Raw genomic sequence first — 144179 nt, forward strand, 5'->3', positions numbered from 1 at the left:
TGACCTCCCAGTTTAGAGCCCATCTCAAGTGTCCCAGACAGGGTTTTGTGGAAAATATTGGACTGTTCATTTTAGCAGATTTTAAACATTTTAAAGAGCACATAATATGCACACTACCAAGGTCTGTAGTTTTATTCTGGAGCTCTACTGGAATATCTTTGCATGATTTATATAGTTAAAATAACTCTTCATTTCTGGGCCATGGATGTAATATAAGAACTGCATAGGGTGCCACTGCTCAGCCTATGAGCTGATTTTTCCCAGTGGTGACAAACAGTATTGCAACAAAAAATCCCCCCTGGGGCCCAAAAAAGCATTTTCCACATGGACCACAATTGTGAAAGAGACATCTAAAACACTGTTGACACCTCGAACAGCAGACAAGGTAAATTATTTTACCCATAGAGGTTTTATATGTGTAAAACCTTCCTCAAGCTGAGAAAAATTATGTTAAAATGTATGATGTCATCACAATGTAAAGGCTATGGGCCGACCCATAGCTAGAAACTTCTTTGGCGTATGTGCCAGCCCAGCAGTTCTCATAGGATTGAATGGGCACCATTTTTGGTCCGGTATCCACCTCTTGTAATACATTCATATTCTGAGCAGACCGGAGACCACATAAATGAACAGTAGAAATATGACTTTCACTTCTTCACTCAAAATATCATCTTCTCAAATATATCCAAACATGTTTAAGATGAAATCAGATCCCAAATATGCATGTGAACAATGAAATAAAACACCTGTGAAACTATCTTAGCTGTGAAGTCTCTGGAGCAGACAGCTATGTGTGATCATGTACAAACAATTTGCTATCAGTGTGATGGGAAAGTAGAGATAAAATGACTAAGAAAGCATTCAGAACAGACATTTAGGGAGCATTTTTACATTAACATCCAACATTATACCAGTATATAAATGACAAATAAACACAAAAGCATGTTCTTGCCACTTAAACTGTTAATTTACAGTTATTTCCTCTCAACTCCAGACACAATGTGAGATAAAAAAGAGGGAAGACTAGTGTTTATTTGTTCTGACGGCATGATTCATCCTCTCTGCCCAGATATTTGGTGCTCCAGCAGTGTGATTAAACTGCTCCAGTGAAAGACACAGACGAAGACATCACTGCAACCACAATGAGAGACTCCACCTTTTTGCCTTATTCTGGTCTGAGAGTTTTTCTGAACACATAGCATTTTAAATAAGCTGGGAGTGCTCAGGAAGAAAAAGTGTATTTGTAGAATTGGAGAGAATATGGAGGCCATGGAGCTATTTTAAGTAGGGCCAAAAAAAAGAAACAAACACCAAAACCCCAACACATTTTCATATATGGATAAATTAAGCTATCTGAGAATTGTGCAGTGTTCATGTCGAGTTTAGGTGGAAAAAGGTGTAACAGAAGTTTATGGAGGGTTTTTTTTCACAGGTTCAAAGTTAAGACTCCACTTTACTATTTTCACAGGACATTTGTAAAGAGTTGAAATAGCTGACTGGGTTTTTATCTGTAAAATGAATCTGGTTTGAGTTGAGTGTTTGGATCATTTCTCACGGAGTTACTGTAGCTGGGAATGTGTTTTCTGAGTAATTTGGTCTCCATCAAAATAAAAATGCAATTAGCATGGCTGATAATAGCCATGACAAAACTGTGTGTGAAAACTCTGTTATTAAAAATGGTATCATGGTATATATGGATTTTTTTCCCTGTAACTAATGGAAAAAGCTTTTGTCCCGCAGACTGACTGTTTTCATTTTTCCTTCTTAAGGTTTTGCTTCCGAAGCTGAAGTCACAGTGCAGAGCAGTGCAAGTTTAAGTGATTCCAGATGCTTTAAGAATTGAACTCATGTGCAGGGACGAAACAAAAAGATGTTCCTCTTTCTCTCATTTTTCCAAGCCCTATTCTCCCATGTTGCAGTCATCTGTCTTTTCCTTTCACACTTAGCACTTAGAGGATGTTACCTGTATTTAAGGGATAAATATGTGAAACAAAGAGCCTCCCCTGAACCTGTGATATCAGATTTCCTGAATGTGAGAAAAAAAGAAGTTTGGAGCGTTTGGAACAAAACCTTTAATCTTTTCTTAAACTTTACTGCTGCAAAACCACACAATAAAAACTACTACTCTGCACACAAAATCTACACTACAGAAGTTATGGAAATCTCTAGAATCAATACAGTTTACATTGATTGACTTTGCATTTACAAAAACAACCACCATCAATCTCCTAGTCCAAAGACAAACTGTTTGAGTTCATGGCGTGGCGTTTGTCTCCCTGTATATATATATATTTAAAAAAAAAAGCTAAATAAAAGAGAGGCTGGGTGGGACTGGGCTGGGTTTAGCAGGGTGGGAGAAGGTGGAGCTTGATGATATTGCGAACACACGGTTTTCACTTCTACCCCCGTGAACTCTCAGAAAAGAACGCCCCAGGGTGGTTATTCTTTTAAACTGGGTGCTGCTCTGCCTCCCACTGCTAAGGGGTGTTAAAGGGGAAGCAGAATGGGAGGTGGGGTGGGGGTGTTCAGAGAAATAAAGAACTTCAGCAATGCGCAAGGCAGGTAGAGACAGGACAGAAATTAAGGGAAGAGAGAGAGAGGAGGACGCAGTTAAGTGTGTTAACAGTGGTGGAAAGTGAGGATATGGCAGACAGAGAATAAAAAAGAGATAAATGAGTTATAAACAAATCTGTTTAATGACAAATTTGTTCTAATGTTTCTACAGCTGCAAGATGAGCGTAGAAGCCTTGGAGTGAACACAGACAACATCATCCCTACAGATTATGTTGCACTTCTTCACTATTTCCTACTCGATATTTGCAGATGATAGGGAAAGCAGATTGCATTTGGTAATGGTGCCTTGTTAAGCGGCTGAGCTCCAGGAAAACTGTCGTGAGGAGGAATGCAGACTGTTGAGTGTCTCGACATGTTGAGAGGAGAGGCAGTGGGCTAAGAGGAGTCCAGTGCTGGAGGTTTAATCGTAGGAGTTAATATCTATGATCTCTGCAGTTACTGTAAATGCAAGATCACAGGATGCAGGAAAATGCTCCTTGTTTCTTCACCTCATGAGAACATGTAGATTTTTCCATTCATGGTCCACATATTTTTATTTCATACACAGCTTTTCTACTTACTTTTGTTGCTAAGCCTAAAAATAACCCAGGCAGCTCTGCAGTAGTCCCTTTGTCTAAGTGCAGTCATTAGAGTCAGACGGGTTTGAAGAAGCAGGAAGCTGTGGATCCTGTCTTAAATGTGGGTGACTACTGTCATTATCATGTTAAGTATAACCATTAAACTTAATGAAAAGTCTCACCTCTGTAGTGACACACTGTTTCACTACAGAGAAGTGTTTCAGAAATTGGGCGGTGCCAACTTGATAACCCCATGATGACATAGTCACCGTGTCCTCCACATCAAAGCAGTTGTGCTTCATTTTTACAGAAGAAGTGATAGTGACATCAGATCCTAATATTTTTAAAGTCTGCAGATTCTTTCTTTTTGTTACATCTTCTTTCCTGGGCTAGACAATGTACTTTAACTAAAACCATCTGTTTTGAATGAAATCTGATATTTGATCCTCTGCTAAGACCTTGCCTCACAAAAATGTTGTCTTCATCAAAGCACTGTAATCATCATGTAGCAGAGAGCATATTTCATATAAATATAATGTTTTAAGCATAAATTTGTCTAATCTAGCTTTTCTGTTTTCCCAATTTTGAAAAAATTGAAATAATAGATACACGTTCACATTGTAGTACACTAACACAGCATCAACACCAATAGGAACTGGGATTAAGCAAAGGTGAACAGTGTCAGAGGGTACAGTAAGTCCACATTCATCTACCATTGCCATACAAACTCAATTTTGCCAGAATGGACTGCCCCTCCCATTTTTTCCTCCTCTGTGGTCAATTCTTACATTTTTTGTCTCGACACTGTTTTTGTTCCTCCTCTTTGCACCTCAGCCAAGTATACTCCCTTTGTTGATGTGGCAGGCCTGGGAAATGAAAAGTTGATACTTCATGTCAGGCAGAGCCCCGCAAAGAAGAAGAAAAAGTAGAAGGAGGAGGAGGAGGAGAAGAAGAAGTAGAAGAAGAAGAAGAAGAAACAGAGAAATGAGCACCTCCTCTTTTGCTTGCAAACGTGGACAGAAAAGAAAAAAAAAAGATAATTTGGGAAGCTAACAGAATGACACGCAATGTCAAGTTAAAAAAAATGGCTAGAAGTGGCCAGCAAACATGCTTGTTCCTTTTCATGATTTTATTTCATTTAAGAAAAAGCAGTAGGAAAGAGTAGATTGAGCCTTGCATTCTAGAGGGTAAAACCAAAAGGAGACTTATATGTCTTGATTGCAATCAGAAACTATAACAGACAACCCCCAGAATTGTGTTCCTTACAACTACAATGAATGCTTTGGAGCTACAAGGGAAAAAAGATATCTGAAGTTTTGATAAAAGATTTAATAACCAGCTGCAGCTCTATTCACAAGCCAGGAAAAGTAATATTAATGGAAACACAGTTTTCTTGGCCTTTCGTTTCAAAACGGAATCCTCCGACATGTAAATCTGTCCAGGAGAGAGACAGCTAATAAACGACAGAGCAAGGTGTGTTTCTGAGCCAGTGAGCGAACTCTCACTGAGTTTCCATGATGTGATGTGGAGAGAGAGCAACCAGACATCTTGCATTTCATTCCAGCGCACAGCTGAACACAAACCAGGGAGGGACATGACACTAATCTAAATATGGGCAACCGTCTGGAGCCAATCAGTGCATAAGCATCCATTACCCCCCGCCCACTCCCAACTCAGTCTAAACCCTACCAAAGATCATTGTAGTTAAACATGTGACGTGGAGACCTTAAAAGCTGTTGTTCCTTCTTACCATCCCTAACCCCTTTGGCTCAGAGCGTTGGTTCTTTTCTCTTCTGTATATCTTCTATGGTATTTCCTCTTCAGTCTGTACCCCAGCTGAAACACTGAGGTTCCTCTATAATTTACAACAATGACTGCAGATAGGTATCTCTGTATTAGGGTGGCTGGCCGATGCTTGCATCTCTTGACATATGTAACAGCTAGAAAACTACATATGAAAAATCATTCCATAACTGCAACTCACTTCATCCTCTACTGAAACCTAATCTTCATTAGTCTTTCCATGCTGATAAATTAGTAACTTTTTAAATAACAAACGCATAAAGTCATAAAATGTAAACCAGTTGCAACATTCCTTTAAAGTTAAAACTTTAATTGAGGTGGAAAACCCTGATGTGACACCAGGATGATCCAGCTGAGATGTGACGTGGACTCTTCACCCAGATTGTTCAGTTTCATGTGGGCCGGCCTGACTGGAGCTGAATCTGGTTAAATTCCTCTAACATCTATTTAGTCTTTAAGATGTTGTCCAGTCCACCCCACCCCAAACGTGAGCAGCTGCCAGCTTCACATAAATTGTGTTTCCCCAGATCGCCGACAGAAGGCGTTCAGCCTAAATGCTTATATCCACTCGGATAGAGCTGCAAAGATCTTGAACTGCAGATTGTCTTATACTGTAAATACACAGCCACATATTTTACCTGGTTGTAAGGATGCAGTCATGTCAGCATCTCATAAAGACTAATTGCCAGCTCTCCCTGCACATATGGACCTGCAGCCCCCTCCCCCAATAGGTTTCATACAGGCAGGGGGTCATGGTTTACACATTCATGGTTTGACAGAGAACCTCCTCCTGTTTGAAACCGTGTAAATCCTGCGTCCCATCTTTGGCACCATTACCCTCCACATGCCGTATGCTACCCATTAGCTAAGGGGAAGCAGGCTGCTTTATGGAGCCTTGTTACTCGGTAGCCTATTCTTTTAATCTGCTGAATAACCAACAAGGGTCCAGTGGCAACAATCAGCAATTTTGGCTCAGGTGGTAAAGACCCGAAACATAATTCTAGTTAGATTCAATGCCAGTCAGTTTACATTCACTTAGTCAGGCTCCTTTTCTGTTGACAGATGTCCTTCAAGAAAGGATACCTCATTACTACCACCATTAAATCGGCTATAACCAATATATTAATGTATAAAATGACTGTTGTGTGAAAGAGGTTGCTTGTAGTAACAAACTGACAGAGCTTTCTTGCATCCTTTAGCTCATTGTTTTGGATTCCTGGCTCATACTGTTTTGGTTGACTCTCACCGCTCTCATCAATGTAATTTGCAGCCACAGGAGGCAACTGTTTTCAACAAAAAAGCTTGTAAAACTGAGCTTCTTGCACAGCACCAAACAGCTGAAAAAAGTAAAAGTTAGCGACTCGCTGGTGAACAACTTAGCAGCTAAAGTGTCATAAATTTAAAGGAGAGCAAAACCAAGCTAAAAGAAGAGTGAATGTTGGACTTAAATTAATCAAATGGACACAACCATGACTCCAAATAGATGCTAATGTGCTACGGATCTGTTGGATGTGTAAATAGGCAACTCTTCGCTAACAACTTGACTGTATCATATCTGTAGCTACACACGTGGTGCTGGAACAACATAATCTCATATTAGCGAGTTTGCCAGGTTTGTCTCTCTCCATGTACAGCCTGTCCATGTCAAGATATATATATATATATATATATATATATATATATATATATATATATATATGTGTGTGTGTATGTAGATATTTGTGCCCAAAGGACACAAATAAATACATCATGCTAACATATTTCTGTCCCTAGTTTAAATAATTATTATAAAGCATCATGGATATAAGAATTGTTGTGCAACTGCAATGATGAAAGGGGCCTCTCTTTTCCATATTAACGTTCTCCTATCATAAAACATTACAATGTAGTCCTCAATGGGACCCTTTGAGACCTCCAGCCCCCTACTGTACTTTTTGCAAGGGTGCGAAAGCTCCAAATTAAACTACAAAAGCACCTAGAGCCATTGTAAAACACCCAGGGGTGCTTAAACACCTCGAATAAAAAGCCCTGGATCTTTCTTAGTAAATAACGATGATGAGGGCAGCAAAAGAGCCACTTTAAAACATAGACTTGCTACTGTGAGGACCCTTGCATATGAATCTCAGCTTACGCTAATAAACACTTGCGTAAAATTGACTTTTTCCTTCAAACAAACTGGTCTTTGATTTGCGTTCCAATAGCTACGAGTCCTAAATACACTTTTATGATGAAAAAAGATGTAAAATTCTGAAAAGGTGCAGAAGAAAAGACAAGTTTGTGAAACTCTGAACAGCACACACTGAATATTTCTCATCGGTCTTCACTGAGGAAAAGTTCCAGCAAGATACTTGTCTTAGTCTGAATATCGATCACACAGTTGGCCGCTGTAGTGACGATGTTCGCTCAGGTTGCAGCACTAGCATCCAAAACCATCTGGTTTTGTCACTCTTGGACGCATTCATGGCTGAGCCATTAAACACCTTACAAGGATGTTACTGGAAAAGGTATTAGGCAGCAGACAAAGTAGAGGAGTGCAGTTCAGTGTTTGGAAAAGTTTTAGGGAGGATTCCTGTTCCTGCGTCAAACCATATCCAATTTGAGACGGAACATGTCTGCGCTTATCTGATGAACTATAAAACCGTTTCTGTTTTTCTTTACCACATTTCCAGTCTGTCAATATGCTTCTAGTCTATGTGGATCAATGAAGATCTCACCTAATATCGCTAGCAGCTATGAGTCAGGAACTCTTTCTTTGGGGGCCTCCCATCTGCTGAAGGCGTGGTCACACCAGAAATTCAGAAATTCATTTGTGCGTCGTTGTGGACTGTGTTGCCAGATTGGAAAGTTGTCTTTATTATTAAATGCTGGTGTGACAGGGCTGTGAATCCAAATGAAAAGTTTGCCCCCTATATCAGGATTTTGTAACTCGATATGCACATATATAAAAGTTTCGATAGGGATTTGAGTACTTGGGATTGAAACTAGGTTGGCCATGAAATGGCTGCATTGAACACCTCCCAAGTTTTCTATATTTACTCTGTTATTAAAATCCTTTAAACACTGGCCAGATCAGACAAACGAGGAGGTAGTACAGCTGGCATGTCCCTTTGCTTCCACCTCTACTTGCCACCTTCTCTGTCTTTCTCTTACATCTGTGTCTGACTACCTCTGTCTCTCTGTCTCTCTCTTTTTTTTCACCTCCCCTCTCCTCCTTCTTCACTCTTCTTACTTCCTTCCAGCTCTCTCACTCTCTTGACTCACCCAGCCCGAAGACCAGGAATAAAAGTAGACTCCACAGCGGCTGTGTGCGTGGGGCCAAGAACCAAGCCCAGTGGCCATTTTCCCATCGCTATATAACCCTCTAATTTTGAATTTATTTTAGGATGAGAGTTTATTGAGCTAGCTCTCCTACGCAATGCAAAATGCATGGGACTCAGTCACTGTTGTATTCACTCATTGCCCTCTCCACTCATCTAAGCACTGAAGACCAGTCAAGGGTAGATTAAGGGAAAATGGAAACTTAAGTGCTTTTATAATGTAGCATACACATGCTCAAATATTGGCCTCAATTAGACTAAATGTACACATAAAGTGATTGAAGAACAGTTGACAAACTACTCAATTTTAGTTTATGTGAAAGCAAGACAGAAAATATTTTGTCACCTGTGTGGGGATGTTTTGTCTTTATGTGACATTTTAACAGATGCTGTTAAATGCAGAATTGCAGGGGGGCATTGCAGCGTCTGTTAAAATTCCAGTTGCCACAAGGGACAGTAAAAATCTGAAAATCAGAACACAGATCACCTGTTTTCAAAACTATCCAGGTGTCCGTGCAACACAACTGCATGTGCAGGTGCACAAAATGGAGCAGAAAAATTACAGTTCTGTATTTTAATGACAGTGCAGGGTCTCCGTGGGCATGGCCCGAGCCCCCACTGTCATTGAGGATGAAAAATTAGAGGAAGCAATAAGTGAGCTGTCGGCCAGTGATTATAGCTTTACTTTGACTGGCACCCAGGTTAACACAGTCAGTGGGTGATCACTGACTGCTTTTGCTATACTAGTAAAATACATTTAGTGCCATGAAAAGTGCTCTCAGATTTGAAAAGCATGAATAAAGACTTAACATAACTCACATTCACACCCTGAAAAACACTGCATTCTACAGTCTGACTACAATCAGACCTCTCAAGTGATTTTCTAACAGTACTCAGAATAAGATCAAGATATGGTGAAGGTGCTTTAAGCTACTTTGATCCTGTTCATTGGAACAAACTGCGTGATGACCCGAGATGTGTCACAACTGAGGCAACAGTCAAAAGCAAACTGAACACTTTTCCGTTTTCTCAGACATATAATCAGTCATTGTGTGTGTGTGTGTGTGTGGGCGGTGGTGGAGGGGTGGGGTAGGTCTTTTGGAGAATGGACGGTTGTCAGTGTTTTATGTTCTTGTGTTTCATTTATCAGAATCTCATGCAACTTTTTGGTGTATGCACTTCATTGTAAAGCTCACTCAGTTTACCTGTAATCATGTCTTCTATATAAGTAACACTGCCTTGCTTTGTCCTTTGTATGCTTCTCCAGCAAGGTGCAATAATATGCAATATGCAAATTCAAGCAGGAGGACAACTGTCTATGCCACATTGCCACTTCATCTCTCCACCAACCCATTGCCACCAGTCAAGGCCCATCAATGTCTCTGGATCAAGTGGATCCCTACACATCCATCTAATCAACATCAATGCCAAAGTCTATCAAATAAAGCCTCTGCGCTGGTGTCAACTTGTGTCCTGACTAACTGAAATATAATTGCGTCTAATGTAATAGTTTCAATAAAAGACCAGTAAAAGCTAGTTATTTAGTGTTTATATATTATTTTCTGGTCTCTCATAGTATATATGACATTGTGTAGTATTAAATACACAAAGGGCTGGACTCTACACATGCCAGAATTACTTGGGAAAGGAAGTTATAACTTTTCATAAAACAATATATAACTGAAAGGTTGCCTGGCTGCATGCAACACTCTCACCGGGCACCTACCTCTAATGCTCTACATACTGTAAATGCCTGTATTAGGATGGATCATTAGTATAATTTGCACACGCCCCTCCCTCTACACGACCATCGTCATCCATACATCCTCACCAACCTACATCTGAAAGCGGTTAGTCTTGCATTTTCAGGGTGACACAGGAGGCAAGCATAAATCTTAACTCCTCCTCCTCCAGCAGCAGCAGCAGCAGTAGTTCCTGGACATGTGGCTGGCATCGGGATCCCTCATCATGCAAGAAATATTGTCTCCTGAGGCCTCCATGGTAGAATCTCAACTTTTCAAGCAATACATGCAGTAACAGAAAAAGAAACACTGATACAACAGTAACACTCAGGATGAGATGAATTGCTTTTAGAGCTGAGGGATTAGGTTGTAAAAAGATTTATAAAATAAGCAGATCTAATACTGTCACAAATTTGACTTGGAATTGTAACAGGAAGCAATTTGGATTTTTCTAAATCTTCAAGACCAACATTGACTTGATATATGAGGGGAGTGCAACAAGATAGGCATGAGTGTTGCTACTGCAAGCAATTAAACACAATCTATCAAAAAAAGGAAAACAAGGCTTCCAAAAGGAAGTTAAAACTACTATCAGCATGTGTGATCAGAATATGTTTACTTAACTGAAAGAAGTGGCATTCTCAGGGCCTCTGCTGACACTAAAGACATCAACAAAACTTCCCTACATCTGAACAAATGCACAAGAGCACAGATACAGCTTTTAGTTTATATTGTTGTGAACTGTAATAACTTGTCACTTTTTTGTGCAAGCTGTGGATGAAGATGTCTGCCAGCAACAACTTTGTTTGTTTTCTCAAAGATCCTTTTTGGAAAGTGAGAACAATCAAAAGGGGAGAGAGAGAAAGCATCTAACGTGGCAACTTTCCTCACATCCTCCCCATGAAAAGAGGAGGTGAAAGTAAGGGAGGAAGAGGAGCGAGGAGGAGAAGGCGGCTATGTGGCCATTTAAATGGCTCAAGTCATATAAACTCCCTCTGCTAAACAGCGGGTTAAGAGAAGCCATTTTTGCTCGTGCTGGATGTTAGGGGAGGGAGAACAGACCACACTGCATTCTTTTGTATTGAGGTCACTTTTTTCTTCTCAACCATTCTGAAGTACTCAGCAACCTCGGGCTGGACTGCAAGCTCGACCTAATGGAGCACTGAGGGATCTACTGCACATGCTCATTAGTGACTGTTGTTTCCTCTTTCCAAATCAGAAAGAAATTCAGAAAAGCATTGCAGCCGAATAATTTCTCAAGATGACCAGAGCTTGGTACTACAATAACTTTTAAGAAACTTAAATATAAACTCCATCCATCATCATTTTGAACACGTTGGGCTTTATGTGAGGAATTTTGCTTTTTACCTACCTAGTGTCTAAACAGCTTATGCATACTTTTCTCACTAGTCAGCATACTGTTGGTTGGCTGATGATATGATAATGACGATATACTCCAGCTCAAGTCATACAGATGTGCCTAAAGGAGCAGCTCCTCTCAAATGCTTACAGATTACACTGTTAAAATTCTTCTGATGACTTCTGCAACAATACTACAGTACACACTATGATTTACACATGTATGATAGTGCTAACCACTATTAAAAACAGAAAATGGAGTTCCAGTTTCTCAAAGTTTCACATGTGTTGCATATAAACATAATGCTACAAAGCACTGAATTAAAATTTGCTTGAGTGTCTGTCAAGGAAATTGCTGTTTGATGATTTGTTAATTTCTTTGACAGAGCGTGCAGAAGGAAAGAATGTAAAGTGCAAGACAGCAAAAGAGGCTGGATAGAGACATATCATTAAAATTATATCATGCACTGATTGCAATATAATTTTAAAATTAAGGTTCTGAGAAGGTATGAAACCATCAAGTCATCCAAACAGAATAACATAATGCATTGTTTGTCCTTGCCACCTAAAAAGGCAAATACAATATGAGTGTTTTCTGATGTATTGACATGAAGATATTCTATGTCAATAACTTCCAAATGATGCATCACAAAAACGATTATGACTACAACTGTGGTTAATGTTATGTTAGATTTAGGCACAAAACCTACTTGATGAAGGTAAAGGATGGAGTCACAGTCCAAATACAACAACTTTGACTGTTGGTAGGACATATACTGTAGAGTAGGTGATCCTGAAAGCTCAACACACTGCAACTTAAAGTGGCTGCAATCAATATTTTTTGGATAACAATGAATTAAATGACAACATATAAATGTAAGAGGCCTTTTTAGAAAATGATGCACGAGTGACAACCGAACATGCCGAAAATACAGACAACATAACCAAATACACAAACACGCTCCACTGAGCTTACCGTAGACACAACAACATCAGTAAGAAATCTTTGCCAAAACTGCTTGTCTACAACAGAAAGCTTTACAAGCTATCAGTCACAGAACTTGATCAGATAACATGCTCACAACAAACTGGCAAAATCATTGTTGTTGTCATAGGGATAATAGTGTGTATGCCTCCATTCCTGCTATAGGTAAATATCTGATTTTTACATGGGGTCCATCAATTACACACCTGTGGCCGTCACGGTCGGTCAGATAATACAAGCAGGTAAAGATTGGCAAGATTTAAAGAAACTGACATGAAAGTAATTAGTAAATTTGAAGCCTGTGTACCTCAGTCTTAAAAATACAGTTTTTTCTCACATAAATAATAAACATGTGAAGTGTTGTTTACCTCGGCACAACATTCCTGTGGTTTCCTGGCTAATCCTGGAAAGAGTCCACACAAATCCAAGCTAGGAGGCACCTTTTTATCCTTCACTTCCCTGTGCTGATGTAATGTCAAGCTCTGGGACCTGGGGGCCTTAAGAAAACAACGTCGGCCTAATGTGAAGTGGAGTATTTTGCCCTTCACTGAAAAAAGAGTAGCAATGAGGTAACACTGATTCAAAGCCTTGTTAAAGATGCTTCATTAATCACATGACATGAGACATAAAGTTTTTGATGAATATTCAGATAATAAGGAAGGTTTTAGTTAATAATACACATACCTTTTTCATTTTTTAAAGCTAATGTGTGACTTTGTGTTGCTAACAGTGAGGCTAACAGCATTTATTTTCCTCCATACGGTGAAACTTACTTTTCATCACACATGGTGCACAGATGAAGGCTACTCTCCTCGTGAGTGGAGTGCTGCAGAGAGAAACATAGAGACAAAACACAAGGATTTTTTTATTCAGAAAATTTTGATTTTAAACTTTTAGATCACAGCAGGTTTGCTGATATCTACAGCTTTAAATATGGATAAAAAAAGACTCTACCCTAAAGCAAAGATTAGTGGATTAGTTGATTAGTTGCTAACCATAGCCAGCTATGTTGATAATCGATGAATCATTTGGAATAACTTTTAAAGAAAGACAATGTCCAAATTCTCTGATTCCAGCCTCAAATGAGAATATTTTCGAGTTTCTTTAGTCTTCTATGACAATAAGATGAATATCTTTAGGATGTGGACTGTTGGTTGGGACAAAGGACATTGTAGGACATCACCTTGGGCTCTGGTACACTTTGGTACAAATGTAAAAAGAAAAAAGTTCAGATGTAGGTATCATATTATTATCATCATCATTATTATTATTATTAATAAAGCCAAGTATGAATGTCTGTCCAAATGAAGGTTCAGTAACCAAAATTGTGTATTTATGTGTATACTGAGCCTTCACTTTTTGATTTTAAAGAAATACCAGACATTTGGAGAAATCCACTTTCTTACTGAGAGTTAGATGAGTCATTACCTCACGGTTTTGGGACTTTTTCTGTTTGTTGTACTAATAATGGTAATTTGGTTTTGCTTATTTTTATTTGGGTTGTGTGTGTTTCCCTTCTGTTTTCCTGTACTCCTCACCAGCCCATTTGTTCTCCCCACACCTGCCCTGCATCAGGGCTGTTAGCCCTGCCCTATCTCCAGTGTCTCAGCCAATCAGCTCCCAGCCTGCCCTTATCTAGTCACCTGTTCCCTATCAACATATTAGTTCTGTCTGTATTTAAGTCTTGGTTTGTTGGGTCCTTTATGTTCATCAAGTCTGTTCAGTTCAGCACTTTTGGTTGTAATGCAATGGAAAAGTTAGCCTATGTTAAGGGTTAGGGTTAGACATTACACCACCTCCATTTGTGTATTGTTAGGAAGTGAGTGAGCAGCTATCTTGCTAACCAGTTTCCCAGCCAGAGATAGCTCAAACTTATTTTACACCCAAACATCCAGGAGAAGATTGTCACTTACCTCGCGGACTTCAGAGATGCTGCGTACAGTTCACAGCTGTTGTTGGTCAGTCAATAGCTCAAATAGGCAAACTACAGCTCTTCAAACCACAATGTATTGTCTGTTTCTACATTTATTAAATACACAAATAAACAAGTAAAGATAGTAGTTGTGAGAACACTTGCAAGTGTTTGTGACTATGGCTACGTTCACACCGCAGGCCTTAATGCTCAATTTCGATTTATTGCCCAAATCCGATTTTTTGTTTGGCTGTTCATATTACACTTTTAAATGTGGCCTCCTGAAGTGACCCGCGTGCTCAGTTGATCATTAATGACGTCACGCACAGAACGGTGTTTACGGAAGCGAACATGGCAACAGCAACAGCCGGTGAAGTTACTGGTAATCTCATTTATGGTCTAATGCTAAAAACAGTGTGTGGCAGCAGCCGGCAAATTTATGAATGGGTGATGTTAAAAAGAAGGAAGAGGAGAAAGAAAATTAATACTTAAATGATGTCTGTATGTGGAGTATTAGCTGTGTGTTGCTCCAGAATAACGTCAAAGCCGCATTAAATGCGACCTGACTGTTCAGATTGTGGTCGCATTAAAAAAAATCAATATGTATCCGATTAAGTACCACATTTGAAAGTGGCCTGAATCGGATTTGGAAATGTCAGATTCAATGCGACTTGTGCTGTTCACATTGTCAGAAACAAATCAGATATGGGCCACATTTGAGCTAACAAATCGGATTCAGGTCACTTTTAACTGTGATGTGAACGTATCCATAAAGATGATCAATCAACTCATCCAAGTCCTGGAAAAAGTCAAACACATTTGGCTTGAGTTTTTTTTTTTTGCAAAAGTAAATAAGTGGACAACAATAATAGTGGGTATTTATTATATTTGTATTAGGCCTATCTACATACTAAATATAAAACAATATTGCTTCTGTGACATAAAGTTATCCAATTGACATTTAAGTGATGATGTAAATATTCAAGAGCTGCAATTGATGTATATTTTCAATGTGGATTAATTGGTTGGTCATTTAGTCAATTAAATGTCAAAAATGTTCACAATTTCTCAGTCTTCTTAATTTGTAATCTTCTCATTTTGTGTCCGACAAACACTCCAAAACTAAAACACATTCAGTTTACTGTCATGACAAAGTAAAGCAACACATTGTTTGATTTAAGTAGCTGAAATCAGAGACTAGTTGGTGTTTTTGATGAAAGATTTGAACCCTCTAAGCTCTAATGACAACACTGTTAATATTGTCACAGATATAATATAACTGCCTGAAGGTTTTGACTATATAGCCTACATTATTTTCTCATCATGCCACCATCTAATGTTCAAAAGCGGTTTACCAAAGTTTGATGAATACATTATCTGGTGTTTATGTCTCACTTTTGTAGGAGAGCTGGAGAGGAATGCTTCTGCACAATTCAACTACAAAAGAAACTAGCTAACGACAAATATTGGATTTCATGGACGGCTGAGGTGAGTTTCCTGTCCTTTTTTTTCTGTTGTACCAAACATCCAGAGAGTGGAAAGCGTTGCAGCCAGGTAGACTAATGCCTTTAGCTTCTGCTTGTCTGTATTGGGGAAACTTACGAAGAGAGAAAATCCAACAAGATGCAGACTGCCAAGGCTGAGATAACATAACAGCTTGTACTTTACTCTCACTGTGACAGATAGTTCAGGCCAGTCATTTTGTGAAAACAACTCCCAAAAATGTAGATAACCATAATATTTGGTGGTAATATACATATAGACGGAGAGATGACAGAAACAGTATAAAAATGTATATAAGAGTGTACAGTAAAGGATAATGAATGTATTCAGGATTTTTTCCAGTAGATAGGTAGGCTAAAATTTGCCCTGAATATCATTGTCTTAGCAGTGTAAGAACTAGGACGTTGTTAAATTTCGTTTCTGTGGCTGAGGGGAGAGTATGAGTCATCAGACAGATGGGAATTTTTTCCCTACATAGTTACAGGCTTCCCTATTTCCATTTCCAGTCTCCCTCAGTTTGAGGTTACCTGCTGTTTATTCTGCCTCTTTTCTTCTGTCAGTCGTGTAGAAATAATACAGTTTTATACACTAAAGCTCTCACATTCCCTTTCAATCCATGTGAGAACCTAAAGCATCCTCCTACACAGTTATCTATTTATTTTCTGTTTTCTCCCTCGCTCTTTTCCTTCTCTTTTGCCTCTTTTATACTGAGTCGTACCTCCTACTTTCCCCTGCTTTCCTCACATGTGAACATCTCTGTAGGCCATAGTATTTATGAGTGCTAGCACAGGGGCGGCAGGCAGCTGGAGTAACAACATTTCCAGACGGGATTTCTGAGCTCATTTCCCCCCACCAATCATTCCTTGCAAACCTTATTTAAGACTGAGGCAGACTTTTGCCTCAAATCGTCTTTCTCCCTACTCTGAAGTGCATTTTGTGCATTAAAGGTTTACAGCTGGTGACAGAATGTGACAGGGGAGAAATCAAATTACTCAGCATGACTCAGATATACAAAAACATAGTATTATAATGAGGAAAAGGATCTCAGAATACTTTATGAAGTATTTTAGTATTCATAACCCTAACCCTTCATCAGGCATACTGGTGTGCACAAGCTAGTGATAAAAGGACAAAGAGTGGGCAGTACAGTTTAACCACTGACTAACTTTCCCAGATGTTGGGAAAGGCCAGCGTTAAACCACCCAGCAGAGACTGCAGGTCAACTGGAAAGGACTTTCAGAGAGGAATGTGGAGAAATGTGTGAATGCAGACACCAAAGCATCTCCTGTGTTCCTCTTTAAAAAAACACAGTTAACACATCTTACAATACCACAAATTAAAAAACTTATTGAAGAAATTTGGAGTTGATGATTCAAAATAGTCCCTAACACATTCATCCAATTTGAAGACACACACATGGACGAAAACCTGTGTCACTTTTTCCTTTTTTGGTGTCTCCCATCCAGAATATTCCATCCAAATGTCTTTGTGCAAACTCTCCACTGCCTGCACTGGAGCAGGCTTTTAAAGTTTGAGCTATTGTGGCTGGGAAATATGACACCCTCATGCACAGTGGAGCTCTTTAGTTTTTTGTCTCGTGGCCTTGGACATTGTGCTAACATGTAGAAAATCATCATTAAATGAGGAGACACTTTGATGAATCTCTACTGTCAATAATGATTTTCTTGTTATGCCTAGGGATGATTTTTTATTCTGGAGATCATTTCTAAAGAATATGAACAAATATACAAACAGTAAATATTTGGTAATGCTGAAAGAAAAAATAAAGTTAAGAAAAGAACATAAAGTTAACACTTTCTGTTTCAAAGGATTTAGCAGCCCTCTAGATAAACTCTCACTGTCCGGTATGCTCTCTCTCTCTTTCTGCGTTTCCCTGTTTTTTGTGGTGCCACGCTTGCCAGCAGTCTTGCACATTATCTGAAGTCAGGGAAGGATCCAGTCATATTTTCCATCCACTCTCTGTGTCTGACTGGATGTCTGCGCTGGTGGGGGACTGGAAGGATGGGAGAAAGGAGAGCAGGCAGGGGGAGAAGGAGGGAGGGATGTAGAGTTGAGTATGTGGATGGATGGGGGCTGGGACGGTGGAGAAAGCCAGATGCAAAGACGGAAAGAAAACCAGACTGAAAAATAGGGGGAAAAAGGCCTCTGCTGAAACTTGTGTTCTGTCAGAGAACAAAGCCAAAGGAAGTTTAACCTCACAGAAAAGTGTGTAGCACATCCCACATCAAATCCTTAAAAAGACTAGTGCCATGTAGGTATTTACTCAAAAGATGAGCTTGTATTTAACATTTAACTGCCACCGGATGGCCAACTGAAGGACGTGGTACCATGATGGTGGATATGGGTTTGGGTTCCTCACCATTTTCCCTCACGCCCCAAAGGGGAGGTGATGTGTCACAGTAGGTGGAGTCTATGATTTTAGAGGCTGGGTTTGTCAACAAGCTGAGCTCTAGTTTCAAAAACAGTTTGAATCTATTAAACTGTTAGGCGTCCATTTACCCTTTACTTGCACATTTTCCCTATCATATGTGTACATAACCCAATAGATCCAACCTTTGATTATGAATTTTACATGATCGCTATCTCACTTATCATTATTATTACTGCTTCCTATCTGCTTACAGTAATCACACAAGAATGGCTGTCAGATTTCAAAAATGATTGTTAAACCTACATTTGTTATATAGATGGGACTGGATTGTAGTTTAGTTCATAACACATAACACATATAAGTATAAAATAAGGAAAGGAAAAAGGCAGGGAAAAAAAGGAAATATAACTATAACTTTCTTGTCGAGAGTTTGATGAGAAGATCGAAACCACTCTCATATCTGTCTGTGAAATATGAGGCTGTAGTACAATCAGGAAGCGATTGGCCTAGCTTAGCATAGGTGACAAAATATGCCTACTTTGAGTCTCTGCTGGTTGCCTGGCAACCTCATGATGACAACCGATGGATGCAACTGCAATTTGTCAAGAAATATTCACCCACATAGCTCTCTTTATAAGCACATATTGGTTTTTTTTACTATACGGATTAAACAAACTAGATATAATATATGAAATCTTTATAGGTGCTGGCGGGGCCCATGGATAAGCTAATCGTCTCCTGGCTTCATATTTCACAGAGAATATGAGAGTGGTTTGATCTTCTCATCAGACTCAACTATCTCAGTTTTTTCAGCACACCAGACTTAACCTGACAGGGAGCAGGCTTAAAAACTGTGAGTCTGACAATTTGTCTATACAGTAACATATAGCCATATTCCAGCCTCCCATTGCATGCTAGAGCATAAAATGACCGGCCTGAATGTAAATGACTACTGTAGCGGTGAGAGTGGTGCTCAGCCAGAAAGCACTAACCCTAGCCTAGAGAATAAAAAGACAAACGTTGAGCCTTTATGAGATGATTGCTGTTCACGTAGGGCTCAACTTCAAGTAACAGTCAGAAGTAGGCTCAAACATTCACCCTGTAATTGAACATTTAACCATAACGCCGCGTGGAAGTCTCTCTTTTTTTTTTTTCAACTGATGCTACTGCTTTGAATGAACTTGCAGAGTCTGGGCCACAGCTGGGAGGTTTATTTTCACAGAGGCGACTGGTGTAGTCACACTAGTTATTTGCCCGTCTGTACACGTACACGGCAGACTCTAGCTGTCTGACACCGACTGAGGATATCTGCTGGAGACCTGAAGTTTTTCTAAAGATCTGAATCATATCAGGTTTAATTAAATGAGCTGTAGATGTACCAAGTCATAATTCTGGATAGTAGCTTTAAGAAAAAAATTTGCATTTTTCCTTTTTGTAGAGAAGTCAAAGTGGATGTGCAGACAGGAAATGGTGAAGGAGAGAAAGGGCTATAACATGCAGCCCAGTTGGAGTCAAACCGGAGACATTGCGATCGCAGTATGTGGTATGCATCTCAACCACTGCGCTATCAGGACATCTCCATGGAAAGTGGCTTATTTGATGATCTGTGGTTTGTCAGAAGTAAAACTGAACAGTTAAATTTGAAAGCCATGTAGAGGGTCATCCATGATCCCAACCTCTCTGGCATTGAAAAGTTAGTTTACACTTACTGTATCTACAGCAAGTTCACAGTTGACTAAATTGGCTGTTTTGTACGTTTGAACGTCGTGAGATAATTAACATACCTTATAAAGTCAACTTGAACTATCACGCAATGCCACGTAAAAGCTATTCTACAACCTATTGTCACAAAGTGGCGATAACTACCGTCATGGTTTGTGCAGACAAGGGAAAAAAGGCCCAAGTAGTGTCTAAAAAAACAAACAAACAATATATATATATATATATATATATATATATTTCTTCTGATACACTATACAGTCCTCAACCTAAGATTCCCTTTAAACTGAAGCATGTAGTGACTACCGAGTGATTCCAGATCGAGCCATAAAAGGCGATACCACAACACGGTTTCTGATACCAAGTATAACCAGGACTAAAATCACCAATATTGATAGTAATACTTTTTTATAATCGAAAGTTACTGATGTACTACCATTTATTGGAGAGCCATGTCAACATTTATGAGATAAGTGCATCATTAACCTATTTCTGGATACATTTCTATTATCACACTTTTTTATGGGAAATAATAAATGTTTATTGTGTGAATTCTCTGAACTCATGAGGCCATTGCTCTGCACACACTGCTCACACAATAGCAGCAGAGAAGCAAAGAGCGCATGCAAGAGGAGGAGTGTCCATGTGGCCAAAATCTGATCTAAAGTGAAAGGGAAGCTGTATTGTATCCTGCTGACGTCAAACCAAGACTTGGTATCAGGAGTATTGATACTAAATTGCACTGAAATGCCAAGTTTGCTCATTTCAGTTCAACAGGTGAAAAGATTTTGCTGTAATTTAAGGACTGTCTTCACATATCACTATACAGTATACTCTTTCAATGTTAGTTTAGCTTAGGAGTTAACTTACTATATTTTTAAGTGTTGCTTCAGAAATGTACTGCAGTGAGAGTACTTTGGGGATTGCAGGAGATTCTGCTACCAAATAAATGAGAGAGAATTTTTTTAATCATAATTATACTTTCAAGTTAAACATTAAGTTTGGTAGCGCACTTGATAATAGCCTTTTAGAATTTAAAGATATACTGTACAGTGACTGATTTTATTTGTGATACTGTACAATTTTCCTCATCATACCCTGTAATTTGTCTGAAGCAGGTGGGTCTACAATGGGATTCCACCTAAACAAAGCATGAAATGTCTGTGCAAAAACCTGTCATTGAAAATACTTGACAAACATAAGAATGGCCTGGAAAAAAGGTTTAACAGCAAGTAATAGTTGCCTTATCACAAAATGCCAGTTAGACATTAAATCAAATGAGATATTATAGTTAAAAAAAGAAAGCAAAAAATAAATAAGTGCCCCTTAGCAACTTAAAAAAGAAGGTGGAAGAAAATGGACCTCCAGGCACAAAGTGAAGGACAGAGACAGGGAAAGGGTTTGGCTTTGTTAGGGTTTGGTAAGCTTCAGAGTCATACAAGTAGAAACACGTGGACAGATGCTACGTGTTGCTGGCTACAGCTCAGAGGCTTGCTGGGGAATGCACAGTTTTAGTTATTTTGCAAGCACAGAGTGTATGCTGTGATGTAAATACATCTCCAAGTGTCATGTGAGGTTAAGTCATTGTGCACTTCAAGTGAAGTTATACAATTACAGTAGTGAGTTCTTATAGCTACATGAGCATCAGTAGAAGACATTTTGAGCTGCATTGATTAGTTGATTAATCGATCAGTTATGTGTCATACATAACAATAAACCAAATATTTTTAGGTTTAGGACAGTTGGTTGAACTAAATAGGATATTTTAATACATCTCTTTGAGCTGTGATGAATTCTAACCTACATTTTAATAATCAGCAGATTAATTGGCAATGAAAATAATCATTTTCTGCAATCATACATATGAGTTTATCCTCCTTAGGGTCTGCATTACAGCTAAACTGTTAAACCCGCTAGGCCATTAAATCAGCCTATATTAGCTTAATGTGGATATATTGTATCTGTATGTATATTTGGTTGATAAAGAAATTGAAGCTCAAAAACACCTAGATATCAAAGTTGTTGTTCATGTGTTTATCGTTACATATATTCTGCACTACTCCATCATCAAGCAGCTACAACCTCATATGCATCTCTAAGGGAGGCCTGCTGGGTTTAATCTTTGAAAACAATCACACTTTTCTTCTTATTAACAAGGAGAATATCGTGAAAACATGGTAGCTGTAACTGTAGCTGGAGGAGGACACCTGTTCCCATAACCTGTTACATCTTAGGCTCGTGTACCTCCATAAGCTGCCAATGACAAAGTTGGAATTTCCTCCCCCGAGTCTGCAAAGCATAGTGGCTGTAGTTCAATTATTTTGGTACTCCCTCTGCTTTTATGATACAGAGACCTGTGCTGGCAGTGATGAACGCGGTGGAGTGTCTCAGATTCTCTGGGCTGGAGAACCTGACGACAAGTTAAGATCCTTTTCTAAAATCTGCAGTATCTGTGAGAAAAATACTGAGAAAACATGTCACTTTCTGCACAATGCTAGAATATCTGAATGCAGCTAAAACACTGTAAACTCATTCGGAGTGCTTCCACCCAAACCACCAGTCTGAACTCTGAGAGACTCACCACACAAAAATATATTATAGATTGCAGCAACTGGACTCCAAGGCAAACAGCAGAAAATTACCAGTTCTATTTAAACACTGTCTTGCAAGCTCCGGCTTCATTTCACTCATGGAAAGTCACTGAGAATGAGCTAGTGCTGCCTGAAACACTGATTCAATCTAATCATCTACTGATCAGACTTTTATTATAACTGTAATTTACACCCTGTGAAAACTGTCGAACCCATGAATAAAACAATAATTTTATGTGCTTAAGGAAAATGTGTTTTTGAAGTCAAAATCAGTACGGAGACAGCGTGCAGGCACAGTTCTTATCAGGTTTCCTCTTAGACAAACAACAGGACTTCCCTATTTTCATTTGTCTCAAAACTCTCTGAAGCCAGTGATATTCTGTAAATTTAACAATTCCTCTCTCATCTTACTTATTTGAAAATCAAGATCCCACAACATAACACAAGTTGCAACAGTTTATATCACTTTATTAATATGGATGTATTGCAAATAATATCACTGCAACAGCCATCAATGCCTTTCATTATCTAACAATTTCAAAATCAATCAGTAATCCTCTCAAAGTCAAATGTTCTAACATAAAGTTATTTGAAAGAAAAGAGATGTGAAATGGGGAAAAAATAAACAACAAACAATTGGGGGAAAAATGTGCACAGGCCACAATAGAGAATGTATTGGTGTTTTCATATATTTCTATATTAATATGCATGCATGACAGTGTGGTTGCTCCTTCAGAAACTTAACAGAATCTACTATATCACACATATGCACATTGCTCCCTAAGGTGATGTAAGGTCTGCTCCTGCAGGCAGAAAGGGATGTTACTCAAGTGCATGACATAAGGCGTAGTGTGAGGAGACAAAAATGTTAAGAGTCACAGAAATGGAGATTGACAGCTGTCTGTCTGTTTGGCATGTGTCTGAGCAGTCACCCAGTTTTCATTACACTAGAAACAGATGCCAAAAATACCTGTATATTACAAATAACATCACTCAGTTTCTTTCTTTTTCCCTGCTGCTGAGTTGCATCTTTGCAGCTTGGTGCCACAGATAACCCTTGCACTGTGTGTATATGGATGTGCAATCCATTCATGGAGTATATGAAATGTTTTAATAAATATCAGACTGTGATTGCTGTAATTTGTGCAGCTTTTAGTTGTGATAAAAACTCATTCATATTGGATGGAATACATATCAGATCATTTCATACGATCATTTTTATTGATTTATTTTTTTGTAACTCACAGAGAACCATGGTCTATATTTACATTTTCATTTCAAGATCGGTCAGTTATTCATCGCTAGAAGTTTTTATGAACCCTTTATGTGCTTTCCCATACATCTGTATCTTCATTATCAAAATATTTTGAATTTGAGTGACTAAACGTCTAATGTTCATATCCTTCATCGATTCCAATTTTAAAAAAAGCATAACTGGTTCTTTGGGTTTGAAAGTCAAGTAAAAAAAAAAAAAAAAGACAGCAGCAGAGAGCAAATGAAAGGTCAGATTGGGCCATTCTGTAGTTGTAGAAGCTGCAACGTGTCCACAGTGTAACCAGACTGCTTTGTGGATCTGCCAGATTTTCTTCTCACTCACTCCCTCCCTCCCCCTTCCCTGTCTCCAACATCATGGGATGGCCATGCCTCTTTTGGAAAAGGTAGAGATTAACACTGGTTGTTGTACATGGTTTTATACTATTATGTTCAGTTTGCTTGTGAATGACATTACATTTGACATTTTATGAATACGTGTTTAATCACAAGAAGGGATAAAGGTGGTCGAGGAAGGGTCGGCCACCTATAATGAGGGGGAAATAAAAGAATTCAGTATATATGAATATGTTTCATATGCACTTCATAATGACTTCAGGTTCACAATGATTCTCTGCCTCAAAATATAAATCAATGCTGTTTCAGTTTATATCTTTGATAAAAGCAAAGGTGTGGATCCTTTTACAGCAGGTGCTTGATACTCCCAGAGTGAGGTTTTCATTTGTGGTAGGCCTGTAAAAGAAAATCATTTAGGCTACACACATTTATGGAGTTTTCTTTTGTCCCCTATCTTGGCAATAGTTTAAACTCCATCTGGATTGCTCTTCATGCGTAAAATGCGCACATTTCTCTTAAACGGATACACGTTCATCCATCATTTTGAACCCCTTTCTTCTGTTGTTAAGAAATCGTTGAGTCCAGGTGACCTCAGAATATACAACTTAACACGTAGCATCTCCCTGCACAATGGAAACCACACCAGTCTAATAAATTGGGAAACAGTGAAGGCTATGCTGTAAACGATCTGTTACTATGAAACCAAATCGTCCAGTGTCCAAGGGATTAAAAAATCAGCTCAGGTCTAATGCCGAAAAGACAAAACACCCCACGACAAAAGTCTCAATTAAGAAAATCCACAGAGAGGCAGAAGATATTAAAACGCGTGGAGAGCCGGCGCGTAAATGATGACTATCCTCATCATCCACGTTTGAGCTGAAACGTGAACTTGTTTGACGTGTTTAAAGACGGCCCCTCTCTCAGATGAAGGAGGGACTGTGACTTGTACATGTACAAGTTATCTGGTGCACACAGGACCTCCCCAAAAGTTTTGGCATATAAAAGCCAAGCTAAGTCATTTGTTTAGGCAGTAGGGAGTTTCTGCTAGGGTCTGGATTGGAGTAGCACACAGACCGGACCCTACCCTGTATGAGTGGTGTCTGAGGAGAAAAAGGATTCCCCCCTGTCGCAAAGAATCTACATGTCTAATATTTAGACATGTTCAGCTTTGTGGATATTCGGTTAGCGCTGTTTCTCAGCGTGACAGTGCTTTTGGTGAGAGGACAAGGCGAGGATGATAGTAAGTATCACTTTCAAACGTTGATTTGAGTTGTTTTGGGACTGTGGCACCCTCAGGATGTGGATAGTCCGCAAGGATGCTGAGCAGTTTGCTGGAACTGGTTGTGCTCTGCGGGATACCTGACTCCAGTGTGCAGTGATGGTGAAAGTTGTTACACAGTGAGGCGTTTTGATGGTTTTTGAAGATCTGGGAGCGAATAGGAATTTATAGAACTGGATTTTTTTTTAATTGTTTGCTTCTCTCACTGACGTGCAGATGCATGCTCAGTGTGCGTCCTCCTGCAGGAGAGCAAACCTGAGGGGGACAGCTGCACAATCTCTGATGCGCAATGACAGGACATTGGGTTCAAAGAGAGTTGAAGCAAAGCACAAGTATAACGAAATTTTTAAAAAGGCAAATTCATTTGTTTAGATCTTGATTATCTTAAGTTGAGAATGCCGTTTTCAAGGTTTATAATAGTTGCATCATAGTTCACAACCCTGCGCCAAAGGCTGTAGCATTGGGATTGTTTTCCAATAGTTTTACCATTAACGCATCAAAAGTGAGCAGCTTGTTTAGACATAAAACATGATAAAGTGGATATATTTTCGACAGTCATAACGACATACTTTTGCAATAAAAATAACATGTCACATTCAATCAAACAACTTTTTACCCAGTTTGTATAAAACTGGACTTTCTTAACTGAAAAAAAGGACAATGGAAAAATTGCTTAAGCCTGACGTCGACAGTGAAATGGTCTAGACATCAATTAATCATCATATGGAGGAGGGCGTTGAGGATTTGGTTCAGTAGGCTAACAGCGCCGCTCTGTGGCAAGTACTGGAACCGTGCATCTTTACTCCAAACCTCGGTCCTCCTCCCACCTCAAGGCCCCACCACACACCCACCAGCCTGAAAAGTGATTTGGCCCTGTGTCATTTTCTATTCTTTTTTTTTTTTTTGAGTGATTATCTATAATTACATCTTAGCAGGAGTGTTGGATAGTGACTTTGGGTACTTTTTTTTGTATTGCACACCATGGCCTATATTCTGACATTATAACTCATGTGGTCAGGCTACTACTGTCATACTTCATTACAAACTCGATTCACATTTAGAAGTCAGTCACCAAACACACAACAAGCTCATTTAAAGCAGATTTGCGATCCTGATGTTGAAAAAAATAACTTTAAAGAGGTTGCTGGAATAGAAACTACCGAAAACAGGCTAGAGGACAGAGCTGAGGGGTTTGCAGTCCTAACAATTGTGTTGAATATAGTTTTCTTCCTGCATGTTGAAATTGCTAGTTATTTTACTCAAGTGAATTGTGTTGCTTTACCAGCAGGTGTAGCTATGGCTTAACTACCTGCACACTGTACATATCCATTTGCTGATGCTAAACCTTATTTATAAGCATTTATTAGACAAACATGTTATTAAGATAGCAGCTCTCTTTTTTGGATATTTAATCATATTTTAATAGTACCAAACTCATCATGGTTTTCTCCTCTCAGGCACATTCGGCAGCTGCACATTAGAGGGACAGTTGTACAACGATAAGGATGTATGGAAACCAGAACCCTGCCAGATCTGCGTCTGCGACAGTGGAACCGTCATGTGCGACGAGGTGATCTGTGAGGACACATCCGACTGTGCTGATCCCATCATCCCAGACGGAGAGTGCTGCCCTATCTGCCCCGACACTGATGGTACTACACCTTGATCCCCCTCAACATTTCTGTGGTTCACTTAGCTTTGTGGCGCCACCTTGTGCTTCCAACCTCATCTCTGACCATCCATGGCTTTCTGGCCACAAATGGACTTGAGGCCCTAAGCCTGCCTGCTTGCCTGAGGATTTTCATTCAACAGAACCGCTTTGGATTTACCTTTTGTCCAGTGCTTTTTCAATATACATTCTCTTAAAAATGGATTATACCCACTTTTTGGTGAAGTCTGGCAGTGAATATGTAACACACATTAGTCTCCAAAAACAGCATTTCTAAAAACTTATTTTCCACTTTTTATACAGCAGAAACAATTTAGCAGTTCAGCTTTAGGGTCAATAATCACACTGAAATATTTTAGGGTTATACACTATTCTGTAAATGTCCAAAGATAAGTTTGTGTCTCATTAATGTTGAAGAGGTGTTGACATGTTCTCCTTCTCCATTGGTTCTGTAGGACCCCCGCCTCCTGAACCCACAGAGGTATTTTGCCTTTTGTCTTTGATTCATATTAAACATTTGTTCCATTAAAACATTTTTGACTAAGGCCTTAAATTCACATGCATGTCAAGTGTGCAGGGCCAAGAGATGCTGGCATAGCCCAGTTAGTTGAGATTGTCATTAGCTCTCTTTATGTTCTATATAATGCACTTTGTGTTTTTACAGTATGGATGGAATGTTGCAGCATAGCCTAACTCCCTTTTTCTATCTATTCCTAGACTGTGGTGGGACCTCCTGGCCCCGTAGGAGATGATGTAGGTTCAATTTCATGTAAACTCTCTTGCCTATTCTTGCCTTAAATGCATATATACTGATATACTGTACCATTCAGAAGTTTGGACCCACTTTACTGTTCACTGGAATGAGAAAGTCTGTCAAAACCTTTGAGTGGTACTATATGTTCTTTCTAAAACTGATTTTGGATCAGAAGTATGTGTTTCTTTTGATATATATATTTGCATTATTCTCTGTGAGAGCCATGTTAAATGTATTTATCCCAGCAATGACACATCATTGTTTCCCTGCTGTATTGGTTAATGTGTAATTTTTCAATCATGAGATGTAAAAAGATACACACCATTTTATCTTTGCTTACCTACAAACTAACATAAATGCTGGTAAACTGCTATGACATCATTGTCTCAGTGACTGTTGATAATTAGGTCACAAGGTCAACAGGTCATTCAAAGTTCAAAGTTCACATAATAAAAATGGGTTTATAAATGATAACGTAATATTAAGGAACTACTGTAAGAATTAGTAAACTGGAAATTAACTAATTCAGTTTTTTTGCAAACTTTTATGATTCTAAAAAATGGCTTACCATACTTTTATTTTAGGTCATTTTAAATGCAAAAATCAACATTAGAATACAAATATTTTTAATTATTTGAATAAAGAAAGCAATTAAAACAACAATAAATAGGAGTAATAGTTTCTATTGGTATTGAAATTTGTCTTAGAGATGATTATTCCAAAGAGATAATGTGGTCTAGTCTGTACTCCTTGGTACAAGATCTTTCTAACACAGCATGTTTTCTTGATGTTCGCTGCAGGGTCCTCCTGGTTATCCTGGCAACGATGGAATCCCCGGACAACCTGGTCCTCCTGGCCCACCCGGCCCCCCTGGCCCCCCTGGCCTTGGCGGAGTAAGTATCAGCATTTCTTTGTATGAAGCTTAAACGGTTGTGTCAAGTATTAGTCTTTATTTTACACATACTTGAGAAGAAAGATCATCAGGCAAGGCTGGAAAGCAGCTAGGAAGTCTCCTCATTGTTTGTTTCAGCACTGGGAGGGTAGACAGCTCCCTGGGCCTCAGGTTTAAGTCTGAGGGGGGAAAAAATGCAGATTTATTGGTGGATCTGATCTGAAAGTGTTGATTTAAGCAGTTTATTCAGTCAGCGACACACATGAAAGTTCCATCATGCATATATACCCTTTAACATATTAAAGTTTAACTCGATATCTGTACCACAGAACCTAACGTGCTTGATTTGTTCTGAAATAGAAAGTCTTTATAGTGTAGCCTGTGATTCAGAAACTGTGTTATGAAAAGAACTTTTAAAGCAAATGTAATCTAAGGTTGTTTTTTTTAAAGCTCAGCAATTAATTCTTTCTCTCTCCCCTTGACAGAACTTCTCTCCTCAAATGAGCTATGTCGACCAATCCAAATCTAGCGGCCCACCTGTCCCTGGCCCCATGGTAAGAAGGCTCTTTCTCAACATAACTGTACTACTAAATATGCAAAAAGTTTCTACTAACATGTTTACATAATTTCCTGTATTCAGTTTCAACACATTTTAGCCAATGGTGACTCATATTACTACTTAATATTTATTGCTTATTTTGTGATGTTTCTCATCACTAATGAGATCTACTATCTAATTGCTTTCATCTCAACTTCATCAACAGGGTCCTATGGGTCCTCGTGGTCCCCCTGGACCCCCTGGCTCCTCTGTAAGTATTCCCTTATCAGTTACATGACAATTCAGCCTCATTCTAACAATACACTTAAAATATTCTTCAGTCTTTCAAAGATAAATGTTAAAGAGGGTACTGTCTTAATCTGGTGTTCTTGTTGTCCAACAGGGTCCTCAGGGTTTCACTGGACCCCCTGGTGAGCCTGGTGAGCCCGGAGCTTCTGTGAGTATACATAATGCTAAATAAAAGTTTCTCTTATTTTGTTTGTGATGAAGGTGATGAGTTTATGTGAAACTATTTGTACTGTAGTTCTCACCGAGTGCTCCCAGAGCTTCTTGATTGCACTTCATCAATAACAAGCTCTTAATTCATATTGATAATATCACCTTCACTTAACACCATACTTCCTGCTCTGTGTTTCACTTCCTGTTGTAATCACTGACCCACTGACACACATCTGCACACACCAATTTTTGTCAATTCCCCCTCACCCTCTCTTCTTAACACACACACACACCAACCCACATTCCAGTCTTTAAAGGTGCATGTTTACAGACATTTATCTGTTTATTAATCCAATGATTAATTGGTGTTTTTAGGGTCCCATGGGTCCCCGTGGTCCATCTGGCCCCCTTGGAAAGAACGGAGATGATGTAAGTGATTTGTGAAACATTGTTATCCTTGTAATAAATGATATAAATCTGAAACAGTGTGACCCCATTTTACTTATTATTTATTGCCTGAAAGACACTTTTTTGTTAGTGAGGTTACGTTCCCACATACTGACAACCTTTCTGTGTGTCTCCAACAGGGTGAGGCTGGAAAGTCTGGACGCCCTGGTGAGCGTGGACCTGCTGGCCCTCAGGTGAGTGACAATCAAAATGAAGGCAAAGGTCAAGTGATGGTCAGCCAAAAATGAATCCTATATTGGCGTTTATGTGTAAGATGGTAGTCAGCATACACACAAGAGCACAAAATGACCTGTTGAACACCTTCTTAGTCATTACAAATTATTTTCACTCAATCCTGAGTGAAAATGATTGGGCGTTTGCATATTTCTCAAATATTAATAAGTCTGTCTTCTTCTCCTCTTGCAGGGTGCTCGTGGATTCCCCGGAACCCCTGGACTCCCTGGCATCAAGGGACACAGAGTGAGTTTGGAAGATTAAATACCAACATCCACTATTTTAAAACTGCTATAATGTTGTCATGAGTGGAAACCTGAACTTATGATATTTATGATTTTGTCTTCAGGGATTCAGCGGTCTGGATGGAGCTAAGGGAGATGCTGGACCTGCTGGCCCCAAGGTGAGATAGCAGGACGTGTTGTTGCTCACTAAAGATGAAATTTCATCATGATTCAGACTGAACCACTAGGTTAGAGTCATTCCAATGCAACGCTCATTTCTTCCATCTGTGTTTGTCTGCAGGGAGAGGCTGGTGGATCTGGTGAGAATGGTGTCCCCGGTGCCATGGTAAGTTTTTGTCAGTTTTTCGACTCCACTGGATAGATGCTTGTTTTATGCTAATAATATTGATGAGATGCAACTCTCTGAGCTGTTTTTGATTAGTATACAATACTTATACATGTAAGGTCATGTAAAATGTGAAGCTAATATTGTTCTCTCTTCGTGACTTTCCCAGGGTGCTCGTGGTCTTCCTGGTGAGAGAGGCCGTCCCGGACCTGCCGGCCCATCTGTAAGCATTGCTAATCATGTCTGAAAGTTGACCTAACTCCCATCAGAAAAGATTAAAAGCTGATGGGACTGCAAGTGAAAAGAAATGCTACATTTGACCATGACAGTGTCTAATCAGAGACTTGTCAATGTTTTCAACCACTAATAATATTTCATTTTAGTCAATACCATGATACAAATATGTGTTTCACCTTGATATATTCTTCTCTTCCTCTGCAGGGTGCTCGTGGTAACGATGGCAACACTGGTGCTGCTGGACCCCCAGTGAGTATTATTTTATTCAGCTGTCCTATTTCTATTTGGAAATATAAGCATTAGCCTGCTTAACATTATCTTGTGACATCACCACATAATGCTATAGCTGTAGTGTGTGATTTTGTTTTAGTGGCAAACATATTCTGTAAAGCAAATTCCTGAATGTTTTTGTGTTTTATGATCCGTTGTTTATAATCATGTGTCTTTATTTTTAGGGATCTACCGGACCTGCTGGTCCTCCTGGATTCCCCGGTGGTGCTGGTGCTAAGGTAAGCTGTCCAGTAGTAAAACATTTTTTGTTGGATATGAAAACAGATTATAATGCTGAAATGCATCACCCTCACATTAGTTGCAGAAGCACTTTTAAGTGTCTAACTTGACCAATTATACCCCTTGCTGGTGTTTCATGGTCCTTCAAATAAGGATTGTCTTGACAGCCAAGGACAGCTTATAAAGAACATAGCAGCATTTTAACCATTAATAGTAGCATCAGTAGTGACATTAATGTCTCTACAGATTCATCCCTGTCATCCTAATGGGACATAGGTAATATTACTATTTGTAGGATCAACATCAATAGGGAATCCTCTTGATGCAAAATCCACATGTGACAGCTGAATTATTGATTTCCACATGACAGTAAAGAGTGGAGATAGTATTTTGTAAAACTGAAAACAAAATATTTGGCTTAATACTCTCTATAGCCAGATGAACACTGTAGCCACCAGATGGCAACACTAAACCTCTAAAAGCACTCTGCTACAGTCCTTCTGTTGCCATCAGTGAAGTATCAATTTTAATATCCTGTAATACACTCTGGTTATTTTAAGAACAAAGAGGAGGAGGGTAGAAAAGTGTGTGAATGAGCTATGATGACAGAAAAATTAAATGGTTTGAAATTACTCTCTGGACAGGTGCAACAAAGCAAGATTAAGATTATACTATGTGAACAAACAAAGAATATACAATATACAACATTTTTAAAGACCAGGAACTCATCTTCACAGTATAAATTGCTTTTTCTTCACAGTATAAATTTCCTATATTTCTAATAGAAACAGTTCTGGTGTTCAAATGTTAAAATGTAGGGTTTCTTTTTTTATTTATAAACACACAATATTAAAGCTGTGGATCATTGCTTCCCTCCACAGGGAGAGACCGGTCCTCAGGGAGGCCGTGGATCCGAGGGACCCCAGGGAGCCCGTGGTGAGCCTGGTAACCCAGGACCTGCTGGACCCGCTGGGGCTGCTGTGAGTATATACTGGGCTTCTCTGTAGGTGCTCTTTTAAAACTCTGTCACATCTCTTTTAAGTTATTTGTATTAAACATTTTATTTCCTTCCTCTCTCAACAGGGTGCCCCTGGATCTGATGGTGTTCCTGGTGCTAAGGGTTCTTCTGTAAGTATCAAACTCATCGATCACATTTGTTACACTTAATTTCTGCACATGAAGTGTTCTGACTCCTCTACTCTCCATCCCACAGGGTGCTCCTGGTATTGCTGGTGCTCCTGGTTTCCCAGGTGCTCGTGGTCCTGCTGGAGCTCAGGGAGCTATTGGTGCTCCTGGTTCCAAGGGTAACACTGTGAGTAAACTATACATTGTGTGAATTTTGAGTTTGGTATTAAGACACACAGTTCTTCTGCATTATAGAGACCCACCTGACAGCCTAAATGTTAACTGCGTGCTTTTGCCAACAGGGTGACCATGGACCTTCTGGACCTAAGGGAGAGCCTGGTTCCAAGGGAGAGCCTGTAAGTTTCAAAACGCAGTGATCACTGTTTCCAGATCGGCTTGCCATTTATTCACCATTATGTGTGATATAAGGAAATAACTTAACATAGTTGGTTTGACTTACTTTTCGTTCTTTTCCAGGGTCCCGCTGGACTTCAGGGACTTGCTGGCCCCTCTGGTGAGGAGGGCAAGAGAGGAGCTCGCGGAGAGCCCGGTGGCTCTGGAGCCCGTGGACCCCCTGGAGAGCGCGTATGTTATTGCCTCTTTCCATTTAGCTGCACCAAATTTCTGCCAGACACTTTAGTTGGCATTGAGGGATTGTGAATGATTCAGCATCTGAATCATGGGCCAGCCACCTGTTTTAGATAACAGTGAGAACCTCATAGTGATGAAATAATAATATTTTCTCAGCATCAGTCCTGTTAGTGGAGCAACAATCAGATCCCATGTTGAAATCCTGTCATCTTTATTTCTAGAAAGATTTCTGCACATTTACAGTATGCTAAATTCCCGGGGGGATTAGTGACATGGTTGGTGTGTCTGTTTGTTCCTTCAGGGTGCCCCTGGTGCTCGTGGTTTCCCTGGTGCTGATGGAGCTGCTGGTACCAAGGTGAGTTACTGAATCTACTGAGTCCTCAATCAGAAAAGAAATAGATAATTTTTTTATGCCTTTTAAAATCTTGACAAATTTACCTGATTGTGTTCTTTTTATTTTGTCCAGAAAAACACTTTGTAGTATAAAAAAACTTCACTGGTTCCATTACACTAGAGATGCACCAGTACACTACAGATATTTTAGGGTATAAACATCACTCACTTGCACGGCCTCTTATTCTTACTCTTCACTTTTATGACAGGGAGCCCCTGGTGAGCGTGGTGCCCCTGGCCCACTTGGACCTCAGGGAGCAACTGGTGAGGCTGGAAGCTCCGGTGCCCCTGGTGCTCCTGGATCAAAGGTGAGTTCTGATACACTGAACATTCAGATTTTTTTTCAGTTGTCTTAAGAAGCTGACTTAAATCTTTCAGCTAATCATAGACCACTGTTGAACATAAATGCCTATATCTGCTGTTTGTCTTGATACTAACTGAATCTGTCCTCCACAGGGTATGACTGGTAGCCCTGGAAGCCCTGGCCCTGATGGCAAAGCTGGACCTGCTGTAAGCACTGACTCACTATTAATACTTGATTATTGAATGTATTTGTCAAAAAACTAAGAGGAACCACAGCTGTAAACCCATTCAATCATGATAGGAGAGTATATTTTCAAGCATCGTCTTGTCTTCCAATGATCTTTAGGGTGCTCCTGGACAAGATGGACGCTCTGGACCTGCTGGCCCTACTGGTTCCAGAGGACAACCTGGAGTCATGGGATTCCCCGGAGCCAAGGGACCCGCTGTGAGTTCATGGCCCCACTTGTTTTTTTGGGGGGGGTTTTAATGCAAAAATACAGTAGATTGTGCAGAAATTGTAGGATCACTAGTTTGGTGATCTTATACATATTGTTTTTGTTATAGAAAGATCATTCAAATATGAAATCAGCAAGAAATAAGTTATTTACTGATTAGATGTTTTTAGCCTATGAAAGTATGTAAAATGGCTAGTGAAGCAGATTTAAGTGTGTTGTCCTGTTTTTCTTAAACAGGGTGAGTCTGGTAAGCCTGGTGAGAGAGGTCCCAGTGGAGCTACTGGCGCTGTTGTAAGTACTTGAAATATTTTCAAAAGTACAGAATTTTTTTCTAAATAAATGTTCATAAAAAGCTAAAAAACAGTTGATAATTGGTTTTGTTGGGTAATGTTTTTGTACACAGGGTGCCCCTGGCAAAGATGGTGATCTTGGTGCTCCTGGACCTTCTGGCCCTGCTGTATGTATCTTCTCTACAATATTTAAACAGCACATTATGAGTTATAATGCTATTAGTATATAGAACCATGTATTGTGGTTGTATATTTTATAAGAAAGCACTGAAGTTTACAGTTTCCATTTCTGACTCTGATCATTTTGTTTGCTTCCTCCTGTTCAGGGACCTGCTGGAGAGAAGGGAGAGCAGGGATCTGCTGGTCCTCCTGGATTCCAGGTAGGTTTTTAGAATATCTCGGCAGCCTGAGCCTGAATGTTTTCTTTGCTTTTATATATTTCTGAGCTGTATCACAAGTCCACTTGCTAACCCAGACATGAACTTCCTTTCTTCCTCCTGTAGGGTCTCCCTGGACCCCAAGGTTCAACTGGTGAGACTGGCAAGCCTGGTGAGCAGGTAAGAGTCACAGGGGACTATTTTACAGCATCAGAATCAGAATAGCTTTATTTGTCACTATAACAAGTACAAGTACAAGTACAGCGAAATTACAGCAATCACCCGTCCGTACATATACAACGCACAATACATAACAAGACAGAACCGGATGACTGAGCAAGGACGGAGGGGAAAAGAGGGGAAAGAAAAACGAGGAGAGAGGGGGATAAAAAAAAGCATCTTACAGCACAAACACTGTCGGACATAAATCTCACACAAGCATAAATATTCATTATGAAGTTTAAAGATTTCACTTTATTCATCGTGATACACCTGTCATTTGCAATCTCTCATGAGTTATTGCTTCATTGCACATGTTGATGCAGTAAATCAGACTTCATGACAACCCTGTCTTCTCTCTGTTGTGTTCAGGGTGCTCCTGGTGAGGGTGGCCCCCCTGGCCCATCTGGACCAAGAGTAAGTATGGTCATTTTAGACAATATATAAACTATTATCAGCATCCACTGTAAACATAATTCCTCTGGTCTTAAGCTAACAGTCTGATGACTAATTTTTTCCTCTCCTTTAGGGCGACAGAGGTTTCCCTGGTGAGCGTGGTGCCCCTGGCATTAATGGCCCCGCTGGAGTCCGTGGTGCTCCTGGCCCTGCTGGTAACGATGGAGCTAAGGTAGGTTAAAAAGCTCCTTTAGATGAGGAAACTAAACACTCATGTTGCAGTCAAAATAGCTATTTGTTGAGTATTTAATCTCACAAATCATACCTGCATAAACACATTCCATTTACAAATTTTAAAAAAAATGTTAAGATTAACATCAGCGTTAATTATCAACAAGTGCCAAGTACCAATATGTAATACAGGCAAACAAATATTCATTCTCTACACAGTTGCAATACACTAAACATAATTTAAATGGCTTTCAAGTCAGTTATCCAACATAATAATACAATATATATATATATATATATATAATAAAATATAGAATATGAATAAAATACCATGTCATCTTCTCATTTAACCCTTGGGAGAAACTTAATTCTGGTGGTTTACATCTCTTTGATTCCCTGATTTTTAATGAGGAATATTTTAAAGTAGTTTTAATGAACCAGTCACCATAAACCAGTTGATCATGTGTTATAAATGATGATATTTATTGGGTAGTGTTTTCCAGTATGAGTCATCCTCATATGCTGGAAAGTGTTCATGGGATCTGGTGGTAATTATCTTTAAAATATCAAACTCATATAAATTATCCATATACATACATGTATATATGTGTGTATATATATATTTGTACAACCACTGGTGTAGATATTGAATTAATGTATCAGACTGTCTAAGCTTTAAACGTGTGTGTATATAACTATGTATATATTCTCTTATGTATATAACTTTTTCACATCAAGGACACCAAAACTAAGACCACGGATAGGACCAGACTTTTGCTTTTAGATGTTCTTTTAGATAAAGTGTATGAAACCCATGATCCAAGCAGTCATACATTCTGCCATTATGTTATTTATGGGTGGAATTAGTGAAAATAAATAATTCCCCTCTTTGTTGGCAAACCTTGGGAACCCACTCAAAGACACCTGGGGGTCTCTGGAGCCCAGTTTGAGAGCCACTGGTCTGAACTACACAAATAAAATAAATTGTATGACAAATACAGAACAAATCAGGTATTGCAGCCTGTGACTTATTAGTTTCTGTTTGTTTTATCACTGCCAGGAGTAAGTCACGTGTAAGCATATGTCTGTGTACACTGTACACAGCTAATCTTGTGTGCTGCTGGACCGATCAGCCTTATATTTTTTATGTACATGTATTACTGTATTTTCAAGGAACTCATGGTTGCAGTGATTTGCAGTTTAAAAAAAATATTTATAACCAACTGCTCTTTTTCATGCCATCATTGACTGCTGACTCCCCACTCCTTTAACTGGCCAGTAGGGGCTTCGAGTGAACAACAACAACTTTGAAATCTTGTTTTTGTTAGAGACAGCCAACCATGCCTTGTTGCCATATTAGATCAACTGGTGTCAAATTTTGATACGATTTCTTATCAGTTTATTGTAAAGCTTAGACATTCATCCTTTCAGCAATCCTCAGCATTTTACAATATGTATTATAACATAGCAAAAGGCATTTGCAATAAGCTAGGCTAAAAACAAGGCTTACCTAGCCTTTCACCTGCCACATTTTGGCCTATGTCATGGCACATACATGACCTCCATAGAAAAGTTTGGTCTCATTTTCAATGCCATATGCAATATATTATGATCCACTTAAATTAGGCTTAATACGAAATGCAACATCCCCATTTTTAGTATCCTTGCTGCCATCTTAACTGTACACACCAGGTGGAGATCTCTACTGAGTGCACCCTTGTAGTTAGTGACATTATTTGTCAAATGCCTGCACTCTCCTCATTCTCAAATGTTTGTTTGCTGTTTTTCAACCAGTCGCTCTGCAGCAGCTTCTCACAGTAGGGGGCAGTTGAAGAGGCACTCAAAATCCAACACTTAGCACAAAACGTCCTATCCACCATGGACATTGCTAAAAGAAACAAGTCACATGATCAGTGTATAGGGTTGACCAAATAGGGGAAGCATCTGCAAAATTATATTTAAAACCAACATTATTTAATGTGATTATAAATTAAGAAAACAGAATATTTACAATGCCTAGGCACAAATAAAATGTTTAGTTCAACTCAAATTGTACTTGTATACCACCACTTCATACAAAAGCCGTTCAAAATGAATAAAACAAAGAGGAAAATTTGTGCATATATTTTTATGAGTTAAAAACATTTTTCCATTCAAAAGAAAACATAATTAAAATGTAGCTTTCTTTCCACCACTGTCCTTTATCATGAAAATATACTAGCACCAATGTAGATACACCTGTTGACATACAATGATTTGTGTCCTTTTGGATTCATAATTTCCACAGGATACAGTATATTTACAGTACCCATATTCAGTGTACTTCAGTGAAGTACATTAGATTGTTCATTTGCGGCAAATGAAGTATTTGCAATGGATAACATGGGAATGATTCTCTTTGTGTGTTTGTGCAGGGAGAGGCTGGTGCTGCTGGTGCCCCCGGTGCTCAGGGAGCCCCTGGTATGCAGGGAATGCCTGGTGAGCGTGGAGCCTCTGGTCTCCCCGGAGCCAAGGGAGAGAGGGTAAGTGTCTCACCTGTTGAATTCATCCTGCTTTCCTTAAATTATACCATTTTGTAGTTAGGTTTGCATCATTTAGTATGGGACTCATTAATCACTGTCACATTTGTAGAGCTTTTTTAAATGTTTGCAGATGATACATTGATTTTTCAGGTTAAATAACCCAACGTGGGCTGAATGTATGAATGAACAGATCGTACGCACTATTCTGAAACTAACTATCAAGAACATAATCTTGAATGTCCAAAATTTGAGAGACCACAGAGATGAAGCAAATATGAATATTATTGAAAAGAAAACGGCATCTCAAAAGAGTTTATTTCCTCAGATAATTAGACAAAAGTGGTTTATGAAATGTAACCATGCAAAGAAAGCTACTCAAGCTACTCAAGTGCAAATACCACCTAATATTTTCTAACTGATTGCTCAAGTATCATGTATTTGTTTTCTTGTAACTAATTAAAGATGGTTGACCCTTTTTTCAGTTTTTAGTATCAACACGAGTCACCTTGATAAGTCTAGATTTACACTGCATGAACACTTCTTTCCTCTCAGGGTGATGCTGGTGGTAAGGGAGCTGATGGTGCCGTTGGCAAAGATGGCGTGCGTGGTATGACTGGTGCTATCGGAGTCCCTGGACCTCCTGGTGCTCAGGGCGAGAAGGTGAGACATAAGTGATTCTAGACTTCCTGTTATCATGAATAAAGTCAACTCTATGACTATTTTCACTGCACATATATTCACACACAGTATAAATAGTCTTATTCATTCTCAGAGGAATTCCTTTACTTGAAGGAAATAGTAGCTATTCAGCACTTTACTTGCCAACTTAGAGTTTATTTGCACATAACTTGTTTGTAATAAATGAGTGGTTAGGATGACCAATCAACATGTCTTCTGACCTCCTGTCTCTCTCTTCTAGGGTGAGCCTGGCGCTGTTGGAACTCCTGGACCCAGTGGTCCCCGTGGTGGACCTGTAAGTCCTCCTCTAAACACCTGATTCAAGACTAGAAAGCAAATGAAATATACTTTTTTATTGTTCTTTAAAACATGATTAAGGTGTTGTCTATTGTAAGCTGTAAACTGTTTAGTAAGAATGGATTTGTATCTTCAGTGATTGCTGCTGTATGTACAATTTTATGACTTTAGATATACCTACTATGACCAAATGACTCTAACACCTCTGTCCTCTGTCCAACAGGGTGAGCGTGGAGAGACTGGTCCTTCTGGACCTGCTGGATTTGCTGGACCTCCTGTAAGAACCTCACATTATAATTTACACCAAAACTGATATTTTTCTACAGATTATTATTACAATTATTAAATTATTTTTAATTAACTTCATTTCACAGTAATACAACAAAATTGTGTGTCTCCTGTGGTTAATACACATAAAAACAACAACAGATGGTAAACATAAACCAACAATGAGACACAGAAAGACACTATGGATAGAAAAGAGAATATAAAAATGGCAGTAACAAATAAATATAGGAGGTAGTAATAAAAAATACAGAAAACTCACTTGAGATATAAACTGGCATATGTTGATGTGTTCTCTTTCTCTCCATCTTCAGGGTGCTGATGGTCAGCCTGGTGCCAAGGGAGAGTCTGGTGATACTGGAGCCAAGGGAGATGCTGGTGCTCCTGGACCCGGTGGACCTGTTGGAGCTTCTGGTCCTCAGGTAGTCCCACATACGACATGATTCTTTTGAATAATCATGGAACACTACAAAGTAACAATAAACACATAAATCAGTATTTTTATTTCAATATTACTACCAGATTGAGTTGAGAAGGAATTTATGTATTGGAATATTTTGATATGGGCAAATTCTTTACTATTGTATCTGTGTTGGTGATTAGTGCTTCATCTCTCACTGTCAAATGATTTTGTCAACAGGGACCTGCTGGTCCTCCTGGATCCAAAGGTGCTCGTGGTGGTGCTGGACCTCCTGTAAGTAGCCCATCAAATTGTGAGTTCATAAATTAATTAATTGGTGATGCAGTTTCAAGTACAACTCTTTTGTCTCTCTGTGTGTATCTGTAGGGTGCTACTGGTTTCCCTGGACCTGCTGGCAGAGTTGGACCCCCTGGCCCTGCTGTAAGTTTCAAAAACATCCACATAATCAGTTCAAATGTGACATATCTAAGCAGTAATCACCAACAGACAATCTTGTCTTCAGTCTATTTGTATATCATCATCGTGTCATTCAGCAGTTTGATGCAATGACTTGATGCCTCTCTGTGTCTCCAGGGAGCTGGTGGACCCCCTGGACCTCTTGGACCCGTTGGCAAAGATGGACCCAGAGGAGCTCGTGGTGAGACTGGCCCTGCTGGTCGCCCTGGTGAGGCTGGTGCTTCTGGAGCCCCAGGACCCTCTGGAGACAAGGGATCTCCTGGCTCTGATGGACCCGCTGTGAGTACCCCTAATATGTACTTAGTACTTTCTGTGTTACAGTACTAATTTTCTTTACAACCTAAAATGTGCTACAGTGCCCTGTTTTCTTTTACATGCTGCAAACTGAATACTATGTCATTCTATGCAGGGTCCCTCTGGTGCCCCTGGAACCAGTGGTCTTGCTGGACAGCGTGGTAATGTAGGTCTGCCTGGACAGCGTGGAGAGCGTGGTTTCCCTGGTCTGCCTGGCACATCAGTAAGTATTATCTTTCATTACATGTACTCTGCATGCTAAATAATCAAACACAAACAGAATATTGTTAGATTTATTTTCTAAAAACAACATTTAGTGTTAGAAAGTTTTTCACAAAATCTATTTATCATTGCTTTTTATATCACACTTTAGCACATGATTACTCTTTGTTATTTCTAAAGCTCTCCTCAGAACTTCCACCTGCATGCAGAAAGCTGACCTTCTTGTTTTTGTTTAGGGTGAACCTGGAAAGCAGGGATCTGTTGGAGCTGTTGGTGAGCGTGGAGCCCCTGGACCAGCTGGACCCCCAGGACTGTCTGGTGCCACTGGAGAGTCTGGTCGTGAGGTATGAGACCTCAATATGGTGTTAACTCACTCCAAATCTAGCTTTGATTACTGTGAACAGTCATGTGGAGACTCACACACTGTAAATGCACCTTCAGTGTACCCTATTAGCGATGATGGAAGCTCAGTTCAACTCAGAATGGCTTTCCCAGCATGCTGTAGCTAACCATCAAATTAACTGATAAATGTTGCCTCCCATAGGGATCTCAAGGTCATGATGGTGCCCCTGGTCGCGATGGAGCTCCTGGCCCCAAGGTAACCCTCCTTTTCATGACTAATTTGTATAATTTTCTAAACCCAAATTATATCTTAATATCAAACCAACTGCTCTATTTTGCTGAAAGTGATTGTTTTGGCCTCCCAATAGAAAAATCACAATTAGCCTTTATCTGCCTAGCCTTGTCTCACTGGAGATTTTCACCTGTAGGGAGACCGTGGTGAGACTGGTTTGGCTGGACCCCCTGGACCTCCTGGTACTCCTGGTGCCCCTGGAGCTGTTGGCCCCTCTGGCAAGACTGGTGACCGTGGAGAGGCTGTAAGCTCCCTTCTTTTTTATCTTGATCCCGCTGTATATAACTAAATCGGATAATTTCACTGTCATCTGATTTTCCCATTCTCTCTTTCCTTAGGGTACTGCTGGTCCTGCTGGTCCTTCCGGTCCTGCTGGTGTTCGCGGTCCTGCTGTATGTTCATCACGGCATAATATGCATCACTTATATATCTAAACACAATATCTTTTGAAATATTGCAGGAGTCTTGCGTGAGTGATGATTGTTTGAACCTTAGAGGTCAGGTTGACTTTCTTTTGCTTTTATTCAGGGCCCTGCTGGTGGAAAGGGAGACAGAGGAGAGGCTGGTGAGGCTGGAGAGAGAGGCCACAAGGGACACAGAGGATTCACTGGCATGCAGGGTCTGCCTGGAACTGGTGTAAGTAACTGTATAACAGAGAAAGAAACTAATCTGACAGTTACATCCATCCCATTACCTTTTCTGACTACACAACACTTTGATTCATTTGATGTTAAACGTGTAAACATGTTATAGATAACTGTATCAAACAATCTCAATATATGTTGACTTTATAGGATATATGAATATTCTCTTTTCATGTGCACAATGTGATATTTGATGTTAACATCTTCATTTGCCTCTAGGGACCTGCTGGAGAGAGAGGACCTGCTGGTGCCAATGGACCTGCTGGACCTAGAGTAAGTACAACTGTTTGTCTAAAAGTTACACTACGTGTTGTATTTATATACACCAAAAAGTGAATTCCCTACCACGCTGATACTTGGAGAGTCTTTTTTTGTTGCGAGAGTTCTTAAGAATTTGTCCATTGACTCAAGACAAAACAATTGTAAATTGAAATGCTTTGTGTGCATGTTCAGTAATGTCAAAAATAGTACAAAACAAATATTCAAGAGAAACAGGACTGTATTGACACACTCAGTTTAACAAAAGCACATAATGTCAGGCAAGCTGATTAGTTCTTCTCTGATGTTTTCTTTTAATAAGTGATCATGTGGCTTTCATTCCATAGGGACCTGCCGGATCTAGTGGATCCCCTGGTAAAGATGGCATGAACGGTCTGCCTGGACCCATTGGACCCCCTGGACCTCGTGGTCGCAATGGAGAGATGGGACCTTCTGTAAGTTGCACTTTATTTTATCCACATACTTGTATACTTGTTCAGATACTTTGATTGTGGCTACAGTTTGTAAATGTCTGTTGTCTTCGAATAGGGTCCTCCTGGACCTCCTGGACCTGCCGGCCCCCCTGGACCTCCCGGAGGTGGATTTGACTTTGTCAGCCAGCCTCTTCAGGAGAAGGCCCCTGATCCCTTCCGTGGTGGCCACTACCGTGCTGATGACCCCAACCTGATGCGCGATCGCGACATGGAGGTTGATACCACTCTCAAGACCCTGACTCAGAAGGTTGAGAAGATCCGCAGCCCCGACGGTACCCAGAAGAGCCCCGCCCGCATGTGCCGTGACCTGAGGATGTGCCACCCCGAGTGGAAGAGCGGTGAGTGCAGATCAGTGTCCTGACTGAGCCTTTACATAAAGGATGTCATAGAATCAGCTCAAAAACTGTTTTATGTTCCTTTGTTACAGGCTCATTCTGGGTCGATCCCAACCAGGGCTCTCCTCTGGATGCCATCAAGGTTCACTGCAACATGGAGACTGGAGAGACTTGCATCTACCCAAGCCAGTCCAGCATTGCCAAGAAGAACTGGTACCGCAGCAAGAACATCAGAGAGAAGAAGCACGTCTGGTTCAGCGAGTCCATGACCGGTGGATTCCAGGTGAGATTACAGAACCACAAAACATTTTCTGCAACAAAAATCATCATCTGATAGACCACAGGATGATGCTTGAAACCAGTGAAAGTAAAACATCCATGCATCCCTCTCTTTCCACTACTATGCAGTTCCAGTATGGCAGTGATGGAGCCGATTTCGAGGACGTCAACATCCAGATGACCTTCATGCGCCTGATGTCCAACCAGGCCTCTCAGAACGTCACATACCACTGCAAGAACAGCATTGCCTACATGGACTCCACCTCCGGCAACCTGAAGAAGGCTCTGCTTCTCCAGGGCTCTAATGATGTTGAGATCAGAGCCGAGGGCAACAGTCGTTTCACATACAGCGTCAGCGAAGATGGCTGCACGGTGAGTTTGATCTTTGTTAGGCCAGTTTTGCCTTTAGGGAAACAACATTTTGAACCTTACTGCATTTTCATTTTCATTTTCATATTGTGCCGAAGTAAACAACTTCATTTCTTGAAGTATTTTCTAACATTTCTTCTTTTTTCTTCTCTTCACAGTCACACACTGGCACATGGGGCAAGACAGTCATCGACTACAAGACATCAAAAACATCCCGCCTGCCCATCATTGACATTGCTCCTATGGATGTTGGTGCCCCTGATCAGGAATTTGGCGTCGAAGTTGGCCCCGTTTGCTTCTTGTAAAAAAGAAAGAAATATGGACATGACATTGTTGTTTTTTTTCTAGCAGTCATCTCTAAATCCTATTTCTATGCATTCAAAACTCATTCGGCTGCCATTGGTCAACATGCTTAAAACCACTCTACTGAAGACAATGTTTGTGTTTTTCCAACCATGAGAAGTTTTGGGACCGCTACTTCATCTGAAACCAACCACAAGGACACTTTAAAAAGAATCTTTTGATTCCAGTGGCAACAAGAAAATAATATATACTTGTGTAAAATTTCCCCCTGGAGATTGAGAAAAAAAGATCTGCACACGCAATGAAACACAATGACTTTTGCCATTTTCTACCACTGCGGAAGGACATTGAAAACAACAAATGATATGTACCATTTTTCTGGTGTTAAATAAATTGTAAAAAGTGTGAAGCGTCTTCTTGTTCTAAAATTTTATCTTCTAAAAACACCTAATAGTTGCTCAGACAAATGTGATCAGTAAATGAGCAAGACAAAGAAGCTCACCTTCATTGCGATATGTAGATGGCTACCTCAAAACAAGAAGTCACCCCTATTTTTTTCTCAAATGAAAAGGGTTTATTTTACACAACACAAGAAAAACATTCAAAGGTGCTACAACCAATTTAATGAGGTCCAGTTATTGGTGTTTGATAGTGAGACTCTCACTGTCATACTGTAATTATTGCCACTAATGCCTGCAGAACCTTTGGTGCTACAAAATTGACTCATTGTCATGTTGTCTATGCAGTGCAATTGTTTTCTTCTCAAGTGTTGGTTTGATCACAGAGGTCTTCTGAAAAGGTGATCACTGCAGATGTAATGCATGCAATCATGTCTTTGTAGATAAAAGCAAGTGACTCTGGTTCAATATAATTTCCCTGCCCATGTGTTCAGTGTTGATCCTTTTGTCTGTTTGCCCCTGTGGAAAACTCCTCTTCACTAAAAAACAGCACACATTTCCCACCCTGTTGTTTATGTTGTTTGTTGATGTCTTTTTCGCGAAGGGTTTCTTAAAAAAAAATTGAAGCAGACCCACTTTCATGGTTTAAAAGAGAGATTCTGTACTTATTTTGTACATGTATAATAAATCAAGATGTTTTTAATTATTTTGGGTGCTGAAATAAAGCATGTGAAGTGGTCTACTCAGTGGCGGAGTTTTCACTGTCCTGTTTTGCAACTGTTGTGAAACTGAAATCAGGTGCTAAGATTTAAAAAAAAAAAAATCCATACAAGGAAGCTGCATTTCACATTTTCAGAGAGCTGAGCATTGGGCATAGACATTTGTCAAAGTTTATGTGTGTAACATTGAACTAGAGTAAAAATAGGTTTAGGAATCAACTGTTCCACAACAGTTGCACTTGATATATTTCTATTAAGCAGCAGTGAAAACAAGGCCAATACTCTAACCTGGCTTTTCTTTCTCAATACACACACCATTGCTAAATTTGATTACGTCTACCTCCAAATTCTTTTGGAAATCTGACAGAAAACTGAAAATGTTTATCAGTCATGCAGTTAGTTATATTCTTGTAATTTGTCTTGTTTTCAGCTCCACAATCTAAAAAACAGGGACTTAGAACAGGACAGGATATTTGTGTTGGACCCAAGAGCTCTTCAGTCAGAGGAAAATAGACCAGTGACTCCTTCTGGACATGGAGTGCAACAACAGCTGTTTTTAAGAGGCATTCAACACTGCCTCACACAAGATCAGAAAAATGCTGCTGCACTGCCTGGGAACCAGCGTATTGAATCAAATTATATAATGTGAACATGATAGAGGGATGATGCAAACAAGCGAAAATTATTTCATAATAATCTCTCTGGATCACTGTAAACATTTGAAAAATGTGTGAATCCACTGAGAATGGACCGAGATAACATTAATCCTTTCTGTCTCCCTTGAATACTACAGCTGCTGACTTTCTAAAGTAGGCGGTATCAAATCCACTTCTACAAAGTCTTGGCCCCAGATTGTCACTCAGGTTCAACCAAGTAGAGCGAACTGAAGAATGTTCTGTAATGGAGGTTAGGTAGACAAAGCAAAACTGAACAGGAAATAGAGTTTCACTGATCCAGAGATCCAACAAGACTGAACCAACAAAGAAGAACAAGGGGTAAGACATGAGGGCAGGCTGGGAGCCCACTGGCAGGGGAAACACAGAGCAAACAGACAACCAAACAAAAACACAATGTAACCATACACAAACTGTACCAGAACTAACATAAACACAACTAAAGATAACTACACAAGAAACACAGAGCAAATAAACTTCAGCATATATTAACTACTGTCAAGCAGGGTGACTTTTACACATTACGGTTGCATACAACAACACAAATCAAATTGAAAGGTCAACTGCAGCTCTGAATAACATAACCAAAGAGATTCAATGAAGAAAGCAACAGTTCCTTAAGTGTTCCTAATCTGCAAACTCTCTTATCTGTCCTTCTTCCCACTCAGTCTAGTCGTAAACCAGTCTGGTGGACTGGTGGAGGGGAGTCAGACTGGGACGGAGCCATAAACAAAAGTGGGCTGAAATGGTAGGTGTGAAAGCCTCCTCCTTTCTTCTTCAACCACTGCTCCAAAATGTCAGTAATACATCTTTAAGCTTGACATATTCCATTTTTGATGAAAACAACAATGAAGGATAGAGTTTCTGGTATTCTTTTATTGGCAATGAAAGAAAGTGGAATAAAGAGAATCATAAATGGCAGATCATTTGAGTAACTACATACTATTTATGAATTTTAACATCACTTAAAGAAGAAAAAACACTTCATTTCCCACAGCAAATGAATAAATAGGATGTTGCAACACATTACTTTATAACATTTAAGCTTTACATGTATCCATCGTTGTTCTCACTTCCTGAAAAAAAACAACAACATTATACATATATAACATAAATAAATATATTGTGGCCTAAATATTGACCAGAATTAGGGTAATGTTATTTAATATAAGACTTTACCTGGGCAGTGTGGCACTGTAGGGATCACTATGAAGAGGAGGTGGAGGAGGAGGAGGAGGAGGAGGAGAATTAGAAAAATCAATTTTAAGAAGTGATTTGACTTCCCAGGATTAATTTAATTTAACTACCAATGCTGACTGACTAATGCTGTTCACAAAAACAACAGCAGATCTGTAAGTAAATAATATGAGTGAGTGGGTAAGGGTCTTACTGCTGGGCCATGATGAGGGGGATGCTGGGGCTGTCAGATTGCAGCGGTGATGCTCTCTCCCCAGTTCTGCTGTTGAACATGGGCAGCGTGGATAGAGGAAGACCAGGAATACCACGGTTTCCAGCCATGACCCTTAGCTCATCTGTGTTTCCGAGAATAGTGTGGTGGTGGTACAGCTGAATACTGCAGAAAAGAGTAGGTACAGAACTTTACTTTTGTGGTATGCTAGTTCACTGTAGGGCTCAAACCCTTAAAAGTGTTTTTCTACAATAATCTTTAACTGTTAAGAGTAAAAAATGTTTTCAGAAATCTGTTAAGAATCTCAAATAAATATGCATTTTGGCCATCTGGACAGTGAATGTGTAAGTATTTCTAATCCATTTTAGTACTCACTGGTCTGTCTTTGCATTCCTTTGGTTGCTACGAAAGAAAGAATAATGCGTCAAATTTGTGTCAGTGTTCGTCAGGATCAATCAGAAACTGAACATTGACTGTTCAACTACATAACGGAAATCCTTAAACTTCCTACCCATCCGACCCATTAGATAACTACAAATAACTATACATTTCTCTGGATAAACACAGCCTCCTAAATGGCTATTCCACAAGAGGCTCAGAACAGATACATACACTCCTTCTCGTCTGCAACACATGATGTAGGCCAGCAAGCTACACAGGATGATGGCCAGGATCAGGGGCACAATCACTGTCACAATGTAGTCTGGGAAATAGTCTCTGCTCGGTGGAGACTCGGGAGGGTTGAAGTAACCTCCATCCTCCAGAATCCCTGAGCCCATAGTTGGAACCGGTGGAGGTAGAACCGGCACACTCAGATCGAACTGCAGGGAGAAAAAAAGTCAGTTCTCTCTTATAGAAACTATGAGATGCAAAGCCAGAGATGAGAGGATTGTTAATGTAATTTCAATTGATTAAGCATCCAAAATATGGCTAATAGGGCTTAGACTTAGATTCATACTTTGGTTTATGACTGTGGTTTCCAATCTAGGGGTTAAGACTCCTTCAATAGGTCACAATTTATCCGTATAACACCTTTCAACAACAAGGCAATTCAAAGTGTTTTACATGAAACATAAAAGGTCTTAAGAAAACCCATAACTGATTATTCCCTCTTAGACCATCTCATCTGATGGATTTTTAGGGGCCACAGAGGTGAAAACGTCTGGTCATTCACAAGAAAAAAGCAAAACATTTGAGAAAAGTTCGATCTAATTATGTTTAATAGAAATATACCCCTTGGTTGGGAACCACTGAACTAATCATTTCAGCACTAATCCAAAATATTTACTATTCAATGAGAAGTTGTACATTAAATTCTGTCGTACAAGTTACAATGCAAAATCTGTATTGCCCATAATTCACATGTGACCACCGTTAATATGTCTTTGCCTGTTTGGCCCTCACCAGCTCAGTCTTGCACCAGGTGATACAGTTGCTGGCAATGCCGCAGAAGTTACACTCTCCAGGGACTTTGACTTCTGCCCCTGATGCACACTGTTCCTGATGCTCTGGCTTCAGCACCCTCTGGAGACATTCTGAGAAAAACATCTCTGACCCCACCTTCACATACACACTGACACAAACCAGATTTTAATGATGGAACAGTTATTACAGTTATTATTAAAGTTAAAAAGTTACAGCAAGCTATGAGAAAACTTTTTTTTTTTTTTTTTTTTTACCCCTCGAAGTGGCCTCCAAGAGGGAGGGGAACTCTGCCGCCGCGGTCAAGAGCGTTAGTGATGTTGATAATTGACAAAGTCTGTGTCTGCCACAGCCTCTCTGTATCCTTCTTTATTTCAGTCTGAACAGTAGAGGGCAGCACTTTCTCAATATCTCTCAATTTGATGAAGAACTCAGCTTGATAGGGCAAGATCCTCTCTGTGAGTGACAGCAGTGATGTATGGCATGACTTTCCAACAGTCATTGTGTGCATTTTTTACTTTTTCATCACCCATACTCCTAATATTGCCTATGCCTGTGCTACAGATTTGTGATAATATTTGAAGACATACCTGCAGCTACTTTGATTACGAGAATGTGTCTGGCTGTTTCATAGCTCCGTTTGTTGATGGCATAAATCTGTCAGACAAAGGAGGAGAGTTTATTAACCTTTACATATGTTACTATTCTGAACCTTCACATTAATCCCTAATAATAAGTCTCTTTGTAATTCATATATATATATAACTCATCAGTCATTAATAATTGGGTGATTAATCCTTAATGAAGCTTTTAGGTAGCAGAGATAGTGTATACTTTAGGCTTTACATTAAAAAAACATTCACACTCTTTTAGGGTCATACATTAGGAAAACACAGCTGTCATGATTTTAATGTATTTAGAAATTGCGAATTTAACATTTTTGAATGGTAATCTTACATTTCTTAATTAATACAGGTCAAATCTAAACTAGAACACTCTCTATGTATAAAAGTGTGTACCAGACGTGCAAAAACAACAACAAACAAAAACAAAAAAGACACAACAAATCAACACAAAAAGTTGATTTAAATTTTTTGTCACTTTGGGATAAGCCATACAATTTCAAATGGGTCAAATTTGACTTTGACAGTGTTTAATGAATAACATTACAAAAAACACAGGTTAAGGTCTGCACACTGTTGCTCCCTTAGATGCAGTTTAACAGACCTCCATCAATGACATTTGAAGCTACAGGCTCTTTTTCAGACTTCAGATAATGTTAATATCATAGTTTACTGTGTAAGACAAAAGGTGCCTAATTTAAAATACATTTTTCAAGTATTCAGAGTATTAAAAAATGTCTTCGATGTTCTTTTATTATTTATTTGTCACCTTTACTGCATTATTATTGTTGGATTGTTTACTCCTACTCTGTATTAGTTATCTATTTCCTACATTTCCCAGACTGCCCTCTTCTTAATAATGTTGTTTCATTATACTCTGAATCAGATGAAGAGTTGCAATCTTTGGTTGAATTCTTTCCATAGATATTACATTCTGTTTGATTGAGACTGTGATCCTACTTCAGAGACTTATATCTCTTCTTCTTCTTCTTTGACAGGTTTCTTCATGAATTTTTGATATTGATGCAAAAAAAAAAAAAAAGCAGTTCTCCAGAGTGGAGTTTTTATCTCTGAGGGTCTGACAGCAAAACTTGCAATTCATAACTGTCTCCATTGTATAAAATAAATAAATATTTAATTATACCCATTATCCAAAAGAAAAAGAGAGTAAGAAATATAGAAAAATACCATCAAACTGCAAAATCTGCCCAGAAATGCAATGTATTACAGGTGAATTGTTAATGCATACTCACTCAGGCTCATGTCATTGTTAGAGTGACTTCATACCTCAATTGTACTTCTTCCTGGAGTCACTGGTGTCCCGTACAGGAAGCCGTTATCATAAGGGTGCCTTTGCGTGAAGCGGAGCCACTCTGGGAGGTCTGGATAATTCTGCCTGTTGCACTTAAAAATCATGGGGTCATCGTACAAGCGGCCAGCTTAATAACACACAAAATGGAAAAGAGACATTAAAAAGTACACTAATGCACTATATGTTTATCTCTTAAATTGGTTTGATCATGAAAGGCTGGTGAACTGCTACGTTTCAGGCTCTTACCGAAGAGTTTTGACAAGGGTTCAAAGTCATTCTGGAAAGTCTCTCTCATCAGCTCGTATGTAAATAACTTCCCCACAGGAATGGTAAATTTGATCTCTGCATTGGCCCCACACACAGTGACAGCACAAACTATGTGGAAGTGTAGAAAAAGCATAAAATGATTGAGCTGAATGATTAAAAAACAGCAAAAAGAACTTAAACTTTAAAACATGACAACATATCTGATGGTAAGAGTTTGTCCTACAATACTTGACAGCTGACATCAGGATCAAATGTTCACACTAAGTAACACCAACTAGATACTAAAACAGGAGCGAGCAACTGGCTGTGATGTATATTTACATGAAGTTAAATCATTTCAGGAGTAAACTTGCCTGTTAAAAAGAGGACCCAGCTCCCACAGCCTGCCATCTTGTTTTGGCCTGTGATTGACAGAGCCAAGCGGAGAGGGGCTTGGTCATAGAAAAAGACATGCCAGAGCTATTTTTGCCTCACTAACCTAATAACATCCGGGAGGGAGTCTGTTAGTCTGTGAGTGTGAACGCGTGGAGTAAATGAAGGGATGTATTGTTCCTTCTGATTATAGAAAATCATATTCCTAAACTAAGTACAGTCACTCAAGTACTGTGACATTTTTATAAGTGGGTGATGAGATTATTAAGCCGTGTGAGGTTTCTGCCAATTTTGAACTTTTTTTTTGTCCTTTTTTTCCTCTGTCCTCCTCAAAGGAGTAAAGGAGACAAGAACAGCAATTTCAACTCTTCTATACAAATAAATACTATAAACACTTTCACTCAACAATGACCATGTCTGTTCACCCCACACTGGGGAATTTCAGCCTAAAGCAACAAAATGGGGCAAAACAGGTGCACAGTAGAGCTGCAACTAATGATTCAATATGGATTCATCTGCTCATTATTTTGTCCATAATACGCTTAAACTTTTGTTGAAAACAGTGAAAAAAGTCCCTTAAAGCTTCCTTAAATCCCATCTGACATCTTCAAATTGCCTGTGTTTTTAGACCAACAATCCATAAGTCAAATATATTCTGTTTATTCTCACATACAACTTAGAAAAGCAGCAAATTCTCACAAACTACTGCATGGAACTATATTGATTGTTTGGCATTTTGCTTTAAAATGCCCCAAAATGATTAAACAACAAATTAAATCAAAATAGTTGCTGATTATTTCTTACTGTCAATGCACTTTATCTATAAGTCATTACAGCTGTGCATAGTATAGATAAGTAAGATTAGATATCTATACAAATGCTGTATGAAGCACTGAAAAACAAACGGTAGGAGCTAAATCCAGAGTTGCAGTGACTTTGTGACTAGTGATTGATTGCCAACTATTTTGACAACCATGTAATCATTTTATATCAGCTTCTTAAATGTAAATATTTTCTGGTTTCTTTTGTCTTTATCTGACATTAAACTGAATATCTTTCCATTGTGTGCACTGCTGTGAAAAAAACAAGTCATTTGGGGACATCGCCTTGGGCTTTGGGAAACAGTTTTTCACTATATTTGATATTTTATGTTCCAAACAACTTGTTGGAGCTATTTGTTTGTTTTGTTAAGTTTAGTTTTTAGTTTTTAGTTTTAGTTGTAAATTTAATTTACCAATTATGAGTAACTTTGTTTGTTTGATTAACTTAAGTGTTAGATTAGATTTTTGATAATTTATTTTGTTTGTTAGTTATTTGAGCATAATTAGATTTGCATAGTTAGTATTTTGGTTTATTTTTTGCTAATTGGTTAAACACTGTAGGCACTTTTGAGTAGTAGGTTATTTGAGGAGATAGGCACATGGAGGACCAGCATGCACCTGGGTGGGCCTATGTTTTTTTGTTTTTTTTTTGTACCAGTGCAAGAGAGGAAGCAGCAGCAGTCATGGTTCTTCTTTGTGTTTTCCTTTGTTTTATTTTTATGCAATAAATCCGAACAAAAAGGAAAGATTGGAATGGACTTTCATCTTCTTTTGTCTCCGTTAAACCACATCCCCATGATGCATCAGTGGCCTTTTCATTATGTTTGGTTTAAAGTTTAATTTGTTTTTTCTGGACAATGGCCACTACACAATTTATCAGTTGATCAGTGAAATAATGGGTAGTTGTAGCCCTGATTTAACCCATCATACACCATAAAAATAGTTACAAATACATGTTGAGATGGCAGGTAGGCTATAGGGTCTTGTTTCTGCAGATCAGATTGCAGCGATAAAGTTTTTTTTACTTTATATGCTGAAGTAATGTTAGGATTAGGATAAATTAAGTTAGTGATTTAATTCTTTTATTTGTTCACTCTCTGTGACTGACTCAAGGACATTGCCGGGCTAATCCACAGTTTAACACTAATACCCTGCCATGAAGAAATCTAGCTGCAGCTGTAGATGGCACCACTGTCACATTGACAATGCACATCCTGTTTAAACAGTCTTTTCAGGACATACGGTATTCCTCTACTTATGTCCTTCAGACTGGACCTTCATCTGTTCTGAGATAAAGGTGAATATGATAAAGGAGAAAGTGGGTTATTTCCTATGTATGGAGCAGCTGCATGAATGTGCTGGCCTTGTAGATAAATCAGCCCCCCGTAGAATTAATAAAACATAGATGGCATGGGTAGATTCAACCAGCTCTCACAACCCAAAAAAGGGAAATGCTTTGTCTTCCTTCAGTGATAATATATAATGTATATTTCAGCTACAGACACAGAATGCAGGAAGCAGCAATGTGGCTCGCATATAACGGATGTGTTATTGGCCAAGAAGGTTTGGCTTGACTGATGTTTGCTGGGTCCTAGTGCTAGTCTTATTCCCCGACAATCTCAGCCACATACCGTTTGGTATCAAGGGGCCCCCAGACTTTTGAAGGACTGTTAAATTCCTCCTCGTTTTGTGATCTTCATGATATTTACGATTTTTTGTGATTATTTAATTATTATTATTTATTATTTATCCATTACTTTCAGCTATTTCAAACATTTATCTTTAGCTACGTTGAGCTACTTTTAGCTTTTGCCTAATTGTACCATTAGTTTTAGCTAAATATTGATTCATTACCCATTACTTTTAGCTATTTCAACTACTTATCTACTACTATTGGCAAACTATTTCAAATGTTGCACTATTTATCCACTGTTTTAACCTTATTATTCATTATTTTACCATTACAACTTACCGAATTAAGCCATTCATCCATTACTTTTAGCTGTTTTAACCATTTATCCATTGTGTGTAGCTAGCAATCAATCAATTTTAACTGTTTTATCCACCAGCTACGTCCACCCATGTATCCGCTAGGCTAACGGTTACATTAAGCTTGTCAATTTACTGTTATTTTCACTTCCTACATAACTACTTGAACCATTTATTCAAAACTTTTTGCTAACTTGCATTACTTCAACACTGTTGTATCAGTTACTTTTAACTGTTTCTTTTTATCATTTAAAAATGGCGGACATAGATGCAAAAGTTTTTCTTTGTGTGTTCATTCCCCGTAAAGTAGCAGATGGATTTAAAACCTCATTATATATAAAATGAGTCAATTGGCTCTATTAAAGACTTTATACGCTATGTGAAACTGAGAAGTTAGCGACTAGAAGATTTAAAGTTCATTCACCAAGTCTTTGGAAAGTCGTCTGTTTTTTTAAATGTGTCATGTAATGTTTTAAATCAATTCATTAATCTGTTGTCAGAATCAAATTAATTCAGCTTTCTCCATCTGCTACTTTACAGGGAATAAAAACACGAAGAAGACGAACGTCTGCTGTGAATGTCACATGACTTCCTGCCGTATGCAGAGACAGAGGTGAAGATGTCTGCGTCTATGTTCTCGCTGGATTTGTGAGATCACAACATATTGAGATCACGCGAAGTCCAGTCTGACCTGAGCTGCCAGTGGTTTTGACCAATTAGTGTTTTGTGTTTTTGGAAAGTGCTTTGCCCTTTAATACAGTTTCCAACATGGACGACTTCTCAGATGGTCCATTGTCTAAATAACAAACCATCTGAGGCGTCATGTTACCTATGTTACAACTTATCCTATAGTAGCTACATTTACTTAACTATTTCAACTTATTTCTTTATTTTGATCTATATGAGATGTTTATTCTGTATGTAAATCTCAGGAATATTTACCACAGGAACTTCTGCATATTGCACATTTATATTGCAGATGTATTTACACAAAGAGTCCAGTTTACTGTGTATAGTATTTTATTTATTTATTTTATCCTATTTTGTCTTATCTATTCTTAATTCTTTTGTTAGTTCACTTTCGCCCTTTAGCACTTTCACCCTTAAGCTGCTACTTTTTTTTTTTTTTTTTAGCAATTTCTATTCATCCAAGACTATAAGCTACTTTGTCATATTTTGGAAAACTGATTTAACTATTTATACTTTAATTTTAGCACTTTTAATAGCTCCATAACTTATAACTAATTAGTTTTCATTTCAATGGCAACATGTAGTGTCCAGGTGTTACACCTAACACCATATGTAGAAATACATATTGACACAATTGAGTCATATTAGTTGTTTAATTTTTTCATATTGGTTGACTGACATACATTCTTACATATCATTAGTTTTATTGGCAACGTCTGGTAACTTCTGGAGGACCCCAAGAGGCTGGTACTCCTGGCTGGGAATAAATGATAAGATAAGATAAGAATTGTGGGAATGTTGGGTCTCTTTAAATTAAAATAAAGAGTATGGTCTAGACCTGCTCTGTGTCTAAAGTCCCTTGAGATGACCTTTGTTGTGATTTGGCGCTATATAAATAAAGATTGATTGATTGATTGATTGATAAGATGTATCTTGACTGATTCCCCTTGGGAGAAATTCAAATTGACACAGCACTACAGTGGAAAAAAGTAGCAGTATAAGGATGAAAGCAGGGGCAATTCTAGGATCAGACCTTTAGGGGGGCTCAGCTCCTAATGAGAATTTGACATACAATGCCCTGCAAGTGTTCAAACCCCCTGCTAAACTACTCATTTCACTGGATAACCTAAGTTACAACAATAAATATTAATATTAGTAGAGTGCTCTACTATAATGTATAACAATAATGGTTCAGAATAAACAATCACAGATTTCTACAGAGAGGACCCTAAGATAGTGAACCCTCAGAGAAAGATTATATATTAATGACAGAACTACCCAAAGTACATTAAACCTGTTAAAATAGAATAATATTAATAATTATTTATCTATTTTTAGGGGTGCTGAAATCAAATTTAGCCCTTTTCACCCTTAAAAATTGTCTACAATCACCCCTGGGTGTAAGTGTACTAAAAATTAGAATCAACAGTAAATAAGACAAAATAGGATCAAATGAATCTACAATATATGACACATACATGTATGCAGTGATGTCCCCAATAGTGCAGGGCCAGGCTCTTATTACTACACTTGAGAGAGATTGAGAATTAACGGGCACTATGACCCAGCGGCTGCCTCCTCCATGCAGCAGCAGCAGCACTGGCGCTACGAAAGGAGGACCAGAAATCTGCAGCTCACAGAATGAAGAGATCAAAATGATGCTGGCTGTAAAAAGGGATTAAACGTAAGCAATCTGTCGTCAGCTGCGGTAAATCCTCGGCTCGTTACTGTTCTACTTCTCTGTGCAAACATTATCCCTCATATTATTTTAACCTTGCTAATGCAATTATCTGTTAAAGGGGGTTAGGGTTTGCATTGTTGTAACTGCAGGCGAGCTAATGACAGATGCATCGTGCTCACTTTCTCCGTTGCATTTTGGACGAGAATTGCAGCGGATGCAAGCAGGCCCTATAATACGAGCTGTTGTTTTTGTTTCTCCCCATCTGCCGGTCTAGTCTGGGCGCCACCTCGCTACAATCGGCTGCGGGTGGATAATACAGATTTGCCAGCGGGAGTTGAGAAAGGAGACATGCCGTCGCTGAGCATCCGTTGCGACGCTTGACTGACCATGATGAAGACCGAATCCACATCCAAGAGCACCGGCTCTGGCTCCACGCTCAGGAGCCCATCCCCGCACAGAAACGCGTACGAGGCGGGGATGCAGGCCCTGAAACCAGTCAAAGACAATTCCGCCAATGGGGACATGCAGGAGGGCCCCCGAGGGCGCAGGTACGGCTCCAACGTGCATCGTATTAAAAACATGTTTCAACAGATGCAGACCACATCCCCAGCCGATGCAGAGGGAGAGGAAGGCGCCTGCAGGAACAACGAAAAGACGGTGCGACTCTCCCTCCCAAGAGCCGGGAGCCTGAACGAGAACGTGGACCACAGCGCGCTCCTGAAGCTGGGATCCACTGTATCCGAGAGGGTCAGTAAATTTGACACCACCAAATCGGAGAATGGGCACCAGCGGGCCTCATCACCCAGCTACTCCAAGCTGCAGGAGACACGCCGCATCTTCGAGCAGCAGCAGCAGGAGAGACAGCAGCAGGAGAGACAGCAGCAGCAGGAGAAGCTGACCACCACCAGAGTCCTGCTGAAGACAGACAAGGCCTCAGGATTTCAGGATGGCAGGTTGGATGTGGTGGCCCGCTTCAATGGCAGCACAGAGTCCCTGGACAGCCTGGACACCAGTGAGGCAGTGTCCCCCACTGTCAGCCAGCTCAGTGCTGTGTTTGAGCGGGCAGCCGAGCTCCGGAACAATCTCCACCGCCTCTCTTCTACACCGCCGCTCCCGTCCAGGGGAGTCAGCGCCAAGGTGGGTGTGTTGAACTCCAAAATAATCACAAAGAGGGTCTGTGCCTTTGCAGCGGGCAACCAGGAGGAAGAACTAAGCAGTCTGAAGGACCAAGAGGGGCCTCCAAGGGGCTCCATGGGGAGGGTGACTTCATCTGAAAGCATTAACGGGGGCCAAAGTGATTCATTTAGTGATTTTTCCAGTACTGTAGGAGAGCCGAATGAGCAGAGAGAAAAGACTGTTTCAGATGCAGGTGTTGAGGCCAAATCTGAGATTACATTTGAGGAACACTCTGGCAGTATGCAGCCCAGCAGCACAACATTGCAGGGTGATATGCACATCTCTCCGGAGAATGGAGAAGGTGCTGCTGTGAAGCAAATCTCAAAGGCCGGCGAGATGCTCAGACAGGAAGAGGAGGACCGGGCGCTTCGAGACGACCAGTCGGGCCGTGACTCTGTGGATATCAGTACCTACAGCGCGGTGGGGGAGGACTTTGGAGGAAGCCAGGTGGATGAGGAGGAAGATGAGGTTGATGACCGCTATGACCCAGAGTCCAGCTGTGTGGAGATTGCTGGGCTGCCTGATGAGGAGGACCCACCACCTTCAAGGAAGATCCGCTTCAGCATAGAGCCCATCAAGGTGAGGAAATATGCACTGTAAAAAAACAATATATAATATAAACAAGAGAGATGAAGATACCTTTCAGACTGGACCCACAGAGTTTGTCTAATAAGGCTGAGGTGCAGATGTTTGAATTGTAATTTTTGCCCAAACTGTGATGCGAGTTGGGATTTTTCTTTAATCCGGTGTGTTGAGAGGATGGTTGAATTTGACCTTAAAGCTTATCTGCCCTGGTACAGTCATAGCCAGCACTACTGTCAGCTGTTTTAATCAACTCACTCAGCTTCTGCCGGTGTCAGAATGATGCTGACATTTTGATTTTATCCTGTTTCAACATGGGGCTTTGCACACTACTAACACCCTCCCTGCACACTAGCCAGTTACTAATGGATGGCCCTGCATTCCAACTGTGCAGCTGACATGGGCCCCAAAAGAGCCACTATGTAGATACTTATCTGAAATGCAGTGGGAACTGCCTCTCTAAATAACTGCTGGTGAAAGAGGAACAAAAAAAGCAGGGATAATTAGCCCTGTTTTTTAGAGATGTGGATACTCTACCATGGCCAATGACAGGTCAGCCGACAATGTATGGGTAGCTGAGTGAGGAATAGAGTGTTTTTGTGTGTGTGTGTGTGATTGAGGAAGTGAAGAAAAAGACTGTAATCTCCTCTTGGGCCAGTCAGATGAGAGAGAAGAGAGATGAGGATGAGGAGGTAGAGTTGATTGTTAGTGTCTCTTAGTGTCTGGGGGTGGTGTAATGATCCGGAGAAGAGCATCAGATCCTCTCCCGCTCAGTCTCGCTGCTCTGCTCTGCCTTTAGGTCTATCCCTGCCTGCTGAAGTGGGCCCTGACACTGTGCATCACACACATCCCCTCACGCAGAAAGCCATTTCAGTGACTAAAGGCTCCTGTACTGTATCATGACCAGCCAAGTCGAAAGTTGCTTTTGTTCTCTCTCCCATCGTTGCACATCACCCAGTAGTGCATGTTCACAAGAGCCTAAGAGTTTTTAAAAAATGACATATAAAAATGACAAATAGGCTGATTTGATGACATAAACAAAATCCTCAAATTTGGCTATAAAAGATTATCAACTGATGCAAAGATAAGTTGGAGCTGAATGGGAAACTTTAAAGAAATAGCTTGACACTTTGGGAAATCCATTTAATTGCGTTCTTGTGAATTCATTTAATTGCCTTCAGAAAAATTAGATGAGACTGATATCACTCTTGTGTCTTCATGGTAAATATGAAGCTACAGCCACCAGCTGGTTAGCTTAGCTTAGCTTAGCTTAGCACAAAGACTGGAAACAGGAGGAAACAGCTAGCTTGGCTAAAACTAAATCTGCGAGCCAGCTCCTCTAAAAGCTCAAAGCTTATTTCCCCAAAATGTGAAACTACTCCTTTAATATCTGACCAGCTTATCTAAAATGATGATGATATCTGTGTATGTTAAATGTGGCATATTTAAAGGCCATGAAAACAACTTTTATCAGCTTCTTACTATGAGCGATCTTCTACATAAACACATTATTTCCCATCAGACATTTTTTGCGTCTCTATGTGCTCTTCTGGTTCGAGGTGAATGAGGTTCACCTAAGATAAAAATATGATGAAACGTAATGCTGTGCACAGATTTACACAGAATCTGATGATAGTTCATAGGTTGTTTGGTCACTGTCAGTCAAATCTGATCAGCCCACATCCGTAGTCTCCTGATGAAGCAGATTACCAGAGTTTGTGAGAGTTAAATTCTAAACAGATAATATCTTTAAACTTTGATTTGTTGCTTATTTCCACAGAGACATACCACAAAGAAACACCTGAACTATGTCAAATCTAATATTTATAACTGAACAACCAAAATAAGTTACTATTTAATCATGTTTCTCTTACTCTTAACAACTGATTGTAAATGAAATTGAGTCATTCTGGTGGGTTCGTTGAAATATATGGCATCACATTTTTGTAGCAGAGCCCTAACCTCCCTTAAATCAGAGAGAAGACCATAGGCAAAATAAGCATATCTAAAGTAAAACCAATACTGCACTAACTTTGGCAGATAGTGTTTATGTGGGTCCCAATGGCTCATATGCACTATTCCTGTGTTTGATAGCTGATGGTAGAAGAAGACATGGATGCAAATGATTCAGGTTACAAAACATTCACTGCTTTGAAAATGTTTTTATGAGGAAGGAAATGCATTCAACATGTTTATACCTGAAAGATACGCACCATGGGATTTGGTGAGAAACAATCAGGGTACATGGAAGCTCCTCAGGACACATTTAAATCTCAAATAATATCTGTGAATAAAAACCAAAATACTTTAAAGCTTGAATTAGGACACATAGGGGTAAGAAATACAACCTGTAAAACATTCATACACAGCAATTTCTATGAGTGTGTGTGTGTGTGTGTGTTCCAAGTATATGCAAATAGAGTTATATCTGTGATAAGCCAATTCTGGGCTCTAATATCCACCGATGGTTGGATCATGCAGACTGTGTCCGCCATGCTGAAAATCCTATCAGTATCTTTATAAATCATGTCTGAGCTCAGGAGGCCATTGTAATGCAGGAAGAAAAAGAAGAAAAAAAAAACAGATTTCTATCACATTATTTTATCCCTCAGGAGATCAAAGATGGCTACCAGGAGGAAGCTTTATATATGGAGTGATAAAGAAGTCGTAACTCTTTGTCGTAACGCTTTGATAAAAAGCAAAATTCGGTTGTGACCCTGCAGCCATCATCGGAGAATAACCTCCTACTGAGGCCTTTCACACTGTATCAGTGTGGCCTTTGTTATGGAGATTGATGCAGGGGTGGATGAGAGTAAAAAGAGGGGGTGGGGTGGGGGGGGGGGGGTGAATGGGGGGGGGGGTGTGAGGTCAAATGGGAGGAGCATTATTATGCAGCTCAAATGTCATACGACTGTACAACTGCCAGCTCTTAAGTCACAGTGTCAGTTAGTTTCTCTCCCAAACAGGAAATGCCCATTTTAGTGCATATTTCCCCTCTGTGCAACAACTCAGCTTTCGGTCACAATTAAGTCTTGTTGTGGTGATGGCGGTTGGACGTCTGGGCACATGTCTGTCTTTGTCCCCATTTTACACTGAACACTCCTCACTGTCTGTCTGTCTGTCTGTCTGTCTGTGTGTCTAACTGTCCTCTCCAACTGGCAAAAATAGCATTTCTGCTTCGGGTAGAGTTCACACTAGACCCTTTGTTTGCTCCTCCTGACACTCTTTTTCTCGCTCCTTCTTTTTTCCCTTTCGCTCTTTGTCACCAGTCTCCTACTGTTAGTAAAAATAGCAGCATTGTTATCGTCACAGACTCGCCTTGCTTTTTCATGGCCGCCTCCTTGTCGAACACAGGAAGCAGCCTCTCATGTCTTAATTATTTGTTGAGCTTGTTTGTTTTGGCTTTCGCTCTGTATCGTTCAGAATCAACGTGCTACTGTACTTCATGGTGTAGTCATGCGTGATTTTTAAAATATTTATCTTTTGTTGAAGGAGAGCTTTTTTTTTTTTTTTTTTTTAAAGCGTAAGATAAAGATAATCTCTATTGGATTTGCGCTGTGTTCTTTCCAAACCAGAAATAATCAGATTTATTTTTCATGCGTTAGAATCACCTTGCTCACTCATCACCTAGCTTACACTTTTTTTATTCCCCCCTTCACCACACACACACACACACACACACACATACACACACTTTCTCATGGGTTTCTGCTACCTACGCAACTCTGAACAGCAGTCCTGCCAGCCTGCTCAAAGAACACCTATGATTTTCTTTCGCACAGTGTGATTAATGCAAACAATGGATGTTCCTATACTGTAATGAACTCATGGTGTATAATTTTGACAAACACAGACACCTGAATATCATTTTTTTTAAGCACAAACTGCAAAATAGATAATGTTAACAGTCCAAATGCAACCTTTAGTGGTTTGTGTTACAGCTCAGGTCAGATATCGAGGAATAGCCAAGGGAGAGGTAATGCATCACCATATGTCAAGGTATCCTCAAAATGTCATTTACTTAGACTCAGTGGTCCTGCAGTATTTCATACAGTGCATTACTCACAGTGAGGAGGGGTGGGAGACCAGACAGATTATCAGCAAGGTCACACTGCCCCACTTCTCAGTCCTGCAGCAGTGGTGGGTTGCAAGCATTTACATGATGTGCCTACTCGCTACAGTTACTGCAACAAGCCATGTTATGAAATGTCTCAGTCATGATGTCTGAGAGCGGTTTTGTCTCGTCTGCCGTTAATCATGTCAAGCTTAAAAAAAAAACAATAGACGCTGGTTGGTAATCTGTAAGGCTGTATGGAGTGATAAAGATTTGTATCTTCAGTTTTACAGCTTGTCTAGTTTTGATTAATACTGTATTGATCCACAGGAAAGGAAATAAAGGATGATGTTATTCTGTATTTTTCTCATTGTCAAAACATTAAATGAAAAGACCAAAAACCAATAATGTGTAGGTCCGCTTATCAAGACTATCTTATGTGTGGTGCCAAGCTTTACGTTGCTTTGCTCCAACTAAAGACTCAAATCTATATTTTTAATAATGTTCCCTTTTTAATTACGTAAGTTTAGCATCCGTTTTTTGTGCATTTTCTGTTGCGAAATATAGACTAAACATATTTGGTGCTCATGAAGAACTACAGTTGTGATTTTCAGGGTAAGGAGGGAAAATGTCACCCAGTGCAACAGTGTTTTAAATTGCTGTGTTTTAATAGTTGTGGGACTTTTGATTTTGGTCTTTTCATGGGATTTTTTTTTACAGAAACAAAAATATAGAAAACACTTACACAAAACACCAGAGAGGAAGGTATAGTTGCCAATATGCAAAATCAAATAAAATGGCATAAGAAATCAAAACCTATATACATTGTAATACTCAAGGTAACTAGACTCTAATAAATTAAATACATAGAAAATATATTAAAAAATTAAGTAACCTCTAAAGATAGGATAAGTCATAGTAAACACAGTAACTAAGATATAACCCCCCCCCCGATAAATATACAGTGACATACAATAGCCATATAAAACATGCAGGAATATATTTGCCGTATCATTCCGCATATTATATCTTTATTCAACCCCCTGTTGTTGATCTTATTATCATGCTGCAGTGTCCCTCCCCAGGGTCAGCACTAAGCCTAAACATGACTGCTGACCAAATATTGGCCTGCCAAAATAGACAAGCTCTGGTGCCATGCGACCGTTACTATGACAAACCCATCATATCCATTTTATTGGCTGGGGCAGAGTGGTCCAACGTGATGGCAGTCAAGGCCACATCCTTATTTTCTGCCTGTGTGTTGCATTATTAATATATGGATTAACCCCCAATTTTAGGAGGATTTAGAAGCAATTACCTGCTGCTTTGGCTCTGGACATTTGTAACCTGTGGTGGCTGGCAAAGTAATTAATGGTGGTGTTGTTAAGCTGTTGAAGAGGAAAAAGTGTAATTATTATGGCTTCTTCTGGTATACATATGTGTTATATGAAACACATACATCCAAGCTCTAATGGGCTATATCATATAATAATGGATTAATTGCAGCATGCTAATAGCAGTGAGGCTCCCTAAGACTGTATGAGGAGCTGTTTCTTTTTGCTTGTTTCTTTAATCCACTAAGTTCACATTCAAGGTGAAAACAAGCGGCAAACTCGGGGGGTGAAAAATTAAGCCAACGTGTAATTGCCAAAAACTGCAGTTGGCCACATGAGGATGTCTCCAAAAAGTGAGTCAATCCTCATAGACCCCCACGACAAAATGCCCAACTTTACAGCAGAAATAAACATATTTACAGCCACATACAAAAAAGGGTTTGGTTTATATAGCTAATTTTCTGGTTCACAGCATCTGTAAGGAGTTTGAATCTTTATATAACCTACTCGTTTAAATTTGATAGATGCTTAAAGTTATGCATAATTAAGGGCAAAATAAATAAAAAATAAAATACAATATATATTTTACAATCTATGGATAAAAACAGAGAATAGCAGTGAAGCTGGAAAAAGCTTACATGCCGGAAAAGTGTTGAAACACCAGCAGGAATTGTGTGAATAATAGAATATGATGGAAAGTTGGGTGCTAGAGAATGTGAAGAGAGACGGAGTGGAAACTGTTGTGAAAAACCAATGGCACCACCTCCACACATCCTATTGGCTGGATCCAAAATTAGATCTGTTTTTGGAGAGTCAAGAGGGAAAGAAACACAGCAGTTGACATGCTGCTGTGAGCAGTGGGGGTTGGGGGTGGGGGTGGGTGTATTGACTCCCTAGTTAAACCACCACAGTGTTACCAAAATCACATCCTAGCCAGAGGGCCGTCAAGATGGAACCACACTGTAGTAAAGCAGAGGCCTTCAGACCAGCTCTATCATTTAGCCATCTCTCTGTCACGACACATGCATTGTAAAATGGTAGTTGTCACTTACTGGCTTTTTTAAATACCTTTTATAGTCCCAAGTGGGTGCTCTTTATAGACACAAACACAATCTGTTAGCTGGTGAGTGGCTCTAGCTAGCTGCCCACAGAGCTTTTGTAGGACATCCCAGGCGGCTAGTAGCAGAGGGAGGGAGGGAGGAAGGGAGTTTCCTGGCCATCTGTTAGCTCCTCTGACCTACTATCTGCCACAACTGGAACAGCGTCCTTCTCCGGGCCTGCCCACCCCCATCACCCTGCCTTTAATCCCAATGTTTGTCTTCCAAAGATAGCCACCTCACCGTTCAAAGAGTTCATCTACTACTCTACTACATACTTAGATGAGGTTGGGGTGAAAGGTTACATCATGCGGGATCCCATTAGCGTGTCTGCCCTGTTTTAAATGATCTCACAGAAGGAGGGAGGAAATCTTCCTTGGAAAGTGAAAGTGTTAATTCTACTGTACAGACATTATAATAGCCTGGTCAGCATCATGGCAACGGTCCCGAAACTTGCCCGGGGCCACGACACACATCCCGTCGTGGTTTTGTTTTTTCAGTGCCACGTTAAATGCTGCTGACCCTCAATTGATTGTCTGCAGTATTGTGGGCGTAAAATGAGGGCACCACAAGCCACCAGCTGTGGCCTCTTGAGCTTTAAAGTCAAGGAGCGAAGCAGCGCAATGTGAGAGCATCGCGCTGGGCACGCAGGCTTGTAAATGCACTGTTGTTGTTTTATGCTCCGTTACTTAGGATGCAAACAGTGTATTTTGTGTGTCTGTAATCCACATTCTGCTAATCCGTCTAAATACAAAGGTAACCTAAATCAAAAGCCATTAGACGTCAGTGCTGCTGTGAACTGAAACTGCAGTTCAGATAACGATTTTTTTTCATTAATCAATCTGTTTATTATTATTTTTAAATTAATAATTTAGTCTGTAAAATGCCAAAAATATGGTAAAATGCCAGTCATAATTTACCAGTCTGCATTTGAATCTTCATTTTGTCTGACCCAACAGTTAAAAACCTAAAGATATTCACAATTTACAATTATATGAAACAGAACAGGTGCAACAATTACTCACATTTGAGAGGCAGGAGTGTAAATTCAACTGCTTGGCAATTTTCCCTGATAAGTTTAGAGTGATAATATGCTTATTATCACTCTCAAATCCTTGCAGGAAATATGAGGCTACAGCCAGCAGCGGTTAGCTTACTTTAGCTTAGCATAAATACCAGGAGTAAGGGGGGAGTAGCAAGCGCTGGCTCTCTCTGAAGATAACAGTATCCACCTACCTGCACCTTCATAGCTCACTAATTAATACATTTTTTGTTTAATTCGTACAGAAAACAAAGTGTAAAAATGTCACATAGTGGTTTTATTGGCGGTTATATGTGCCAGACTACTTCTTGGACAGGAACGGTGACCTCATGATGAAGACAAGACTTTTTGTGAGCTTTAGAGGTAGGCAGATGTTATCCTTTCTTACATTTTACCTTATCAGAATCAGAAACAGAGAGATGCTTATTATTTATTTCTGTGGTAGAAGATTATTTAAAGAAAAAAATGTATTGAAAAAAAAAGACTGCCATCAGTAACAGAATAGTCTCATCCCAGCTAAACTCTACAAGCAGCATTAAATTTTTTTTTTTTTTTTTTTTTTTTTTTTTTGCAAGAGTTTGAGAAAAAAATCCAACCACATCATCACTTGTGTGAACCGACAGTGATGGTGGTGATTTGGCTCTCGGCCACAGCATTGTAAACCCTATTCCTATGGGTGAGGAAGGCTTAAAAGTAGGCGCAGAGGCTTGTACAGTGTTCAATGATGCATGAAAATACAATAATACTGAATAAATCTCAGAGAGGAGGGGCTGGTTACATTTCAAAGGCACTGTCAAAACTGACAAGCTCTTTACTGTGGGGTTGCTAGGGAGACGGGGCCTATATGAGTGCAGGGTAGCACTGAAGCTACGAGATGCTACTTCTATAACGGTGATGGACACATAAAACGGCTGAGAAAGAGTGCGAGAAATGCACGGAATAAAGTAAACAAAAACTTGAGAAAAAAAGGTGCTAAAATGTTGCAGCGGTGAGAAGAAAGAATTGTTAAGAAAAGTGTAGAAATAATAGAATAAAGTGAATCGAAGAATGTGTGAGAGGAGAGTGTCCAACACTGAATTAGTGTGGCTACTTGAGCATGCAAGGTGGTGCATACATAATCATCTTGGAAGACTGAAAGTGAGGCTTTTAAAGACTGTGTGTGTATGTGTGTGTGTGTGTGTTTGTGTGTGTGTGTGTGTGTGTGTGTGTGTGTGTGTGCGCGCGGATTGTGAGCAGCAGCTGCAGAAGCCCTCCATTAGCATGCTGGAGGTGGTTATGTAAACTGTCATGCTGTTAGGCCAGAGTGAATGTGGGAAGTCGGGCCCTGAAACAGAGGCCTCTGTCTTCATGAGAGCAACTTAAGCGGTTGTGATTGATTCTCCCCAGTGTGTTTGATACACACTACCGCTGTGAAATGATACAGCCGAGGAAATGCTGTAGCTATCTCATTTGAAACGGTCAATAAATTTGAATTGCATTACAGTGTTGGTCAGCTGTGATCAATGTGTCCTGCTTGTCTATCTCAGCTGTTTACATCTGCAACTCTGATTGCAAACATTTTTGATAGAAATATAAAGTCAGTAACTTCATTGAATACATCATATACACATTTTTCCATTTGGACTACTAAAAACAAAGGAATACTTCAGGGTTTAAACTGAATGCTCCATACTGGATTTAAAATATATAACAATTCATACACATGACCTACATAAAAACTGCAGCATAGTTTGCTTTGGATGTGCATTAAATCAGCTGTTGTTAAATCATAATCCATTTCCATTTCTATGAAAACAAATGTAAATTTGTGTAATTTGTTCATATAAGCAAAAGTGATTCAGCTGTTACCATGGTGGTTTTCTGTTTTTAGTAGCAGTTAATGTATTTGAAGTCAAATCCAGGAAGAACTGGTTTGTAGGGAGTAGCACTGAAAGCCTCTGTGGCTGCAAAGACAAGAGAGGGTCACCTGAGAGGCTGAAACCTCACCAGAGGAAAATCAAAGAGAGATATGTTACCACTCAGATGACAAGTGACTTTTAAGAAGAGCGCTGCAAAAACACAAGAAAGAGGATACCTAAAGAAAGTACTCATTTAAATAAGCAGAATTTGATGTGAAGATCGATACCACTCTCATTTCTGTCCGTTAAATATGAAGCCACAGCCAGGACACGGTTAGCTATCCTCACTCTTTACCCCATGCAAAACCGCAAACTGTTTTTGAGGTGAATGACCAAATGTGGTATATTTTTTACCTTTGGACAGAGCCAGGCTAGCTGTCTCCTGTCTTTATGCTCAGTTTACTGCTAAGCTAAATGAAGTACCAGTCTTCTTATATAACTTCTGGCAAGAAAGCAAATTAGCTCACTTTCCAAAATATCCCTTTCTTTAAGGAAATGTCTTTAACACAGAGGTTGAAGTAATTGTAATGCTCAGTCTAATTTAGCAAGTCTGTTTTCTTCTGCAGGTGTTTGCCACCTATCCCAACGAGGACTATGACAGGCGAAATGAAGATGTGGATCCCATGGCGGCGTCTGCAGAGTACGAGCTGGAGAAGCGGGTGGAGAGGCTGGACCTGTTCCCTGTGGAGCTGGAAAAAGGTACTGAACATAAGAAAGTTCCTTTTTATAAAGCCTTTTTTCTATTCCCAGTGCTCATCTGTATTCACCCAAATCCTACCTGTACCAAGCTATTTACAAAAAGGGTCAGTTCTTACAGTTCACATGTTTCTAAGCATTTATTTTAACCTGCTTGGGGCACCAGGTGGGTTGTTTTTATAATATTTGAAAAGGAATAATAATTCTCCCTTTTGGACTCTATTTGAAACAACTTTATGTTATTACTTATGTAAAAAGGCCTTCAATGTTCACCGGCTGCCTTCTGCCAACACTACTGTCTCCTGCAAGGAACACAAGTGCAAGATTCACCTTCCGTCTCTCATCAGCGAGCCATATTTCCAACATCCCTTCAGCATTATAGTGCATTAATATATTTATAGAAGACTATATTTAGACATATGTACGGGGCAGGTTACTTCATATGTGACCACGTTCTCTCTGAATGATGTGCAGCTGTGTATTCTGTCCACTTTCATTGCATCTGGGCAAAAACAGAAGTTGCGGTTAATGGTCAAAAAGAGAAACAGTGTGCACAAATTAGCACACTTTCTCAGTACATCACACCTCAGGCAGGAAATCTGGATGTTATCACTGACTCTGATCTAACTTTCAAGTGACTAATAAAGAAGCTAACTAAAAGTGTTCCGTTCTTTCAATAATATGCAACGATCACACCTTTTTTCTTTCTCCTCGAGATATAAAGAAGCTTGTTCATCCTTTTTATAAGTACTCTCAACTATTATAAAACGTTGCTCTCAGGGATCCCCAAAAGTTCTGTAAATCAGTTACAGCTCATACATAATGCTGCTGTCAGTGTTAAAAGATACAAAGAAATGAACTGACATCACTACTGATCCTTGCATAGCCTCCAGTTAGGACTGATTTAAGATCCCACTACTTATTTATGAATCTTTTCATGGATTTTCCCCCTGACTGCTGTGGTTGATGTGCCGCAAAGATATGCTGCATGTCCCTGGTAGACCCCTCAGATCTGCAGACTCTCTGCTGCTCACTGTACCAAAAGAAGTCTGACAAAGCTTGAATCTGCCCTCTGGAACAGAGTCTGGATCTGAGGACAGTGATGTCAAAACTGAAAACTCACCTCAACTCAATCTGTCATTTTGGCATTTGTTTTTAACTTTTCAAACCGTATCGATGTTTGCAAGCAAGTTTAACTGTTTGAATAGACTGCTCTTTCTATTTGCTTATAGTTCTTTTATCCTAATATAAAACATTTTGAGCTGCAGTTCATGTATAGGCCATATAAAGTTTAGGTCTATATAATAAAATAAATCCTTAAAGTCGTTTTCTAATGATTGCAACCAAGCATTGTACTTGCACTGATTTATAAATAGGGATTGACTATACAGTATATAATTCATGGCATTTTTATATATATATACCTTATATGTAGCATTTCTACATAATACTTCTATATGATCAGTTGATTCATATGTAAGTGAGGTAATACTGTAGATTTACCCAATTTGCATTTTTTCACCATAATTGGAGGAGCAAGTGCTGCTATTTCACTTCTTCACCCAAATTTATTCTCTTTGTCTCTCTCTGAAATGAGTCCACGGCAGCTCTTATTACAAAACATGTGAATCCCAAGGGTGATGACACAGATATGGTATCAAAGCCAAGTTTTCTACCCACACAGATTGGTAACAATGTCTCAGTCCACAAGCTGCCATGATGGACTCACAATGACATGACAACACAACAAATCAAACTGGCCAAAAACCTTTTTTATACTTTTAATATAATGGCAGTATAGTAACAGCTGGGCCCTATCTCTTTCAGATGGCGATGGCCTGGGCATCAGTATCATCGGGATGGGTGCAGGAGCAGATATGGGTCTGGAGAAGCTGGGTATTTTTGTTAAGACGGTCACAGACGGAGGAGCAGCACATAGGGATGGCAGGTATGTTTATTTACACACACTGGATCATTCTGATTCCTCATTTACTAGAGACACAGTCTTTACACCTGAAGTGCATACTTTTAACTTTCTGTCAAACTGAAAAATCCCTTTAGACTATTCCTTTAAAGCGTGTGTCAACTTAAGGTTAGCTGAGTAGTTGTGGTTTTATTTCCAGGAGTGGATGCTTTATTGATACAGCTTCTTTTATTTCTGGCAACAGCACATACTGCAGGTATCGTTGCCAAGCGTAAGGACTTCTAAATGCAGTGGGCCTTTGTTTGGGCTTATGTATAAAGATGATAACCACAGCTCCAAACTGTCTGTTCCAGGATCCAGGTGAACGATCTGATTGTGGAGGTGGATGGAACCAGTTTGGTGGGAGTCACCCAGAGCTTTGCCGCCTCCGTCCTCAGGAACACCTCAGGAACCGTCAAGTAAGAGTCATTCTGAATAGTCACGATTTCACTACAATGACATTGACTTACTTTAACATCTAGGGGCACACATTTTTCAAGCACTAGTGTGGGCTTTATTAGTCATGCCAGTGTCATGGTTTCTAGGGATGGTGATGTTGTTGGTGATGTCAGTTGACTAGTTTCATCCAAACTGAAATATCTCAACCACAGTAAGATTGATTACTGTGACATTTGATGGTCCCCAAAGGATGAAACCTTTTGAATGTGATGATTCCCACTTTCCCAGACTTTTCCTCTTCTGTCACCATGAGTTTGACATTATCTTCTAGTAAAATGTCTCAAAAACTATTGGGTGAATTAACATTAAATTTAGTACAGACATCCATATTACCATGTTTAGTGATAATTAGTATATACTAGAATACTAACACACTAAACTAAGATGGTGAACATGGTTAAACATTACATGCTAAACATCAGCATGTTAACATAGTCATTGTGAGCATATTAGAATGCTAATTTTAGCATTTAACTCAGAGCATCCAACTATATTCTCACTTGTGTGGCTGTACTCCTTAGTTAAGTATGCTTTTATTTTCACAGTTACCATTTTGTGGTTTGCTCTATGTTTTAGTGACCCTGTTTTGTTACATTTCGTTGCCACAGCTTGCTGCGACATCCAGCATTCTTGCTTGAAGAGTCGGTTTCCTCTTCTTGCATACTCACTGCCAGTCTTACACGCAGGACTGACTTCTGCCACATCCTGCCCAGTCAGATCACCCGACTTTAGATGTATATCAACTCTCACAGGGTCCTGATTATACCCTTCAGTATTGAAATGCTCCTTTTGGAGACATCTTGAATCAGGTCCAAAGATTTCCACAACAACACCACAGAAAACATGGTTATCAGGAAGGAATACAGTTTGCATCAGAAGTACCATTTTGAAATGCCAGAGGGTTATTTGTAGCCTCACTCTATCACATTTTGGTGGGGCTGACTGTTCCCTCTGTGCTCCTTTGTCATTTAAGCTCATTCATAATTCAGGGTTTAGTGGTCAGTGTTGTTGCTGTAATTGTTAGTGTTGTGTGACTTGTGAAGATCAGAGACCTCCATAGATAGCTCATACATTATGGATCAGTTGCAGAGAAGGAAGAGGGCACTAGAGCTCAGGCCTATTCATAAAAAACGTCAGCCAGACAAATAGATGGAGGCAGGAAGTGTGTTTGTGAACATTTAATTACCCGTTAGTGCCGCAGAAATTGAAAGGCTTCGGTAGAAAGGCTTAGTAACCGTCTGTGTCTGCGTCATGATTCATTATAGCCTTCGCTATTTACTGTTTACTGTTTATATAATTGCTTTAATTGGCCAGAGATTGGTGAGCCTCAATCAGGAAACTTATACCCTCTATAGTGAACTGTACAATGAGCTAAAAGAGAGGCAGAGTTGAGGATTTGATTTTAATCATAGAAGAAGCTAACTCCATAGAGACTGCCTTTGTTCGGCTATAAACAGGAAGCCATTTTCTGTCATCAGAGAGCCAGCACATTCCTTACTGCATTAGTACATTACACCATACCTTATAGAGCCCATGTTCATGATCCTCAGTGGTCAAGAGAAAGAAAGGGCCGCCATTTATTATTTAGCATGCACATACAGTATCATAAGCATATGAAATCAGGGCCTATTTCAGTTCAGTTAGCCTTTGTGAATATGAGTTATTATTTTCAATCCTGAGCTTGTTGCTGCTTGTCAAAATGCAGGTTTGTTATTGGGCGAGAGAAGCCGGGTGAACAGAGCGAAGTAGCCCAGCTCATCCAGCAGACCCTGGAGCAGGAACGCTGGCAGAGAGAGATGATGGAGCAGCGATACAACCAGTACATGGACGAGCAAGAGGTTGGTCTTCATGTTCAAGGCTGATATTTTTTTTATGACTAACACATCTGGTGTAGGATCCTGTGTTAGCTGACAAGATGCTTGGTTTGTCACTCTGGAGTCAGCGATGGTGCAATGTCTGCACACCCACAGTGCAGAAGTGAGGGTACAATGCTTACTAATCCATTTCCCCTTCCTCCCCTCCCCCTCCACTTGCTTTCACGCACTTACTACTTTAATCACACAACAGATTTTAAGAATTGAATGGAATATTTTATATACCTTTTTGAAATTGTTTCAAGTATAATAAAAAAACCCAAACACATTTCAACAACATTTATTGAAATTTAGTAAGAATATGAAAAAATGTGATATATTATTTGCAGCTGAAAAGTTGCCTCAAACACAGCTGCTTGTACAGCACTACTAAATAGCTTTTTAGGCGCCTTTTTAAATGAAAACAAGGCTTTATGCAATAATTGTCCCCATATGACCTTGGTTCCATCTTAAGAATTACGAAATTTATCCCAATACGCTTGCGACCAGAGATGACCCTCTCTGGTTGGTCAGTGTTGTAACCTCTGGCAAAAAGCCACGCTGTTGAATCCAGCATTTAGTATCAGCATGATCAAACGATAAGCTCAGCTCTAAAAAATGGGGACAAATCAGGATGACTCAAATGTTGCGCCCTTGGATGTCCTTTCATTGTTAATCTTTGTCTCAGATTGTATCTCTGTTTTAGCTTTTACATAAACTGCCTTGGGTTTCATTACTAAAATAACAGGGAGGAAGTTACCCTATTCATGCAGGGGTGAGAGAGGGTGGTTCTTGAAAAGCATTATGTTGTATAATGGAAAATAGATAGTTTGCTTTATTGAGTTTTGCACCACCTAGTGGTCATTTGGTGTCCGCACAGACATGAGCTTTTCTTTCAAAGGCATCATTTAATAGACAATTGCATCTTGGTTTTTACTCAGAACTGAGGAAAGTTATTCTTATTACACTTATTAAAAATGTAATCAGCAATCTGTCTTCCCAGAAACACACCATTAGTATAGATTAACAAGTAAACAGCCCCTCTTAAAAACTGCTGACAGCAAGTTCAAGAGAAAATCATATCATAATTTGGGTGAACTGGCCCTTTTTAAAAGTAATTATTTATGGCTGTGAATGAGTTTCTAACCTTTCCTTCATCCCCTGCAGGGTGGAGAATACGGCACAGATGAGGAAGAGGACGAGGAGGAGGAAATCAGCCCGCCGTACCCCAGCGCTATTGAGGTGTTTGACTTGGCAGAGAACGAGGACATGTCGCCTCTGGAGACAGACCCTGAGAAACTGGCCCATAAATACAAAGAGGTGAGCAGTCATCTCCTTAATTAGAGTGTTCGCTCTGTAATCACAGTTTGTTTCCTCTAATGTGCCTAATAATAACATCTGTGTTTAAAATTGTCACCTCTCCTTCTGATAAAGCTCCAGATAAAGCATGCTGTGACCCAGGCTGAGATCCAGCAGCTGAAAAGAAAGGTAAGTGTGAAAGATGTGTCCTCTGGGACAAATGAAATTTAATCCTGCAGAGAAGGATTTTTTGTTTTCAGCTGGCTTTAATTGAAACAAATCTCATCCCTTTTTTCCCCCCAGCTGCACCACGCAGAGCAGGAGAAGCAGCGCTGGCGTATGGATAAGGCCCAGTTGGAACAGACCCTGCAGGAAAACAAGGAGCGTATGGAGAAGCTAGAAGGCTACTGGATGGAAGCTCAGAGTTTGTGCCAGGCTGTGGACGAGCACCTAAAAGAGACACAGTCCCAGTATCAGGCCCTGGAGCGCAAGTACAGCAAAGCCAAACGCCTGATTAAAGAGTATCAGCAGAAGTAAGACAGCTTGACTGCACAGATGAACTAATTGAGTTACGTGATATATGACATGTGAGCTAAACAGCGTGGTACTCTGATCTGCTTCCTTCTACAGAGAGATTGAGTACCTGAAGAAGGAGACCCAGCGTTGTGCACAAGTTGGAGCTGAGGCCTCGCTGCTGAAAGAGGAGTCTGGTCAGCTACAAGAGCAGGTATGGGAGGTTGAACACAATCAGTGGACACATCTACAAACAACATATTTGAATATCATGCATATAATTAAAGGATATCGATTTTCCATAATTTTCTTATTGTCATCAAACCTGATGTGCAGAGCCAAACTAACAACATTCTACTTATAAGTAGGATCCTTTCTCTGTACTGTAGACCTCTTTTGTTGTCCAAAAACACATCAGTGAGTCACAGTGTTACACTGGGTGACATGTTCCTTCACCACAAAGAGATTTGGGCACAGTTTAGAAATGACTCAAAAGACTAACAGCAGTCGTGTTTTCAGTCTCTAGTGTATCGTTCTTTGTAAGGCCCCTGCACACAAGATTTGTTGACAATAAGAAAAATATAGCAAATTGCCATCCATATCTTTTGATTGTAAGCAAAATCTGAATTTAAAACAAAGAATGTGATGTGAGACTTTGGAGAACAAAGGAGCATTTATTTTTAACTTCAGTAGCAAATATAAGGTCTTAATGGTGTCCTGCTTACAGTATTTATTTTATTTTAATAAAGTAGTTAAAAGTGATCAAAAGCTCTTTCCTGGGTAAACTTGCATTAAAAGATAAATTAGATTTACAAATAGGTAATTGACTAAATCTAAAGGGTATTTTGTTAACCTGGCGAAATAAGTCACAATTCACTTTTTACATTACATTTGGGATCCTTACACAGTCACACCTAAAATATATACCTAATTATATATTATACATATAGATATATAATGTTAGTGTACAATTCTAAGTTTAGATTGATATATGTATATAATAATGGGGTCCTTGCCCAAAAACTAATAATCAGTTTTATTCAAGTGATATTTCTTGAACATTGTTATATTATGACTATTATGACCAATATAAGATCAAATATGTATTGAAGGCAAATTTGGTGCTATATATTCTCTGTCTGAAACTGGTTTTATGGTTTTGCCACAATGATCCATCTCCCTTACAGCATTGACTGATTATTCTCTATTTCCTGTTTTCCTCTTTTTCAAATGTTCCCAAAGATATGTGAGTGTGGAGGGCGAGCCGTTAAAGCTCAGCATTCTGCTTTAGACATGCAGGCCTGGGATGACTTTGATATATGTTTAGGGGTCAGAGTTCTGCTAGAAAATGAATCATCTTCTTCTAAGCCAGAGTATACGACATACTGCACAGAGCTTGTCTTTGGTGTAGCTGATCCTGTGCGAGTCAGCACCTCATACAGCAATCACCTTGTCTAAGCCGAGCCTGCAGCTATAAAATCACCTGTAAACAAGACTTTCTTCCAATTTGAGGCTGGCGTGATGTTTTTTTCACACTCTCGAGAGCAATTTGGCCCGAAGATGCTCTGAGATTTAATGACATGTTATCAAGTGTAAGCTCTAGCACTCAGACGTTTGGACCCCCGCTGTGTGAACTCTTCACACCTGGCACAAAATCATTTTTACGTAATAATTGTCATAACTGCATTTCTCTCTCTTCTTCTTCTCTAGGTGGCTGACCTGGAGTGCCGAGTTGAGGAGCTGAAATCGGAACCTTTATAAAAGCCTTTTTTTTTTTTTTTCCTGTTATGTATCTCAGAAATCCGAACTTGACTAGATAAAGGAGAAGATAGTGTTACTGTTGTTGCGATGAACTGCAGGGTATTTCTTGTCTCAAACATGAGCTTGGTTTCTGATCGCATACTGTATGTCCTCAGGCTTTGTATTTCAGCCACTTAACCCCCATTTAACCTTGTTTTCTGTTAACATTTACAAGAAAGTGAAGAACAGTTTTATCATCACAAATACGGACTCTGTTGAGCTCTAAATGTACTGTTCTTTTTTTTTATTTTTGGATTTCAGTATTTAATCCCTTAATTTGTGGTTTTGTGAAAGACCAGGCTGTTGCTTTTAATTGCCAAAAAACAAATTCCTTTCTTTCTTTTGCCTAGTTTTGTGCCCTTTTATTTTTCTGAGTTTGTACAGATGTGATAATGTGTGGTTTAACAATCAGTTTGGTTTGTAAAAATTTTTAATATGTGTATAACATTTAACATAATATAAACTAATGAGATTGAGGGTTGTATATTTTATGTGATGAAGATGTGTAAATTGGATGGAGATTGCACTGAAGAAGACGCCGACAAGGTGCTTCACTGGAACGGAGGAAGAAAGAGGAACGGGAGTCTTTGAAATTGTACGAACTGTAACCCAACCTTTGTAGGGGTCTTGTCACTTAACCTTGGGAACCACCTGCTGCCTACCTTTCAGAAGTGTTAGTGTATTTTTTACACAGACTCATTAATGAGCGACCAATCCTCCGGTATCAACCCCTCACTTCTTTCAAAATGGACCACAGAAACAAGCCTCCACAACTGCTGTGCCACAAATGAAAATGGATATTTTTTCCCCCTCAAAATGGATGTTGTCAAGGACTTGTGTAACTGGTATTAGTTAGGACTACTGATATAAGAACCATTACTGGACTGGGCTTGTTAAAGAAGCCGTTACCAGCAGCAAAGTCATTGATTTTAAAAAGCTTGTGTCTCTAACCAGCAGCTGCACTTGACACCGCTGTGTGTAGCACATGGAAAACACTGCCTGGTTTATACCTGTTTCGATTTCCGCACAGTTTAAAAGAAATTGAGTCTACTTGTGTCAACCGTCATACCAGTATGTTTGTATAGTTCAGGTAAGACTGAAATATTTTAATTTTACTTAATATTTATAATATAGTCAAGTTGGAAATATGAGCTAACAAGGACAAAAACTGACAAAAGCAATGTTCAATAGACAGTTATACTGTGTCATGTAAAAAAAAAAAAGTAGAACTGGAGGACTACAAAAACAAAATTAAGATTAATTGAAAAAAAAAAACAGGCATGGTTATGAGTATTTTCATAATATTAAGGCTTGTACAGTGCACATGCTTTGCATTGTATGTTTTGTGGAATAAATGGTCAACAGTGATGGTGAAGTATGTTTTTATTTCAAAGCAAGTTGACTGAGGAAAAACTGCAATAAGTGTTTTTGTGACTAGCATCTGCAAGGAAATGTTTTGTACTTCTACATTCAAATAAGATATGAATTGCTTTAGCTTTAAATAAACTTGAGTATAACTGAAACTAATATGTACAGGACATTAAAAATTGTCTGCAAATCTTGAAAAGCAGAGTTGTTAGAGTTACATACATACAATTTTCTTCCAAAGTCGTAGAAATATGATGTGATTACAAGTGCATCTTCTGATGGTGTCTCCTGAGGTGATAGTTTCGGGAAAAGCTTTTCCCACACTGTGTGCATTTGAACATTCTCTGTCCCTGGTGGAGCATTTGGTGAGCTTTGAGACTCTGCGGCCGACTGAAGCTTTTACAACACTCGGGGCAGCTGTACGGCCTCACCCCCGTGTGCTTCCTCTCGTGTCGCTTCAGGTCTCCCGACTGACGAAAGCTCTCCCCGCAGTGGGTGCACAGGTATGGCTTCTCCCCGGTGTGAGTTCTGAGATGCACGTTCAGCTGGCCGGTGTAGGAGAAGCTTTTACTGCAGTGAGGGCAGTTGTACGGCTTTTCACCTGTGTGGATGCGCTGATGTTGTTTAAGACTGTAATGGTTTGCGAAGCCCTTTCCACAGTCAGTGCACAAGTAGAGCACCTTCACCTGTTGGAAGCATATATGACTTTTGAAAGTTTTGGCATTTGCACAGCTCTTCCCACAATGGGGGCATGTATGTTCCTTGTCACCCTCCTCCTCCTCTTCCTCCTTGTCCAGCTGATCCGTTAGGTTGTCTGAATCGCAGTGTGACAGATACTCAACCGGGTGGTGTCTCCTGATGTGCTTAACAAGGTAGCTCTTCATAGTGAAGGAGAACTGGCAGAATGAGCATGGGAAAAGCTCGGACGTGCAATGATACTTCATACAAGTATTGCTCTTCTGATGCTGTTTAAGGTTCCCAGCCGTAGTGAAGACCTTACCACAGCGGTCACAGTTGTAAGATTTTGCATCCACATGTGCCGTCTGCTCATGTTTTTTCAGGAAGCCGGACTTATGAAAGGTCGCCCCACACTGACCGCACTTGTGCTGTCTTAGAGCACACTTATGTGCCTTGAGATCATCTGGGTTTCCGTATGTTCGTTTGCAGTGATTACAACTAAACCATTTGTATTTTGTTAACTTCCCATTTCTGACAGCGGGCGTCTCTGTTTCAATGCATCTCTCTTCAGTCTCAGGCGGACTGGTTAATGGCTTCTTGCAGATGGCTGCCCTTCGTTTTGGTGCTATGAGCTTTGTTATGGCAGATATTTTAGATCTAGCTCCAAGTCGCTGAGGCCTCTGAGAGGGAAGCTTTTGGATAGACTCAACTGTTTCAGCCACTGATGGTTGTGGACTGAAGTCAGGATCGTGGCTCTGATCGTCAACTGACTCGTCCTCTTGAGTGTCCTCTGAGTGATTCTCATTGATGTGCTCCTGTAGGGTGTCCACTGAAGAAAACGTCAGTGAGCACTCTGCACAGCTAAATGGCATTGTGGGAGATTCCTCTGGAGCCTGGTGTACTTCTTCACTCCTTTTGCTTTGATTCTGGTGTCGCCGCAGGTGTCTGGTCAGGTCGTTGTATTGGCCAAAGCACTTCTGACACACAGTGCAGACATACGGACGGAACTTGTCATGGACCATCGCCTTATGCTTTTTGAGGGACGCTTCATATATGAAGGTCTTTCCACAGTCTGAACAATTATTGGACTGTTCATCCAACTCCTGGGATGCTTCTGCCTCTCCTGCAGAAGTATTTTCTGTTTCAGTTACATCCATAGCTTCTTCTACATTCTCGCTTGCATTTGTTCCCTTTATTTCGATCAGTTCCTTGGCTGCTGTATTAGAAACCTCTGACCTTGATGCCAAGCTCTCTTTCCCTTCACTGAGGATTTCGCTCTGATTAGGCACCTCTTTTGTCACAATCTGCTTTCTGTGAACTAGCTGGTGTCTGATTAAGCCGGACGCCTGGCTAAAACTTCGCCTGCATTGTGGGCAGCAGTAGGGGCGCTTGTTTGAATGGACACAAAGCTTGTGCCTCTTGAGGTGAGGTAACTGCTTGAAAGTCTTCCCACAATCAGAACATGTTTTGGACTCCACAGGATCAACAGATAATACCACCAGGGCCTCTGCAGAGTGGACCGAATCAGCATTTGAAGCAGGATTTTCCGGTTCAACTGCTTTAACAGCTGGTGTTGTACAGTCCTCTTTTGGGTGTGAGTGGCAGTATTCGGTATGTCGCTGGAGGAAGTCCTCTGTAGTGAAGGACAGCTGACAGTGAGGGCACAAGAAGATCTCAGATGCTACAGTTGAATTACTCCCTACAATTAAGAAGAGAAGATAAAAAATAATGTTATACTTTATGGTAAATTATCAGAATTGCCCAGGAAAGTAAATCAATAACAAAAAGACTACCAACACATAGCATAGCCTTGCATATCATGTTTTCATTCAAAGGGTAGTAGATGTACCTGCTGCATTCAACTTCATAAACCACATCTGGGTCCAAGCTTCACTAAAACTGTTGAGAAGTTTGCTGCTGGGTCCCACCAGTAGCTCATCTCCAAGGTGTATGGTGCGACAGCAGTGAAAAAGGATGCTACCTTTGCACTGGACTGCAAGCATGTTTGTCTCGTCTTTATTACGAGCAATGTTGACATATCTGTGTAAGGAAAAGGAAGTTAAGAAAAATATTAGGTGGTCTGACTGAGCTTGAGGAAAATATATAATCTTTTGTGGACCCTGTAGCTGCCAAATTTAGTTTTAAATATACTGTTATCTCATTTGAATTCCCCAAGTTAATGCTCTGTCCCAGCATTTTTAAAAAGAAAGCCATCCCTGAAAAAAGTTAAATAATAAAATTCAATATATTACCTCATCCAGTTAGAGTGTGATTCTTTTGCAGCATCAATGTACTCAAACTCATCCTTTCCTTTATAAATCTGTGGAAAATTATAATATTTTCAGGGCAAAATATGCACGTGACAATAATCTTAACATGAAGTAGTTGACTCACTCTAACATTCATCTTATTTCATACTGGCTGAAGATTCCTTTCCAATGTAAGTAGTGTGTCCACATAGTCATTTAGTGTAAAAAAATATATTTAAAAATGTATCTGAAGCTTATATGAGGCTTCAGCAGTCTGAGTCAGTCATATCAAGTGGATATCTGCCATATTTACAGTCTTTTTTTTTAGCATCAAACTCCCTCTGTGTTTCCACAAAGACTAATGTTGAAACATTATCATCAATCATTATCTACTCGATTTGACTCATTTGGTCAACTGAACTTATTTTTAGCTTTGGATTAACATTTAAATACGTTTTTGGACAGAAGGAGGACTGTGGATTTAGTCCCCCATCACTTTTGTAAGTGCATTATGAAGGGATCTTCTAATGGTCAGTATTAACTGGAGTAATAGTGATGACAAGAAGAATCTGTTTAAATTTTCATTTGGGCCACTGACTATTGTTTTAAGACAGACTTGGAAAAACTGTGAACCTGCCCTTTAACTATCTGAACTCACCTCCCAGGAGAAATCACTCGCCATGGCCTTTTCCCTCGTTGTCTCTTCCCCCTCGAATGGTCCAAAATGCATACCGGGAGACAGTACTTGTCCATGATTTATGACCCCAACTCCTGCAGTGGGAATACTAGATCTGCCTATCCCCAGGCCAAAGGGCAGAGTGAGGAGGGCCCTCTGGGGGACACCCATGCTCGTTGGAAAGTCAAGAATATAAGATGGGCCATTAATATTGTCAGGATCATTCTGGTCTTGGAAGAGAGTCAGACACTCCTCACAATCTAGAAAATATAAAACAGAAACACACTACTTACAATCTAACACATATGAATATTATCAAAATGCATAAAAATATCTGAATAATTACCACATATGAAGTTTGTATTAGAGCTGAAAAGATTATCCCATTAATTAAATGTCACCTATTGTGATAATTGATAAATAGTTTTGGGTAATTTAATTTTTAAGAATACTAAACTATAACATTTTATACGGAAAAAACTAATCGATAATGAAAATAATTATTAGTTGCAGCCCTATTTTGTATTAATAGAAACAGTTTTTAGCTGCAGCAATCCTTCCTCCTGTCAATATTGACTGAGAAGAGATTTTGTAAAGTGCGATTCTAATGCAAGAGAGGTGAGACAAAACCTAGGATCTTGTTATGTGCAAAAGTAGTAGCTTATGTGAGATTTTAGCAGAATAAGTTAGACAGATGTGGTGTTTTGCAAAAATACTCACTTGATTTGTGTAATTTAGACTTATATATCATATCATGTTTAACCCTAACCCTTTATACAGAATGAGGACTATGAATTTTGTCCCCCATCTTTTACATTGCAATCACACTAGTTATTCTCTCCTCAGCTACTGTGGACAGAAGGAATAGTGATCACAAACTGTTAAAATGTGCATACAAGTGTGTGAGATTTGTTCAAAGACTGTGAATAAAGAGAAAAAGAAAAGTCCAATGCTTACAGAAGCCATCACCAGCCTCTGAGTTTTCTCCCTGTCCCACAGTGTCCAGTAACTCCTGGACTGGCGTTCCTGCTGGCTCTAAAACAACAAAGAAGAGTATTTTAGAAAGTTAGTCTGAGTCAAGTTAAAAAGCAGCATGTAAGGTGTAAATTTTGGGTGTGGAAACCCTGTCATACCTGTAGGGGTGATGTTCTCAGTTGATAAATACTCCTCTGATATAACAACCTCCTCGATTGTCTCAACCCACTCCACATTGTTGCTCCTACCCGACATGAGTGCAACATCTGAGGAGAATCGATAAAAAACTTTGATTTTAATCTCTCTGACAGGTGCTCTTACAAACAAATACAAGGCGCTGAGCACAACTGGCGTTAGCAAGTTAGCTTGCTATGTAGCTATCACAGCTGCAGGCTTAACATTACATACAGAGCGATATATTTTCTTCCTTTCTCTTTTCCTCTACATTAATGTGCAAAACGCTGGCACCTACTCGTTTCACAGCAGCTATATTCTTCGGATTGTTTTGCTAACTACAAGAGCAAACGGGTGTTATTAGCAATTAACATTACTTCTTAACTAGAAACAACACTAATCTAGGAGAACGAGGTTTCCCCGGAAGTAAATATGTCTCGCTTTCAGTATAAGGGTGCTCATTCTTGTCTCTTTCTTTTTTCAAAATAAAAGTTTAGTTTTTATGTCTAGTAGCTAATCAGGCTGCTGTCTGTCTACTGTCACACTTCTTTTATTTCCATTGAGAGCAACCAGTAACATTGAAACTAGATATATAACATCATAAAACAACCAGAAATATAGTTGGATATACTATATAAAGGTAAGTGTCAACCTTTTCGTCATCGGCGCCGCTGGTGTAGTGGTATCATGCAAGATTCCCATTCTTGCGACCCGGGTTCGATTCCCGGGCGGCGCACGGATCTTTTACTCTTTTTTTGCAGTATCTTCCACAACATACTGCTGGATACACTCACACTATATTATTCTAGTCTGCAAGGTTAACTAAAACTAAACTAAAACTGGGAGTGAAAAAACACCAGACTTCAAAAAAAAAAGAAGAAAACTCTCTGAAATGATAGAGCACATAGAGCACTCACAAACCTAAGCTGAAGTAAAATAAAAATACACAGAAAATATCTTTAGTTTTTAGTTTCTGTCAACTTGGTCAAATTTACAATACAACAAGCATTAGGTGTTTACTGAGTCTACGCGACTTCAATTGCCTTCTTATAGTGTTGTGTTTGGATTGAATTTCTTAAATCTTGTCCCTATAACATCCAAATATTATAGTAAAAATGACTGAAACTAATACTGTTAACTAATTTTAAAAGAAACTAAACTTAAACATTTTAAACAATAAAAACTGACGTGAAACGACCAAATCCACTCTGGAAGTTGGAAACTAACCGAAACTAAACTGAATTGAAAAATAATAATAATAATAATTATCATTAATTTTTACAAAGCTGTGGTAACTCTGCTTCTTTTAATATGAGGTAAGCTGCAAACCTACTTTTGTGCACAATTCAATGGTGTATCGGCTACACTCCCTTGAGAGCATCCATCCCCTGGTGGCACTTGTTGCCTGGCAACCAGTTGACTGATGTCCGTAAATTTGTTGATATTGTTCGGAGAGAGAAAAAAAAGACAATTGTTGCCTGGCAACGACGTAACCTACACAAACAACATCATCACAGCATCGAAATGAAGTCCGTCAAATTTGGGAGAAGTTTGTCAGCGTGCACGCTCAGCTGTAGTGAGACTGGGGGATGCCTCAACATGTGCGGGATGTGCCCGTCGTGCGTCTTTGCCCCCAAACCACCAGGTTCCACCCAGAGTTTGTGGAGGGTGTCGGATGAATTCAAAAGGAGATTCGTAGTGGAGCTGCTTGTACGGTGCAGAAACGTCAAAGTGCTCGAAAGCGTCCAGAGTGTCCTGGGTGTAACATCATGGACGTTGTTCAATTACGCCAGGTCAAGAAGTCCGACTTCACCTCAAGATTTCCCCCGCCGGGGTCAGGACCGAGCACCGAATAATAAACCACTTGGCATGGACAAGAATGCGATCTGGGAATGGTTCAGCAGCAGCCCTGACTGGATGAAATCACGGTATCTTTGCCGTCTTTTCTCACTCTGTGAATCGGAGCTATTACGCATGCTCGCTAATTTAACCAGCGTGCTTCTGGTTAGACTAAAACGAGGGTTCCTGCAGTTTAATGGTAAGAAAACAGCTCAAAAACAAGATTAAATTCAGTATAATCCTATTGTTTCTTTCTACCTACGAGTTAAAATTAAGATAATATTTTGCCTTTTTTGCAACAGGCTGTTTACATAATTGTTAAAGGGTAATTTGGATTTTAAAATGTGGGAGTTCACCTGTAAGCCTAATGTAATGGAGTTTCAATGCAAATGCAATGACCTCTTTTTCCCACTAGATGTCAGTAAAGGGCATGCATACAGTGGCACAGTTTGGTTTTTTTTCATGAATGAAGTGATATATGAAATGTGGGCTTTCTTCTATGACATATTAACTCTGCGGCTCTCTGTTTTTATTGTTACCATTACCAATATTTAATCATGTTCCCTTTTCAGTGGGTAGCCGCAATACAAATCAGCATCATCAGGTCAGTGAGGGAGACTCAGAGGACCCTGCTCTTATGGTTGTGCCTGGATCCTCAAAGTCTGTGTCAGGAGTCAGCCGATACCGAGACTTTATAGGCTGCCTTCCTGTTGATCTGTCAAAGAGGATATTAGGTAAGTCAACAAATGGGTAAAAATGAAATGATTGCAATATTATCAGGTATCCAGAAGCAATCAAAATGCAATACTATTGCTTTGGTGGATCAGCAGTTTAATCTACTTTTCGGTTCCCATGTTTACTTTGAAGTGTGCAGTGACACTGACAACTGACAATATAAAGCAGCTCAGCCAGACTAATGGCACCATGGGGATATAACTTCCTTACTGAAGAATGCTCTTGTTAAATTCATCCCATTCAAGTAGGGTTACCCTTGGATATAAGAGTAACAAAACCTGCCAGGCAACTGATTGGCTGTTTGCTCCCAGCTTACTTAAAGGTGCAGTGTGTAGAATTTAGTGGCATCTAGCAGAACTGAATTGGCAAAAAGTGAATATAATATTCATAAATTGTGCTTTTAAAAGTGTGTAATCCCATGAAAATAGGAATCAGGTTTTTGTTACCTTAGAATGAGCCCTTTATATCTCAGTGGATCCTCCCATGTTGCACCGCCATGTTTCTACAGTAGTCAAGAATGAACAAACCAAACACTGCGTCTAGAGAGGACCTTTCATGTTTTTGTGAGTTTCGTGGCCGCAATAGGTTCTTCTATATGCTTGGAAAGGGAAGGTGAAAGCTTGTTGCAATCTGCAGCCTCACCACTAGATGCCACTAAGGCCTACAGACTAGACCTTTAGAAGAAGTATGTTGAACAAAACAATTAGTTTAGTCAGTTGAATTAGTAATTAAATTTGCTAACCCTGTCAATAACAAAAATGACACAGTTCCATCCTTAAACTGAGTATATTTTAAACTATTACAAAATTGTTATTAATCTTTTAGACTTAGTAGTACACACACACATGCAGACATCATGGTACATGCATGTCTTCTATCAGGCCTGCTGGATGAACATACTCTGAGACGCTGCCAGAAAGTTTGTCGGTACTGGAAGCACCTCGCAGGGGAAACCATGGAGGAAATCCATTTCAGAAGTGTCTTCCAGGATCAAATGAAGGCAATGATGAAGGTGGGGCAAGCATGTAACAAGCATGTGATGATAACTTATGTTCAAATCTTATGTAAATGTTTTTTTGTTGAATGAAAATAACCTAGCAATAAAGACTTTTTTTTTTTTTTTGCTTTTAGCGATATAAAGCTATTGATTTAGTCAGTCCTACCTATGCCAACATCGTTGAAGTCCTCATACCTGTCAAGGATCATGAGAAAGGGGACATTCATTCTGGTGTCAAAAAGGTCAGCAAATAGCTGCACAACCTCCATAATCATTCATTTTTGTACCAGAAGACCACTGTCAATTGATCTTTTCTTGTATTTACAGATGAAGCCTTTTGAAGCAGCTTATGCCAACATCAAAACCAAAATAATGCAAATGGAAGAGCGAAATATTTATTGTGGTGCATATTTTACCACAGTGCTGCTTAACAAGTTAGTGTGTTCAATTTATTTGTTTTTACGAACACTAACATACATTTCATACAACCAATGTCATCAGTGTGTGTTTCGGATGTGACAGAGAGGACAATCATCGTGTGATAGACTACAGAGGTGGATCATTTATGGTCACAGGCTCCAAGGACCGTGTGGTGCATTTGTTTTATGTGGCATCAGAAACAACAGCTGTGGCAGTGTTGAAGGGCCACGTTGGCAGCATACGGGCAGTGCTGCTCTGTGAGGAGCGAGACCTGCTGATAACTTCGAGCTGTGATGCAAGCATCAGGTGAGGTGCAAGCAAGTGCATGTGACCATGATTCAGACTCATAATTATAATTTTGTGTATATAAATATATGCTTCTGTACAAAATATTAGGAACTTTTGTGAACCTTATTGTTATAAATCTTGTTGCAGACCATGTCTCAGAAATGTCAAGTTCTAAAAATCTTTCCTTATTCTGTTTCGTGTCATTCAATGTACGTCTCTCCTTGTGACTGAAGAAGAGTTGATGGGGCTTTAGTACCTTAGTCTCTTCATGCTGCACTTTTTATGTCCTTTTATCCCACAGTATGTCTGTTTATTTAATGTTTTGTCATTCCTGTAGGTGTTGGAATTTGAAGACAGACCAGTGTGTGATGGTCCTGTATGGTCACACAGGTACTGTAAACTGCCTGGATGTCCATGCTGATAGACTTGTCTCAGGGGCTAAAGACTGTATAGTAAAAGGTGAGCAACCCTCAAAGGATTTCTCATTTTATAGCTGCCAGTATTTGTTGCCATCTTTGCTAGCTGTTTTTATATTAAAATAATCATAGATCAAACATAAATAAATTATCTAGATCTGTGGAACTAATAAAGGAACATCTTATCTTATATCTTATATCTTATAATTAATCTATGTTTCACCTTTTTTCCTGAACTTTTTTAAAGAAATCTCACAAACCTTTTGATCAACAATCAATGTTATCTTTTTGTTCTGCATTTAAATACTCAAGCAGAATAAAAAACTATGTATGCCATATGACAGGGTGATGGGCGCACCATTGCACACAGAGTTGTTTGTTACTATTCTCTTTTTTAAACACTGAACATTTTTATAACTTCCATAATTTGCTTATTTTACTGGTTTGTGCAAATGAACTTTGCCAGTGTGGAGTCTACAAACAGGGAAGTATTTTGAGGATTTTAATTTCAAGCACCCAAGTCCTGTCCAGTGTGTGAAGATCAGCTCAACAAGAGTTTATAGTAGCTGTGACCGGGGCCTCATCAAAATATGGGACATGGAGAATGCAGTACTTATCAGGGTGAGAACATTTACCATGAGCCTATGTGAAGAACAATAGAGTCTCTTTTACACATCAAATTATACAGTGCGCTGCCTGATGATACTTGCTCATTTGCTCATTTTGTTCCATAACGGATTCCTTTTCCAAAGGTGATTGATGCCCATCGGAGCTCAGTGAAATGCCTGTTCTTTGACAAATGGCATCTTTTATCTGGGGACTATAATGGTCAGGTCATGGCATGGAGCATCAACTGTGACGCTAAAGAGTGTCTCATAACCTTCAACCACCCAAAGTAAGTATATCCGCTGATATGCAAAAATGCACTGAAAGTCACTTCAACATTTGTTCTGATCATATAGCAATTCTTTATCTTCAGTACATGTTTAAATATGTTTTTGACACCTTGTCCCACCTTGGTTCCTGTTCCTGACAGTAAAAGCCATTTACAGCTCAGTAGAAAATGTTGTACTACTCATAACATAAAAGGATGTGACTTAATTAACCAAAAATGCTGATTTTTCTGCAGGGAGGTAAAATCTATGACTCTCGCCTACCTTCGTCTTGTCACTGGCTGCTTGGATGGAAAGATTCGTATATTTAATTTCCTCACTGGGGATTGTCTGAGAGACATCACCGCGGAGGCCGAACCAGGCCGTATATTGTCCATGCATTTCCGTGAGAACAGGTGAGTCAAAGCATTCAACTTAATTGTTGAGCAATGTGATATTACATCACTATTATTATTGTCTCACATACTTCTGCCTGTCTACCCTCCTTTAGTATATTAGTGAACACGACATCCAGCGTGAAGTTCTACCACTTTGCCAAAGTGTTCTGGGATTACAAAGACTCTGCAGAGGGAGGCGAGGGTGATGCGGTGGCTCGGGGTGGTTTGGTCTCTGAGAAATCTGCAGCTTCTCTCAGAAAACTTACGTATGCCTCTGATTACATGGCACAAGTGGCTTCACCCACCCAAAATATGCATGACTCTAAAGGCAAGAAATCAGAGAAAGCTGAGCTGCTCTACCACACCGGCTTCCTGTCCACCCCCATTAAATGTCGAGCACAAGGTAAGATCAAAATTGGCCAACAGATCGTGAGAAAGTACTATTAGGATGAAGGAAAATGTGCTTTAAGATCAACACATTCATGTTGTAAATTATACTTTTCCCTTGTAGTCAGAGAGTGCAGTGAGCCTTCTAAAAAGACAGTGTTGCTGAGTGAGAAGGCGACATGTGATCGGATAAAGAAGAAGGGTCTTCATCATCCTTTGACACGTGACTCCATCCTACTCAGGGTAAATGCCATCCAGAGGTCGCAGTGCATAGATGAGGTCAGCATCAACATGGAGTGCAATGATAAACTACGAGATTCCTGGGGTCCTCATTCACCTCAGGATCCACTGCACTCTGACCTCCACAACTCAAAGCCCCAATCAGTCCTAAAACAGACCATGCAGAGTCTGTTATGTCCACTGCAGCACACACATAATAGTCCTCACAGGAGGGCCAAGACATGCGTCCCACAGTTAAAGAGAACTGCCAATCAAAATATGACAAACACAATAGCAGGCAGAGATGTCTCCACTGCCCCTGACATCACAATGAGGCACCGCACTTGTTTATTTCCTAAGAAGTTACAGAAAACAATAAAGAGGGTCAGTGCCACAGAGGTGCCACAGTCTCCTGAGTGCATCTGCATGAGACCACTACTTAATCAAGAATGTTGCACGAAAACTAATACCGGCTTGCCCAGGATCAGCTCTGTGGATCCAATGAGAGAGCGGTTGGCCAATCCAATGAGTGTCCGGGGCAAGAAGGAACTCATGCGGAGCAGTGAGCACAAACTGTCCAAGAAGGATAAGAAGATACAATGAAGCCATATGTGCATTAACAGATCATTTCTTGTGTTTTTATGATATATTGTGTCAGCAGACCTCTATCATTACTCCATGATTGGTGTTTTGAACATCTTTGTGTATCTGACACTTTTTTTTAAAAATTTGATGTTTCATTAAAACACCACTAGGGGTCAGTATTGTATCATCTGATGATGGCAGGGCTAGGGGTTAGTGAGGTATGGTAAAGTTTTTAAAAGTTAAACGTATCTTGAGCATGTATTTTTGTAGTTGATTTTTTTATGGAGTCTTCCTCTGTAGTTTGATTCTATAGTTAGTAGCTGGATTTGATGAAAGAGATTTCCACACACTTAGATCTACGAAGTCTTCACTTTATTTTTTGAGACTTTGTTAGATTTAAATTCATAAATAAAGTGAAAACTACACAGATCATAGTGCATGGAAATCTCTCATCAAGTTTGGACTCACTGATGCTTCCAGCACCTTACAAAGACTTAGCTGGTTGGAGTAGCGGCCATTTTGCATTATCTACATAGTTTAGTTGCATAAAAAGTAAGTAAAGTAAAAAGTGGGATTTTCATATTTTTGAAGACAGTGTTTTAATTTTTTTGTATTTAACTTTACAAAAATACTTTTTCAAGTCTGTGGTCTTAAATTCCAAGTTATGATAATAAACGCCTGCCACTGAAACCTGCTGGTTGTATCACAGGTTTTGTTTTATGAAGCATATGCCTACACCAATCAAGCAACAAGAAATCTTTAGCCTCTGTGGTACTTCAAACAAGATCAGTGAAGTCATCAGAGTGTGATGAGTTTGTCCCATCCATAGAGACCTTTCACCCTGCCACCTGCCCTCTAGCCCTGGTGCCTCGAGGGCATCATTAGGGGCGAGGAGGTTGAAGATCAGGGAGGGAAGGCCCTCTGCTTTGACAGCAGCAGTACAACAGCTGGGCACCCGTGAATAACAAAGGGTTATGAGGAGAACTGACTGGGTAAGACGGCCCACTTTGGAGAATCTCTTCTTTCAGGAGTGGTCTACTGCTAATTTGATTTGGTCTGTAGAAAACTGGGGATAATGGTGTCTCCCCCTTTTCCTCCTGTGGCAGTGTGACGTAGGAAGACAATGCAATCCCCTCCTGCCACCCCAAGCTCAGCTTAGCTTCGTCAAGCAGTACAGCCCCCCCCATTGTTTCATCAGGTATGGACTCCCTTGTCCAGGACTAGCAGAGCTGCAGGGGGGATAATGAGCGTAAAATCAAAGCAAAGTAAGAAAAGGGAAAGTCTTCATGGAGGAATGCTCTTAGACCTTATGCTCCCTAGAGCAAGCCCAAGGGTTGGTCGGGGAGAGGGTACAGGTTTATTTATGCATGAAGAGAAGCTTGAAAGAAATGATCGTTAACCCCCTCACAGTGAAAGAAGGTTTTAAATGTTGGAGGTTGGAGAGAGGGCAACAAAAGACGATTCAGTATGACCTAGCTGATCTTTACTCTGCATTATTTTCCATGTCCAAAGGCGCATATTTGCATCATAGTTCATTTGTCAGATTAATTTTTCAATTTTTGTCATGCTGTGTCAGTGGCAGGTTTGAACTCCGAACTTGGTTTAGACTATAACCCTCATTCCAGACCAGGTCAGTCCAGGCCAGTCATGGTGTAGAATGTGATTAACCAAATTGTGATCTCAATGATTTTATATTTGCATGTCATTCAGACGGGTGGCTGACTTGCCCTGGAGCTGTCCAGATATCACACCATTACCAGGTCTAACGAGATGGGCATCAGATGCATAGGCCCAATGAATATGCAAATCAAACCATTCTCATGAGAAACTGGCTTGTGATAAAAAACAGAGACTAAATTTCCCCGTTGTGGAAAACATTCTGGACATTGTTCTGAAAGGCAGCTGTATACTCTGCTGTTGGAGAATGAAAGCAAGCCTTAAACAAGGATTATAATGAAGAACTTCAAGGCCTGACAGAACAGTGACATCTACGCATGGGAGCGACGACAAGTGCCTTGATCTTAGGACAGCTTTAAATGCCAGGCCACACGGCCAGCAGTCCTTCCAACCGTCCCTGTAAGGACTCAGAAGAGCCAGACTGGAAATAAGATCCATATGCCTTTCTGACCTCATTTGCAGATAGAGATCATAAGTGAAAGGGGATACAGCCACAACGAAGGGCGGCAATTAACAGGAACACCATTACCAAGATATGGGACTGATTAACATCCACATACAGCCTAGCCAAATAGATAAGGGGGAATCTGATTGCTCATTGATTGGATCTCAGTGGTGCCTCTGCAGCGGGCAGGTTCTTGTTTTCCAGAGCTGAGTCTCGCTGTGTTCAAGGGCTCTTGATTGAGCCAAAAAGAGTGGAGTGAAACCGCTGTGACCACACATCAGGAAGATGATCAAAGAGGCTACTGCTGGCTTCTGGCTCCTCATGTACTCGAACCCCTCCCAACCCCAACAGATGATTGTGCTGAGTTGTTAGTTACAGATGGCTCAGTGCTAACATGTGTCAAAGAGCACTGATATGGGCCATAAAGGTGACACCTGAATTATTTGAGGTTGATTTCTATGATTATGTTCGACTCTGTTATAAAGAGCCATTGTGAAATCGTAACTCTAAAGGTAGATTTTTCCCCACTCTTGATTTTGTTTGTTTATTTCATAAAGTTTCAATCTTTCTTTTTTTCATTTATGAATTGACTGATTGTACCTTGGGACCATCTGTCTTTACAGTGTGACATCTGGAATGTATTCTGATAATTGCAAGAGATTATTTTCTATCTGCAAGACATGCTCTATACAAAAGACCTACACAAAAACAAACAAAAACAAAATTAACCAGCTTTAATTAAATGCATTGTGCTTTAACACCAGAGGCTATAGTAGGCTATATTATGTTTAAAATTGGACATCTCTTTGGCACAGATAGCACTGAGTTTTAGCACTTTTCCTCTGGGGGGCCCACTACCACTGTGTATCAACCTCTTTCAGACCTGAATGTTTGAAGCAATTATTCATGCATCTGCAGTTTAAATATCACCTCTTCTGTGTCGTTTTGACAGACATTTCACCATGTCTTTATCAAATTAATGTCTAGTGGTAACTGTATGACTTAACAATTATTTAGAAATTATCTTGTAATTTGTGTAGAGTGCATGTAAAATTAAACTTTACCATCTTTCTCTCTATATATTGCTGTCATTAAAGTTCCATTAAAGCAAAAAGACTGAAATTTAAATGGAGTCTGAAACTTTTACAGCCCATTTGAATATGGTGTTTCTTTTCACAGCATGATAATGTGAATGTGTTCCAATGCACCATTATTAAACAAGAGAGAAGGGTGTCGTTGATTGACCTGTGGTCTCAATGGAACCCAGTCTTCACAGGAGAACTCCAGACACATGCAGGCGACAGTGTTAAGTGTCATAATTTCACTATTTTCTCAGACATAAATACGGAGACGTGAAAGTCAAAGGTCAACTGCATAAAACTTCCCTATTTAGAGGTCATACCGTCTGAGGGGGGGAGTTGCACCTTGGAACAAGAAGGCAATTCACAGAGGAAAAGTTACGGCAAAACGCCTTCTGACTCTACTTCCTGCCACAACATGAACAGAAAATTAATTGTAAGGGGGCACTACAATGGTCTTCATGCACCACAGAAGAAGAACAAAACACTTAAGTGGGCCTAGAACTGCAGTGAAGGATTAGATGTCTTGTTCTGGAGACAATACTTGTACTTAAGTTACTATCTGACCAAAGAGGCATTATTTGATTAATATATAATGAAATGTTCTTTGTCTCATACAATAAATGCTCATATGCTATACCACATATACCCATATACAATACCACCTCCATAGTAAATGTAAGTGTTTCTATTTAAAGCTCCGAGTTTTAGCAGCACACTGACGATGCAGTGAGAGAGTCAGGACTGCTAATGGACATCTTTATCAGCGCTTTCCTCATAGTTTGAATCATGCACTTAATCACAGCCTGACAAACAATTAGCTGCTCGCTCATGTCAAGTACAGATGTTTGCTCTCCTCTGTATCCTGATACCAGCAGGGCTCTTGCTGTTTGGAGAGGTCACAGTACCTGATAAGAAAAGGCACTCATTGATTGTGGTGAGAACACAAACACACAACTGGACATTAATGCACCCCCCCCCCCCCCCCCCCCCCCCCCCCCCCCCACACACACACACACACACATACACACAAAACTTCACTTTAAAGGGAAGGGAGTCTACAGATGGGTGGGTGTTGGGTTGGTGCATTTTTTTGTTGTTGAAAAGTGCAAAAAACTAAAGTTAAGGGTGAACTTCTGATGCCCTTACGTCCCTGTGAATGAAAATTCTGGTGGATGTGAGGTGCTATAGTCTCATCTCAAGAGATTATCATTCTGCTGAAGATCTCTACCTTACATTAATAAGATTTAATATAAATCCCCAGAGTGTTAGAGCAATTCGGGTGACTTTGGACACTGCTCTGAGTTCTTGCGACCCTTCAGCTGAATCTTTTTGTAATAGTCACAACAAATGCCACTTTCCAGACACGATAACTCGACTGCTGTTTGTACAGTAAATACTCTGTGGGATTCTTACTCTCTCCTCGCTTGACCCTGGCCCAGGAAGAGCCTTTTTTGGAGCTGAGGAGAACCAATGGGTGTCCTAGCTTAGATATTTCACAGCTCAGCATGTTCCTCAGCATGTTGATACAAGTGCGGGGAAATAACATGCAGCTTGGTTGATTCGTGCCATTTGTGTTTTTCATTTTTTTTGGGAAACCTGTGGATAAAAGTGACCCATATTAGCAGCAGATGTTTTGGGTCATGGAGTAGAGCGTCTAATCTGCTTTTCCCAGGGGCTCGTGTGGAGAGGCGAGCATCAGTCATACTCGTCTCTCCACACGAGGGGTAGTTGCTTGACGAAGAAGAGCCTTTTCCCAATCTGATGGTCTTGTGACTTGAAGGGAGCAAGTTTAAACCTATAGGCCAGTCAGGAAGGGAAAAAGTGAAAATCAGCAACTATTACTCTGCATGGTAACGTATTGCAGACCTGAGCCAAAGCATCAACTGTAATTAACTGTTACAATGATCACAGATTTAACTAACATAGCTGCGTGGGTCCAGTGTCCTTTTTTGTTTTCTGTGTTGTTTTTGAAGCTGAAGTAAAAATTTCCAATGTACTAGGCTGTAGCTGTACAAGAAAATAATGTTGTTTTGCTTGTTAACACTTGTGTGCTTAAATGAACAGTTCAGCAGGGAATACACTTGCTTTATTGCAGAGAGTCAGATGAGAGTTACATATTTGTATGCTAAATATGAAGCTAGAGCCAGCAGGTGATTAGCTTAGCCTAGCACAAAAACTGTGATCACTCAGTCAGTGCTCTCTCCAATGGTAAAAAATAATTTTACAAAATGTTATAATGACTCTCTGGTGTCTTACTGAGTCTTATGTCAAGTTTAGATAAAAATAACAATAATAATTGTGAGGTTTAGAAATGCTGGTAGGCAGATTTTGTTTCCTATGGACAGAGCCACGTTAGCTGTTTCTCCCCAGTCTTCACGCTAAGCTAAGTATCTGTTGGCTCTAGCTTCAATTTTAGTGTACTGACCGATATGAGAGTAATATCTTCTCATCTTAATCATGACAAGAAACTACATGGGCCTAACAGGACTTTGGGAACAAATTCATGTCCACTAAGAAATCTCTCTATCTCAGAGAAAAGACTGACGATTGACTTTTAAAAATGAAAAGTTATCATAAATATACACCACATTGAGCTGATTTGGATGTAACAGCTTGACACATCTTACTGAACCCTCCGCTGGCACAATGAATCGATAGCTTATTTCAGACTTCTTTGATTTCGAAATTGCCCCTTTTTGTCATGAGTGAGTGAGACAGCAGTGAGCAGTGTGATAGGTCTCTCCTCTCCTGTCACTCCACGATCCATCGAATCCTGCAGCCTCTCACCCTGCCCTCCCCCAGTCTACAGCTGTTAAAACACCCCATATTATTCCCGTAATTGTTTCAGTGTGTAGGCTGTTATTTTAATGTGCCAAGCTGGATGAGTCAGGAATCGAAAACTGTTGTGTTTTTTTTTAAAAAGGAAGAAAAAGAAAGTATTTTCTGACTACTGACATTCTTCTGTGCATACTGACATTTAGACAATTTCTTTCCTGAGTGGCTATCTCATTATCAGGTGATTACCTTTTAAGTTGGTAGTACATATCAAATACAGGCTGACAGAAGCAGTGGTAGTGAGCTGTATTATTACTGACCCACAGACATTCCTTTCAGGCTTACTGGATGATACGGCTCCTCGTCACATTCAGGTCCGCCGTGTTTAACATTTCTGTAATATTTTCTTCACATCCTTCCAATTGCAATAAGACACACTGTGATACATCTGTCTGGCCCAGATTGACATGTCAGATATGCATTTCATGAAGTGTGATATGGATATGGACGAGAAGAAAAATGGCGTAACATGAGTGCAGGCAATGAAATGATGGTGATTTTGTGGGCTCAGCTGAATTAACAAGTTTTCCACGATTCACACATCATTCACACCATTTCACAAAATATTCACTTGTTTTCTTCTTTCTGTTTAGGGGGGACATATTATGCTCATTAACAGGTCTACATCTCTATGCTGGGGCTCAACTGGAATACCTTTTCATGATTTACAAAGTCCTTATTTATGTTAAAGTGACCCTTTATGCAGCCATTCAGTTCAGCCTCTGTCTGAAACAGCCTGCTTTAACTCCTGTCTATCTACCCCCCCCCCCCCCCCCAATTTGTACATTAACCTCAAGTTTTGCAGCTTTGACCGTGTTTAACAAAGATATCTGACATCATAACAGTATATAAATAACAGATGACCAGAAAAAGTATTATATGTCCCCTGTAACTGTTAATCATTTTTTATTCTTTCAAAGGTGTTTATGTTACTAATGACTAAATGAATATTAGTGATTTAACTGGAAAAGCCAGTAGTTTTTCACTCCTCTTTCTCTAGAGCTCTCTGTTGCTGTTTTATGTAACCTTCCCCAGTAGAGTTTTAATAATTACAACCTCTCTTTTTTCTTTCAACGTCTGCTAACAGCTGCAAGAAAATTAATTTCAAGCCAATGTGAAAAAAGGAGATAAAAAAAGGGACTGCAGATACACAAACGGCCTTGAGCAGCAAAAGTCTGGAAATTTATAGCACTCATTCGGAAAAGCTCTATAAGGTGAGATAAAGAATGTAACTGATCCTCACACAGCTGCAGCTTTTAACAGTTATGAGTGTTTGAAAGGTGCTCTGCTGTATAGCGTTGGGTTGGTGCACTGTTCTTGTTCAACTATAAAAGCATGAAGTAAGAATGACATAGCTGGAGTTGTCTTTCCAGCACACTCGGCACACAATATCTTACATTTTGCAGAGCATAATGAGTATGTGTTGGACAGGACTGTCATTTAGTTACAACTCCTCTCAGGGGCTGTGAAAAAACTAAATTTCATTTTTAGCTATTGCAGTGGAAAGCATGCTGGCTTATTATATGGTGCTGTTACACACACACGCGCACACACACTCCTACTCATATCACGTCTAAACAGCATGTTGAAGGTTGCAGAAAGGTTAAAGATAGAGGGAACAGAAAATAAAGTTACAAGAAGAATGGAGGATATCTGCTGCGATCTTTTGGCTGATGAAATAAAAGCGGAGTCCATGACAATTCTACTAAGCTCTTTCCAAACTCCAAACCGCTACACTTGTACACAAAGGAAACCCGATACCACGCGACAAGTTGGAAATGTCAGAGCACGCTTTTTCATTCTGCAAGTGTCTACGTTTGTGTACTGATGTGGCCACATCAAAAGCCATCTTTACTGCAAGTTTGAAGTTAAGGCGTACGACCCTTCGAATGCAGCTCATATGTTTTGAATCAACTAGATTCCCTTAAAACAATCTGCCAAAGAGGCAGTGGAAGTGAATTGCTAGTGTCAAACGGGTAAAATGCTATCCCCAGTGATGTTAAAGTGTAAAAAGGTTCAGTACCTCAAAAAATATGAGCATGTGTGTTGATTTATGCTGGCACCTTTGTTGCATTTCTGTCACAACCAGGAACACAACACTCTTTGTCACACTGTGTCACTTCTACAGACAGATAGACTATCTCAATGTCACAGCCATTAAATTAATTTTGAACTTGTTAAATCACAAAAGTAAGAATTAAAGAAAAAATATTGTTTAATATGTGCTTTAAATTGGAAATACAAGTGCGGCTTAGATAGTTGCGATTTCTTTTGTTTGGGTTTAGGGATTTGATGTGATGGTTACAAAAACTGTAAAGTCCCACTGATATTTAATAGGCTTTTCTAATATGTTCCACACATGAAGGCAACAGTAAATTAGGAAATATTCATATTGATATATGAGAATAATTAACCTTAATCCTACTTGCAGACCCCAGCAGTATACTTTTTTGTCATCTCTCACAGGTGCTTCATTCTATCATTCCCATTTTTATGACTGTGTTAAGCAAAGGCGGGGTAAGGTCATTTTTAAAGAGACAGACACTGCAGCAGACACAGATGTCCTCATGTAATCTCTTGATGATTGCTTATGCACATTTTCTTTAATCACTGTTATTTATTTATTATTTAATTCATAAAAATTAACTGTAACTATCCTATAATAATAATCCTTAAGTATATAACTAATGATATTTTGAGAGGAAGTTTTAAAATAAAATTTGTCATGTTACAGCAGTTTATTCATTAGGGTCTCCAGGGACCCCAGTCAATAATCTTGTATGTTAAATATATTGGTAGGATGAGGGTTAAGCTACTGTGCATGAAAACATATAGAACAGCATTGTAAAGTGACATATTAATAACACATCTCAAGCTGAACCTAACTGACTGGTCTGTTTAGCATCTCTGACTTGGATGAAAATACAGCAGCCTCTAAACAGTTCCTAGTGAAGCAATTTTTGTTCTCACATTACCATGACATCATTTGTTGTGACGACGAGAAGATTTTGATATGCTCACAAAATAAATTGAAGTTATGATTTTGATGGTTGAAAAATTGGTGTGGAAGCAAAAGACAACTTAATAATTACTTGTATACAAAAAGAAAATGAGTTCATCATCTGCCACACTGAACATAGTCTAAACACTCTATTTTAATGTCAAGACAAGATGGTTAAATAGAGATGTGACGCCACTGAGGTACACAGCTGATCTGTTTTTAATCTTGTGGGAATGGCTGACAACATGATTAGAGGGGAGGGGCAAATAATTGAATATATTATTTTAAAGTTATAGAAATCAATTTCACTTCATGGTTCACATTAAAAGTTCTAGACGTCAAAACTTGATGGCTACCCAAGACAGCACCTCATGACAGAAGGTGTGTGATTTTAATGTAGTCCTGTAGTCCTGTAGTCCATTTGCAGGATCGGTATCATCACACAGTAATATTCCTCGGTTGTGACTTTGAATGATGGATGAGTTGGATGACCACCTTGAGTGCAGTAAGAATGTAAAATGTAATGTACAATTAAAGTTGTACTATTCCAATGTATTCTGTTAAGTAGAGACTTTTCCTTCAGCTGCATTGCTGAAATGGTAAATCTGGTTCATCCGACAAAAGGGAAGCAGCACTCTGTTTTCATAACTAATGAGGAAGAAACTCGCACAAAAATAAATGCACATGTCTACTTGATTACATTTCCATCACTAACCCCTTTAGTCTCTGTCTCACACACAAAGACAAACATATACATAAATGCACTAACATCTGTGTACATAGAGTATATATGGCCCCTGCTTTTTCCTAATCTGAAATGAAACCCAACCTCAAAGGGCGACGGTGGGACTTGGTGGAGACTAATGTTTTGAAAAAGGGGTGAGTCACACTCAAATCCATCGGAACTGCTCTCCATGGCTAATTAAAATAAACCAGTGGCCTGCAATCACGGATCCAACTGGCATAGCCTATATAAACAGCATCTAGCCATGTAAAAGGGAACCCATGAGTCTTAGGACCAAAACAGTGGCGTGTCCCAGGCAGCTTAGAGTGAGTGCCGGGCTGGACGACAGCACAAAGGCCACATCTGGGATCACTGTGCGTCATGAAAAACACTCCGGAGATGTCAAGATATCAACGAAAACAGGCGCCGGGATTATTTCCCTCAAACATCCATGTGAATATTTCATATTTGACTGGCTTCCACTCAGCTAATTGTTTACCTCTGGAAACGTCTTCTCTCAAGTGGCATGAAGACGTGACAGCAGATTCTGGCATCACTCTCCCTCGTTCCATCCCAAATGGGTTAGCCGTCAACGTGACAGTAGGTGAAAACAAATCCCCTCAAATCTCGAGGTTAAATTTTCCCACATGGAAAGACAGACATTCCGGGAACTACTGGCATGGGTTGAACCATCAAACCTGAGATTTGAGTAGTGATACTGTATACTGGCAAAGGATTGACTCCTCCTATCTCCTCTTCCTGCCTCTGTTGGATTGAGTGTGCATTGACTATGCCATGAATTTAATTGTCCATAGTCTGGTTTTTATGGAAATTTGGACAAATTACTGCTGACCCTTTGTTTTTCCACAGTTTACTCATTTGTTGTAATTCTGTATGCATACCTGCAAGTATTCATACCAGCACAGAGTATGCACTGCAAGAAAACCTATTCAAGGGCACTCCCAGACACAGAATTGGCTTAGGCTCAATCTTTTCCGCACAATTTGCTGTTTTTGGTCAAAGCTTTATTGAACTAACTCTGTATACCTGGCTCACACCCTTTTCATTCTCTGCAACAATAACATGACTGTGCCAGGAGGTTCCTGTTCTCAGTGCTCAGGCGCTGCCAATGTTGGGTGAACAAGGCAAGGCCTCGAATTCTTTTCATGTACGTTGATGTGATGTTTGCGGTTTACATTTATTTTAAGAAGGAAGAGTGCCACATCCACTCCGTGTTCCATTGTCAACATGGTGCTCTTTCCTGAGGGCTCAGCGGCAGGATGAAATGTTAGTTTTGAAGAGGACTGTTTATCAGTTTGGCGTGCCACACATGCCATTCACATCCAAATGGCCCCACAAATAATATGACCTTGCTGGGAGCCAACTGAAATAAAACTCAGGGTTTTAATTATTTTTATGTTCTTATCATTTTTAATTTATTTTACCATTGCCCACTGGCTTTTCATTATGCGTGCGGTACAAAATTCACATGCAATGAATAACATATATCAAACCACAATGAGCAATATACAAGAACAGAGTGAAGGATAAGAATCACTTATCATGCCTATTCTGAAATGTAAACAATCCGCTGTAGGTCAGTGGCTACACCACTTGTGCTGTTACAGCACATATAAACACGCCTTGGATGATGAAAAAGGTGCTAACAGGGCCTAGGGCATGAACAGAGTGTACAAAAAACAGGTCAGGGGCTTGTACTGTAAGGTTAAGAAGATGGTGACGTGTAAAGCTTTAAAGAGTGCATAGATTCACAGAACAACAAGCGATTGTTTGGTTCGTTAATAGGAGGGAAGGATGAGTAGTATGAAAATGAAACACAGATACTGAAGCTTACGTCCAAGTAACCAGTGGAACACTATGATATACTTTTTAAAAGAAATAGTTCAACTTTTTAGATAATTTACTTTTTGCTGAAAATTTTAAAAAAGTGTTCAGAAAAATGGAAATCTTAAACATTAATATTCCATGACCACTGGAAAAATCCATCTGCTCTTGAAAATCATGTAACATGATTGACAGCTCCAGAACAGCACAAAATGGACATTGAGGTGAGGTAGCCTATTTGTAACTAAATGTGCAGCATCTTGACCAAGGTTTTCTGTGTGTGTGTGTGTGTGTGTGTGTGTGTGTGTGTAAAGCTTCCAGCTAGGGTTGTAGTTTCTGCCATTTATCTACATAAATGTGTGTCATGTGTTGGAAGACAAACAGAGGCAATGTGTTAGCCTGGCAAGCTAGCAGGCAGTAACAGATTAAATAAAGCAAAAACTTGTGTAATAGCCTGATCTTAATCAGTTACTTTGTATTTTTGTCCCTCATTTAAAATATGTCAATTGTTGACATGTGCATGTTGACAGGTGCATAATTTCTATTCAGTTGGGTCAAATTGCATCTAAAAGGTTTGTCAAGCATTATCCATATATTACCCTGTTTAAATAGTGATTTAAGAACGCACAGTTAAAATACTTTAACAAAATGTTTCTGTTCATTACCAAAAGAAAAGCATAACGGTAATTTTCATTTATTTTGGAGAATTAATGACCCGGATGTTTTGTCTTCCGATTGACCTCTGTGTGTTCACGTGAGAATACGAGGGGAAAAAAACAGATGAATAAGGACAAGAGCAGAGCTGCCCTCATAGGAGAGTCCTAACATACTTCTTCGTTTATTGTGGTTTTCATGTTGGACTATGTAAATCTTGCGGCTGAAGAAAAGCTTGGAGGTGACTGTACCAGAGTTGGGACTGTTTATTAATAACGTGTTTTTCTGCTGCTGAGAGCGGAGCTAGCCAAGTTAGCCTAGCGCGCTAGTTAGCCACGTTAGCTCATCACAGCTTCCACAGTTGAGGGAGAGCGGTCGGACATCGCTTCACCTGCACAGACGAGAGGAGGGGACTGGTCGGGAGGAGCTGCAGCGGCCGTCGGGGACATTTTGCTGAGGCTGGGGACTATCTGCTTGCTGTCTGCTGCTGTTGGGAGTGTGGATGCTGCAGCTAACTATTGCTGGCTGAGGAGCTGTTTCATCTCCTCTAATGGAGGTAAATATTACTACGTCCTGTTTCTTCATGAGCTCCAACGTAAAGCGCGCCAACGAACTAATGCAAGCTTACTAAAAGACCAGATCATAAACACAGAGAGCACTCATGTTGATTAAACTAGCAGATTGGGAAAATAAAATCCCGGGTCAATTTTATTTTGGGGTTTTCTTATTTTATTTTTCATACATTGTTTCCTATTTTCTGATGTGGAAAATGTATTGTTTCATTTAAAGACCGTGTAAAGTGAAATCAGACATTTTCTTCTAAACACATTAAATAGGTCATGAATGTATTTCTAAAAAAGGTGTAAAAAGCATTTCAACCATTTAGATTTGAATTGTGGAGCTAGGCTTCACAAACTGTGTTTCCAGATTTCTGTGTCAGGATTTAGTAGGCGGGTCTGAAATCTCCGCCGCATTACGTAACGCGGCGGTAATTATCATAAACCCGCCCCTGCTGCTGCTGCAGTATAAATACATTCAGCGCATTAGCCTCAGTCGTTCTCCAGCTCGCTCTCAGCTAGCTAACTAGTCATGACTCCTCCTCCTGTGTGCATCTTCACTGGAAGTCGGGATTTTTGAGCAGTCCGTTGTGTCTGTTTAGAGGTGCCGTACCGACCGCCTCCCTCCCCGGCTTACGTCCTCTCGTCCCGCCGGTGCTACTGGCATTACGTGCCCGCCACCGACCGTCTCCCTCCCCGGCTTCGTGCCCGCCACCGACCGTCTCCCTCCCCGGCTTACGTCCTCTCGTCCCGCCGGCAGCAGGTGCTACTGGCATTACGTGCCCGCCACCGACCGTCTCCCTCCCCGGTTTACGTCCTCCCATCCCGCCGACAGCAGGTGCCTATATCACCGCCACCGACCGTCTCCCTCACCGGCTTACATCCTCCCATCCCGCCGACAGCAGGTGCCATCATCACCGCCACCGGCATTATGTGCCCGTCAGAGAGTGTAAGTAACGTTATGTGCTTATAAGTTATAATACTGTACATTTAGGCAATTAAATGCATTTTGCTGAATGCGCAAATCCTGAAAGTGATTTTACATCATGCACCGTCATGCCCGTGTAATGTTAGCATGCATGTAATCGTGACATAATTTGGCCTTATTCCCTGAGCGTCATCCATCTGACAACACAATGATAATCGACAGGTAATATTTTATGTGCACCAATATAGCTATGACAAGGAATTATATGTAGACTGAGGTTTTACGTTTGTGTGTAATGTAAAACATGGACCGAGGGACACCTAAAATGAGCGTCAAAGTGGCTTCCGAGGTACCCACGAGGTATGTTGTGTGTATGTATGCAGTGTTCATGATGACAGCCTAATGTCTCTTTTCCTTATTCCTGTTTTCTTTTCCCATGTACAGGTCTCAGTGTCTTCCTCCAGCATATCTGGCAGCCACTGTTCCTGTGACTTACCTTGTGCCTAGACTTGGGCGGTATATATTTTTTTCAAGCCTTCATAGCTTCCAGACATTTACCTTGGTGTATGGTATTTATTACACATTTCTGGCGACTAATTTCCGTGGTGACTAAAACATTTGAAATTAAACCACTATAACAGTATGAAGCACTCAGAAAGCACCTTGGTATACTGCAACACCTTTATACCGCCCAAGCCTACTCCTGCCTCAGCCAATCTCAGGACCAGAGCTCCACCAGCCTCCATTGTAAAAGAAGTAAGTTGTGACACACACAAATATATCATTACTCAATAATACATTTATTTTATATTGGACACATTTTATAAACAAATAACAATATAAGCAAGCAATAAACTATAAATAATAAAACAATCTAAAGGGGAGGTTTAAAACCTGTGTATTCCCCATCTTCATCAGGGTACTCCTGATGAATGCGGAGGACAACACAGGAGGGGATGACAACCCGGTTGTCCTTTCCCAGGTATCCCCAGCACCAGGACACAAAACTCCTGTAGGCCAGGTAGCGAGCACGCCTGTAATAAAAAAATGTAGAAAAATACTTTGATTTATATTTTTATGTTTACTTTTGGTATGTTGTCCTCTGTGTAATCAAATTTGACACTGGAGCTGTCTTTACACAAAACATTGACATGTGTTGTCTTTTAGAAGAACCTATCTGAAACCAAACTGAACTTATTTGTTTCCCTCCACATTTTTTGTCATGTCTTACAGATTGGGACCTCAGAAGATGAGTTTGATTCATCAACCTGCAGTCTACCTCATCATATTGGCTAAATGGATGGACAAGAAAATGGACAGCAGTTTCCAAGGAATTTCCACGACCACACAGCTACATTTTCAGAAATAATAATAATAATCTAGTGATTGCTTGTATAAATGTCCAATCATGTGCATTCAGTTTATACATCTATATATCAAGGTGATGTACATGTTGTTTGATTTACTATGTAGTCAAAAACAGCTAAAGAATGAACTAGTATTTATTGTTTGCAATCTGTCCAACATGAGAGTTTATATATAGCTCAGGAAGATGAAGGATTAAAATGGATACAGTCAAGCATCACTCATATGCTTTGAGTGTAAATGAAATACACTGTATACATTAGTCAACTATAATATGATTGTATAAATGATGTAAGTTTATTCCCGGGTACTAAATCTTACCTCTCTTTGTAAGGCATGTCATTTGATCAACACAAGTGTAATTTATAAATATCCAAAATCAGTAAAACAATTATTATATTGTCTATGTTACCCAGATCTTTCCTTTTCCGCCAGTGGTCCATGATCTGCCTGATAAATGTTTAGGGCATTCTGCAGGGAGTAGGGGTTCAGGCAGACTGGCTCCAAGCCTGGATGAAGAGTCATGCAGCGTGGCTCTTCAGGCAGCTCTCCACATCTACTCTGAACCTATAGGAATATGTGTAATAGGTGTTTTAGTGCTAGACATCTAGTATGCTGCTGCTTATGTATTCATTATTTGAATTATTATTGTGAAAAACAGTTTTTATTTACATACAGCATTCAGCTCCTTGCAGCAGACATGTTCAACCTCTGTGGGCATTGTTCTGCATTCTCCACATGTGCACCTGCACAAGTACATTTTTAATCACAGTGTGACGAATGTTAACCATTTCAGTTGTCAGTTCAGTATGAAGCCTGGTTCAGCAAAATGACCTAATCAGTTGAAGCATATTGTCTTATTCAGCCTGTGTGATGTAATGATGACATTCAGCAATCCACAAATTAATCAGAAGACAGGTAAGTAACTGACTAAGTGAAACTGGCTAGTGTTATATTTTTTGTAGTCTAATTAGTTACCTAATGCGTTTCCCCACATTTGTTGAATAATGTGATCTGAAAAAACGAGTAAAATGCCTCCTTTCAAAGCTGGACAAACTGAATTTACTTGGGTTTACCACCCCCTACACTCTTAGAAAGAAATACTAGTACTACCTTTATTAGGTATAAACAAAAGGAGTAATTAAATTAACGAAACAGTAATTAAAAATCAAGTGTTTAATCTGTGAACAGACAAAACAATCACAATTCTTCATTACATGAAACCCTAACGTTTTTAGCTAGTCAGTGGGAGCGTACCTCGGCAGCTAACTCGGTTGCTAGCTCGGCGTCAGTATCCCATAGCAGATAGTCAGTAATACATATTGCTAACTTGCATAAATAGGAGACATACATTACCATTCTGTTGCAGACTGTGAGGCACGAGATTGTGCATGTTCATTGTCTGACTCCGAGTCAGTGTCTGGCTCTGATGGCTCAAACATGTAGGGCTGGGTCACTGCAATGCTGTTAGCGCGAGCGTCCATTGCTACTGTTGCTATGTTACACGGAGGCGGCCCCCTTCCGCGCGTGGGTGTGTTTCCAGCGCCTTCAGCAGACACGCCCCCAGCGTTTGGCAGCACAGAGAAGTGCTTGATTTTTCATGATTTTAAAAGATAATTTTACATACTTAGACAATTTTTCTAGCATTCAAATTTGGAAGGATGGTTAATAACACATCTGTCTGTGATGTGACTAACTCAGAACACAAATATATTTTCACTTTACACGGTCTTTAATACAAAACTGAGAGACAGAGAAACCTTGTTGTGCTTTCATTTGTCATTTCATACAGTGAGTATCTGAGTAAGATAATTCATACATTTTTGCAGTATTTTTATTTGGTTATCAAAGCCAGGGTTATTCGCTCAGCCTCTCATTGGGTATTATGAAAGAGTGAGAATCATTGTTTACCCTAGACATGTTAACTATACAATGAGATGTCCCCCATTATTGGAATTAAAATGAGGTTAATGCTATAATAAGTATATCTGAAAGCGTGCCTCATATCACGAGCCAGTGGCAAAAGGGTTATACTTGCACAAGGGGAGCTTCTTAAAATCCCAAAAGATTCATGGAAGGCCATTGCATTGTGGAAATAATACAAAGTTCAGGATCATTACTGTTTGAAAAGACATGTTGAGTTTAGCTGTCCTATTCACCTGGAGTATAATCAGAAAAGGCAAAGTTAATATACTCACCGTTAAAGCAGCTAATTCATTATTTTGAGATGTTGTATTACCATTTGACCGTTTTGGTAACTTTACAAAACAGACAATTCAACATTCACTTAAGCAACAATTCACAAGGTCTTCTGCTTCAAACTTCTACATTTTTCATTCTTCACACAACCATTTCTGTCACTTTTCATATGTACAGCCCCAACAACATTTAATGGCATTAACGTCTTTAAGGAAAAATGTATGCACAGTGTGCACTGTAATCCACAATTGTCATTCAGAACAGACAAACACTTTTGCTTTTAGACGTGTTCAAATGACATACTGAAACCTTTTAATGCACCTGCTAATTTTTAATCAGAAATTATTCCAACTGTGGTCCGGGCAAAATCTGGAGAAGGTAGCACATGATTTCTCTTGCTGATGACTACTACCAAGTTTCTTTATCTTATTTGGTATGGTCACTAAGATCACCTTTTTTTCAAAGATCACTTGGATCTGCATGTCTAATATAACACTTATGCAGATTAAGCTTTTCAAGTGGCCGCTCTCTAGCCTGCTCACTTCCCTCAGAGATAGCCAGCTTACAAACAGAGCCACAATCACTTTCTGAGGGAGCAATCCCTCAGGGTGAAGCAAACAGCAAAGCCAACCATAAAATCGACTGTATAAAAGGAAATTATATCTGCAGACCCACAAAGTGGAGAATGGCCACATGATAAAGCACCAAATGAAAAATGCAGATAGGTGCCATGGCAACGTGGCCCTTCGAGCAGCACAAACAAACAGCAGGAGCAGGAATGGAAAGGTTGAGAGTGGACGCCAATTAAATTATTTCTAATGCACTTTCTTATAATGACAACAGGCAGACATGCTCCTTAAGTGTCATCACTGTGAGGAGTGAATTGATAATGTGCACGTCTCACAGTTTGGGAACGGAAAAAATGATGTGGAGGAGGGGAACGTCTGAGCCAAAAAGAAGCTTCCAGCTGTGATTTTGGACTCATCTGGGAGCATCGGGATCAGAACTTGTGTGAGTGATGAGGAGACAGACCTGGCACGATCAGATGAAGCTGAACATGCATCAAACATGGGTATTCAGTGTGCCACATGGATTTTGATTCTCTTTTCCCTCTCAGAAAAAAGAATCCTTTAAAGCAATCTGTGCTCTTACATAATTAGTATTTTTACGTGGAAGGGTGGGCCAATTCATAGTTCAGCCTCATACTGTCCTGAAGTGAAATAGATTTTGTGTGTGTAAATGTGGTGCTGAGCGTTTGAAGTACAAACAGAGCTCCATGGAATAACCATGAAGAGAGACACAGTTAATACAGTTAAGTATGATTTATGTCTCGCCGTGAGGTATTGCTGGCTTATCGGTAACAACCAGCTGAAAAATACATTGTATAAGTTCCCTCTGTTTGTGGTCAAGAATGATAGAGTTGATGATAATGCTTCTGTGTTTAGGAGGCTTTTTAATAACAAATCTTTCATCTCTTAATTTATGTGCATTGAATACATCCACCATACTTGAAAGAAGACTAATCTGGTTTCCAATTAATGTGTTTCCATTGTTGGTTTTATTTTGACTTCTGTCTCCCTGCAAGTTATCTTAAAAATAGGAACAGAACAGGATAGAAGAAAACCCCGTAGCTCAAAGCATCACTTAATTAGAGAAGGTGATGATTCAGATCTAGGATTTAATTCATTAAACTATAATTTTAGCTTTAATATTTGGTTGCATTCAAGTCCTGTCGTAAAAATCCGACATCCTGGAGTCTGATCTGACAGTTTCAAACACTTTTCACAAAACAAACAACAAGCGCAAACAAACAGATTCTTAAATCAACAATATAACTGACCATTGACATTTCAGTACCCCAGTTTACATGGAATAGAGGATCATATTGGTGTCAAACAAGTACAGTGCTGATATTTGGCGTCTAGGCTCTGACCTCATAACTCCCCACAAAAAACCACTAAGCTCAGCACAGCAGGGAGCAGGGAGTGACGATAATAACCTCCGCCCCAGGGAGATTCAAAGCCTTCAGGTGGCTGCTGGCGTGCAGGTGAGGCTTTTAAAATGTTATATGAACATCAGCTGCTGCCTGAACTATCTTGCAGGCTTAGCTTCATTTATGATTTAATTCATGGTTTGATTTATAATTTAAAAATGTGCATTATTTAAATATATGCTTGTTTTTCTCCTGTGTTCATAAACATTTTTGACACAGCTTGTGTTTTTCATTTTTACAGTCGGCTCACTTCTAACTTAAACATATTTTCTAGATTTGTTTAAAATCAACATCTGAATGGGTATATGTTAAGTGTGTTCACATCCACAGTTATGAGCCACCTGCGTATGTGAGGACCATTTTTTTCTAGATTGAGATTCTTTACCAGAAACTGCTTTTGAATGGGTCTCTGTGTGCCTATGAAGTCTTGAAATGTAATGCTTTGCAGTGGTCGAGAGTCTGTTTGTCGCTGTGTACCCCCACAAAGGTTTATCCCCGCCACTTATCATTCCCCAGCCATCAGCAGCTCCACAGTGGAGCGACACCAGAGCCCTTTGCCTAATACAGTACACACATGGTGATGACAACAACCACTGATGAATAGGGTTGCAGGCCATGGAGATTAATGGGCAACCCATTAAGACTGGCTCAAGATATGTTTGTCTTGATTGCTTTCTGAACTGTCCTACAAATAATTAAAGTTGAATTATTTTGATAGAATTATACATTTTCATATACCGCGACAACAATAAATCAGATTTTCTTCCTCCCACTGCTCAGGAGTTCAGCCCAGAGCTGCATGTGTTGCAGACATTTTAGGCACCACTGAAAAACAAGATGTCAACATGCACTTCTTTCTGTCTGTATATCTCTGTCCTTGTCTCTCTCTGTAAAAGTCTCAGCTAGTGTGGAGCCTTTCAGGCTTCTCGCACTGTGGCAGAGATCCAGGGGGACTGCTGTGACCATAAACTACCCTGGCTCAACTAAAAGGATAGATAACCCAGTCTTTTTATAGCATGAAGAAAGTTTACTGAAGAATTAGAGCCAAGTAGATTCACAGAGAGAGAGAGAGAGAGAGAAAGAGAGAGAGGGAGACATGCAGGTAATTTAGTTTTGAAGTTTGTCTCAGTCACCTCGTACAGAGACAGAGTGAGGATGAGGAGAGACAGGCTTACTGAGGTCGAGGACAGAAGATGAAGTTGTATGTTTTGCACCTGGATGTCAGGTACAAATTGAGTTAAAAGTGTTTAGTATTCGACAGGACTGTTGTTTGGCAAGGCTTATGGGTGCTGAGCAGATTTGTAATACTCATAATATTTCAATTTGTGACCCTTATGGGGCAATTTCCAGGTGTGCCTATAAAAGTGCCTGTAAAACCCGGAATGTGCTTTTGTGAAACTTGGCATTGCTACTAGGAATGGATCAAAGAACACTTTATGAATAATGCTGAACATACCCACGTCAACGGCAATAAGATTAGCAAGAAAGAGAAGGGGACTCTGAATTTTTTTTCAAATTAATTTCATGTTAAAAGTCGGATTCAGCTCATACATGTGAAGCCATGCCATCTCATCTCACCAAGTGGCACCAGCCAGTTCCTCATACACATAGGTCTTTTGATGCAGCTTCACAGGACGTCGGGCCATTTCCAACAGGACTTCAAGCCATTCCAACACTCTGGGATCAAGCAATCTCAGAAAGTGGTGAGCTGATGTGTATTTTTTGTACTTTATGGGGATGGTGACACAAGAACAAAAGGGACATACCATTTTTTACCCTACGCTTCAAAGTTCATCATTAAAAAAACATTATTTATTATGAAAACTTAATGAGCACCAGAGGAATTGTTTGGCGACTTGCCTTTTTTTTTTTTTCTCCAGCCTTCTTTTCGCCTAATAGAACAGTCTGATGGCAAGCCGCTCTGCATCACTCTCTGCCATGGATTTGTTTGGTTTGACTTATTTACAAAAGAAAACTGCTGAAGGGCAGACTGTCTGCACTGGGAGACGGAGAGAGGGGCGATGGGGTCATGGTGTCAAAGCCTAACCCGGTAGAAGACTTAATGTGACTTCTTACTAATGGTATATACACACTGACACACACGCATACACTCAATGACATAATTAATTTTCTTACTGTAACCCTAACCACAACCATCACAACTACATGCCTAAATCCAAATCCACTCCTCAGTAAATTTCGTCATGCACTATACTTTCAGTAAGCACAGTTTTGATTTTATATGACTCCATTTCAGAGGCAAATGTTTGACTTCTCTACACTGATTTGACCTATACTTATTTCAAAATATATGCCCATAATACAACATAGTACATTGTTAACAGTGTGTAAATAGTTTGAATGAGCTTGAACTTGGCCACCATTAACATGCATCAGTATTCTGCCTGTATAATAAGCGCCTAATCTCATAAGGTACATTTAGCTGATTATGCTCACATACCTTTCCTTACATTTTGATTGCAGGCCTTTAAATTGTGGTGGACTGTTTTTACATTGTGGTAACGCTACATTTACTTAAAGAATATGGCTGGCATTATTTCTATATTTTTCTTATTGTCAACAAATATCATGTAACCATAGCCTGCATATAAAGATGGATGTAGCTAGATGTGAACTCACCCAATGGTTTACATTAGGACTGGTTTGAACCTAAGAGTTGTTTATGCTAAGGACAATTTTTCCGTTGGGAGCCAGGACCTTCCAAATAAGGGGTGTTACCTTTCATGGTTTAGAAACATGCCCTGTTAACCTTAGACCAAAGTGTACCCTAGTGCCAAGCGGTGCACAATTAGGCTAACATTAGCTACTTTAGCTAAAGTATCGTAATCAAGAACAATAGTTCAAGTCAGTGCCAGTCCTGCAGCCGGGGAGAGTAGTAGGTGAGCCAATTATCAATCACAGCTGTCAATCAATGCCTGCATGGCAACTATCGAGGCTAGGCCTATTGTAAGTCTTCAAATCTGATTAACAGAGCAATCATTTCCAAAATGACCACCACCACACTATTTTAGTGATTGAGACCGTAATGATTTGTTGAAAAGATGATTGACTTGGTATAGAGAGAAGTTCATGCTTCTCTCTATACTGAGTCAACAACAAATTTCTGTAAATCAAACCTTCCCTTACACAGAACTACTCCCTTTCTGAACAAATAACATTCCCAAAACTCTTTGTAATGAAGTAACATGTTACTCAGTGCAGCAGTGCGGCTCATTCATGTGTTTTTAATAGTTTTTGAACAATAACAGAGGTCTATGGCACAGAGGAATAAGACATATCAGGTTTTGTATATTCAATTCTGTGTTGGTTTGTCTCTTCACTTTAGAAATAATACAAAATATAAATAAAATAGATATAAAATTACCAGTCATATCCTTGATTTAACACATCAGTCTGTTTACAGGTCAAAAATACAGATTTAAATACAAGCTTGTCTGACCTCTTTTTTACTCTGGGGCATATGGGGAGAAGATGGCTCAATAAATCCTCTGCTCGTACCACAAACATGGCTGAATGCTGTCTGTGTTGTGCAAATATCTTCAAAATGATTCAAAATTGTTATTTAATGTTGATATTTGACAATGGAACTGTAGTGATTTCTTGAAGCGTTTAACGACACTTTTTAACAGACAAAATCTGTTATACAAAAAAATCCATTGGTGAATCTTACGTACAATACAGACCAGGCCTTATGCAGAGCCACAGCTGCACATGGACTAATCTGCCAATCATAATTTAGCAAAGATACTGTAGGTAGACTTGTGGGGTCCTGACAAGTGTGTGAGACAAAGAGTATACCTGGCACTGACAGTGGATCCTAAGGGGTACCAGACTTCTCCCTTCACAGCATGACTCTCCTGGTCTGCCAGTGACAACATAGGAGATGAATGGCACTGCTGGCTGGCCAGTGCTGGGTGTCAAAGACAAATGAGAGCAAAGCCCACCAATCAGAGACAAGAAACCCCTGTCGTCCACGGGGCGGTCGGGGGAGTGAGTAATTTGTTACAGGTTTGAATATATCACCGGGATTGACATGAATGTAAGTGGAGTCAAAGTGCAGATATTGAGGTCTATATGGACTCCAATGAGCTCATTGTATATGTTCAACATGCTATGGGAAAGAATGGAAACCATCCCTTTTTATTTTTATAAGGAAATTGAGGAATTCAACAAGTCAGCATTTTTTTACACAGAGATTTGTCTTTTTAAAATAGTTGAAAACTAGGTAGCAGCACTTTGCGTTCCCAGGATTTTCTCGACAAAGAACACACGCAACATGATACACAGACATTAATAATTTTATAACACAGACTCAGCCTTACTTTCACAAACTTATACAAAGTCCTCATAAAAGCTCCGCTTATGGACACATAAATGAGGATGAGTCTTTTCAAGAGTACAGTCACATCCCACTCTGCGATGATGTGTATATTCCCGAGGACATTTATGACTCTCTGTAATGGATTGTGGCCCGTTAAAGATTCCCTAACTGTTCCTCTTTACTGCCAAGCAGATTTGCGTTTGGCACAGATATTTTCTCTTGAGAGCAGTACGGTTTCAATTAAGTGCTACGATCGGTTTTGAGTACCTCCTAACCTCGACGTTTTTAGTATTCTTCATTTGTAACTTTATTTTTTTCACATTTGATGAGTAACAGTAACATTGCCCCCCCCTGCATTTAATGTAGTTGGTATGAAATAATATGTATTCTGTATTGATTTGGAAATGCTCCCAACACACTACACATTTCTCATAATTTCTCTCAATCAAACAAAGACCTGTTGTAGTCATTCATTTGCTCGCTCACTTAAAGGCAAACACCCACTTTACCCCAACAAAAATGCACCTTCTCACACGCTTGCATGCAAGTATACTATACATTCATGTACATATACATTGCACAAAAAACACACTACGCACAACGGCCATTCATCAGTTTGTTTATATCAATAATTTCACATAATTACAACTCTGTTTTGTCAGGGTCCGCAGAGTTGGATGAGAGTAAATGCTTACTCTTGGCTCGGAGTTATATTTCTCATTCCAGGAAGGGGGGGGGGGGGGGGGGTGAGAAATGGAGGGTTCATGAATAATGCCTCTTGCCGTTGGCGTAACAAGGACAAGATTAATCCCCTTGCACAAACACCAAGCCCTTTTTCTGATTAATTTCACATTTATAATTTAGTAATTGCATGACTCGGACAGTTGGATATACAGCTAATGAGATTTACACATGCTCTTTGGACCCAGGTCTTGGTCAGCAGTAGATATTCTTTGCATTGTGCTTAAGTGAGTGTGGCTTCATTCAGAAAAGTGTTCTGGGTTTTATTGTAAATTTGCTGCATTAATATCGAGATGCTATTTTAACACTTTAATTTAAATTAGAAAATATGTTTTTTTAAAAAGTGTATTTTGGTAACACAATATGATGTACAGGACAATTTTGACACATTTTCTGATAGTTATATTTTTCTATTTCCAACAAATCCCATGAATTAACAAAACTTAATTAACACAAACAAGTATTCCCTATATAGCAAAGGCTGATATATCTTCTTTCCCTGTGTCATTCATCTCATTGTTGTCCAAAAGCAATAAAAGCACACATAAATGAGCCACGCTGTTGCGCTGAGTTATGTCCCTTCATTAATATGAACACACACTGTAGTTTATTTTGAATTAATTCCACATACAGAACACCACTGCCATAAATACTCACGAGCCCTAAATGTGTATGATTCCACAGCTGAAAATAATCCCAAACAAATGCACATGTACTCCTGTGTTATAACTACACAGCTAATATATATGTTTAGCTATTATTAAAGATATACAGTAAGAGCAAACACAGTAACCACAGACAGGATAGGAAAGTTAGAAATTATTGAGAAGCATTGTTGGTTTTGGACTTCATGGGATTTATTGACAGTGACAAAATATGGAATAACACCAGCCTCACACTTAAAAAGCAAAAGCAAAACCACAAAAATCTGATTTGCTGTTGATTATGCCAATTCCAGTTTAGCAGGACAAATGTTTGCAGGGACAGAAACCAATGTATTATCTTGCTCGATGATATGAAGGAATAGATCAGCAGAAACTGGAGCAGAAAGCTGGCAGTGTCCTCCTTCAGTTCTTGTAGGTAATTCAACATTCTGGGTGGAGTGCGAGTGTTCACTTCACTGGACAACTCGAGGCATTTGTATGATTGCTGATTTGGTCGAGGGCATTTCCTTATCATTAAGCACCAAGTTTGAAATATCAGAACCTTCAGAAAAGTTTGATTCACAGCTGTGATTACAACTTGGTTGACCTGAATGCTATAAATTGGAAATTGGTAATTATGGTTACTCTGATGTGACATGAGTTTGGCTCAGCGCTGCCTTGGTGAGAACAGGGTTCATTTAATTCCTCTTTTAAAAGAACCTTCTTTGCTATTCTTTTATATTGCCAATTTAAAATTAAATTCAGATCAGTTCAATGTGTTTTGGACATTCACAGTCAAACACCCATGTGCATGGAAAGAGAAATGGAACATGAAACATGGAAAAAATCAGGAGATGGTAAAAAAAAAAAAAGACTTGGTACATTCCAAATGCCATCCATACATCTAAGTCAAGGCAGCGAGCACTCGAGCGCCAGCTTTTTTGGCAGTGATTAGTCCCACATTCTTGTCAAAGTAGACGTGTTGTTTTTATTTTCATGCTCCAGCAGAAGACAGGGAAGCAAGGGGAGAGGCAGTTAAAACGACCATGACCAGAACCATACGCCATAGCTGTGACTTTCATTGCCTCGCATATCATTTCAAAACTGTCCAAGAAGCACTTCTCTTTGGACACTTGAACCAATTGAGCGGGCTTTCATCTCCTGCTCTGCCTAACAACCCTTGTTGGTTCTGTCCAATCTGGATTTCATTCCCCCTTCTCTGTCTCTCACATTGAATAATGTCTTTGTAGTCACTCCCTTCCCACCACACACACCCGTCATGTCCAATATTTAATATGTACCAAGTGACAAGCCAAGGAAGTAACCAAGACTGTTACACACTAGTTATTGGCCCCGTGAACCAATATACAGGTCAAGGGATCGGACACTTTTCTGAGCTGTGACCCAACATATGAGTGGTAATCATGTCTTTAATAGAGGACAATAATGTGAAGAATGTCATTGTCAAATTCACAAGACTGTAACAAGAAACTTAGTTTCAACTATTATCCCAACGGGACCCTGTTAGTGCCAAAGTGCATTTTTACCAGCATGACGTGAGAAAGCAAAAACCTACGGCCTCACAAATAGGCTGTGAAACAGAAATGTGAAATACTTCACCTCATTGCACAAGCCTCTGCGCAGCCTTACGGGTGAGCAGCATCAATGGTGGCATGTTCCCATCTCACACATCTGGTTCACATGATCAAACAGACCATTAATTCTACTGTTTCCAAAAGAGGGAGCAAGGCAGCCTGATAACTAAACTCATAACACTCAGAGGTTAAAAAGTACAATCTATGATCCAAATGTAAACAAAAGTACCGCCCTGCCACCAAAATCCCAAACAGGATTAGAAACTGCCATCGCTCTCAAATCATCAGGTCTTTAAATACAATAATAAAACCTGACAAAAACTAAATGTGAGTTGTCAATGATTACTGGTACTGTTAAAAGTTTGTTTTGTTAATACATGATTAAAACTGCTCTGTATTTACAATTTTGTTCAGAAGAAAAATACACATTGATTCCTAATCATTTTCAAGTTATGTCCTTGGTAGTGATTATTAAAAACATACAGTGTGAAACAGTGGTACACAATTACTTCTTATAATTAATTTCTATGTTCATTTTGACAGCCTTTTAGTGCACAGTCAGCTAAAATACAAAAAGTTTGAATTTCTCTACAGGCAAGCATACATTTCAACCTATATGGAAATCCATTTACCAAGAAGTGCTTAACATAGAATTAGTTTTAAATGGCACAATTATTTTAGTAAATTCCTATTTTCTCTACAAACAGTACCAAACTATATTATTATAAATGAATTATTAAGAAATTATGGAACCATAAAATAAAGCATTACCCCTAATTCTCATCATCATCATTAGGACAAACAATACAATTATACATAATATTAACTTGATGTTATTATTAACTCATATTATTATGGTCAAAATATTAAATGTGGGCTTTGAAGAATAATCATGTTTTATTACAATATGGGTCTTATTTCCGTAGCTTTGGCCATAATTTCTATCATAATGTTGTTATTATGATAAATATCATAACAAAAAATATAAAATGTTTCCAGATTCTCTCTTTTTTAAGAGATCTGGGAACATGGAGACATCACTACAACAAAGTCTGACTTGGCTAGAAACATAAAACAAACAGGTAACATATTATCTACAAAACTGATATTAGAGGTTAAACTGACAATCCCTTATTGGACTGCTTTAACGTTAGATAAAAGTTTAAACAGGAAGTTGTCCTTTAAAGTGTGATGCTGCATTATTTTATCTTCCAGATTCATTTGGCTAAAATGTCTCTAAATGACTCTAATTGCCTGACAGCTCCTGACTTTTTTTTTAGCAATGTCACAGAGTTCCCACCTCTCTGCAATTTAATTGTCTCATACATTATTATCATTACTGACAGAAACTACAGACAAATCTATAAAAATAAGACCCAGGTCCTAATAAAGTTGAGTTATGCTCTAAGTTGCATGTGTGGAGTTTATGAAGTTCATGACTCAACTTGAGAAATCAACCCGGACAGATTGAGACAGGATGGATGAAAAAAGTCAAACCCCGTATTCATTGTTTTGGATATCCTCTTTGTGAATTTACTACTCGCCAGTAAATTTTTAAGCGTAATTAGAAGGAATCATGTGCAGGTTTGTGTGAATGTAAGCTTCAGAGAAACAGACAGACTGAGAAAGACAGCAAAAGGAGACAGAGAGATTAAGAATTTGCCAGGAAACTTAATCATCGGTAACCCGCTCACATCCATAAGCACATCTGTGGACATCACTTTCCTGCTTTGGGTCGGTCTGCATGTGGAGAAAATACCACATTTAACGGTGATGTAGAATATGTTAAGGGGCGGGAGTGGTTTAGGGGAAATGGCCTATGATAGCTTGTCCTCACTGACTTCTTTGTGACTCAGTCCTCTACTGAATGAGAGCACATTGTTGGCAGGACTGCAGCAGCGGGGCCAGCCCTATAAACGTGAAGGTCCGTGACTGACTGACAGATTGACTGACCGACTGACTGATGAAGTTACAACAGGTGGTTCGGACCAATCAGTGTCCTTTGAGGATTCTTGCGTGATCTTGTGAATTTAGCTGCCTCTCAAGGTAAGACGTGACGGACAGATGGTTCATCCAGTCACCTGCCAAGTGGTTTTTTTGAAAGTACCTGCCCTTTTCCAAACACTCTCCAGGGATGACTTCTCAGATGGCTCTGTGTAACAACCATCTGGCACGTCAGGTTACCATATACATTGAAAAAAACGCTTATGGTGATGGTGATCAAATAATTCACTTACAGAAACCAAGTAGTGCATTTTAGCTTGCCGGTTAAGTAGTAATGGTTAGGGAACTCTGCCTTGATCCTGGAGAGCTCAGGATCCGTCACCATATCTGCAGAAAACATCGTCTCTCAAGTGGAAAATTCATGACTGCGTTTCATACACTGCCTTTGGATTTCTGATAACCAGCAGCTGCAATACAGAAATGACAGGAGGGAAGCCATTACCTCAGCTAGCCATCAGCTTCGACAGCCGAGCCGTGGTGTGCACACGGTGGCAATCAGTGGCTCCAACGGCAGAGATCAGGCCCAGTGAGTAATGCCAAACTGTAGATAAGTTCCAAATAACCAGTGTTCATTTCCTATATTCAGTGAGGACACTTTTAAAATATCAAGAATTAGAATCAGAGTTTGTCTGATTTTGCAGAATGGAAGTTTGTTTCCCTTCCGGCGAATGGAAGTACCCACCTGTACCTCGTATCCACCTGTACCTCATTTTGAAACAATCAAATTCAGTAAATAGCGATGTGGTCCAATTCATCACTTTATATACATGTAATAAATATATAAGTGTCAATTAGATGGTAATCTGCAGGAGAAAAAGAAAGAAAAAGAGAAAAATCAGTGACAAATAGTAACAGATGTGATAACTATAGGCGGTTTCCACTGTACTATGTTTTGAACTAGTCTTTGGAATTGACACATCATTAGCCTAGAATGGGGATGGCTATGCTCCACGGCACAGGATGAGGATACGTCAAGGCATGACGGACCACACATGTTGCTCCTGACCTGCAGTGCACAGCATGTAGAGCAGCAGCAACCCCTTTTTTGTCGTGGCGTTTTTACTTCCCCTCCTCATTTCCAAATGCCCTTCCACAATGCCCTTTGCAGCAGACAAAAACTAATGGGATTCAGAGGACAACTGCAGCAGTCGTGATAGACAGAGATTTATATAGAGGGATGAGTGGAGAGAGTGATGGAGTTGTCTGCTGCAGATCCAGTTCCCACATCTGTCCGGTTCTACTTGGCAGCACTTCTGAGCAATTCAGCTGGGAGAGAGATATGCAGGTATTTTTTTTTTCCACAAACAGATGCATCAAGCTAAGCCGAGCCAAGCAGCAGACGGACGCATGAAAAGAAAAATGTTTTGTTCAGGCCCAAGCTGTGCATTTGGGAGAGACCTGCTTTCAACAAAGTGTTTATACAAAGTGGCTGTTTTGCATTTTTTGGCAAAACAGCTCATCCTCTTTGTTTTGCCTCCACAGTGGAACTTAGTCACCTGAAGCCCCTGGGAAAAGAGGAAAAAACTTTTCAGATTCGTGACATTTTGGATAATTGAAAAACACAAAGATGATTGAAGAAAATACACATTAACATGCAGGTTTTTTCTTCAATAAGTATTCCAACCTAAATGACAAGACAGGTTGTCAACGCCTTACAGACTGGTACAAAAAAGATTCATATGAGCATTTACTTCATCTGTCAACTCTATAATTAAAACTATTTGGTTATGGTTAGGGAGCAATCATAGTTAAAAAGAAACCAACATAGACTGTTAGCAACAGACGGGATATAAACAGCTGCCTCAGGTGTCAGAAAGTCAAAACAGGTTTTCTGGTGCTAACGACATCATGTAATTTCTGTCTTGTTAAAATAATAAAATAACACAGTTGGATGGATATTTGTCTAAGCTCAGAACTCACCAGGACCTCCAGTTCTTTGTATTGTTTTTCGGTAGTGTCACTTTTTTCTTCTTGTATGTTCATAAACAGGACTCTAATATCAGCATAAGCAAGAATGTCTTTGCCTCTTTGCCTCCATGTACTTTTTTTTGCACTTGTGCTGCCTCTAATTAACTTTACATTAAGTCTGTGCACACCATCATTATTTGGTTGTCAAGATCAGTATGTAGCCTGGGTCTTTTTAACAAAACGTAACAATGAATGCACCAAATAAACAGTTCAAGCACTGTTACAAGCAGTTTTATTATGACATGAAATTAACAAAAACTACAATCTGCTGGAGAGCCTGAAGGGAGGAGAAGACAGTCGGATGGAGCAGCACAGTGTGGTACCAAAGACAGATGGCAAAAGAATAATCAGTATCATGAGCATTTGTAACAATTTCTGCTCTAATAGAGGACACATGATTGGAGTTGCTAAAACTTTCTGTTATCAACCTGAATAAATAGGCTCTTCTTCTGGAGCATATAGCAGAGATTAATGGAACTACTTCATCCTGGTATTTATTGTAGTGTACCACTACTCCAGATTTCTGCCATTTCCTCCCAGCTGTCTACACGATGTCTTAAGTTTACGAACAGGCCTCGTTATCCAAGGTAATGATTTACTATGAGATCTCATTTTTACCTTTGACAGGGCCACGATATTTAAAATGTTAACCAAGTAGTTATTAAATGAATAAACCATCTCATTTACTGAGCCGTTTATTCCAGATAGTTAAGAATGTCTTACCAAGAATTTAAGATGTGCTGTAAGGTCTATAAATCACTTGTGAACTGTAACTTCTTTGTGCTTTCGTTGCTAGCAAACCCTCATCAAAACATACACAGAAGAGATCAGATACAGTGATATCAGTAGCCAAGACATTAATAATGACATCATCAGGTCAAGGGTATTACCATGACGATGTGTGGGCTCATTGATATACCGAGTGGGATCTAAGTTTTCTAGTAGGGCTTTTATTTAACAGTCATGGAATTTTAGAGATCATTTACGTGGATGTTGACATCACCAGTAATTACAGTCTTATCATAGGTCAGTACAATTGAGGATATTCAGAAAACTCACATAAAAGCACAGACTGGATTTGTAGGGGGGCGATAAATAACAGCAAGGATGTCTGGATCTGTACCACAAACTTTGAACATAAGTACCTCAAAGCTTGAGAAATTGTTAGCAGATATTAGAGCATTTGAAGTTCTTTTTATACATAGCAGCAAGACCACCACCTCAGCCACATGGCTTTGGCAAACTAACACTTTCACATTCAGGAGGGCATAATTCAGCCAGCTGGCTGCGTTCATTCGGCTTTAATCAAGTCTCAGCTCAGAGCATAAAATCAAGGTGTCTAGAAGTAATAAAATAATTTAGAATAAAACGCTTATTAGAAAGAGATCTTACATTTACCTCTATTTACAGGTCTTGAGGATAAAGACTTTTGTGGCTCCAGAGCTGCTTAAAAAATCTGATACATCTGATAAAACTGATGTCACTTGAGTCAGATAATGGTTGGAGGCTAGAAGTCTAAAGAAAAAAAAAACCCTCTGTAGCCTGCTGCTCATTCTGCACAAGGCTAGTGGGTTGACTGTCTGCCTAAACTGATAGTAAGGTGCATTGTGGGTAGTGTAGTAGAGGTCAATCAATTAATCGGTTTTGGCCAATTAATCGTGCGAATAGGATGTTACAAATGATCGGAACATGGCTCCCATAGTGGGAACAGCCATCAATCACACAGGGACGTACATCACCATTTTGCATAGAGGAAACACTATGCTGAGAGTCTCTACCACTTTTTACTGTCATTTAAGATATCTGATTAATTGGTACATTATTTCAAGCTCCGAACTGTAGTTATTATAGCAGCCATTAAAAATCGGTCGACCTCTATAATGTTGGCACCAGATTTTGACAAGAAAGAAGTATAGAAGAATGCATGGAATACAAAATATGGTATCTGGTTTGATTTTGATACTTTTTTAACAACTGTCCATTGTGAGTTTAATGCATAATGTGCTTCACTTTCATGACAGTTCTCTTGTTAAATGGTGGATTTTAGCACTAATTTACACAACTGAAATCATAAAAAATATTCCTCTGGAAAACACATTTCTTTGTATCTGGCCAATGAGGTCAGACAAGATATTAAAAAATGTTTCCCAGCAATTCACACCCTCACCGAGCTTGCTCCACGGAGCTTTGTCTCCCCGAAAAAACACAGACTAGCTTTGTTCTTTAACAATGCTTCCTTACCACTTAATCTGGAGGCCGTGACCCAGCAAGATGCTCTCATGCAGCCTCTGTTTTCCAGCTGTGTTACAGTGGGAAGTCATGTTACTGCCTCATACACATACCTGGCTCTGCTGCGGGAGAGGAAGCAGGAAATGCTCGCCATAGCAGGGCTGCTTTGTACACTATGGGAGATAATGGGCGCCGTGTGGAGAGGCAGGGATGTGCCCTGAGCCATGTTCCACATCAGCACATCGCACCCCATCCACACTGTCTGGACAGGAAGCAGACTTTCCTGTCATCGCCCTCATCATTCTGTGTCCGTGCCCTTACAGTCAGACAAATCCGGTCCTCGGATTCAAACTGTTTCAAATTCACAGTAAATATGTATCTTTTAGAGGTCTGACAAAGTAATTTGTTGTGGGAGAAGGTGGTGTGTGATGTGAAAAAGAATCAAATGATGTTATGCTAATCATCGGGAGACGGAAAGGACCATAATAAACCAATAAAAGAGGTCAGGGTTTCATTATCTCCTATCCATGTCACGGATGAAAACACAATTGTGTAATGAATCATAGATTCAGTTTGTATTCCACAGATTACACCTTGGCCTGATCCCATTCTCACAAAAGAGCGCCTGAACAGATTTGTCACACGGAGCTGTCAGACGAGTGTAATCCACGCAGTGATCTCATCAGTGTTACAGGAACAACAAACAAATCCAATGAAGAAAACAGCTGCATCCCAGACGGTGTGTGTGTGTTGCGCTCAGACTGACTCTGTCCTGTTCTTCCTCCAGGGAAAGATTGTATTTTGTGAAACTCCATTAGTGCTGAGTGTAAACAAACACAGGTGATATCAATTCAAATTTTCATCAGACCACTAGATCTGGATCACTTGAAAGATATATAATAACTGTCTAGTCTCTGCAGTGTGTGTTTGGTATACACATGATTATATCTCAAAATCCTTACTGGGGGATTTTTTTTTTTTTTTGTCACTCGGGGTAATTTGATTTTTAAACTGTTGACAATTTAATTTCTGAATGGTTTAATAAATTTAATGTCAGCCACATGCAAAGCCTGTCTAAACAAGACTGTTGGGTAATTGCTCATTTATGGTGGTACCGCTGCTTCCATCGGTGTTTTTCATGATGGAGGAGTTAGTGATAGAATAGATTAATAGTCCGTAGTAGTCCTTTTATCTCAAACGGTAGTAAAAATTCAGCCTGGAGGCTCTTCACTGCATAATCACCAACACAGCTTTAAATCAATGATGTTGTGAAACTCACTCTATCAGGACTTTTTTGGTTTTGGCTTGTTTCTGGTCTTTTCTCTGCCTGATAGAGTCATTAAGTGCATTTTGACATTTTCAAGTGAACTCAAAGATTACTGAAAATGTGTCTGTTGGTGTCAAGAAAACTCTACCAAATTTATAGTTCTCAGCCCCTCAAGCCTGAGAAATTTGAAAGTTAAGACACATAATGTAGCTCATAAACACAACCAGCCAAATACAATGATTGCTACCATAAGGGATCATGTGAGTATTTGTCATTGGTGAAAGATTTATTATTTCTTTTAAACCTGTGATAACTGATTTTTGGCCGCTCTAGAGCTGCAGAACAAGTGGAAAACAAAACATCTGAATTTTTAAAAATCATTTTATGGAGTTGTTGTAGAGACTGTGATAGAAAACAACTGCGTATTCACATCCAGCAGACATGGAGCAACATTTATTCTCACGCTGCTCTGTCTGCTATTTGATTCTGTACAGTCTTTTTTTTTTTTTTTTTTTTTTTAAAGTGTGTTCACTAAAAGCAGCTGCCTGCCATGGCCAAAACTGACATACAATTATGGGCCAGAAAATCGAAACGATTAGCTAAATTAGCTCTAGGGAGTAAAAAATCTCCCTAGAGCTGAGGGGAACTGAAGAGTCTGGTGATAATTAACACACAAAGTGATTTGATCCATAGTTCATACATACATTTTGATTATAGTCACAACAATTCACTGTCATTCTTACTTTGGTATGCCTGACCTCAGCAAAGAAACACAGAACACCTCTCTTACCTCCTGTTGAACAAATAATAAGCCAATAGCCATTTCAAAGTTTAAAAAAATATATCCTCTATGTTGGTCCATGTAGAAAACCATGGGCCGTCTGGGTAATTTAATGGTACAATAGGTTATGACCATCAGTTTGAATTATTTCAACTTTTTCTTTTTGTCAGATTGTTATACTGCAGTGAGTGGTTTGAAATGCTACAGCATAATATTAATATGTTACTATATGGAGAAGACACCAGATGTAAGCATGCCTTAATGTGACAAATAGGAGCAAAACTCAGCATCAGAATTGCTGATTTCATCCAAAATTGACACACACAGTGAACTGAGTGAGTAGCTTTTAGCCTTTGCTAATATTCTGTTAAATTAACCGAATATATGTGATTGTTGATTTGTCTCATAAAAATGGTCCTTATAAGTCATAGTTGAATTCTCTCCTTATGTTTTTTAAATACACAGGCTTTCACTTTTTGCATTTAAACCAAGGAGTAGGTGTTGTCTAACACCGATCATTCAACCAGATTGTTAATTCAACCAGAGAGCCTCAGAAGTAACTTAACTTTTCTTCGGGAACCATGGATATCTGAAGTAAAGCCCTCTTACTTCACTTTTTATTATGAACATACTTTTCATCTGTGCAAAGAAGTCTGTATTTGTGACTCCAAGGTTAACAGATGCAGATTGGACCAATTGTTTGAAGATTATCACACTACTGTTGGTTGATTCCTATAGAAAATAAAGTACACATAGAGTATTCATAATAGGAACTTGAGGTATCACGCAGGAGGTCTTCTTTAATGCCTTATTTGTGCTTACTTGTACAGCAATACCATACCAACAACTCCTCAGACTATATATTGCATAGTTATTGACAGTTTAACATTGTGTTGACTAATTGAGAAAACATGATCACTATACAAGAAGAAAAAGGCAGCAGAGATTCTGGTTTATAAGAAAAAAAAAGAAAAAAGTACTTGAAGAGACACGACTCCATTTTAATTAGCACCCCAGAGTCTCTGAGCTGTCATAAAAACTCCCAGGACGGTGGAAAATGATATTGTGCCATTTACAGAGATAAGTGCTTTTCCAGTCTAAGGCTGGAACAAAAATAGGTTGTGTGTTAGAGCTCCAGTTAATGTTTACCTGGCCCACATCCACTGCTTTACTATTCTTTGTTGTCTAGACGTAGGCATTTCAATGTAGATGTTTACAGTACTTTGACCTGTGGTTGCTCTTTCTTGGGATTAACCAACAGAGCATAATGGACACTTCCATTTGAAACTTTTAGAGGATGTTTTTCCTGCTTGGACCCCTTTTCAAGCCCAATCTTTGTTGACATCTTGGAACATTAGAGAGGGCAGCATTGGTGTATCCTGATGCCAACACTGAGGATATTCAAAATGCGAGGCTGATGTGTTGAACGCGCCTCGCTACGCCGTGAAGGAACGTCCACCGTGATGTATTGCCCAAGTGTCGCATTGAAATTCTTCCTCTAGCGTTCCCATGCCACAGACTGAGGAGGAATGTGATGAATGCCCCTTCATGTCACAGACATAAGTGCTCCCATAGATTACTGCAACACATCGGACACCGCCTGACACAAATGTGTTTCGATGACGGCTCATCTTTCTTCCCACTCATCTCTCTTTTTTTCCTTTCCTCAATATGCCAAGGACCTTTGGACAAACAGGTTAAAAATATCATCCAATCACAGTCTTGTTAGGAGAGACAAGATTGAGTGAGTGAAGCAGGGGAAGACGGGCTGAATGTTTCAGCAGTAGGTTTTGTAATTTTGAGTGCACTGAAGGACAGCCAGGACTAAAGATCTACTGAGGCACATAAAACACACCCACCTCATATTAACGAAGATGTCCCTCTGGGCATATCTGGCCCATGCCGCACCCTGCAGCATCAAACGCACCGCCACAAGCCTCCTTGACAGTCTCAACAGGATTAGGCAATCACAGCTCTTCCTTACCACATCAAAACAGAAGATGCATGCAGAGAACGTCAGGCACCTATCTATGTCTTGACTTGTCGGCGCAGAATCACGGAGAAACACTTGTTCACACTCATCAGCTGAAAATAAATAGATACAGCCTTCTGATCATTTGGAAAGGATCTGTGAGAGTGATATTATTACGTGTGATAAGCAACTGGTAGCTCACGCGCTGTCTACTTTGATGTCTTCTTGGCTACTGAGACATTTCCAACAAGTCTTCCAAATAAACCACCAAATGTCTCGTTTGACAATGTGCACTCCAGAATGACACTTAAGAGCGTTTTGCTATGTGGCGCGTAATCAGCAAATCACTGTGATGTTTTATGATGTGACAACACTATGGTGAAGCTCTGGGTAGGCTAAGGCACAAAAAGTACTTGGTTAGGTTTAGGGAAAGATCATGATTTGGGTTAAAATGATCACTTTGTTCAGGTCAGAGAAACATGTGGTTTCTAGGGCTGCTACATAGTATCTGTCAATCAAACGCAACTATAGATCATTTTTGGGCGACTGATGTTACACCACTTGTGTTGCTTGTCTCTCCTTTATTTCATAATGCTTCTATTAAGCCATTTCCTCCTATATGACCTGAGGCTGCATCTACATCTCAACAGCTGGAAGCTATTTAGCTGACAAGCAGACCTGTAATGGACTAACGAGGGTACCACAGGATCACGACATTGGTTGACCTTAGATTGCTTTGACCCGCTGAGACCTGTGCAGGACTTAAACAATAGCCTGCACAGACACAGAGAGCAGAGGCTTTCAATCAATGTCAGGGTCAAACTTTTGTGAACTCACTTCAGTATAAGTTCAGTATCACTAAATATGCTCACTTTTTTATTTATTCTATTTCCCAAGAGAGTAAAAATAAATTGTTTTGGTGTGAAAAAAAGATCTGCATTTTCACAGTGCAGCAGCAAATTTGAAATGTGAAATGTGGCCCACCCAGCATCAGCCCCGGTCTCGAAACATCAGCATGACAAAGCAGGAGGCTGAATTACAGCACACATCCTATTGCTGTTAATTACAGTGGGAGGAGGAGGTCTGTTCTAATTACAAAGAAGGGCTGACAAAGCCAACGCAGCCCAGAGAGCGCAGGGAGACTGAGGCCTCCCTCCTCCTTACTCTGTGGTTTGGCTTTAATGAAGACCCACTGACTTCTCCCCAACCTGCCGGCGTACGCAGTGGCTGCTGGTGCTACTGTTTTCCCGTAAGCCAGGAAAACACTGCCCAATTTAAAGCCAGATTATACCCTCAGGTTGGCTGTGGCTGCTGTTTTTTCCAAGACTGTGGTCTGCACTGTTGTATGCAAAATACCCTCAGGTTGCTGTGAGCAATAAGGATGTTTTACTATGTCGCATGCAAGGGTTAATGATTCAAACCTCTCACTTCCTGATAGAGCTTCAGATTACTCAGAGCTGATTATATCAAGTATATTTGATTGTTCATGACTACCTGCACAATGTGGAAAATGTGACTGAGCCTGTGTTTTGAGTTTGTTACATTTATATTTGAATCTGTTTTTATATATACTTAGTTATGATTGTAATAGTCTATTTTCTGACTAATAACAAAGATGATTTCCGCCACATAGAATCCTTTTGGGCTTTGGTGTGATCTGTTACTTTCACTAGACTTCCTGGATTGTATTTTTATTGCTTCACTGCTACCTGAAACAACACAACCCCTTGCATTTTTTAGTGCAGGGCTGTTTTTGGTGGGGAGGTTACAGAATATCTGCAGAGCCTGAAGTTGTAGCATGTGGAGCTATGCTGAACAGCTCATGTTCAACTCTTCAAAAATGTAGCCTAACTAGCCTACATGTCAGAGCTATGGTGGCTATGGGCATCCAGCATGGAGACTACAAGAAGAGATTATTCAGACCAAAGACATCAATCAGATCAATGAGCTAAATCCAGATTTGCATTTTCTGGAGTGTTTGAAAGTTCATTCTTGACATTTGGAAAGAAACTATGTAACGAAATAGTGTAAGTACATGGATATACTCTACTTCTTCTAAAAAGTGGTTCTAAATTCGTGATTTTTTTTATTTTTTATTTTTACTGCAAATACCTTGTGTTGATGTAGAGTATTTGATTCACATGGTTTGGCTTTAACTGTGTGATGCAGCCACATTAGGATACAACAAGCGGTGCAGCAGAACTTCTTTGCCATTATGACAGCTTCATTCTTTACCCTTGTCTCTTCTCTCCTCTTTCACTTCTCTCTCTCTCTCTGCATGCCTCCTTATCTCTTTCTTTCCAAATACCGCCTCTGCTTCCCTGTTTTCCTCCTCTGCACCTTTTCCACCATCCCTAGTCTCTCCCTCTGTCTCTCTCTCTCTCTGTCTCTCTCTCTCTCTCTCTCTCTACTCTGTCTTTCTGTCTATCATTGGGACATCAGCACATTCCATCATCAGTGTGGGAGCCTTGTGATAGGGGTTAATGGATTGGGCAGGATGAAGCATTGTGTCCCGCTGTCGGAGCTTGCCATTTGTTTTGTGTGGGATCAATGAGGAGATTCAGGGTTGGTGCCTGCTGGAGATGATGGACTAATGTCTCAACACAAAACCATTAGAAACTGTCAGTGGGAAAACACATCACTTCTCAGCATCAAGTCTGGCATAATTTTACATTTTCCTGAGCAAAATATTTACATTTTTTCTGCTTAAAGCGACCCCTTCAGAATTTTATGACTCTTTTATGTCACTTGCAAATTGAAGTAACAACAGCAGATGTTAATTTGATTCTTGGTGGGTTTGATGATGGCACTAGTGGGATGGAATCCATATTTCTTAATGGTGTTTGCACCCTTGGGGACTTAATAAAGAAGATTTCTTCAACATAAGCAGACAATATTCACTTATGGGGGAACTAATGCACTTGACAACTGCAGTCATCCTGAATTTAATACTCTGGCCCGAAGGTTAGACAGATGTATGACACAAAACACACAAATTAATAGCTTTTGTCTTAGTCTTATATCCAGCTGTTATTGCTTTCCTTGAAATAGCTGGCATGAATGTTCCACCTAGCTTTAAGACATTAAGTTATAAAGGAAATTCTGATAATTCTCCACCAGATATTATCTTTCTCCTATTTTTGTCCATAATGACTGTTGGTTATGTGGACTAGTTAAAGCTTTGATTTTGCTAGTTTGGAAGCACTAGAACAAGCCATAAACACCACACCGACATATTATGAGAATATAAAGTTATGCTGAGAAAACATTTGCCTATTTATACATGCAACAGATATGAAGCAATATTTATAGCGCTATTTCTGGAAATCAGATGGACCTAAATCCCACATTGACATTCTACTTTTATCTTTGTTGTGGTTCTCCCCAACTCCCAAGAAAAATATTTAGCTTTTCAAATGTTAAATGCTCCACTATGTTCTTAAGTTAGTAACCCACTTTGTCTGTCTGCTGTTTGGTACTGGGCAGGTTGTGTACAAGCTTTTTTCTATGAAAATAGCTGCCTAATAGCTTCTGGTGGAAATGGGATTCATTAGAGTGGAGTTGAAATTTGTTAGAGGATAAAGGAAACTTTCAGGAAACTGAAATTATAATTAAAGGGAATATAAAAAGCTCCCGGACCATGGCCTCTCAAGTTTGCTCTATGCTGCCAACAGGTGAACAGTTCCTCTCAAGACACCGCGTAGATAGCTACTGCTTCCAAACCTCTTCCAATGAGGTGGCAGCTTCGCACCTGTTCCCTCCTCAAGAAGGCCCATGCAGGCTTGGCCCAGCTGTCTGACAGAGGCTGCAACGTTATCTGGTCATGTGAGAACCGTGTCATATAAAGAGAAAATCAAAGAAACCGGGGCCTGCGCTCCTCCTCACTCCTCCAGGCTCCTCCGTGTGGGATTTGACACACCCCGGGACAGCCGGATTTCCTAAAGCTGCCATGCAGAATCAGGATCCTTGTGGGGCATTGGAGCGGGGGACCGGGGACCTTCACTTTGTTTATTTTATTTAGTCTTGCATCATTATCTCATGGATGGAAAAGGCTTGAGTTTAATTTGGCATGCAGTGATGAGTTGCTGCTTGTCTCCCCTCGCACGCAATAAGCTGCCCATAAGCAAACATTAGGTTTGAATGCGGGGATGTGTATCCCAATGAAAAGTCAACCTCTGCCTCACTCCTTACCTCCCATTTCCCGAGTCTGGCTTATTTCCACAATTACTCACATTTATCAGTTTTTGAGCATTTCATACTAGTTATTAAATTAGGCATCATGCCATCACCTTGTAGAGCTCTGAGTGAGTGTAAGTGTCCTCTCACCTCAGTCTGCCCCTTGTTAGGTAAAGTGAATTTTACTAATGCCTGGCGTGGGCTAATGCCTTCTTTTACAAGCCTAATAAGAATAATGCCTCGCCATAAATTCTGAGTCATCCTGATCTTATGAGACAGGCTGTAAATGAGTTATGAATTATATCTCTGCTTCCTGTGCACTTATAATTTGAAAAGAAGGCTGCTGGTTTCATAGGACTGCATGTATTATTTTCTCTTGGGCTCTGCAAATTAGTACCACAGAAAGTACCACATGTTTTTCTTTATTTTAACCTTACGTCCACCCAGTAACACCATCATCCACAAGGGCACAAATAACATTGAGTTTAAGTTAAACACACACCTGCACAGAAGCACACACACACACACACACACACACACATATCCTCCGCTTATGCCATGCGGTGGATACATTCTGCCAAGCCAAAGCATGAAGCAAAATTAGAGGAATTGAAGAAAATAAATATTTTTATAATTGTGAAAGTGTGCTGCTTTCAGCACGGGGAAATGGTAGAATAACATGAATCGAGTCTGACTGTGGCTTGGTCAGCCGGCCAAAGCCAAGTGGATTAAGAGCGATGAGGGAAAAGATGAATTATCTGATTGTACAGAAGTCAATGAACACAACCCAAGGAGATCATCAATTTCTTTTCAATTAGCAGCTTGTACTGATCTATGTAATGTGACTGAAGGGAAGGGGTATTTGTTTATGTGAGCTGCAAAGTTCATTAGGGTATAAGTGAGTATACATGAGCAGTTTTTATAGTAATGTGATTATTCAACTAAAACCTTGGAATAATTTGTAACTGCACAGGGAAAAAGGTGTTGTTTGACATTTTCAGTAGTGACTGTTACAGTGTGGCTAATGCTGAGTGTAGTTTTGTTGTTTGACTTGGCTGTCACTGTCACCCCAGAATGGCTGCAGTCCTAGACATGGGATATTAAGGCTCAGCACCTACTCTTTTATTCATTGCCTGGGTAGATTGCTATGCCATCTGTGGTGGGCCAGAGGTGGGATTTGTCAGCGTTGCTTTAAGGTCTTGGTCTCACAACGGGTAAAACAGTCCAATTCAAATACAGCAACCAGCCTGGGTTTACCATTTTGTTTATGTCTGTCGCCCATAATTTAACACTGGCGTGTGCTTTTAAATGCCAGGCATGAAGATTTCAGGGTGAGTTGAACATCCCAAAATAATTCCACGGTAATTCTCCCACTCATCTCTCATTTTGCTGAGAAAACAGGTACATGAATGATATGCGGAAAGAAAAGCTACACATCTCCCAACAATGTGGAGCTGAGGGCTTGAAGCTGATGGGGAATGTTGTGTTTGGTGGGCAGCAAGACGTATTGGCAGCGCAGAGTGCTGATGATCGACCATGGCACCGCACTCTGGGCAACGAGAGGCGATAATGATATCCTTGACATTCTCCCCAATCTGACCTCATTTGAGCAAATTGTGCACCACACACAGTCCAGTCAGTGCCAGTGTACTCTGAACAGTAGAGTCTAAAGTCTTCTTAGTCCACTTTAGGGAAGATGTAGTTAAAAGGGTAGAATTATCCAGACTCAGTGTTTCACTTACATTTATTTTTAGCCATTTTTTTCTAGTCATGCTGATAGTTTTCATTACATTTGCACAGGTTCTGAGATTTGTGCATTCAGCCGGAAACAATGGAGGTAAATGGAATTTTGTCAGTGCCAAATTACATTAAAAAAAGCAGCATATGTTTCCAAACACATAGTTCTCAACACTCTGGATAATCCATAGCTGGCAAAAGTTTTCTTTGGAACTACTTTCTCTACAAAAACTGTTTTTTTATGGATTTTCAATTATAAAGAGACACATTTCATTGGGATAAATGTGTGTTTTTTGTAGAGCTTTATTTCTAATTTAAGACAAAAGTATACATTTGGCAACATTCAAAAAAACAAAATTAGAAATAAAGCAAAAATAGTGGAGTGGGGGTGATATACATATTAATATATAAGTAAAACGACTTGACCTAGGGGTTTAATACCTTCCCATAATTAACCCGATCTTAAAATCCAAAATACATTTCAGAGATATGTCAAATCCTATCTCCATGGTTAGAATTTGGTTGAACTGACCCTTTAACAACCGACCCTCCCATCTAACCTGATGTAAAACATGTTTGTCAGGCGAAGTTTAAGACATGAGTCCACCATAATCTGCAAATTAATTAGCACTCTCTCTCAAGCATTGTACACAACTCTTTTGCTGTTTGAGGGGAATTCCCACACAGGATGCAACAGAGACGGCGAGACAACAAAGCCCAACTCCTAACAGGCATGTAATGAAATCGAGGATCTCTTGGGCCCATCCAGCTTTAGTACTACCCGTCCCTGGAGGTCTCGATAAGAGGCTAAGCTACCCTTCCATCCGTCCTCACAGTTCAGAGGGTAAACTAGCAGAGAAATTGGACACTGGTGCACCACTAGTTTCCAGTCTGTTAAGGCTCTTGAGAGAAGGACAGGCGAGGGTTAAATTCAGGCCAATCTTCCCTAATGTTGAAGACTGGCCTTTGATTGCCCCCCATCCATGTGTAGTGCACTGCTGAAGGGAAACATGACACTGACGTTGTTATTGAAGTGCTGCAGGAGGGGCTGATAACTGGTCTCATCGGCACAGATCCAGTGTACGAGCTGCCTCTCAGCTTCTATAAAAGACAGTGGCAGGTGTGTGACAGATCTGGGCGTTAAAGGACGTTTGAGACCCCCCAGAGATGACAGCCTCTTGGCCCGTCTCAAGAACTGATTAGGGGCCTGCCTGGTGGGGATGCCCGATCACTTCGAAGCTTTTATCTTCCACCACAGTTTTTCCGTACGGCACTGGCGCTCTTGTCAACCCACAAAAACACTTACATTCCTCTTGTTTCCCATCTATTGGGAAAAGGAAACTACTATGGGGCATGCGGCAAATTTAAAAAAACTAAACAAAACAGAAGCCTCACATGAGCCTGTGTACAGTCTCTTAGATTACCAGGCAGAAGTCTCTTGTCTGTTGTCCCCTTCCTGAATCAATATCATCTTTTGAATCTCTTCTTAAAATATACTTTTATTTGAGAGCTTCTTCAGCAGTGGAAGTAGAAAATCACTGATTGAATCAGTACCTTTCAGCATTGTCAGCTCAGCCATCAAATATACTGCGGGGGGTAATTTACTGAAAGATTGCTAAATTGACAAAAACAACCATGCTGTAATAACTCTATTGCAGAGTGTCTGGGCTATAATCTTATAAACAGTACTTAATGGTTTAATTTGTACTGATTCAACATACTGTAATCTGATTTCCAATGTAGCCCACATTGCAGCATTATGATTGGATCGCTAACATTGTAAAAATGTTAATGTAAAATAATGAACAAACTAATTAGTTAATGGCCATGAAAAGGATTGAATCATTTGTAATTTCCAAGTCTATTTTTGTTGAATTATTTGGTTTGTTTTTCATACTTGACTTTTTTTCATTTTTCGATCATTTATTTTAATCTGTTCCAGCTGAATCTGTTTTATCAACCGATACATGTTACCTCTTATTATTTTTAATTTGTTTTCTTATGTGTGGCACTTTGTATCTGGGTTTTTGATTATGATTATTATAACCAGCATTATTATAATGCCAAGGAGTGCCAAGGGGAGGCTAAAGAGGGACATCTGAGGTTAGAGGGGGTTGAAATATGAGAGGAATGAATCTTTAAGTCTCCAACTCGACCACAAGTGGCATCATTGTCATCACCTTGTTCTGATTTCATTTCATCTCTGGGCGCCACCACTGCAGGCAATATCTGGGTATTGAGTTACAGGAGGCCCACCTCTTATTATTTTCATGGGAACTCAAGGGCAGGCTAGTCTTGTGCAGAGATGAGAGGATATTTATATGAATGCATATAATGTTGTGTTCTCAGTACTCAGGGACATTTAGCGCCTATCTCTGAATAGCATCAGAGGCTTTCAGCTCGACAGTCATTAATATCATAAGGGTTTATGTGTTTCATATTGCCTCCATGCCAGCTGGGACCGCATGCCTGATGAGCCGGCTAGTGTTGTAGAGGATGCACCATTCTTTTTCACAGCCTCATTTACAGTGTGAACTCAGCACATACTACTGTCCAGAGATTATCACTTTGTCTCCATAAAGGTCAAGCTGTTGGTCAATAGCAGCCTTAAACTGATCCCTTGGATTAATCTTCTGGCTTGAATCTTAAGTGCAATGGGGCAGACTTTATTTTTCGTCAAGAACAACTCTTGTTTAGTTGCCATTTAACTTGATTTAATCTGAATCTGTTTTTCTCTCTGGCAGGGCAAAGTGCCTGAGATGTGTTTGATTGGTTTAATAGCACTGAGTTGTGGATTTTCATGTCTAGCCACGGAGGATTAAGACGGGGCTCAAACAGAGAGTGAATATTGTTGGAGCAAATGGTGAAATGTTGGCAGGTTAGCAGGATTTATAAGTAGAAGATTAATATCACAAAAGGAAGCAAGCCAACTTTGTAAAACCAGAAAGGTAAAAGGGAAAACATAAAACTGGCAGCCGTGACGATTAGATATACTAATCAACCTGTTCAATGTAAACCATCAACCGTAGGAACAAATCTATGTTGACGCCCTGCTTCAAACAGACTTCTCCTTAATGTGTAACGCAATACCTTTCCCATCATTCCCACAAGTCATTTCACCGATTCTTGGGAAAGCTGATCAAGAATGAGACATGAGATCATATTTTATCCAAATGGTTTTTTTTTCATCCTGGAGGTTGAGTGATGTGACAAGCTTAGCATCTGTAATCCATGGCTGTTTTTGTTTGAAAATTCACACGTAGCATGTCCATCACGCAGCTAAGGGCTGAAATCCCCAAGTTTCAACCGAAACTTGAATGCCTCTCATTTTTTGCATGTGGAAATGTAAGCTGTAATGATACTACAGCTGTTGTGCATAGCTTTCAGCTTTTCAAAGGAGGATAAAAACATTTTTTAGATGTATTTGCAGAAATAGCGTCCAAGCCCATGACATAGTTTGACAACTGAGAGCTGGCATTGCTACGAAACATTTTGTTAGCTGTCAAAACTAGTCCAGCACATCAGGCTTTGCTCACCAAATGTTTTCAGCAATAGTTGTGCAATGTTAACATACGAGGTATGTACAGAGTCACGGGATGACATGTGTGAAAGTGTTGAAAACATGGATGAAGCTAAGCGATGGCTAACAATGTCTGCAACATAGCCTGTTAGCTGCCTGTAAGGCTAGTGGAATTTAAATGATATTATTAACAATGAATGGTATAAACATCAGTTGGTAGCAAATATGTTTTCTGTAAACACAGAAAAATACATGAATTTACATATTTTTCTTTTGGGTAATAGCACTTTTGTCAAAATAAGAGCAAGCAATGGAATTGACCAACAATGAATTGACTCCAGGAGTTTGAGGCCTTAAATTTGAAGCATTTTTTTCTTCTAAAGATTAAAGATAGACGTTCTTCATAAACATTTAAGTCTACAATAGTCCTCCATTTGAATACAGATGAAGAATTAAAATGCAGGTGCTGAATAATATCCTACAGGGGTCTGACCAGAACTAATGTCTCATAGGTTGGTTACCACGCAGCGCTCAAGCAGCTGCCAGTGTGCCCTAGCAACAAGTACCGCCAACCCTTAAAAGCAGTGAGAGCCGGCAGGAGAGTGACTCACAGTCCATGTATCCCAGCATGCTTTGCCACTGTGGTGCCCTTCACCCAGTGACCTGCCATAATGGCAGCATGGAGAGATGAAAGGAACCATGTGACATTAGCGGACACAGTCGCTCCGGCCTCACGCTGCTCGCTGCCTTTTCAAACACAGCTCACATGGAGAGAGCGATGACATGGGGCAGCTTGGGCAACAAGAGTCAACACAATCGTCCAGAACAGAAGTCTTGTTCTTTTTTCACTGCTACAAAGGGTTTGAACATGTTGATGACATACCTGAATTTTTTAAGGATGCGTTATAATGTCTTCATTTTAAAGCCTTTCTTCATTTTCCACTTCAGTGATGCAGAGTATTGCAGCTTTTCTGTTTTCAGAAATATCACAACAGATTCCTGGAGACATTTGCTGACCAGAAGGAGGCAAATAAGAAAAAGCAAAAACACCAATTTGTTGCGGCGCATACCTACCTTTATTATCCAGCAGCACATAGTGATAACCCAGTTACATTAACTGTGTGAAAAAGTACCATCTGTGCTCAGAGCCAGCAAACCGCTGTACCTCAGTCATCATCATGACTACAGTCCCTCTGCATTGTGACGGTAATGGGACTTTAAATCAGTGCCTTGCACCCTGAGGGTTCATTACAAGGTGACAGCCCATTGTGGCCACTATGTGAGGACAACAAGTGGCAACGGAAGGGGGCTGGAGAAAGTGAGGCAGATGGTACGGAGAGATGACAATAGTGCCATTTCACAGCGTATCCTCCACCTGTGGCGTGACGGAGGCTGCTGTCGCGGGGCTTTTGATGCCCGCTGAGATGAATGCAATGGATGAACATATCTCTTACTGACAGCCTCCATATCAATGCTGATTGAGATGTCTAGACACCCACAACAGAGAGCTTTGAAAACACACTTTCAGAGGCATTGCTCAACTTTGTGTGAAAAATAGAAAAAGTTCTTGAAAGAGTTCCTTGAAATATAATAATGAATGTGGGATTGGCATAAAAAAACACACTCAATCTAGCTTTAATTGAATTAAACTGTCATGTTTCATTGAGAGTTCAACCTTGTTACATGAGCTAGAATTCCAGACTTGTTCATATTACAAACTAATAACTGTATGAATATTTTTTTAAACACTTCAGGTTCTTGTATAAAGTTTTATTCGTCACACTAAAAGAGTCATTTCTCTGCTCTGTAAAGTATACCTAACAGAAAAAGAAACAGTAAGGACACATTTGCATATTCATGTACCTGCCAAGTATACTTCTTTAAGTAGTAGCTATAATTACATGGTTTCCATTCACTTGAAAGTGCAAATTAAATCAAATGAAATTGTACAAGAATATCTCATATGTACAAAATACAGTCTACAACGGGACATTTCGAATGTCATAACATCAACAAAGTCGAATGCGGAGCTTCAAAATGGGGAATAAGACCACATGAAAAGCACACACAAATTTCCTCTGAACAACACATGAAACAATTCTCCATTCCAGCATATGTTATAGTGGTGAGCAGCAAAATAATAAAAAGCCAGACAAGTTGTTTTAAGAGAGAGCAGGTGGTTCCTAGTTCAAAGAGTGCAGGGATGAGGTTGTGTTTTCTTTTCTCCAGCAGTGCACTGTTTTTTTTCCCTCTGCTCTTTCTTCCCCAAAGGGTCTCGTCCTGCAAGTCCTCCTCCCCAGTCTGCCAACTTCAGAGTTGCATTATTATCAGCAAAGTGCTTTTAAATCCGCTCCTGCTCAACACCAGGATGTCTTCTGCATGCTAATCCTCAGGGATATGGATCCGTCACTCCTCCGTCGTTCTCTCATGCCTGGCGTGCCTGAGACAGCTGGGAAAACAGTCTCTGCTCGACGATTTGCACATACAATGGGGATCTCAGGCCACCACAGAACGGCTCAGCCACAGAGCGCTTTACAGTAGTGCGTAGTGTGCTGCACAAGAACAACATGGGCTTTGATTGAAAGTCAAGCGGTTGAAAGCTGGTGCAAAGGGAGGTATCGTGAGTAAATGTTGTTATTTAGATCACAGTAATTGCCTGGAGGGATAACCTCAACCTCTTTTAGCCTATGTGAAATATCGTCAAGTTACATTACAGATCATTTGGTTGTTCTGAAGAAAGCCAGTTCTCAAGCTACTGTTCCACTATCTTCTCCACTATTTCTCATTGAGAGTTTGTTGATGATAATGTAATCCTTGAATTACTATCCATATTCTCAGACAGGTTCCCAACAATTTTCCTTAAAGGACCCCCATCTTATCATTAAGTACACCAGCGTCCCCATCAGAGATTCATTTTCTTTTATATTCTTTTTATACAGTTCTATGTATGTCTTATAATTTTCCAAAATCTTTGACTATCATACATACTTAATAGGCTTCTGATGTGATGTTTTTAAGTGAAGCCTGTGAATAAAGTTTCTGCTCACATGCATAAAGTTTCTATCTTTAGTTTTACTAAATAAGTAAAGATACCAACTTCTAAAACAACATGTATTTGGTTTCTTCACAGAAATGAATTAAATGCTGACATGCTTTTTAAAAGTTTTCTTTCTCACACTCCTTGAAGTCAAGAGGGCCGTGTGACTCCCTGTGAAGCTGTGGTGACCCCAAATTGGGATTCAGGACCTCAAGGTTGGGAACCAATGTACTAAAATAAAATAACAATTGAAGATAAACAGCACTTAATGGTTGGTTTTTCTATGAGGTTTTACTAGCATAATAGTGTGCGTAATAGCTCATTGTAATTGTTCTCTCCTGCTTGTAAATACTCAGCAATATTCTCTTCTAACATCATCTATCCAACTTTTTTGTAATAATCTCAGTTATAAAATGCCCAAACTCCCTGAACAATTTTACATTTTGGTTATTTCAGGACTTTCTTACATGAAAATATTGATACAACTCTCATGTTTGTGTGGTAAGTGGAACTCTAGAGCAGGAAGGTGATTAGCTCATCTTGGCTTAGCATTAAGACTGGAAACATGGGGAAACTGTTAGCTTTGATATGTCCAGAGATCAAAAACCAGCTAAGGCTTAGAAGTTGAGACGCTGCATATTGTTTATTTAATCTGTACGCATGCTATAACTAGTGACTTTCACCACTAGTTGCCTGGCAACCTCAGGGTGTGAACAAAAATTCGGGAAGTCACTGAAACAAGCACTGAAAAGAATATCAAAGAAATATTAAATAAACCATATTATATCATTAAAAAAGAACCATGAGAATAAATTAGTGCTTGTAATTGTAAGAACAAAAATCAGTGGGAAAATGATTGCAACATCTTTGCCTGAGGAAGACCTGTTTTGGTGTAAGAGAGCTGTGATTCTAGTGTGTGGGCTCTTTCCTATTGTGCTCTGGTTGTTTTTGGTATCCCACTGGCACACAACTCTTCTAGGCTATTAAAAATGTACCATCACTGTCTAGACAAATGGAAAGAACTACATGACATCCTGTTAGTTACTGTTATGTTCCAGGCCTAGATTTCTTTATTTTTTTATAATTTGCATGATCACAAATGTCAGTGTGATACTGAATCACACAGAATCAAATGAAGTTCCGGTTGCACTTCCCCTCTCCTTAGCAGCTTACACACACACACACACAAGTTTCCTGCTCTTTGAAGCGAACTTGTGCGTCAATCTGATGTACTTTACCTTTAAAAGTTAAGAAAGCGTTGAAGTTTAAATGAAGCCACATGAGTTCAAAGTGCTAATCTCTTCAGGACTTTGGAGAAGTGAGCAGCATCACTGAGACTGAGGCTTATTTTCCTGAGAGGGAGGGAGAGAGAGAGAAAGAGAGAGAAAGAGAGGCTACAAACTGCAGAGAGGAAGAGAGTGTGTGTGTGTGTGGGGGGGGGATAAATATAGAGAACAGTGATAAAGAGGTAATCATCTCCACTCAAAGCATATTTTATCCAGTGGGGTTATTAGGAGGATGGAGATGAGTCAAATCCACACAGACATCTCTTTCTCTCCCTCTCTCCCTCTCTCTCTCTCTGTATTTACCCACTCTTGATCCTCTCTCCTCCTCGTCTCCACATCCGACCTGCCTTGGCACGGTGCCCGGCTCACTCACTCTCAACTCTCATTCACGGCAATTTCAATGTTTCACTGATTCACGCTAATAGCTAGATGAATGGGCCCAGCGCAATATGCAATACATACAAAATGAAGCAATGGTTTTTAATTAAAAGTTTCACTTAAGCGTCCTCCTCTTCTGTCATCTATCATATTTGCTCTGGAGAAGCACGGTTAAATTTAAAAAGAAGGCGGTCTACAGGCTGAGGTGCACTGGCAAAGTTAAAATGAATATATAAAATTCCTCTAATGATAAAATAACCTTATAAAAATTCTGGTTAGGCTTAGCAGTGAGGATATGAAACAATGATCCCAGCCACTCTCATTCATTATGCTATTATTCTGGTCTCCCTTCCAGATTGGGGACCAGGCTTAGCCCTGCTTAGCTTTTCCACAACTCCACATGGAGCTCGGGTAAGCTTTTACACAGGAGTGGATATGATGCTATATAGTTTTCAGGGATAGGGGGCAGTATTCTCAAGGGTAAAATGCCTTGAGGAGCACAGCTGAAATACATAAGGAGTTGACTATTGGAGAGACAATTAGATATTAGTGATAGAGTTTAAGTTTTTTCCATGTAACACAAATCTATATATTTTATTATTTCTACTGATAGGCTATTTCTCCTAGTATTATAAAAATAAGCATACTTTTGATACAGTCCATCCTGTCCATGATTTGCATATAAAATCACATATCGACCCAGTTCTGAAGTGATATTGACTCAAGCAACTCATTATAACCTCCAGCATGTCATTTTTATGTTAGAAATATTAAGTTTCCGCTGAGAAAGTCAATATTACAATATTACTTGTTCCAAAACAAATTCTCATTTCAATTTAGCCTCACCAGTTTCCATTTGTCCATTTTTGTCTTCTGTTTGTTAGTTTTTTTGCTTAGTTGGTGAATACGTTGGTGTCTTGCTCTTAATTCAAGGATGAATCTGTTTGCCTCTGCATCAAGACAGAAATAGCTCTTAATAATGAAAGATTGATGTGAAGTAAGCTTGTCATTACATGCTGCAGTAGACAATTAGGTGCCTCCCAACATGCTGCCCTCTCTGATTTTCCTCTTCTCTCCTACGTTTCTCTCTCTCTCTCTGGCTTTTCTCTCTTTTCTTTTGCTCTCATCTCTTGACAAAGTTTCTGAGGTCACTTGCATAACTTTGTCGTTGGTGAAGTCTGAAGGGACAGCGCAACAAGTCAGTGATTCATTCAGTAAGCTGATGACAAATACTTGAAATACTTGATGGCTCCCCGCAGCAGGTTTCAAAAACTTTTTTTTTTTTTCAGGACCAAAGCTCATTAAAAAAAGATTGCATTTCTGGTCAGGTGGGGACACACCAGAGGTATCTCAACTCACACTTTAAAAAACACTTTATTGAAGTAAAACTTTCACAGCAGGGATCATCAGACAATAGTCAGACATTTTGGGGAATACACTATACAGTATATGTTCTTACTGAGAGTTGGATGAGAAGATCGTTTGACCATTAAATATTAAGTTAGAGCCGGGAGGTTATCTTGGTTTAGCGTAAATAATCTACCTACCTGCATTTCTAAAGCTCACTAATTAACTTATTATATGCAGTGTGTTTAATCCATACCATGAAGTGCAGAAACAACTTTGTGGTTTTACTGATTGAAAAACAAAAAACATGTTAATCAATGGCTGTTTCCTCCTTGTTTCTGCTCTTTATGCTAAACTAATCTAACCCGCTCCTGGCTCTAGCTTCGCATTTATCAAACAGATATGAAAAATGGTATCAATCTTCTTCAATCTAACTCTCAGTAAGAAAGTAAACAAGCATGTATCCTAAAATGTTGAACAGTTCCTTTAGATTAAAGACAAAAGGAAATATGTGAATGTTTATGTGTGTGTGATCATAACATCTTAAATCCTTGAAAATGTCAACAAAAGTTTCCTAAAAGATACCAGCTGTAACATTGTCCCCATCCAACACTCATTACAAACCTTCCACTGTTTAACACGGTCCACTTCTCCAGGTGTTCCTATTAAAATCGCAGCTACCTCCCCTCACTCCATCAACTCTCATGCTGTCGAGGCTGTACCCGTGACAGTGCCTGAATGCATTCATAAGCACTGGGAGGACTGACATCTCAATAGGCTGCCTATTCCCCCACTATCAGCTTACAGCCTATAATTATGGCCAATCATCTTGGATCAAGCATGTCTGCGTGAACAGGCCAACGTAACATCTGCTGCCTTGGCCAGCAGGCCAAAAAGGGTTTTTATACTGAAAGGTGAGCTAATTGTTGCTGAGGACGGGAGAAGGGAATGTAATGTTAACAGGTAGGAGAGGCTATTCAGAAAGCTACACACAGGGGAGGGTTTTTTTTTCCTTGGGAGCAGGTGCCCTAAGGCATTTCTTATCTCCTTTATGCCAGTGAAAAACTCTTATGTGCTTTAGGAAATGCTCAAGGTCATTATGATAAATCTCCAAGGAGTTATATTTGGAGGGCAATAAATGAAATAGTGGAGCTCTGCTGTTTTAAAGCCTCATCGAGGTGTAATTTCGCCATAAAGATCCCTATAAATAGAAATAGTTAAAATACCCGCAAGTAGTTTTGAAGCTGTTTAGAAGTGGCTCGGCTAATGTCACTGCACTGCTAGAAATTTGATGGATTTTGAGGACACTTTGATGTCTTCTGTAATGGGTGACCAAATTCCCCTCAGTGATGAAGTTGAGAAAAATGCCTGCAACAGTCAACTGAAAGTCCCAAGTTTACCACTTTGTTTTGCAAACTGTGAGACAATTTCATATTTAGTTACTCACCGGAGCTATTAATCCTCTAGAAGACAAGAAAAGAGAAGCTGTGTCACGCTGACCAGAAAATGTATTTGGCAGCTGTGAAGCCCATTTTGTGGCCAGTGATGCAGCTATTGGTTTATCTCATCTGCAAGCCCCAAACCACAAAACAATGTTCTGTATAGGGAGCTAGAGATGGCACACAAATACCTAACAGCTGAAGCCGAACATTGACGGGAACATAATAAACCTTTCTTCATTCTTAACTTTATTTTACTGATTTGTCATGGACGTCATTTTGCAGGGTAAGAATGAGAGACAGAACATTTGAAAATCCTAGATACTCCATTTGGTGATTTAAAAAAAAAAGATCCTCCCAGACATGATTTCCCTATTTTTCTTTCCACAATGTGTCATGTTACATTCTCCAAAGGGTGGAGGAATGATGGGAATCTATACTAATTAAGACACATTCTGTCCATCTTTTATC

The 144179-nt window shown here is 39.7% G+C and overlaps 5 protein-coding genes and 1 non-coding gene across 6 annotated transcripts; 4 read left to right on the forward strand and 2 right to left on the reverse strand.

The window, feature by feature from the left end:
• The first annotated feature begins 25102 nt into the window (after window positions 1-25102).
• Window positions 25103-45662, forward strand: col1a1b (collagen, type I, alpha 1b). Its single transcript, XM_053340765.1, has 51 exons — window positions 25103-25302; window positions 26799-26993; window positions 27466-27491; window positions 27728-27763; window positions 28565-28657; window positions 29142-29210; window positions 29421-29465; window positions 29598-29651; window positions 30029-30082; window positions 30241-30294; window positions 30527-30580; window positions 30684-30737; window positions 30860-30904; window positions 31074-31127; window positions 31346-31390; window positions 31597-31650; window positions 32533-32631; window positions 32735-32779; window positions 32865-32963; window positions 33079-33132; window positions 33254-33361; window positions 33669-33722; window positions 33970-34068; window positions 34217-34270; window positions 34410-34508; window positions 34756-34809; window positions 34922-34975; window positions 35135-35188; window positions 35312-35365; window positions 35777-35821; window positions 35934-36032; window positions 38446-38553; window positions 39106-39213; window positions 39473-39526; window positions 39752-39805; window positions 40128-40235; window positions 40454-40507; window positions 40601-40654; window positions 40808-40969; window positions 41100-41207; window positions 41443-41550; window positions 41751-41804; window positions 41977-42084; window positions 42179-42232; window positions 42369-42476; window positions 42704-42757; window positions 43090-43197; window positions 43292-43574; window positions 43664-43854; window positions 43980-44222; window positions 44378-45662. The coding sequence occupies exons 1-51, from the start codon at window positions 25221-25223 to the stop codon at window positions 44522-44524; spliced, it is 4353 nt and encodes a 1450-aa protein (XP_053196740.1). The 5' UTR covers window positions 25103-25220; the 3' UTR covers window positions 44525-45662.
• A 1521-nt stretch (window positions 45663-47183) lies between these two features.
• sgca (sarcoglycan, alpha) lies at window positions 47184-57287 on the reverse strand. Its single transcript, XM_053341913.1, has 13 exons — window positions 57193-57287; window positions 55909-55974; window positions 55094-55167; window positions 51325-51453; window positions 51054-51205; window positions 49734-49800; window positions 49401-49599; window positions 49126-49294; window positions 48334-48542; window positions 48097-48123; window positions 47704-47886; window positions 47493-47519; window positions 47184-47389 (listed from the first exon to the last, which is right to left on the reverse strand). The coding sequence occupies exons 1-13, from the start codon at window positions 57285-57287 to the stop codon at window positions 47383-47385; spliced, it is 1404 nt and encodes a 467-aa protein (XP_053197888.1). The 3' UTR covers window positions 47184-47382.
• LOC128381211 (neurabin-2-like) lies at window positions 56838-78026 on the forward strand. Its single transcript, XM_053341160.1, has 11 exons — window positions 56838-56901; window positions 57173-58653; window positions 68648-68780; window positions 70605-70725; window positions 71055-71159; window positions 72905-73037; window positions 74220-74372; window positions 74487-74540; window positions 74655-74884; window positions 74982-75078; window positions 76575-78026. The coding sequence occupies exons 2-11, from the start codon at window positions 57286-57288 to the stop codon at window positions 76623-76625; spliced, it is 2445 nt and encodes an 814-aa protein (XP_053197135.1). The 5' UTR covers window positions 56838-56901; window positions 57173-57285; the 3' UTR covers window positions 76626-78026.
• A 68-nt stretch (window positions 78027-78094) lies between these two features.
• Window positions 78095-83205, reverse strand: LOC128381398 (histone-lysine N-methyltransferase PRDM9-like). The gene is made up of 7 exons (XM_053341408.1): window positions 83083-83205; window positions 82769-82876; window positions 82593-82670; window positions 81618-81895; window positions 80963-81030; window positions 80560-80750; window positions 78095-80409 (listed from the first exon to the last, which is right to left on the reverse strand). Exons 2-7 carry the CDS (start codon window positions 82863-82865, stop codon window positions 78293-78295), a joined length of 2829 nt encoding a protein of 942 aa, XP_053197383.1. The 5' UTR covers window positions 82866-82876; window positions 83083-83205; the 3' UTR covers window positions 78095-78292.
• Window positions 83206-83449: 244 nt separating this feature from the next.
• trnag-ccc (transfer RNA glycine (anticodon CCC)) lies at window positions 83450-83520 on the forward strand. The gene has a single exon. It is a non-coding gene; the product is annotated as a tRNA-Gly (tRNA).
• A 788-nt stretch (window positions 83521-84308) lies between these two features.
• On the forward strand, window positions 84309-89958 carry fbxw10 (F-box and WD repeat domain containing 10). Its single transcript, XM_053341914.1, has 12 exons — window positions 84309-84822; window positions 85196-85357; window positions 86240-86383; window positions 86500-86597; window positions 86683-86789; window positions 86878-87081; window positions 87401-87522; window positions 87946-88100; window positions 88232-88374; window positions 88609-88767; window positions 88863-89152; window positions 89261-89958. Exons 1-12 carry the CDS (start codon window positions 84309-84311, stop codon window positions 89956-89958), a joined length of 2796 nt encoding a protein of 931 aa, XP_053197889.1.
• Window positions 89959-144179: the final 54221 nt, after the last annotated feature.

The sequence above is a fragment of the Scomber japonicus genome, chromosome 20 (assembly GCF_027409825.1).
Source record: "Scomber japonicus isolate fScoJap1 chromosome 20, fScoJap1.pri, whole genome shotgun sequence".
Classification (NCBI taxonomy): Eukaryota; Metazoa; Chordata; class Actinopteri; order Scombriformes; family Scombridae; genus Scomber; species Scomber japonicus.

Coding starts and splice junctions, on each gene's coding strand:
- col1a1b (XM_053340765.1), top strand. CDS start 25,221: ATGTTCAGCTTTGTGGATATTCGGTTAGCGCTGTTTCTCAGCGTGACA. Junction 29,652..30,028: donor CTGGTGAGCCCGGAGCTTCT/GTGAGTATACAT, acceptor TGGTGTTTTTAG/GGTCCCATGGGTCCCCGTGG. Junction 31,651..32,532: donor CCGGTGGTGCTGGTGCTAAG/GTAAGCTGTCCA, acceptor TTCCCTCCACAG/GGAGAGACCGGTCCTCAGGG.
- LOC128381398 (XM_053341408.1), bottom strand. CDS start 82,865: ATGTCGGGTAGGAGCAACAATGTGGAGTGGGTTGAGACAATCGAGGAG. Junction 81,896..82,592: donor AGAGGCTGGTGATGGCTTCT/GTAAGCATTGGA, acceptor TATATTTTCTAG/ATTGTGAGGAGTGTCTGACT. Junction 81,031..81,617: donor CGAGTGATTTCTCCTGGGAG/GTGAGTTCAGAT, acceptor AATTTTCCACAG/ATTTATAAAGGAAAGGATGA.
- sgca (XM_053341913.1), bottom strand. CDS start 57,287: ATGGTCAGTCAAGCGTCGCAACGGATGCTCAGCGACGGCATGTCTCCT. Junction 55,975..57,192: donor TTATCCACCCGCAGCCGATT/GTAGCGAGGTGG, acceptor ATTTATTCCCAG/CCAGGAGTACCAGCCTCTTG. Junction 51,206..51,324: donor ACCCTTGTCAAAACTCTTCG/GTAAGAGCCTGA, acceptor TGTGTTATTAAG/CTGGCCGCTTGTACGATGAC.
- LOC128381211 (XM_053341160.1), top strand. CDS start 57,286: ATGATGAAGACCGAATCCACATCCAAGAGCACCGGCTCTGGCTCCACG. Junction 58,654..68,647: donor TCAGCATAGAGCCCATCAAG/GTGAGGAAATAT, acceptor TTTCTTCTGCAG/GTGTTTGCCACCTATCCCAA. Junction 74,541..74,654: donor TCCAGCAGCTGAAAAGAAAG/GTAAGTGTGAAA, acceptor TTTTCCCCCCAG/CTGCACCACGCAGAGCAGGA.
- fbxw10 (XM_053341914.1), top strand. CDS start 84,309: ATGAAGTCCGTCAAATTTGGGAGAAGTTTGTCAGCGTGCACGCTCAGC. Junction 84,823..85,195: donor AGGGTTCCTGCAGTTTAATG/GTAAGAAAACAG, acceptor TTCCCTTTTCAG/TGGGTAGCCGCAATACAAAT. Junction 88,768..88,862: donor ATGCATTTCCGTGAGAACAG/GTGAGTCAAAGC, acceptor ACCCTCCTTTAG/TATATTAGTGAACACGACAT.